At 27.8% G+C, this 144,179-nt stretch overlaps 4 protein-coding genes across 11 annotated transcripts; 2 read left to right on the top strand and 2 right to left on the bottom strand.

The window, feature by feature from the left end:
• Positions 1-4,973: 4,973 nt before the first annotated feature.
• On the bottom strand, positions 4,974-46,096 carry LOC107452994 (4-hydroxyphenylpyruvate dioxygenase-like protein). Of its 4 annotated transcripts, XM_016069643.4 has the most exons (7): positions 31,347-31,575; positions 23,622-23,686; positions 18,870-19,525; positions 9,206-9,381; positions 8,710-8,861; positions 6,258-6,370; positions 4,974-6,039 (listed from the first exon to the last, which is right to left on the bottom strand). In XM_016069643.4, exons 3-7 carry the CDS (start codon positions 19,517-19,519, stop codon positions 5,832-5,834), a joined length of 1,299 nt encoding a protein of 432 aa, XP_015925129.1. In that variant the 5' UTR covers positions 19,520-19,525; positions 23,622-23,686; positions 31,347-31,575; the 3' UTR covers positions 4,974-5,831. The 4 variants fall into 4 exon arrangements, with proteins under 4 accessions (XP_015925129.1, XP_071044351.1, XP_015925128.1 ...); XM_071188250.1 differs by lacking the exons at positions 23,622-23,686; positions 31,347-31,575 and adding an exon at positions 45,982-46,096; XM_016069642.3 differs by lacking the exon at positions 23,622-23,686 and having other exon boundaries at positions 31,347-31,574.
• Positions 46,097-66,185: 20,089 nt separating this feature from the next.
• Positions 66,186-92,489, top strand: LOC107452982 (F-box/LRR-repeat protein 7). The gene is made up of 6 exons (XM_071188303.1): positions 66,186-66,412; positions 72,504-72,714; positions 74,561-74,824; positions 77,973-78,139; positions 83,106-83,308; positions 89,925-92,489. Exons 1-6 carry the CDS (start codon positions 66,308-66,310, stop codon positions 90,274-90,276), a joined length of 1,302 nt encoding a protein of 433 aa, XP_071044404.1. The 5' UTR covers positions 66,186-66,307; the 3' UTR covers positions 90,277-92,489.
• A 1,465-nt stretch (positions 92,490-93,954) lies between these two features.
• On the bottom strand, positions 93,955-106,933 carry LOC107452981 (hexosaminidase D). 5 transcript variants are annotated; one of them, XM_016069623.3, is made up of 4 exons: positions 106,846-106,933; positions 106,339-106,382; positions 102,191-102,380; positions 93,955-100,633 (listed from the first exon to the last, which is right to left on the bottom strand). In XM_016069623.3, the coding sequence occupies exon 4, from the start codon at positions 100,593-100,595 to the stop codon at positions 98,739-98,741; it is 1,857 nt and encodes a 618-aa protein (XP_015925109.1). In that variant the 5' UTR covers positions 100,596-100,633; positions 102,191-102,380; positions 106,339-106,382; positions 106,846-106,933; the 3' UTR covers positions 93,955-98,738. The 5 variants fall into 5 exon arrangements, with proteins under 5 accessions (XP_015925109.1, XP_015925111.1, XP_015925108.1 ...); XM_016069625.3 differs by having other exon boundaries at positions 102,300-102,380; XM_016069622.3 differs by lacking the exon at positions 106,339-106,382 and having other exon boundaries at positions 106,846-106,932.
• An 83-nt stretch (positions 106,934-107,016) lies between these two features.
• Positions 107,017-133,002, top strand: LOC107452984 (vesicular integral-membrane protein VIP36). Its single transcript, XM_043047835.2, has 9 exons — positions 107,017-107,367; positions 114,941-115,056; positions 116,470-116,584; positions 117,090-117,172; positions 122,447-122,608; positions 125,317-125,431; positions 127,615-127,670; positions 128,333-128,390; positions 131,053-133,002. The coding sequence occupies exons 1-9, from the start codon at positions 107,238-107,240 to the stop codon at positions 131,199-131,201; spliced, it is 984 nt and encodes a 327-aa protein (XP_042903769.1). The 5' UTR covers positions 107,017-107,237; the 3' UTR covers positions 131,202-133,002.
• The last annotated feature ends 11,177 nt before the right edge of the window (positions 133,003-144,179 follow it).

The raw sequence follows: 144,179 nt of genomic DNA, 5'->3' as shown, positions 1-144,179 counted from the left end.
TAAACAAACTATACTATTTATAGATTAATTAGACTATAAGAATAAGCCATGAGTAGTCAAACACTGGTTAAGAGTGGTGATGATAATTTAGTTTATATAGTAAATTGAAATTTTGAGCGCTGATTTTTATTTCTCTTTTATTTTATTTATTTATTTATTTATTTATTTATTTGCACTTTTAAGCTTTATCACTTCTATTCGTTTCAAAAATTGTTTGAGCATGATTTTAAAATTCTTTTTCCAAAATGATTTTTTAATACCAAAACTTTAAAATATTGAAAAACTTTCTTATGTTTTTTAATATTTAAAAGTTTATGTTTCTTAATATTTTATGTTTTTTAATATTTTTTTAATCATTGTTTTTATTTATCAGAGTATTTTAATCAATAAGTACCATTTGTACCATTGAAACCGAACGTTTAATTAAAATCTCTTCTATTTTTTCAAAATCCAAGTTTTAAAGCTAGTATGAATAAACAAATACAAGTGAAATAAGAGAAAATAGAATTTTTTCTTTGTAATATAATCTATTATTAATGAATTTAAGGAACAATTTATAAAAATAGAAACTCGTGCAATCGTAAAATAAAGAGAAACTCATGAAACCGTGAGAGAGAAAGATATCGTGCTTACGCGACCGTTAACTTTATAACAGGTGTAAATATTTTTTTTACATTCTCTTTATGAACAAATATGAAATAATTTCTTAATAGATAATTATTTATCTGCAATATCATTACAATTTTTTAAAACTTTTTTGTTCGTTAACTGTTTTTTAATGATTTCTGAAGTAATCCATATCTTGAGAGTTTACCTAAATTTATTACTACACTGTAAAAATTCTGGATCAAATTATGATATTACATACTGTCACTTTGGGCTCATCATCCGTAAAATCCATTTTGCTGTAAAAGTCATTTTTACTGTAAAATATTATACCGTAATTTTTATAGTATATTTTTTAATTAGAAGTGATTTTATGGTAATTACTGCAAAAGTTACTATATAGATGATTTTTTGTTCCATAAAATGTTCCGGTAAAAATGGATTTTACGGTAAAAAATACTTTCTACCACAATTTGATTCGGATTTTTTTACAGTGCAGTGTATAGTAGTGTATCAGTAGTGTTTATAGTGTACATATTAGTGTGTTAAAAAAATGGCAATTTTAATTGTAGGTTTAAGGCTTTCATCTTTAATTCCGACACTTGAAACAATTAAAAAGGAAAAGAGATTTGTTGATTTTCGAGAAGAAAATTGTTCATTATTGAAATAAAATAATCTCTTTTAAATATTTCCACTAAAAGGGAAACAATTTCGTCACAAATTGCTTCTTGTAAAAGTACTTGGTTTAAAGCTGCTTATCTGTAATAATTATCCATATACTATTTTGAATAAAAAGTCGTACTTAAACTTTAATCCGTACGATTTTTCTCCTACCATTTTTATAATTCTTTTATTTAAGGGACTTTAAATTTTCCCTCAAACTTGTACAACCTAGTTTCAACAATCTTCAGTAAACAATATTCTTAAAATGTAGTTTAGTTATTGCTTTGTGCTATTCAGACGGATATATAATGAAATTTACATGCTAGAAAACTACACGCGCTTAAGAATAAAGTAATCATAAAAAACGAGTATGTTAAGAAGAAAAAAAATTCTGATGGATTACGAAGAAAATTTGAATCTAAAAATACTCTATTTTCACACATGAATGATTTAGGATAACATTAGACTGTTTTTAAACTTTTCATCCGGGGTAGCATCGAACAAGATATAACCTTCAAAATTTAAGAACGATGGAAGTCGAGAAGGAAAAATTATAGTTCAATTCGCAGCTTATTGGGATAAACATAATCTGATTATTTAGAAGTGCTATCGGCATAGATAAAAATTTAACGCATTTTTTTTTCTTTATTACTGCGTAAATAAATTACCCCCCCCCTTACATCCAAAGCGTCACGGAAAGAATATTTTTTTAGGGGTTTATTAGTATGTAGGTTGTTCCATAAATGGGGGGGGGGAGGAGAGTTCGAGTTTTTTTTTAGAATTCTTGACAAAAATAAAATGTAGAAAAACTACACAGAGGTGGTCTTTAAGTAACATTTTAAAAAAGAAAACTATTAAAGATTGACAAATCATCAATTGCAGCAAATGTAGCTTAAAAATATGCAAATGTAGCAAGCGTAAAAAAATTTTTTAATATTGTTAGCTTTTCGGTCTTCAGTATTTTTCACTTGCAATAAGAAAATCGTATTTTGATTATTTAATTCTGCTTTGATGAATCGGGATAATCTTTTATGAATTTTAATCACCTTTATCTAACTTTCGACAAAAATTTTAAATTAACAAAGACCGGTGTTTTCGAAAAACATTGTTTTGGATCTTTCCAAAATGCAGGTGGAGCCAGTTGTGTCCATCGAAGCACTTAACTATTTTTTAAAAAAATGAAACAGTGATGAAATAAGACTAAGGAAATTTAAATATACACTACCGTACAAAAATAGACCAGAAACTTATAATTATTGAACTTTTTAAAAAAAAAATTCCTCAACAAATACCTAGAGGATTATTTCATAACTTTTAAGATTGTAATAAATTTAAAAACCTTTAGGGGGGACTTGAGGGACCGGCAACAAATTACGAACGGAAACATCCTATCCAGAAAATATAATAATTAACTCATAAACTCAATCGACACTTTGGTTTTATACTATTTGTAAGAATTGCATAAAATTTCGTAAACTTAGCTAAAATATTTAAGAAAGTATAGACATTTTTATAAAAACTAATTTTTTTTGTCCTACGTTTTTTTGACGTTTAACCAAACGTTTTGTCCTACGTTCCTACGTTTTGTCCTACGTTTTTTGTTTCTACATTGTTATGAGATTTTAGATTTTACGCCATCATTGAAAAGAAGGAAAAAAATTATAATGATAAACAGTAAAATTCGTTTATTAGTCGCTTAACTTCTGTTCTTTGGAATCTTGCAGTTTTGAGGTAATCAACAATTTGTTAGCACCTGCTGCTTGTCTTACTAGCTGTTAAATCTTAACACCAATAATTCATAAAGTTTACACCAAGCTCAGATGTTTTCACGCGGTTTAAGGTAGTCAACAGGCCGGTGGATATGTTTCAGCTTTTAATAGTTCTGCAAGTTTTGGAAAACAAAAGTCAGATTACATTTTATTTGTGTTAGAAGTGATATAACCCGGGGCTTGAAACTTCGTCTACTCATAACGATGGAGTTTACTTTATTATTTCTGAAGATATAAACTTTTTTATATCTTCAGAATAAGTTTTGATATCTTCAGTGTTTTTTCGATCTATGATAGTAGACATAACTAGCCTTAGCTATCGATCCTAGTACCTAAAAGAGAGCCACGGTCACAGTCGATCATTTGCAAGTGTTTTCACTCTTCTTGCTGGATGGAGTTGACTAACTCATCATAACTTATTCAATACTAAGTAAATTTCATTTCTCTTTACTGATTGATCAACATATTGATTTTGGTCGATTCTTTGCCAATCATCTGGTTGGATCGATTTGACAAATTACGTATGTTAACTCTTATAAAACACATGTATGTTCTTGGTTGTATAACAGATATATTATGTTCCCATAAGATTTACATAAATCTATAAATTGTATCAAATAATTTTATAATATTCAACTTCGATTCACTTCGGATTTGTTAAGCCTAAATTGAATCTGCATCAATATTCTCTCTGTACTGTGATTAAGAAAGTAATTTTATTTTAAGAAATACTACATATTCCTTACTTTATATTGTGCCGTAAAAATAATTTTACTGGCTCTGATGTGTATCACATTTTACAGTAATTATAAATTTTAGTGTTAAACTAAAATGTTTCTGAGTTTTTTTTTCCGATGGCAGGCACTGAATTTGAATCTTTCCCTATACTATGCCAGAATTGTTGCTCATTTCGCGTTACCCAGTGGGCACCTGTGAACCAAAGTCACGGAGGCGAGCAACATTGCCCACGCCACTCTGCCATAAACCCGTTTATAGGGTGGGCCACATTCACACATCATACGCACACACACAACAGAGGACAGCACAAGGAGAGAGAGAAACATCCATGCCCAGAGCGGGATTCAAACCCGCAGCCTTGTTTCTGAGTTTATTTTAGTGTTAAACTAAAATAAACTCATTGGCACTACAGCCCATAGAGGGTCAACGCCTACTGTGCCCATCTCAGTTTTCTTGACCTTGGGCTCTGGGATGCAAGAGTAGATGTTTCGGTTGGGTGTTTAGCCAACCGCAGAACCCTCAGTGTTTAGTTCACAAGCACGCTTGTTACTTATTTTATCGACCCACTTAAGGAATGAAAGGCAGAGTCAAACTTGCACAGCCCGAGAACCGAACCAAGGATCTGTGGAGCAAAAGCTCGGAGCGCTACCACTGAGCCACCGTGAGTGAAATTTTGGTGTTACCGGATAATAAAAATGGTGGTGAGTGTCTACTTTGCATCAAATAGTGTAAAAGAACTTTCTTGGTGCTTTAGTACACCAGCTTCTTGCTTTTTGGTGTAGTGGAACATTTTTTTAGTGTATAGTAAATGCAATTTCGGCTTTAAGATACTCTAACATTTTTACAGTGTAAAAAGAATTGAAAATAACCATGCCCTAAATTTTTTGGCTCTTCAGTTTTCAAAATAACAAGCCAACATGAGTTTGTAATATTAAGAAAAACATTCAGTTTTTTATCATATTACATTACAATGACAGGTTATAAACAACATTCATTTTTTAAAACTAGTACTGTTTTTAATTCGTTATTAAATTGTAAAATTATATGATTTCTAGTAAGATTTCAACGAACATGAACTTATTATGCATACTGAAATAGTAAATCTAATATATGTTTGAATAATATTGAATATAAATTAAAGATTTATTTCGATTTTTTTTTATTGCTATATGTATGAAAGTAATGAATAACATAACATTCTATTGAAATTTTTATAATTATTTCATTATTACAATAGTTTTGAGCTATAAAAAGAAATGATGAATGTAACAAAAAACGATAACAATAAACATAAGCCACACAATATTCATTAAAATTAAAGCAATTATGAATAAAATTATGGTAAAAATAATTATCTTCTAACAATTCAAGGGAAAATTATTCATATATAAACACCACAAGTTAGATGAATAATGAATTTTATCATGATACCTTTTAAGTAAAAAAATATTTTCTTCTTTGACAGAGGATAAGGTAAGATGTGGATTATTAAAATGATACAAAGGTAATAAAAGGTAATTTAAACAAGGTTAGTACAACTAAATTAAGTTTACAAACCCATTCAGCATTCAAATCGTTCAATTTCTATGTTTTAATAGAATAGAATAAATTAAAAAAAACTATAATAAAAACAAACAAAATATTGTTTCTATATTTTTTTAAAGGAGGCAGCATTTTATTAACTCTTTGCTTAATGCAAATCGAAAACTTTTTAAAAGCAATTCCATTTTAGTTATTTTTACAAATCCTTCTCAAAAAATATAAAGCAGTAATTTATATACTAGAATAAAATCAAACATATTAATTTCATTCGCTTTATATTACAAATTGCACAATTTAAATGACACCATAAAAAATGATAAATAAAATCTTTAGCAAGAGGACTCAACTGAAATTCTCAAATCATGCATTTTTCAATATTTCTTAACATTACAATAATTATACTAGCTTCATTTTTAGCTACTATTACTTCTATAATTATTTTTAACCAAAAGTCTTAACTCTCAGAGACAACTATAATCACATTTTTAGCATAATTAACATTCCGTGAAGGTATCAACAAACTCGACTTGTTTCCTCTTCAATATCTTGTTTCTTTGATGACTCAGCCAACTTTCTTTTTTCTTCTTCTCGTATCGAACGTACTAATGCGATAATATTTCCTTGACCAAGACCTCGAGCTTGGTTGCGCCTGTGAATAATTTCGATGAAAAAGGTTTTGGCTGGCAAAAATATAGGGTGCGCAAATATTTGCATCAAGTACCTGGGAAAGGAATGAAATAAAAAAGTTTATTTAATGAAAGCCAAATATACAATTGTTTACCACATTATGAAATATCTTTCACATATCATAAGAAGTTTTTATTGATTGTTTAATTCTGACTCTACTGTTGACGCAATTCTATTTGAAATTATTTAGATAAACTCAGTTGAAGAGGTAATAAAATCCACGCGATTAAAAATAATTAAAAATAAACTTACTTAGGGCAATTACTTTTTTCTGGCAAATTCTCGGATTCGTTGTCCAACAAAATACCCAGTTTTTCCAGAGACGCTATGTCTTCTTCTTCATTTATTTCTTTCATTTTTCTCAGCTGAAAAAAAAAAGAGTCAATACTTTTTAGTTAGGACTTCCTACCTTTTAAACAAAGGTTATATCTTAGAATTGAAATCTTTAAAAAATAATTTTTTTCTATTATATATATATATGTTACTGTGAATGACCGAAATCTGGTGAATGTCCGACACTCACCGGTAAATGTCAACAATCACCTAGTTGTTTGGTGTATGTCCGAAATATTTGTTACATTCGATTTGATATGAATTTATTCGTGGATATAATTACATTTATTCGATATTTTTATACTTACTGACGATAGATCAGAAGAAACATCAGTGTTTGGAGCATTGGGCCATACATTTACATTTGCCCGGTATACATTTGCTCGGCATACCCTACATTGATGTTTTTTTAAGGTTCAGTGCCACTGCCCGGTATACACCAAGTATCGGGCAAATATATACCGGGCAATGGCACTTGACCTTAAAAAAACATCAGTGTAGGGTATACCGGGCAAATGTATACTGGGCAGTGGCACTTAACCTTAAAAAACATCAGTGTAGGGTATACCGGGCAAATGTATACCGGACAGTGGCACTTAACCTTAAAAAAACATCAGTGTAGGGTATACCGGGCAGTGGCACTTAACTTTAACTGGCTCGGTATATCCTACACTGATGTCTAATCTATCGTCAGTAAGTATTAAAATATACAATAAATATAAATATATCAAATAAATATAATAATATCAACGAATAAATTAATGTAAAATTGGATATAACAAATATTTCGGACATTGTGAATTGTTGACATACACCGGTTAAGGTTCGAATGTACAAGAATGTAATGAAATATTCGATCTTTCACCTACGTTTTTGGTGTTTCTCCAAATTCACCGGTGAAAGTCAACAACTACCTACTCCGATCATTCACCGTAACTTATATATATTCTGAAATATCGCATTTATCGTTAAGGATGTGTCCTGATGAAGACCTTTTGTTTCCCATTAAACTTTCTTCTATATTATTATTATTCTTTGTGCTTATATACAAATGAAATAAATCGCACATTTACAAATTGAAATAAATTGCAAGTAATAGTAATATTCTTGAATATTTTAAATAGGTTAGCTAATAGTTATTTTTATATTGTTATGCTGTAGATTGCATTTTTTAACCATTACTAATATTAAAAATTAAAACTACAATGTTTATTTTAATTGTTTCGTGCTAAACTATGAAATTCATGAAACAAATAAAATAAAGTTACATTTAAATTAATTATTTCAAAATGTTAATTTCAGAAATTAAAACTTTTCTTCTTTATGTCCATTACAACTTTTATTAAATAACTTTTGCTTTGCTTTTTAGTTGATTATTTTACAATTAAAGCTAATAAATTGTATTTTCATTCACATTATAATGAAATAATTGTTCAAGAGTCGTGCCCTACTTGTCATCGACCAACCTACAAGGTTCAATTTTATACGATCCTATCATTAGTGACAAAAGTGGAAATATCTTTGTGTAAACAACTGACAGAACTGTTCATATACGTGTTTTATAAGTGGCTTTTATTTCCCAACTGAGCAATTTGTTTTCGTGAACAAAAATAAATAAATTTTAAACATATATATAAATGTATAGTCTATAGCAAATATATATAATAAAACTAATTTTAATTACTGCAAAACAAAATCTGTTTCGCGATGAACCTCTGCATACTATTTCCAAAATTATTATAAATCTATTGTTTTATGCTATTTTAATTGAGAGAAAAATGTTTTTTTAATGACCCCAAAATGTTCAAAAACATTTTGAAGCTTCTTTTTCATATACACTGTAAAAAATTCTTCATTAAATTACGCTAAAAAATACTGACAGTGCCAGCATCAGTAAAATCCTTTTTTACCGCAAAATTTATACCGTAATTTTTACAGTAGAATTTATTTAATTGCAGTGATTCAGTAAATACAGTATAAACTAAGGTATATCAGATTTTTTGTTCTTTAAAATTTTATGTTAAAAAGTACCGGCACTTATAGTGTGTCTACGTAATTTTAAATGATAAAATCTGAAATTTGAAGAGAATTAATCAGTTCTTACGAAAGGAAAGTTTAAAAATATTTCTTCAAGATGTTGAAATACGTAAAAGGACATTAAAAGGCATATGAACTTTCACTCATTAATTTTTAACTTTTTTCACTAATTTCATCAATTTCTGGTAAGGATCTCGAACCCATAAAATTGAATCCTAATGCATGACAATAAGATCATTAGATAAAGAATTATAAAAGATTTTTTTTCACACTGTTCAACTTTTCTTCATTAATGCTTAAAAAATAATAAATTTTTGTTTTAAATTTTACTTACTTCGCTGTAATAGGCTCTTGGAGGTTTCCGAAAACTGCATCCTTTTACTGTCATTAATGAAACTGCTCTATATATGTTTGTCGTACTGAGGGCGACATGTTCGATCCCCCCTTGCTGGTGTTCACGAAGGAAAGTTTCAATGTTACAATCAGCTGAAAAAATAAAAATTTCGATTTTGAATAAAAGGATTTGTTTCGTAAAACTAATAATAGAAAATATATAACTTATATATATTATTATTATTATACACCGTGGCAGACCTTCAACAACATAGTGTATAATGAACAGATTTTTATTATCCCATTATTTTTAACGTTTTGCTATTATTATTATTTTTACCATATTACTATGATTATTATTATTTTTTTTACCATAATACTGTTATTATTTTTACCATATTACTATGATTATTATTATCATATTACTATTATTATTTTTACCCATGACAATTATTTTTATTATACTATTATTATTATCATCATCTTATAATCATTACCTTGCCCTGGAAGGCTTTCAACAACGACTAGCATCAGACTGTTTGAATTTCGTTCTCGGTTTTGGCACGATGGTGGATAAATGAGTCCTGTCTCGGCGCACCGATAGTATTCCATAGCTTTAAGCTTAATACCTATAGAATCAGCTAAAATCAGACCATCATCAGATTCATTATCCCTATAAAAAATAAAAGAGATTTCAGCTGAAATTAATCAAAACAAATTGCTTTTAAAATTCTGTGATGAAATTTACTATTGATTTACAGTCACGAGAAAAACTCCTGCATACAAACTTACTAAATGAGCAAAAAATTGTAGTATAACCAATTCATTTCTAATGTTTTTTGGAAGGAATACGAAATCCATGAATACCAAGTCTTATATTTATAACATGTTTGCATACATCGAATAAGACGGATTTGGTACTCCTCCCGGTAATGTTCCAGATATGAAATGGTTGGAAAAAAAATTTTTCTCGATTTTGGGTAAGACTTCTAATAAGAATTATACTCGTGACGGTTTGTCAATTTTCAATCACAGAAAAAGTAGTTTAAAGTTGAAACAATAATACTGGTATTCAAAGCTATATTATCAAACTAATTTGCTAAATTTCTCTCTAATGTGGCATTGAATAAAAAATTTTAGGCAAAATATTTTAATTTTTTTAATAACAATATCGTGTAACCATCTGTATACGAATCAATGGTTAGTATGATATGGTTTAACATGAGTCAGAATTTTAAATGTTTTGTCTACAAAAATATAATATTACTCAAGAGAGAAAATAAAGATTTTTTTCTACAAAAGCAAGAATAACGTAATCACTACAAATTAAAATTCACTTCTGAATAAAAAAGCATGCTATAAATATATGCTTTGAAAGTACGATGCATAGGTTTTAATGCATACGCATTCGGAGTATAACAACCATAATAGAAATGATAAGAAAGTTTGGAAATATTTTCATAGCAGATTATTTAGTACAGAAAATTGTTATTCCACATATTTTGCATATTGCTATAAAAAAGTTTGACTAATTTAAGGTTAATGGTACAACGCACAATGAAATGGATCTCATTTAATATTTATTTTTATATTTGTGCCGGCAAACGATGCTTTAAATTACGAAATCAGACACAAAAACGTACTTTCTTTGAATAAACATACCTTCTCGACGGATTCAGATTTCTGAACACCAAAATATAGATGGTAGCCGCAAAATATGGTGCCAAAAGTTTAGTCGGAAGAACGCTCCATAGTTTGGACCCCTTAATGTTAATTTTATTTTTTTGTTTATTTTGTTATATCTCGAGAACTTTTTAATAGAATTGAAGCATTTTTGCATAATTTTCATTTATTCAAAGATAATTCCATTCAAAAATAACATTCATTAAATATTTATTATTTTTTTAATTATTTTATTTAATAATAGTCAAAAAAAATTTTATTGTAAGTTACGCAATTTTTTGCATTATTTTAAAGAATATAGTTTTCACGGCAAAATACAAAATTTGAGCAAACTCTGTCGAATAGTTTCTGAGAAAGGGAATTTTAAATATTTGGCATTTTTAAAATTTAATTTCTCAGGAACTATTCGATCGATTTTGATCAAATTTTGTATTTTGCCATGTAAAATTATGTTCTTTAGAAGGATGCAAAAATTTTATTCCTTACAATTAAAAAGAAATTTCAACCATTTTTAAATAAAGTGCTAATAAATGACAAATATTCAATAGAGGTTATTGTTTGCATGGAGTTATCTTTGGATAATTCCATTATTGTTTAGCATATTTACTTATTATTCTGCACTTATTATTTAGCATATTTCAGATCACCCCTTCGAACCATTAAGAATGAACGTGAACGTCAGAATCCGATCCTTAGATGAAAAGTTATTCAGGGAGGTCCATTTTTTTTCTATTTTACACTGTACTTAATCACATTGTGTTACTTAATAGAGGGATTCTCAATTCAATGTAAAAAAGAAAACAATGAAATAAAATGGCGAATTAAACATTCAGACTAAATTTGAACTTTGAATTATGCTTTAGGGATGGATAGTTTCGTATAAATCACATAGATACGCAAAAGCTGAATGAACTTAAAAGATAAAATCAAGTAGATCTATAATGAAATGAAAAAAACTGAAGAAAACAACAGTTTATCTGGTTCAATAAGTTTAGAAGATTCTAGAGAAATAAAATTATTCAAATAGTTTTCTCATGATTTAAATCCGAAATGATACTTAAAAAAGTACAAGATTGCGCTTATTTGTTAGCAGAATAGTTAATATAAAGAGAAAAAATTATATAATGATTGTGCCTATATAAGAAACGGACTAACATATTTTTCCCTTAGGTAGATCATTTTGAGGAATGTAATTTAACATGGTAAAATTTAAAATTTGAGCCAAATCAGTCGAATAGTCGTTTCGATTTCTCAGATTTGTATTCTGCCGTGTAAAATTTTATTTTTTAAAATGATGTGAAAAATTTTATGACTTGCAAATAAATACCATTATTAAGTAAAATAATAAATAATGGCAAATATCTTCTAAAAGTTATTTTTTACATGGATCTTAAGATGAATGAATTAATTGTGAGAAAAAAATTTCAGTTCGCTTATAAAGTTCTCGAGATAAGGTGATATACGCAGAAAGTAAAGTTAACATTAATGGGTCTAAACTTTGGGCCCCTAATTGTCGAACCATTTGTATTGGGACCCAGATCGATTTGTATTCCCAGATCGTGTTTACTCACTATATTTTGGGGGTCAGAAATTTGAAACCATCGGGAAAAAAGTATGTTTATGCAGAATAAGTACGTTTTTGTGTCTGATTTTGTACTTTGAAATATCGTTTGCTCTAATTAATTAGCATATTTGCTATCACCTCCTTGAACCATTAAGATTGAGTCCTAGAGCTTGAAGATGTGATCATTGGATCAAAAGTTATTTAGAGTAGTCTCACATATTACGCTACATCACATAACATATAACTACAAGCAGCTTAAAAATAAGGCACTATGTTACATAATAGATTTGAAACTTTAACTAATTTTAATGACGCTTGTGAGCGTAACAATAATGGATCTGTTCCACAACATGGAGCTTATGGAGCCCTTTACAAATTTCTTCAACTTTTGAGAAGTTTTGAGTTCGACAGTTAACAGTTGTAAATCTTTCAACGCTTGATCTTTCGATTGATTTGATTCTTAATTTTCACGTGAATCAATATTTTAATATTTTTTCAGAAAATTGAACTACAATGAAAAGTTAAAATCTTAACGAATAATTAAATACAATTCAGAATTTTTACAAATTTAAAAAACATTCCTTATGAATGAAGTTTGATAGTTCTACTTTAAATGCACCAATCAAATTCTCAATTTCTAAACTTTCTTTACTTTCTCAATTTTCTAAACTTTCTCAATTTCTAAACTTCTTCTTTAAATGCACCAATCAAATTCTCAATGTATATTTCATATGGATTATTATTTCGATGAAAAGTGACATAAAGTTCTGCCTGTGCAGCGTTGTAAAATATTTGCATTAACATGAAAAATTTGTTTTCAAAACATTTGAATTCTACTCAAAATCATTTACTCATAGCAAAATAAAAACAAATTAAACTTTTTAGATTGTTTACGAACGACATCGTCAGAACAGTTTGGAGTGGGCTCCAAAAACCTTTTTGTCGGGGAATGATAAATGAATTTATTTTAGTGAAATGGAATAAAAAACAATTCTTTACTTTTTATTCAATTGCATTATTTTGTTCTCTTATAAAATAGTTTAAAATTTGTGAAAATGAAATGCTTTTTTTTAATTTTTTCTTTGCCCTAGACGATTTTTTTTAAATATAAACTTTTAACCAAGACTTAATTAGCATCGATCGAGTAAAACTAATCGAGTAATCGACTAAAACTAACCGAATCAATAATAATTAATTAGCTTTAACTAAAAGAGGAATGTAACATTCAAAAGTAATAAATGTCATTTTCAATTATCAATATTGAATGGAAAATGAAAATAAATATTTTTTACTTTGCAAACTGTTTTAGTTTATTTAACTTTAACAAAATTTCTTCACTTTATGCTCAAATTTTTAAATCTTTCCTAAAATATGTAATTTTTCAATAACGTTCATTTAAAAAAATATTTGCTTCTAATTAAGTATGATAAAAAGTAAAATAATTGGACTGCATATTTCTCTGATTAGTTAGAGTATTTTTTATACAGCTGTTACGTAAACTAAATTTAAAAATATTACAAATAAAACACTAATAAAAATTATTTTTCTTTAATTTCTCTAAACATATTTACTTTTGTATGCTGTAAAAAATGGATACTTAAAATTTGCGTAATTAAATACGTCTTTGACTAAACCGTTTCCTGATAAACCATCAGAACAAACATTTCGTCAAATTTACGAAATTATCATCACTTGTATCATCACAAGGATACAAATTTCGATTTTAAAAAAAACATAACCTACAGTATTAAAAAATACCGCATGTTATTTACAACAGTTATTAATATGAAGTAAAATTATTAATGGCAGCTTACTTAATAATAGCCAGGCATCAAACCTGGAAACTTGTTTGATAAACGAGTGCACTAACCTTTGTACTATCTCTTCACCCGATACAAAAATAAAATAATAAAAATGATAAGTAAAGAAATTATTGAAATAAAAAAATATGTGGAGTAATCCGTCAAAATTTTTGAGTTCGCGTTAAGATATAATATAATACATAATTCTCACAGGCATGTTATCACACGCCGGCAATTATGTTATAACATGATTACGTGACAAAATATTTGACAGAAATAACGAATGCAGCTCAATGGTTACTGAATGGTCAAATTTAAGTGTTTTATTTCTGAAAGTATGTATTAGAAATAACAATAAACAAAAAAAGATTTAATGATCGACTGAATCAACTATAACAGGGTAATATTCTAAACATGTTGGAAAATATTTAAATAGTAATTAAGATACAAAAAAAAATTTTATTGTAGATGAAATTGCAAAACGTGTAAATAGAAGATTTAAACCCAAGTATTATATTAAATTCTTTGACCTTACGGCAATTTTTTTACAATATTTAAAAACTATATTAGTTTAATATTTAGCTTTGTTTCTTACTTCTTTGAATCAAACCTTATAAATACATCTTATGTCGATTAATTTTGACTATGATTCATATATATTTCTTTTAAATAAGTAATTTTTATTAGTAGTAAAGTATCAGAAAATTGAAACTAGTGTTAGAGATTTTAAAATGTACACTGTTAGAATTTTCATCCTAAAATTATAATAAAATAACCGGCAGCAGTTTGCCCATCCAATTAACCGTAAATTTTAGGGTAAAGAACACTTTTTTAGATGTACTGTTTCACAACTAGTATGATTATAAAAACCATGAATAAAAAAACTATACGGTTTAACCATTTACAACTAGCATGCTTTCAAAACCAAAAAAAAAAAAAANAAAAACTAAATTTTGGAGACAGTTAGACAGCTTTTTGGTGCTCTCATCTATGCGTGAATGTGATCGAATTCCAACAGCCCAGAGTCACAAATTGGGGAGTGTAGTACACTGGAAACTTTTAATGTATCAAAGGGAATGGAGAAGAAAATATTGCAGTGGCAACGCTGGGACTCGAACCTCCGTCTTGCTGGTCATGAAATTAACAGATTAGTCTTCTTGACTAGTTGTAACCTTCTACAAGGAGCTAAGTGGCTTCAATAGATGGGTCTAGTTGGTGCGATAAAATTTTGGTTGTTTAATCGCATTAGGTAAAATCAGTCAAGAAACGGTTTTTCTCACACTTAACAGTTTGAATACTATATTAAATATAGTTATTATACTATTTTGTTTGAATATGGTGAAATAACAATTAAAAAACTGCTGTAATTTTTTTCCCGAGAAATTTCTAATAGTGTATAGTAATGTATGACGAGGTTTGGTGGGCGTTTTATGAATTTTACAGTTATAAAATTTGGCATTCAAAATTCGATACAAAATTTTTAGTTCTCAAAATAATTATTTTTACATTTTGAATAAAAAAAAAACTTATTAAAATATTTAGACGAAATGATAATAAGAAAATAATGCTAAATTACTATGTTAAATTGACGCACAAAAAAAAAAAATAAATAAATAAATAANAAAAAAAAAAAAAAAAAAAAAAAAAAAAAAAAAAAAAAAAAAAAAAAAAACAGACAGAAATTAAATTCCCAGAAATTCGTTTGAATAAAATTTGTATACTCAGAAATTAAGATTTATAAACTTGAATTATTTTGAAAAATTGTAATAGTGATTTCTGTACAAATACAATTTCATAAAAGATAATTCTTTGTTCGAAAGAAAAAATAATTTTTTTTTTTTAAAAAATAAAAAAAAATAAAGAGAATTTTTGACTTTTAAAAAGATTGTGATATTATTGAATTATTTTACCCTTGGTAAAAAAAAGATACTATGCAATTCCAAATATCCATGGCATAAATATCGTTTTTGGGCTTTTTTCATATTTCATGTTTATTTATTTCTGTATTATGTCCTGCTATCCGAGGAATAGCATTGTAGCATTCTACTCTCCATAAATTTAATTGAATACGCAATTATTTTAAGCAATTTGTACACATCTCCAACCACGGTCAAGTACATAGCCTTATTTTTAGGGCTTTACCATTAAACGACATGGTAAGAATTTGTACAGGAACAGTATTAACAGCATTGTGTTTTTCAAACTTAATTGCTAAAAAAATAAATTGAGAAAAATATTATTATCCATTTTCATCATTAAAATATAACCATCACCTCAATGCCCAGCTCTATATATAATATATCAAATTGAATTAAACTGTTATTTAAAGTAAAAACATACCATTATTGAAAATTACGTAATTTTGTCATTTATAACTCCTTCAGATTGCTGTTGTAAATTCATTTAAGTATTTTGTGCTTTGAAATTCTACAACTTATACGCTAATGTGCTATTTTAATATTGCACCATGTTGAAATAGATAAAATAAATAATATCATTAAATACATTAACAAAATATGAACTCCACAAAGAGGAAAAAAATTCTGGTAAAATTACTGTACCGCATGGTGATGACATTTTTGGTAAAAAAAAAAAGCCATAATTTAAGTAATTAAATTGACATTGTATATTGTATTTAAACCATTCATTTTGTATTTTTTCCGCTCATTTGGTAGCGATTTTCCGTAAATAGTGGTTTTTAAAATTATAGTTCTTAATACTGCACACTTATTAAAAAATACAAAACTAAAAAGTAAATTTTATCGAATAAATGTTTTTTAGGCTGGGCTCGAGGGTATATCAAGTTAAAACTATTAAATTTTACCACATTTACAAAATTTTATCTCGCATTATAAAACCATATTCTTGTAGTTTTTACCATACTTCTTTTTCTGGGAACATAAGGAAACTTCCGTAAAAATTTTAAAACATTATTTAAAAAAAGAAAAAAAAGTAATATACATTATTAGTTAAAGCATACCAACTCTCCTTAAACTCTTACAAATCTGAAATTAATTTTTAAAAGAATTATTCCAAATCGTAAACTTAATGGCTAATATGAGAGACAGACTTTTCCGGGTATTTTACAATATTAGATTGAAAAATCTACCAGTATTTAAAACTATTTAAAGTACCCGACTACTTTTTTTTAGCCAATTTTGAGTAAAATTTCATTTTTATGTTTTTTATATAAAATAAAACTCTGAACTTTTCTCTTTCCAAAACCGTTTGAGCTTTGTTTCTACGCGAAATAGATCAGAAGTTATGATGTAAGTTATGAACCGGAAGTAAGCCTTTTTCGCTAGTTTCGTTTTCGAATTTCAACTTAAAACATAAAATAAGTTTACAAAATATTAAAAAAAAATCTGTCAACCACATTTCTTTATTTGTACAATATCATATTCGAATAAATTTGACATCACTAGCTGTAAACATTCTATACTAGGTTGTTTACTTTTGAATTTGATTGCGCTCTTATTTCTTTGCTTTATATTGTCGTTATTTTTGTGGAGAGATTTCCGTATCCTGATCTGCGGTAGGATAATCGCCTAGTCTTAGCAATTTCCGGGGAGCGGCCCGCGAGAAACTTAAAAATAACATCACAGAAAGGGACCAACTCGAAATGCATAGTTCGTATCTTCCCCCGGACAAAAATCTACGCGTTTTTTAAAAAAAAATGCAAGTTTAAAATCTATTTGGCATCTCTGCGATTGTAGTAGTAAAAGATCAGGATACGGAAATATCCCATTTTTGTTGAATTTTCGTTATAATATTTTTGCTAATTTGTTACGTTTACTGTTTCTGTTCTATTTTTCTATTAAGTTGGCTATTTTTCTATTAAGTTGACTATTTTTCTATTTAGTTGACTATTTTTCTATTAAGTTGACTATTTTTCTATTAAGTTGACTATTTTTCTATTAAGTTGACTATTTTTTAATTGTTACGTTTATTACTTCTGGCGTTGAAATGCCTAGAAATTCTTCACTGAAACATAAACGAAAGTTTTATGGAAGCAGATTCATGAGAAAAAAACCGATGTTTCCTTGGATATAGTTACTCCAACTGTGAGTGCTAGTAAACTGAACCCGCAAAAAAGCAATATTACCGATTCTGAATCGGTTACTATAAATAGAATTATTGATATGGATATAATCAAGATTGTTTTTTCAGTGTTCTGTTGTCCCACTTGTTTTTCAACTGCCATTAGTTTAGTTGAAGATAGCAGATATGAACTTAATTCACACTTTTCTATAAAATGTGAAACATGTGATTTCGTTAAAGGATTTGCCTCTTCTAGTAAAGAAAACAACACGAAATTAATTCCAGATTTGTGTATGGTTTTAGACAAATTGGAAGAGGACACGACGCAGCATAAAAACTGTGTGCTACAATGAATATACCTTCACCTCTGAGTAAAAGAGCTTTTAATTCACATCTAAATAAACTTTTTGATGCTGTTTCAAGTGTTGCTCAAAATTCCATGCATTAACATTACCTATATACACTATCTGGAAGAAAGTGACGCGACAACTGTAAAGTTTGGGAGAGGAGGATTGATGGTATGGGCCTATTTCTCCTGGTATGGGACTGGCCCACTGGTGAAGGTTGATGGTATGATGAATGCCGATGAATATTGTGATACTCTCGACAATCATGTCCTTCCTACCTTGTGAGCAATGTACGGTATGGATGATTGCTTGTATCAAGACGACAACGCAAGATGCCATGTTGCAAGGAGGACTCTTGATTGGTATGTGAGCAACAACGTTAAACACATGGAGTGGCTGGCGCAGAGCCCTGATCTTAACCCAATTGAACATCTCTGGGACGAATTGGACCGTCGGTTGAGGGCAAAAGCAAGCATGGAACTTCCTGTTAAACATTTAAAAGGAAATTCCTCTTGCCACTAAGGCCAATTTAGTGGAAAGCATGCCCAGAAGGGTTGCAGCTGTGATCGCAGCCAAAGGAGGCCCTACCTCCTATTAATTTTAATAAATATAGGTTTATGTCGTTATAGTGTCGTGTCCCGTCACTTTCTTCCAAATAGTGTATTAAAATAAAGAAAAATTGTCTAACCTAATAAACTAGAATGTACACGTAAAAAAAACTTACCGGCTGATGTTGAATTTTTTCATTCCAAAACAGGTTTCATAAAATTTTAGAACTCTTTCAGAATCTCCTTTAGTCACGGCAATGGTTACATGATCCACATGCGTCATGATTTCTTCGAGTTGTAATCCCGAATCGTCACAAGAAAATTCTTCATCTTCTACAATTTTAAATCCAGGCAGAAACGGACCCTTATAGTCCGTTTTGTTTACTAAAGTGTGAATCACATTCCCTACACATGACCGAACACATGAGAATGTAACAGATCCGTATTCATCAGTAACTGTTCTTGGTTTTAGAATCACTGATCCTATTTCCGACGCAATCTTTTTAGTCAAATTATACACATTTCTGACATTAAACGACACATTAAAAACTGAATCAATAGTGTGCCGTTTGCTATCCCCGCAGCAAACGAAAACTGGAAAACTGTTAGATGAATCACATTCACTCCCTACTATTTTTCCGTGATACACTCGTTTATTGACAATGAATATGATGCCTTTACCCAGTCTTAGTGCAACCTGCTTACATTTGACGGTTTCCCGTTTTGCAAATACTCTAAATCCAAATTTTTTCAAAATAGATATAGTATAGTTTATATCTTCAACGCACAACTCAACATGATTTACAACAGGTTCTTCTGTTGACATTATTCTCTGAAAATAAAATAAAAATATTATAAAACACTTTCTTAGACTTAATTCAAAACTGGTTAGTATTATTAGTTTATACAACATTTGTACAACGCAATGTATTTTGTTCAAGAACTAATCATGTAAATAGCATATGAAATATCCATTCTAAAATGCAAATATTAATCTATGTCATCATAAATTAGTAATATATATACATAATGTTAGCAGTCATGGTCGAATGTTTAGCCACGTTGACAACAGTTGGAAGGAAAGAATATTTTTATTGAGTTTCACATCGTGTATTCAGATTATTTTCTAGCATTGGCGGAGCTCAAATCGCGCTCCAAAATCTGTGTGCTTTAGTTTTTATTCTAGGGAAATTAGCATATGTATTTGTAACATGTAAAATCTGTGAAATTAAAAATCTAGTGTAAATCTTGAAACATTACGTAAAGTCCTTCAGAATCTCTGGCACTGGTTTGATTGAGGACTGCTGTCCTCTAGGTATTAAAATAGGGAAAAACTTTGCATTCACGATTTATAATAATAACTATAATTACAATAATATTAATTAGATTAAATTTATGATTTCAATTTATTTAACCCTTACAAATTTAGTGTTAAGATTTAATTTTTTTCTCCAAAAGTGAATTAATAAAGAGTTTCTTTTTTTTCATCAAGAGAAAAAAAAATTATTCCGAAGTATTGTTATTAAGAAAAACCCTTTCTCAAAGCATTGTGTTTTTTCTCGCGTTAAGAAAATTTTTTTTGAAGGAAATAAAGTGTAATAAAGTATTTTTGCTTTTCATGTTATTCTTTTTAATATATTCTAAGTTCAGAAGTCCCGCCGTGGACTGATCGTTAAGACACGGTTCCCAGCAGATCACCGAAGTCAAGCATCACTGGATGCGGTCAGTGTGCGGGTGGGTGACCACTTGGATCAGTCTGCGTAGGGACCGAGGGTGTGCGGTATTGATCCTCGTTAAACTGTGCTACCGTAAAGTGCTCGACTTCGAGTGCTGGTCATTGGGCTACCAAAGCGGGGGTGCCATCCCCTCTGCAGAGAATCAAAATTGTGATGGAATGTCTTCGGATCATCCTCAGGGATGTTTGCCAAACCGTCGCCAATAGCCCATTGTGCAGCTCTAGTGCGACATAAATGAACTACAACAACTAAGTTCAGAAAAAATTTAGAAACACATTTTAAAATATGATCATAAAAGCGTGAGTACATTTGAGATTTTCTCTCTCTCTCTCTTTAATGTTTTGAAGACAAAAATATAAAATTTCTCAAAAATAACCTAAAAAAGCTACTGTATACTACAGAAAAGCGAACACATCTATAACTTTTGTTCTAATGGTTGGTCCTTCAAACACTTGGACTCGATTGCTTGGGAAGTATGCTTATAAATGAATCTATAAGATATGAAATCAACTCTAAATAAACATAAATTTTTTTCTAATGGATTTGGGCACTCAAAATAAGGTAGGTAGCTGCAATCTGTAAAATAGGATTCTAACTGTTTAGGCAGGTTTACAGCCTGGGGCGTATATTCTATTCAAACAATTTGACCCTTAAAATTTCAGATTTTGCCTTTTTTTTTTTTTTTTTTTTATTTTNTTTTTGAATTGCGTAAATAAACTGGTGTATGAATTTGTCGACATTACATTTCAAAATGTTTAGGCCATTAGTCATATAATTAATAAAAAATGATAGTTAGTTTAAAAAATAATTTTTCACATGAATTATGTTTGAATAAACAACTTTTATAATTACGTGTAAATATTTTTTGAAACTCTTCCTAGTTCTGACCCTCTTTCCTAAACTATTAAAACCTTATTTTCCAGGTTTTGGATTACGCTTTCCTATTTTTAGGGTCAGGAATCTAAATCCTTCAAAACATATTTATTCAGCGAAAGTACATTTTTGTGTCCAATTTCTTAACTTAAAATATTATCATCACCAATTAATTAACATATTTAAGGTCATCTCTTTGAATCGTGAGCTTTTAGTTCGAGAAAATTTGATGATTAAATTAAAAGTTATTCTGTTTAATAAGTTTTTTTTTCTCTCTGTGCAATAAAAAAAGAAATTATCAATGTACAGAGCGCAAAAAAAAAGAACCACCCTGAATAAATTTTGATCACTTTCTAGGACTCAATCTTCATAGTTTTAGGGGCTGAACTCAAATATAATAATTAATTAGTGCAGACGATATTTTAAATTACGAAATCAAACACAAGAACGCGCATTTTCCGAATAAACATACCTTTTCTACGACGTATTTTGATTTTTGGCCCCTAAAATATAGGGGGTAACAGCAATCTGAGAAATATTGTCCCAATAGTTCGGTCAGGAAAATTTGGACCCCTTAATACTAATTTTACTATTCACGTATTTCGTCACATATCGAGAACTTTGCAAGCGACTTTAAAACTTTTGCACACAGTTTTAAAATTTGTTTATTCAAGGATAATGTCTCGTGTACTCCATGCAACAACTGACTTTTAGTAAATATTTTTTTATTCTTTATTTAAAAATAGTCAAAAAAATTTTCATTGTAATTTTTACATAATTTTCAAGAATGTAATTTTGCAAAATTAGAGTGAAAATAGTTGGAACAGTTTCTGAGAAATTGAATTTTAAAAATACCACATTTTTATAGGATTATACATTTATCAAGTGTTTTATAAAATTAGCCTTTGAACTCTAAAAAACAGCTCATTTTTATTGATAAATAAAATTTAGAAAATTGCTATCTCTTTTGATTTAAATTGCAGTTATTAAAAATAATATACTAAGAAATATAAATGTTCTTAAAAGTTTGATTAAACTGCAGATTCACCCGAAGAAATGAAAAACTTCGNTGTGCAGAGCGCAAAAAAAAGAACCACCCTGAATAAATTTTGATCACGTTCTAGGGCTCAATCTTCATAGTTTTAGGGGCTGAACTCAAATATGATAATTAATTAGTGCAGACGATATTTTAAATTACGAAATCAAACACAAAAACGCGCATTTTCCGAATAAACATACCTTTTCTTCGTCGTATTTTGATTTTTGACCCCCAAAATATAGGGGGTAACAGCAATCTGAGAAATATTGTCCCAATAGTTCGGTCAGGAAAATTTGGACCCCTTAATACTAATTTTACTATTCACGTATTTCGTCACATATCGAGAACTTTGCAAGCGACTTTAAAACTTTTGCACACAGTTTTAAAATTTGTTTATTCAAGGATAATGTCTCGTGTACTCCATGCAACAACTGACTTTTAGTAAATATTTTTTTATTCTTTATTTAAAAATAGTCAAAAAAATTTTCATTGTAATTTTTACATAATTTTCAAGAATGTAATTTTGCAAAATTAGAGTGAAAATAGTTGGAACAGTTTCTGAGAAATTGAATTTTAAAAATACCACATTTTTATAGGATTATACATTTATCAAGTGTTTTATAAAATTAGCCTTTGAACTCTAAAAAACAGCTCATTTTTATTGATAAATAAAATTTAGAAAATTGCTATCTCTTTTGATTTAAATTGCAGTTATTAAAAATAATATACTAAGAAATATAAATGTTCTTAAAAGTTTGATTAAACTGCAGATTCACCCGAAGAAATGAAAAACTTCGTCTAAAACTTTATTATGAGCAAAAATATGTTATCACAATCATTTTTTCAACATTCTATTATTTCTCAAATAAAAATTTTTTCAATTCTGAATATTTATTTATGATATATAATTTCTTCTATCGTATAGTAGCTTTAAGATTTCGAAGGATTTTCTTTAAAAAGGAACATAATACACCCGTTTTAATATTGTTGCATTCCAAAATACATAAAATATATCCATTCTAAATATCATTTAATTGCATTAAAATAATCACAAATTTGAAATCCTTAAAGACAGTGACACAAAATACAATTAAGGCATTATTTAACTCACCTTTATCAAAGTACTTGAAGGTTATTGAAAACTAAAACCTTACTTACTTCGATATATAATATGAAAACTCCACTGGTATATCTTAAAAGAATTATTTGAATACTTATCTAAATCATTCGCACTTTAAGAGAAATATAATTCATATAAAAGTAATGAAAACAAATCCTACCTGGAATTTAAATAGTAGCTTTTCAAAATTGTACTGTTCAAGTGTTCCACTTTTCTAGTTTACACCTGTTGTTAACGATTTGTTTGAGTATTTATTCATTTGTATTTAAGTATGTATTACATTTAAGTTATAAATATTAAAGTCAATAAAATTTATTTGATAAGGAAAATTTATTTAAAAAAATGGAGGTGGTGAAATTTGACACAGATTTTTCACATTGTGTCCCATACTTCCTCGTGTTTGTTTCCTGAACAATCTAGCAATAAGCTGTTGTTTATTTAAATTAGCTATTTCTTTCTTTAGTGTGAAAATACTCTTTATTCATCAGCCATATTTATTCAATCTACATTCTGTCGAATAATACCAGCAAATGTCCGTAATTTATGGATAATGCCAGCTCCGAGAGATAAAAGCTCAGAAACAAAACAAATGTTGCTTATTCATAAAAGCCTATTTATTAAACAAAAGAAGAAGATTTAAAAAGATGGTGTATGCATGATACCATTTTAAAGCTATGATTTTTGCTCCCTGGAGCAATTGTAAAAAATATCTCTTTTACAAGAACTTAATATTACATGGTTAGTATTATGGTTAATACACTGTATATCTCCCGTGCTAGAAAATACAGACCGTACAACGCCTAAGCATGCTGAGTATCAAACTATTGAGCTGATTTATTTTATTTTATCCGTCGTTGAACAGCCGACTCAGTTTTGGGTTTATGACTAATAATGTTCAATTCTGTGGACTTGTAATTTTGAACCAATCAAGAAGACAAGGAAACTCCTGGATCAGTCCCCCAGAGGTATTGATTTGTTATGGGGACATGGAGGACTTCGCGACTTCACAGATTTAGCGTGCATCAGTCACCATTTACTACACGGAAAGTCTTTGGCAGACGTCGATCAAACCCACGAACTCTTGGACATCGGCTCAGTGCCCTACCAATCAGGCTAACCCGGCCTCCATCGAGCTCTCGATTTAAGAGAAGAGGACTCAACTCAGCAAGTAATGCTCTCCGAAGTTCCGTTACACTTGTGCGAGGTGTTTGACTGACTGCAACTCGTCGACTAAGCATGTCCTACTCATGCGCAATGAGATTCAAGCCAGGTGAGAATGCAGAGACATACTTAAACTGAAGGCATTCGTTGTTCAATTCTCACCAGCATGCGATTTTTGTTCGGTGATGATGGGCGTTGTCTTGGACAAATTTTGCAAAATATGCACAAATTTTGCGTCCCTAAACATACTAAATTTGACCACTCGTGGTTCGTGTCTGAACATGCAGATCTGCTGTGGAGTCCATTATGATTCCAACAAAAACGATCAATACTGCACCACCTTAACGGTGTCGATCATTGATGTTGTCTTGGTGGTAATGGATACCTGGCACTAGTCACATGAAAGGCCGATGTGAATCAGACTGCTAATTGAACCTGGACTTGTTGGAAAACATCACACAAACCCACTGTGAGGATGTTCACTTTCTCTACTCCAGGCTTATAGCTGACGACAATGAGGTGGCGAGAGTAGAACCCATCTGACAGGTCTGCAAGCATATAAACCAATATTTCCCAAGCATCTATACACGGTTTGCCTTGAAATTGTGGTACTAGTAGCTGAAGAGAGCTGACGTGACAGGTCAGATGCTGAGCTCTGTATACCTTTTTTGGCAGTTATTGTCAAATGCCAATCTTTATTCGGCTTTGTATTTCAAGGAGTGGGGGTGATCGGCACTGTAAAGTTCACTGACATTTCCATCATCTTGGAATCCAAACCCTAGACATTGGGCAAATTCATGCTCCTTGTACTCCATCTGAATACAATTTCAGGTGGTCAAAAGTTCTACCACATAAAAAATTATCCACACGCTTTTAGTTATAACTATTCGGTTATGGCATTGAACGGCTTACAGAACGCTTCTAAGCAATTTTACTTTTCTGCCGCCATTCCGTATAGAAACCTCACTTACATTCTCATCATTGTGAGGTATTACCAGCGTAATTAATTGACTCCCTGTAATTTGTATATCATTCCTGAAGTTGTGTTAATAATTCTACACATGAAATTTTTACTTTAAAGTTTCCGCATAATTATGATTTTCCTTAATTTAAGGACACAAGTGTGTGATTGAGAATTCGCAAATATGAATGAGTTTTGATAAGAACAAAAGAAATTGGTTTGTAAGCAACGATTCGAAAAATCAACATATTTTACAATAACTGAAAATAGAATTATCAAAGCATTTAATAAAAATTAACTTTTTTCAGTTAAGTATAAAAGAGTTGAGCAGTTTGCGAAAAAGTAAATGAAACACGCTGAAAATCTATTTATCAAAAGATCAGATTTTCAGTACTAGGACTCAATGGTTCAAAAGAGCTACCTTAAATATAGTAATTAGTTAATGTAAACGATATTTTAAGTTGCGAAATCACACAAAAACATACTTTCTCTAAATAAACATATTTTTTTTCAATGAATTATGATTCCTGATTCCCAAAATACAAGAGGGAGTCGCAATTTTTATTTTATAACCGTCGTCGAACAGCCGACCCAATTCTTAGTGTTTACGACTACTAATGTTCAACTCCGTAGCCTTGTAATTTTCAACTCAATTCAGAAGACAAGGGAAATCCTGGATCAAATATTGGGGGAAATTTGCTTTCGTGCAGGTTTTTTTGATGGAGCTAACCCGCATTTGCGTTACATGGAGAGGAAGACTACGAGAACCTCCCATGATTGGTCTGACGGCAAGGAGACTCTAACCCACGATCCGCCTACCACTGCGGATATTTCACGTCACCACTGTGATCGGTGCAAGTCGGGTGCGGAATTCAGATCAACCAGTCGTTGCCGGGATCGAACCCCGGTTCACCTCGTTGGAAGGCGAACGCTTTTTTAGAGTGGCAATTTTTTTAATTTTTTATATAACAGTCGTTGAACAGTTTTCCATTCGCTTTGAAAGTTCTCTAGATATGTTGAATTACGCTAAAAGTAAAATTAACATTTAGGCATCCAAAATTTTGACCACTATCCTGGCCAAACTGTTAGGACCATGCATCTCAGATTGCTGCCACCCCCCCCCCTCATTTCTTGGGGTGGAGAAATCCGAAGGAAGGATATGTTTTTTTCCAGATAAAGTAGGTTTTTGTGTTTGATTTCATAACTTAAAACATCGCCTGCCCTATCTAATTAACATATTTGAGGTCACATCCTCGAACCATTAAGATTGAGTCCTAGAATGTGAAAATCCGTTCACTAGATCAAAAGTTATTCCTGGTGTTTCTTTTTTTAGCGCATTGTTGATTAAAATTTTTGTATGTTTAAAAGTGTTTTTTTCAAAAAGCTTTGTGGTTGTAAGGAAGAAAGTTCTTTTCAACTATCTTTACCGCTTTTTTAGATAGCTTCTAANACCAGTCATTGCCGCGATCGAACCCCGGTTCACCTCATTGGAAGGCGAAAGCTCAAGAACGCTATCAGAGTCGCAATTTTTTTTTATATATATAACAGTCTTTGAACAGTTTTCCATTCGCTTTGAAAGTTCTCGAGATATGCTGAATTACGCTAAAAGTAAAATTAACATTTAGGGATCCAAAATTTTGACCACTCTCCTGACCTCCCCTCCCCCTCATTTCTTGGGGTGGAGAAATCTGAAAGAAGGATATGTTTTTTTCCAGATAAAGTAGGTTTTTGTGTTTGATTTCATAACTTAAAACATCGCCTGCCCTATCTAATTAACATATTTGAGGTCACATCCTCGAACCATTAAGATTGAGTCCTAGAATGTGAAAATCCGTTCACTAGATCAAAAGTTATTCCTGGTGTTTCTTTTTTTAGCGCATTGTTGATTAAAATTTTTGTATGTTTAAAAGTGTTTTTTTCAAAAAGCTTTGTGGTTGTAAGGAAGAAAGTTCTTTTCAACTATCTTTACCGCTTTTTTAGATAGCTTCTAACAAAATTATATGTAACTTTGAATAGTATAAAATCTCGAAGGAGTGTGGATATCATTAAATCAATTGAAATAGTTCGAGATAAAATAGATTGAGATGGGTATGACATCTTCTGATAATGATTGAATTTGTGAGAATCAATGAAATTTCACTCATTCCTTCGCAGAAAGAAGAAGATAAAAATAAAGCTACAAAACATACATTCATTCTGAGTGCTTTATTCACGTGTGCTTTGAGCTCTATTTCCGTTTTCCAGTTTTATTTCCATACATTGCTCAAAATATACCCTTCTTCATTTGAATAAGTGGAAGATTAAAAAAGGTACTGTAGGAGTGCATGGATGAAGAGTTTTCAGCGCACCAAGGCAAAACACTGGAACTCTATATCAGGAAAAGTGCAAATTGAAAAAAAATTGGAAGATGTCCCACAAACAGGATGTCCAGTTAATGCGACTGATTGAAATGCATTTTCTCCAAAAGTTAAGTAATTTCAAGTTTCTGTAGGAATTGTACTGTGCAAAATTCCGGATCAAATTACGGTAAAATGTACTGCCCCCATAAGTGCAGCATCCGTAAAAAACATTTTACCATGAAATATGATAAAACTTTTATTCTGCAATTTTTACAGTGATACTTAATTAAATACAATGATTAAGTGGTTTTAAAGTAAATATTACTGTAAAAATTACTGTATATGAGATTTCCTGTTCCGTAAACTCTTACGGTAAAAATGGATTTTGCTAAAGAAAGTACTGGCACCTGAGTCCCGGTACATTTTACCATAGTTTGATCTGTAATTTTTACAATGTGACTACAATAATTAAAATACAGTTTATATATATCTATGAGTGTGTTCAAATCTCATGTAAAAGAGTATGAGCATGATTGTTGACATCACAATGATAATTTTTTTCACAATTCAAATATATTACAATTCAAAATTTTTTGACTACTATTAAATGAAATATAAAAATTATAAATGACTATTTAAAAATTTTTTCTCGGAATTATTTTTAGATAGACAAATTTTATAATTGCGTGCAAAAATTTTTCCAAGTTCCCTAGTTATAGGGATCGAAATTTTGAACTACTGGGATCCCCCTCTCTATAACCTTTCCAAACCCCATGCAACCCCCTTCCTATTTTGAATATACAAAAGCCTAATTCTTGGGAAAAAATGCATATTTAATCTGAGAAAGTAAGTTTTGGTATCTAATTTCGCAACTTAAAATATCGTCTGCTCTTGTTAATTAGCATACGCAAGATTGAGCTGTCGAACCATTAGGATTGAAAATTAGTGAAAACTCGATCATTAGATGAAAAGTTATTCAAGGTGCTCACTTTTTTTGAGCTCTCCAAATAATTTCTTAAAGGCGTTTTTCCCATCACCGCTTTACTAGAAATCTGCTATTAATGGGTTAAAATGTGCTTAATAATTAATGTAATTATATTTTTACGTAACACAATTAAACACATTAACGTATTTTCCCTTAATATTTTTCCCTCGATTGATTATAATTATTAAGTCCCAAACTAAGGGAAGTTGTCAAAATCTGAAAACTTTGCCTCAATTAAAAGCCTAGATCACCTTGAAGTTATTTTTACTTTTTGAGAATTTTGCTTTACATATGACTACTAATTTCAATCAAAAGTATTTCTCTCTCAATTATAAGCCTCGTTAACACAAATATAATTTCCTGCAAATAATTGCGTTCAATAATTATGTATTATTCAACTTTACAGTGTTTGAACCATTTTTAATTTACAAGCTGTAAATGTTTTCATCGTGTTAGTTTGTGAATGTACAATAAATTAGTGAAATAATTGCCGAGAAATAAAAATTAAAAACAGCATATCATTTTTATACGAAATTTTGTTTCGTAATTTAAAATATTTTTATTGCATTGTTTTAAATTGTAGGTTTGGACATTTGAAATTAATTATTTATATTTTGTACGATGAAAAATATTTATAGCTTATAGCTTTAAAATATTAAAACAAGGAAAAATAATTAGAACTACAACAAAAATTATCTTTCCATTAATCTAATTATTGTTATTTTATTTATTTAATTTTTATTAAACAAGTTTTATAAGGGAGAGCAAAAGTTTTTAGTTCTTTCATTTATTATGTAATAGCCGTGAAAAATGCAAAAAGTAAACAGGACATTAAGTGGTCCACGTTTTTCAACCACTTGACTAAATTACTGGTCATTTTTTCTAGATAATGAATATTCTCCTCATATTTTGAAGGCAAAGAATCCTTCAATAAAAAGGCATGTTTCATCAGAAGAAATATACTTTTGTTTAACTGATTTTGTAGCATAAAAAGCACTTATCACTTAGTGTTAGGTATTAATTACCTTAACTTCAGTGGGGAACCTAAACTGTGAGCATTGCATTTTAGTACTTGTAAATCCAATCATTAAATCAGAAGTTAGTACTCTTGCAATATTTTTAATTTTGAGAACTGCATGTTTAATGATCGAATGATAGGATTTTCGGATTATTGTTTAAAAGATCTGATGTTCATGTTAAAGATAGCAATCTTTGTGTTTTAAACTGGCCTGTGCTAATTAATCTCTGTGCTAATAATTATAATTATCTTAATATAATCACCATTTTCTTTAATATAATTAAACAAAATGGTTATCCTATTAAGATTAAAATTTCTTAATTTTTCATTTTGCACTTTTGATTTAAGAGGAAATGAAGTCACTGTGGATTCTAAAAGGACTTTTTTATTTTTCTTTGCTTCGTAAAGTTCTTTGCATAAAAGTTCTAAAACAAATTATCAGGGCCAAAAATTATCATTACTGCGTAAAGTTAATTGTCTCAACATAAATGCAGAAAATTGCCAATTTTAAGCAATATTATAGATTTTGTGTTAAATAACACGACTTCTCTGGGGCTAGAATAGTTTTTTTTTATGTTTACCAACAAATTTTGCATAGGAAAGTTCTAAGAAATTTATCAGGCTGAAAAATTATCATTACTGCTAAAAGTTAATTATCTCAACATAAATGCAGAAAATTGTCAATTTTAAGCAATATTACAGATTTTGTGTTAAATAATACGACTTCTCTGGGCTAGAATAGTTTTTTTTATGTTTACCAACAAATTTTGCATAGGAAAGTTCTAAGAGATTTATCAATCTGAAAAATTATCATTACTACTTAAAGTTAATTATCTCAGCATAAATGCAGAAAATTGCCAATTTTATGCAATGTTTACAGATTCTGTGTTAGACAGTATGGCTTCTCTGGACTTTAATTTGGACAATATATCTTTTCTTAAACCATTTATCTTATTAAACGACGTATTTATTTCAATTTAAACCACTTTCATTGTTTTTCAAACTTTTTAACTAATGAGCAATTAACTCATTTTATGTTAAAATAATATCTTATAAGGCAAGAATTAATAATTGCTCGTAAATTGCGCAGATAAAAGCAATTTTTGTTACATTCTTAGCTTCGTTTGAACCCTTTAAGTCCTAATTTTGACCTTCAAAATTAGCTTTTTAGTATCTAAAGCAGTGTTTTCTTTAATAAAATAGCTGATTTAAATAATGCTCAAAATACAACTTAAAGCCGAAAATTGCTTTTTTAGATATTAATTACAAATTTTACAACTATTTGAAGATAGTTTTGGACAAAAGAATTATTTGCAGATGCACTCGTAATTATAAACGTGTGAAATTTAAATTAAAAAACGATAAAGCAATCAAAAATTGAAAATATGTACGTTAGGTATTAAAAGAAAAATTGTTCTTACCTTTTCTTAACACCAAAATCCAAGAAAGTTCTGCTCAACTAATGAAAAATATGTGTCGAAGTTTTATTCTAAAGTGTGAAAATTATCACTGTTACTTGTCTTTGCAAAAGACTGGACAAGAAGTGTTTCTACCACTTTCATTGGTTCTCAGAACAACAACTTGCCTTGACTAACCTCAATCAGAACGACCTCATAATGTAAAAGGACCCCTGACCCACTCCAACACAAATGACGTGCTATGCATTAGTGATAAGAAAATCTGTCGACATCGACTTGTCATACCTTTTAGTTTGTCAGCAACGGAGATAGAAAAAAAAGGTAGATGTTATCGGATTGAAGGGTATTTTCCAAGAACAGCAATAAAATGCAACAACTAAAACTGTAAAACAGGTGATGAAGAAATACCATTCATTTGTCAGGGTCAATGGAGCCATTTAATCTCGCAAAAATAGACAATTTTTAAAACCAACCAAAAGCAGATCCTTATATACAGACAATTAAATAGATAAGCAGATATTAAGAATAAAAATAGATGGTAAGCAAGGTTGTTTTCATATGTAAATTGCTTCCACAAGCATTCTCGAGAAGTTTAAGAAATGTCAATCGCAGCCAAATTGGAGAATAGTTTTGAATCACTCATAGATTTACGAGAAATTGAAGACTGAAAGATTTAACTGGTTTTTTATATTGAATCTTCAAAATACGGTTTTTAGAAAATTAAACTACTTTGATTAGAAAATTATTTGCGAACCTTTCGTGATCTTGCTTAATATGCTTTGTTTTCTATAAGCTATTAAATTTATTCTTAAAGAAAATATGTAAGTATATAAAAATTAACGCAAAACAGATACATAATTGATCACGAGAAAGAGATAGTTCCGAATTCAAAATAAATCTCTATTCTTTCCGAGGATTACATGGAAAAAAATTATAGTACGTTGGCAGCAAAATTTTCATCGAAGAGAGAACTTTGTATTCCTTTTCCAAAAAAAAGAAAGGATCTCTTGGACTAAAAGTGTTCTTAATTTGCGTTTTTGGAAAATCATATTATTACACTCTTAGAAAAATCAATCGAATGTTAAGGCGAAGTATCGGTATGTATTTGTAATATCGCGTTGAACCATAATATTGTCCACCTGTGATGCAACCTTATTAAACTGTTAAATTGAACCCCGTTTCTGCTAGATTTTAACAATTATAAGCAAATTTAACAATTTCTTAAAGTTGCAACTAATTTGCACGATAATATGTTTCAAAGTACCAATAGTTTGGTTTACGTTAAATTGAACCCTATTTCTGCTAAACTTTAATAATTATAAGCAAATTTAACAATTTCTTAAAGTTGCGACTAATTTGCACGATAATAAGTTTGGTTTAGCGTTGAACTGAATATTCTGAAAGTATATGACACAACCTTGCTTTCTACCTTAATCTACACGAATGAATCCAGTAGACTCAGGCCTCACAAAAGTCAGAATAATGAAAGCAAGTTAAGAAAATATATAAAATTTAATAAAAACATATTATCACGTTAGTAGAAATTTTAATGTTTTGAAAATCATCTCTCTTTCAGTTCCTTAAACATGCGTTTAAACATCTTTATTCAATTTTAACAAATAAATCGATGACAGATATTTAATCTATTTCACAATATGTTTCGATAGATGCAAAATGCAACGCTGTCAGCCATTCTGAATTTGACTTATATAGCACACGATATTTTGAATTCTCTATAAAAAAAATTCTGTCAAAATTATGTCAATACAATTCTGCAATTAGCTATTTTTGAAAATTAGTTAAATAGTACACAGTTGTCTGTTTTTAGATTTTTTTGCTTAATTTTTTTTGTTGCAATTAACGTCAGAAGAATTTTTTATCATCTTCTAAATCAGTTTTCGTCAATTTAAAGTGTAACAAAACAGAAATTACAAATTTTAAAAACTGAAAAAACTGTAGTCCTAGTTGAGTGACTCGAAACCTCCAATAGCATAACTTTGAGGAAAAATCGGTAAAAGTTTTAAAAATTAACAAGCTATTCTACCTAAAGCGCTATTTATATTATAGCCCTAATAGCGCTATTTTTCCTAAACTAATAAAGCGACCCTTTCATTTTCCACTTTTTTTTAAAGGTGATGTGCTATCAAATAATACTGTAGCATTAAAAGTTTCTAAAGTACGAAAAAGAAATCTGAATAAAATCAAATAAAAAACTTGTTTCCAGAACAATCTAGTAGTAAAATCCAAGATGGCAAAGCTAGAGTCCTCAAAGGGAAAAAAACTAAATATCAGAACTGAATGAATTAAATTTTCATATTTCACAATAATTTAAATTTTTTCGCTATTATTATGCTTTGAAACCCTTCAAAAAAGATATTCGAATAGATAGAAGTAAAGAAAAGTTCAAAAGTAAAAACTTTTGAATCAAATTACGGTAAAAAGTACTGGTACTCAGGATGCCAATACTTTTTATCGTAAAATCCATTTTTGGCAGAACAAGCTATGGAACAAAAAATCTGATATACCGTAATAATTACCGTAAAATCTCTGAATCACTCTAATTAAATAAAAATTACTGTAAAAAGTGCAGTATAACATTTTACGGTAAAAATGGATTTATAGATGATGCACCCAAAGTGCCGGTTCTTTATACCGTAATTTAATCCAACATTTTCTACAGTGTAGTTAATCATGTTTAGAAAATTCTAACTTAATGTAACATTTGATATTCTTGTTATAGTCATGTACTTATGAATATTCCATATTCTTAGAATATTCTATATTCTTAGAATATTCTATATTCTTAGAATATTCTATATTTTATGTTTGGTAGGATTATTTTATACCTTTAATTGATTTCAATCCTAAAATTCGAAGATTTAAAAAAAGTCGCTTTTGAAGTAAAATTCTTCCATTTTTTTCAAGGTATAAGAAAATTAATTCTAAGCATCAAAACACATGACCTTTTAAATACTGTAAACTTTAAAGAAGGTCATATCATTCTAATGGTGAAAGATTTATTTGTTTTGATTTGAAAAATTTCATAGCTTATCATTCTNCTATATTCTTAGAATATTCTATATTTTATGTTTGGTAGGATTATTTTGTACCTTTAATTGATTTCAATCCTAAAACTCGAAGATTTAAAAAAAGTCGCTTTTTAAGTAAAATTCTTCCATTTATTTTCAAGGTATAAGAAAATTAATTCTAAGCATCAAAACATATGACCTTTTAAATACTGTAAACTTTAAAGAAGGTCATATCATTCTAATGGTGAAAGATTTATTTGTTTTGATTTGAAAAATTTCATAGCTTATCTACTGCCGTATTCTCGAGGCTCAATATAAAACAATCAACTCTAATTCCAAGTATAATTTATTAATCAGTCATAACTAATAGCAGCATATAAATACATAAATTTTAAGTACTGTGATAAAAATTCTTACAATAAAATTTTTAATTTTTATAAACAATTAAAAAGCTTATCGATATAGAATAAAATTAATAGTGAATTGCCAGATCATTTGAATCAAATGCAAATTAATTCATACCTATTTCCCTAAATTGGAAAAAAAAAAAGATTTATTTTGATTATTATTTTATGGAGATTTGTGCATTTGTTTAATTAAAAATTAATAAAAAAAGCTAAGGTATTAATAATAAATACCTTTGCTCTTTTAGGTATACACTACCCGACAATAATGGAAGAGACACATTTGGTTTTTGATATTCTTTTTTTTTTCTTTAAATTTCTTAAAAAATACTAATAGGACTATTAAGCAATTTTAGAAGTTTTGCGAATTTGCATACTTTTCAACAAAGGTTAAAGCTCTCAGGGTTTTAGCGACTGACAATAAATTACAAAAAACAAGTATTTTTGAACACCCTCTGTCAGAAATCAAGCAGTAAGCTTGATTTCTCACTTAGACTTGTATTGATTACTTCGGCTGTTATTTGCAAGAACTGCTAACTAAGATTTCGTAAATTTAGCTTAAATATTTATGGAGATTTGAACATTTTTAAAAAAAAAAAACTAATTTTTTTTCTCATGTATTTTGCTATGACTTTAAAAATATTCAGTGAAATTAAACAAATTTTTGGAGCAATTTAAATTAAATTACAAAATTATGGTTTTAAAATTTTGAAATTTTTTTAAAAAAAGAAATGCCCAAGATGTGAGTACTTAAAGTAGTTCTTTTATACTGCGCATGCTCTGTAAAAAATTAGAATAATTTTTTCATAATTTTATTCTGAACCGTATTTGGCAACTAATGGTAAAAATTTGATTCAAATATCATAAAAACGTAAACATTTTTTTAAGCAACATTATTACAGTAAATTTCGCATATTTTTAAAGAAAATTCAAAACAATAAGGGGTTTTCCTTACATTTAATTTTGTTCTTGCTGTTCAGTCATTATAGGGTAGTGTGATTTGCAATATTATGTAATAAAATTCGTGAAAAAACCCTAATTAATTTGAGCTTTATTTTAAAAAGTACAAAACTACTTAGAAAATTGCTTGACACTTTACATTTGTAAGATATTTAAATCAGATTTTCTCCATTAGTTGCCAAATACGATTTCTTCCGCGCATGCGCAGTTCAAAAAAAAATTACTTCAAATAATCATATATTGCACAGTTTTTAACAATTTTTTTTCAAATTTATAAAACAATAGTTTTTTTTAATTAATTTTGAATTGCTCCATTTATTTCATTTAATTTTACTGAATATTTTTTAAGTTATAACAAAAAAATTTGTTTTTTATAAAATTGTTCATATCTGAGTAAATATTTAAGCTAGATTAACGAAATATTATGTGGTTATTGCAAATAACAACTAAAATAATCGATATATGCTACAAGCTTATTGCTTGATTTTCTGGCATAGTGTGTTTAAAAATATTTGTTTTCTTTTTTAAATTAATGTCGGTTTCTCAAACCTCTGAAAGCTTTAAACTTTATTGAAAAGTATGAAAAATCGCATGAACTAGATACTTTTAAATTTACAAAATAGTTCTCGAAGTATTTCTTGAGAAATTCAACAAAAAAAGAAACATCAAAAACTGAAAGTGTCTGTTTCATCATTGTAGGGTAAAATGTCTATATCTATAGGGCAGGGATGGCGAACCAATGGCACGCGTGCCATTTTTGGGACGCGACACAATATGTTGGGCACTCCACCGATCACAATTATTGTTACACTATGAATTGTTATTACACAAATGTTATTACACTATGAAGCATATGTAACAATTAAATTACAATTCTCAAAAACAAACAAAATAATAAACAATTATTAATAAAAAAAATTAAAAATTAATGCTAAAAAAACAATTAATAACCGTAAAAAACAAGCTAGCAATAAATAAGTAGCAAAAAAATCAACAGTCCTCCTTAAACTATGATCTTACAACCTAATATAAGTTATTGGTCAACAACAACAATCTGCAACAACAGAAGTCACACTGATGTTACTTTAAGTTGAATTACGTGTATAACTGAGACATTGCAAAATGTTTTGTTTTTTAATGTAAATAAAGAGCTTTTAGTCGATAGTATTTAGTATTATCATTTTCCCAATAATCACGAAGTCAAAATTATTTGACGGCACGTCTATGACCTCATTAAGCAATTTTTTAGAGAAAATGGCACGTTGGTGTATAAAGGTTCGCCACCCCTGTTATAGGGCATAAGTAGTATGTCTATATCTATAGGGTAGTATGCAACATCATGGGACATTTAAGCATTTTTGTGAATAATTTCAAATAACCTATACATTAAATTAAGTTTAAATATATTTTTCACTTTTCTGGTATCTATTTAAACACCTATATTTAAACAGATTTTAGTTAAATTAGCAGTTCATATAGCAATTTGAATTAAAATCAGGTTCTATGTATTATTTAAAAGTGATATTTTTCCAAAGAAATGGTACGGTAATATTGCTCATGGGAAGCTGCTTAAAATAAAACGTTTAGTAACAAATCCGTCAAAACTAAAATAGAATTTTCTACAAAAAATAATATAAATTTCGGTATTTTAATAACCTTATGTAGTTAAATTGCATATAACAGAAACAAAAAGAAGAATTCTTGCTTCCGGTTATTCTTTGGTAACTTCCTGCCTTACTTAATTTATGCCTCACGATGTACATTAATGGAGAAAAAGAAAATAATAAAGATGCATACAGATTCTAATTTTTTTTTAAAAAAAGAAAGAAAACTACGCATAATACGAATAAAAATGAAGGTCTTCTTTTGTGTAAAGAGATTTTTTCTATTTTCTCATTTTTTTATTTTACAATTTATTTGGTAACTAAAGGATATTTTATACTGTAGATAACTTATTCTTTATAATTTTTACTCAGGAAAGACAAACATAATAATAAATTTAAAAAACAAAAATAATTACTAATCTTCTTTATCTATCTGTTTTTTGAAACTGAAAGTGTACTTGAAAAAAAAAACACTTCCATTTTTTTATAGCTTTACTGAGATATTTTGATTACCATTTAAAGGTTTGCTTGAAAAATAATTTTCCATGTCATATGGAAGTATGAAATTAACCCCTTACCCCCAGGCTAGCTTTAGCTGCCATCTTGAATTTACTGAGGGCAGAGAAAAACAATCGAGGGAAAAGATGAAACATTAAGTTAGATTTCGTTGTCTTTTTTACATTGAATCGAGTGATGCTATACTCAAGTCTATCGAAGTAATATTGTTTAAAAGTTGTTAGGGATTTGATTAGCATAAAAAGAACAATTTTAAATACATACGCACTACTTATTATTACTCATACGTGTCATATTATCTTATCTAGACAAGCGATTTTCCTAAGTATATTTCTAATGCGTTTGTATTAGTCAATAAGACTAATACTTCAAAAGTAATAATTTTAATTTAGTTAGTGTAGTTTTGTATCTACATCAATTTTAAGCATTTGACATTGCTATATTGATAAGCGAAGCATTAAATATTATGCATTATTTGAATTGGATAAAATCAAGTAGATAGACATAATAGTTTAAAAGTTAAGCGATATTTATGCATTAAAATTATAATTTTTGTCTTATACCCTTTAACGCGTAAAGTTCTTATTAATTTGAAACTATTAGATCTATCAATTTAATTTTGATTTTATTAGATTTAGTGTAAAATCAATGTAAATGGAACATTGCCTCTACTGTCAAAATAACAATGTTAGACACATAAATAAGTACAAGTAAAAAAATTGTACTTGTAATGCATGAAATGTTTATTGCAGTTACTGCCTCTAAACTATTTTTTATAGATAATAACTTTTAAACTGTAAGTCCTTTTGAATTTAATTAGGTCTCTTTCAAATCTGTGTATTAAATAATACCTAACTACAAGATGGATAACTAAATCTCATCTAAGGGGAGGGAGGAAACTTCCGGTATCCGTATTGGGTCCAAACGAAAACTTTTAAAACAATTTCCGTTTTTCCTTCATTATTTCTGTAGGCATCTCATTTTTTACGGTTTCAGTAAAGCAAAATACATGTCACTACCGTGCTTGGTACACTGTAAGAAATTCCGTATCGACTCGGGGTGCCGGTACTTCATACCGAAAAGTCCAATTTTGCCAGAAGATGTTACGGAACAAAAAAATTTGATATATCGTAGTTTTTACAATAATAAAATCACTGAATCACTTACATATATTACTGTAAAAAATTACGGTATAATATTTTACTTTAGAAATTGATTTTATGTAAAATAGAATTTATGGATGATGTAGTCAAATTGCCGGTACTTTATACAGTAATTTGATCCGGAATTTTTGACAGATGTGGAGATTTTATTATCAAATAAACTTTTCGTGATTATCGGTACCACGCGTAGTTTACGTTAACCATACGATTCCTAGTTCAGCTGTCATCCAAAGTTGTTTTAACAAACTATTGTATACTCTAGAGGCAGGAATAGCCGCCATAACCATTAAAATCCCATAACAAATAACACCTTTGATGGTACGGAATTTGACATTCTTCGTTTTCTAGTTCGGGTCAAAATTACGATCCGCGGACGAATGAATGAATGTATGAATGAGTCCGTCCTATAAACGGGCAGTGACGTGTGTGTGTGTGTGACCGAAGTCCTATTCTTGGCCATAGATGGGGCCACCGAAGAAACGAGAAACGCACCATCTGCGTTAAATTCGTTTGGTTTAACCAAGTAAGCTTGCTGGTATCTGCAAGTGGCATTAGAAACAACAATATTGTACATTTTTTAATATAACTGAACTTTGCTTTATTAAATAAGTAGGATTTTTTAAAACTATTTATACTATTGTAAAGTGCGCCAAAAAAACGAACCACCTGAATAACTTTTGATCTATTGATCGGATTTTTCCGTTTCAGAACTCATTCTAAACGGTTTGAGGGGTTGATTTCTGATATGCTAAATAATTAGGGCAGATGATGTTTTAGGTTAAGAAATCAGACACAAATACGTACTTTCTTTGAATAAATATACCTTTTTTTCATCAGATTTGGATTTTTGACCCTCAAAATATAGTAATCAATAGTAGTTAAAATATCAAAATTAATATTTTTAACAAATTATTTTTGATATTTTAACCCAATAAAAATTTTATAAAATTAAAATAATTTCATGAAAAAATTTTAAAACTTTTCATCATTATTTCTGTAAACATATTACGAAATATTACTAGAATATTATGAAAATATTACGTAATTAGTTAAACAGTATTTATAATCCTGTTCACTATAACTTAGGTACGCAATTATTAATAGTTTAAAATGTTTGAACGCTCATTTATTCATTTATTCATTTATTTTAATTTTTCATTCAACTAAAAGATTTTAAATAAGTCTTAAATTCAATATAAAAAAATAATAAATGAGTTTATGAATACATTTGGTTATAAAGCTTGAATTTCCAGTTTCTTTTCCATTTCATAGAGCTTAGTTAAATGTTTATTTACACTGTTTACTAATTTATTAAGAGTTTTTATTTTTTAATTAATTTATTTATTTTGCTTAGTAATAAATGATATCTTTACTTTGATAGTAAAAATTTACTTTTTTATTGAACAAAACACTTGGAATCAGCTATTGGGTGGAGAACTAGAACAGATAAAACATTGATTTATGGTCTTCTTCAGCTAACAGTCAGCATGCTTATTGCTCAATTTAAATAGCTGCTCTGTTCTATACTGGATGCATTGTATCTGTATCTTATCAAGCAGTGATAGGAAAAATCTACACTGTAAAAAATTCTGCATCAAATTGCGATATGAAGTACCAGCATTTTCGGTGCAACATCCGCAAAATCCACTTTTTCCGTAAAATATTATATCGTGTTTTTATAGTAATATTTATTTAATTAGAGTGATTCAGTGATTTTACGGTAATTATTACTGTAAAAATTACGATATATCAGATTATAGTTCCTTAATATGTTCCTGAGAAAGTGGATTTTGCAAGGAAAAAATATCATCACCCTGTTTGCTGGTGCTTTTTCCCGGTATTTGATCAGGAATTTTTTACAGTGTACATACTTTACGTTAAAATTACACTTCAAAAGTTATAGTTCCAAAAATATATTAGCTTTGTAAAGCTCTGAGAAAAATAACTGCTAGTTATTTTTCTTGGTTTATTTCTTCTAAATTTGCATTTTGATAATAAAATTATTTTAATTTCCTTCCATCAAGTCAAACATTTGGAATAAATTTTAAATTAAATAAAAAAAAATAATGAGTCAAATTATGATAATCATTGGTTATGAAACTTGAAAATTTGGCTACTGTTATGAAATTGCAAAAGTATTTATTTAACACTAGAAAAACTAAAACTTAGTATATACCTATATTGCCCAAAAGCAGTCGAAATGACTGGATTTTGAAAGAATAACTAATGTGTAAAGAAATTTGTTTNAAATTTGGCTACTGTTATGAAATTGCAAAAGTATTTATTAAACACTAGAAAAACTGAAACTTAGTATATACCTATATTGCCCAAAAGCAGACTAAATGACAGGATTGTAAAAGAATGAATAATGTGCAAACAAAATTTGTTTAATATTAATTTTTAATATTTTTTATTTTATTTATAGTTACATAACAAGTTATTAGTAAATATTAAGAATAAAAAAATTATATGTTGTACAAAATTCTAAGAAATTGTGTCATTATATTCATCAATGTTTTTCTAATTGAAATTAAAAGCAGTCAAAATGACTTCTTTAGGCAATCTAGTGTTAAACTGACGATTTATTTATATTTTACTATTGGAAATAAATGATATATTCTTAAATTCTTTACACGAATAGGGAAAAAAAATAATTTAATTTTAGTTTATTGTATATAAATCCTTAGATTAAGCTATTAAGCGAAGAAACATGCATTTATTGTCTTCCCCCTGTGAATTGTAGTAAGAGTATATATTGCATAATTTAGATATCTGTTTTGCTCAAATATTCATTACTACTTGTCTCGTTCTCGTTTCACTTTCTCATCAAAAAGTGACAGGAAAACAAAGAATTAAGAAACACTTTCCTAAGCTTTCCTTTATTTACACTTAATGAAATAGTTGGCACGAGCTTTAATACGAAAGAGAATTGCTGTTAAGTTAACAATCTTGCTGACTTCAACATTTTAAGACAAGAGCTTTTCTAACTTCTGTCAGGAATTGAGGTTCTTCTTTCAACGGTCTTCACAAAAGAAACATATCCGTTTGTTTTACTTTTAAGTTTCATTTGGAAATTTTGACAAAAAGAAACGCCTTCATTTGAAGCACTTTAGTTCTAGAAAAAAATAATTACTTTCTAACTGCAAGTATGGATCGCAGAAGCGATAAAAAGTCAAAACGTCAAATTGATCCGATCATCATAACGTGCGTAAGTATAAAATGTTTTATACTTATTGATTGATAAAACATAACTTATTTTATTCAAATTCGAAAAATCTTAGCCTTTTTTCAATTTTGCTAACTGTAAATATATATCTTAAGTATAAATTGGGAATCTGCATAAAAAAACTATACAAACCAGTGTTTTTGTTTTTTTTGGGTGATTGATACGTAAAGCAATTTTTAAGATTCTTATTTCAACGGTATCCAGAAACATATCCATTTGTTTACTTGTTTCACTCGAAAATTTTGACAAAAAGTCGCCTTCATTAAAGCACTTTAGTATAAGTTTAGAAGAAAATAACTTTCAACAGCAAGCAGGGATCACAAAAGCAATAAAAGGTCAAAACAAAAAAATTATACAATTGTCATCATGTGCGTGAGTATAAAATCTACACTAATATAAAAAAATTATATTTATTGATTTCTAAAACATAATTTATTTTTATTCAAATTCAAAACATCTTATCTTTTTTACTTTTGTAAACTGTGAAAATATCTTGAATGTAATTGGGAATCTGCACTATACAAAGCAGTTACGTGTTTTTGATGTTTTCTGGGCATTTGGTCAGCCGTACAATCAGGTGAATAGTTAAAAAATTTTAAAATGTTACAGAAATAGAATACAGAAAAGTTACTTGTTACTTTAAAAGTGTTAAAAATACTCAGTTTATGCGATTTAAAAAAGTAGAATAAAATAAAGACTTGGTTTCATTTTAAGCGAGGATTTTAAACATTTTTTCGCAAGAACCAACCATAAAAATTCAAAATGCACATAGTTTTACTGGGAAAAATAAATTTGTAGACTCAACAAAAAATGTGATAACATAAGTGTCCGATTTTTTTTATATACACGCAAAATATAATGCGTAACAACAAGAATGTCTAATTTTTTATATATATATATACGAAATATAACAATACATAACAAAAGTGTTCGTTTTTTTATTGTTATGCTCAGAAAATGAATCTGACACAGCAAAAATATAGAAACAAGTTAAATTTGAGTAATTATGATACATTATTCAATTTATCAGTTAAAAATATTAATTACAAAGGAAAATAGTGCTTTTGAGTTCTGGAATAGTTATAATAAAAATAATTTATCAATCCCTTAATTGTTATAATAACTTACAATTATTGATTTTATAACTACTATCGTACTTATTATCACATTTGTAATCGTTTACATGCTCTTACAACCTTTCTGTATAAAAGTTCTTCTCTTTATTTATCTTTTTTTTTCTCTTTTTGGAACTTTATCCAAAAATATTTTTTATTTAAGTGACACATGAAACAATGAGACCACTTATAATACTGCCACACATAAACAAAGCATTAAATTTTAAATAAGTTCAAGAATAGCGTACAGTGTTTTGTAAGTTTTTCTTTAAATCCAAAAAATGAAGCCCAAACCATTACTTCGATTTCAGTCTCAAGACTTAAAACAATAAGTCTGAATATGGTTTAAAATTTATATTTTTAGGAGTTAAAAGGAGATTACTTTCTTAATTGCTGAAATTGTCCTCAAACAATAATGAATTTCCCTAAAATTGGAATATCCTTAAAAGGAATGCCCTAATTTGTTGTTTTTATCCGTCCTCAAATTAACAGTTTTAAGTGTCAAGACAATTCCAATATAAACTTCGATCAATGTTTTTGAAAATAATTATGATACTTCCTTAATTTATATTATATTCATTCTCTTTTTAACATTTTTCTCTGAACTGTTCAATCTCAAATATTAATTTTTATTAAGTACTGGCCAATATTGCATTTTTTTTAAAAAATTACTGTTGAAGTTTAAAAGGTGCTTTTTAAGTAATATTCATTTGGTTAATTCTATATTCGAAGTTTTCATATTTTTTAGATACAAAGTAAGGATTTAAGCGGAATTTATTTCATTTTATTTAGTTGATTAGATAAGAATTTAACACTGTCGTAAGCATTTAACAGTAATTTAAAAGTAATTTTGAATGAAATTTGTTCGATTGATAAAGCTGATATTTAACAATGAAGCATTTTTCAAAATTAATGAATTGGAGATTAAAAGATGTTTTTTAATCAAAAATATTCGATTGACCATTACGGTATGTTTTCATAACATTCATTCAGTATTAAATGTTTAGGGCGAGTTGAATAAAAAAATCACGCAAATTGAACCATTCTAATTTTGATTACACGATACTGTTGTTCAGCTAGTTGTTAAAAATGATTCCGTTTGACCACTTATTAAGGTTGCAACGATTTTGTACGATATTTTAAGGTACCAATATTATGAATCAACATTAAACTATTTTTTTTTAAATTGTAATGTTGCTTTCGTTTATGTCTTCGTGATTTGAAATCATATATTTTTCAGAAGATATCAGTTATATATTATACTGTATTTTTAACAATATTTTTGCTTTTAATCTACACAGAGAAAAAAAAATTCTAGTAAATTTACCGTAATGTATAGTTATGACATTTCTGGTAAAAAAAATCATTTTGATATATATGTATTTTTATATATGTTATTATGTAATATATGTTATGATTTTATATATGTTATGCAAAATATATGTTATTTAAGCCCTTCATTTGACAAATTTTCTGTTCATATGGTCGTAACGGTTTACCGGAAATTGTAGCTTTCAAAATAAGTTTTTACTAACACACATTTAGTAAAAGTACATTTTTTAAAATTAATTTAACTGGATAAATGGCTTTTGTGCCATGCTTTAAGGTATCATGATAACAAAAATTTACTTTTACCATATTTTATCACCTATTATAAAACTTATATTTTATTATTAATTTTACCAAAATCATTACCGAAGCTATTCAATAAAAATTAAAATGCTTATTGGTGCTCCCGCTGAGCAGTAAATTTTACCATATTCTTTGAGTGTTTTGAACATACTTTTTTTTCTCTTGTATATGCAAGCAATTTAAACTAATATAAGACAATAATCACGTGGACAATTATGACTGTTATAAAACTATATTTTATTATTAATTTTACCAAAATCATTACAGAAGCTATTCAATAAAAATAACCTTGCTTATTGGTGTTCCCGCTGAGCAGTAAATTTTAACATATCCTTTGAGTATTTTGACCATACTTTTTTCTTAGTGTATATGCAAGCAATTTAAACTAATATATAAGACAATAATCATGTGCGCAAAACATGCTGACAAAATTAAAAAATTAAAAGGACTTTAATTGTTATTCCGCTTCCACTTTAAATATTGGTTGAAGTTAGGACTATCGGTTTGCATCTATATGACTAATTACACATATCTATTAAATTACGTCAGAGAAATATGGATTTACTGTAAAGTATTTGAGATGACATAGATTATAAAAGATGCGAAATTGATTTGTGAAGTAGCATAATTAGCCCTGGTCACCTCCAAGCATTATAAAGTGACCCTATAACCCCTGGGTGGGTCCCCAAATTAAATACCCATTTCGATAAAAATGTATAGTTATATAGATTTTTCAGTACCTTATATAATTGTTGATATATTAAGTTAATTAAATACTTCACGTGTGAAAAAGCAAATTTCATTGAAAAATAATGATTTAATCCATTATTTAAACCACTTTATTCATTTTAATAATGTTTCAAAGTGTAATGCCATTGTTTTTTTTTTTTAGAAAAGGAATTATAAAATCATATATTGTATCATAAAAACAAAAGAAAATGTCCAATAAAACAATTATGTAACCAGTAAAATAAATAATGTATACTCACGCGGTATATATAAGTTTCAAATTATTTCATTCATAAAGAAATTGAAATTATTTCCATCTTTTTCGATACTTCAATTGAATAGGTGTACGTTTTGTAAAGAATTGAACGTTTGCTGATTTTGTAATACAACTATTATGATTAAAAGTCTACATTCTTTCCAAGAATACAATTGAATAATGACAACATCCGTTCCGTACTTGAATTTCTTTTAATTACATAATGATAATAGGTACAAGTTACTTAACTTATATTTGAATTTCGTATTTTCAAAACGGTGAAAAACTAAATGCTAAATTTAAGGGGAGTCGGTAGGACATCTATCAATAATGCTAGAACTGACCTTTTTCGATGTACCTTTTCTGAGAATCTATTTATGATATGGATTTGAAAATTTTTGGGGATATTTGAGATTGTATCAGTTGTATGATGTGATGATGTTGTAACGTTAACTGGAATACTTTTTGAGTTATGAAAATTTTTTAAAAAATTAATGAAAATTTTTTAAAAAGTTTATTAAAATTTTTAAAAAAAATAATTAAAATTTTTAAAACAATTAATTAAAATTTAAAAAATAAATACTTACAATTTTTAAAACAATTAATTAAAATTTTATAAACAATTATTTAAAAATTTCAAAACAATTAATTAAAATTTTTAAAAGATTAATCAAAAGTTCTCAATTTATAATTTCTTAAAAAAAAATTATTAACTGTATATGTGTTATCAATTGTCACAGTTTAAACATGTATATGTAAATATTCTGTGAAAGAAAAATAATATGTAAATATTCTATATACAGTCTAACCTCGATATCTCGAACTTGAAGGGAGAGGAGAAGAAATTCGAGGTATCGAAAATTGGAATTATTGAAAATCGCATGTTATCGATGGTAGAATAAAGAAAAATGCTCTTTACATACTTTATTCACTATTCCATATTTATTCTAAAAACACTTTTAACACTTCATTTAAAAAAAGATTCATTTGTTGTTTGCTTTAGAGATGTGTAAGAAAGTTTGTCTATAACACTTTCTAAGTGGACCATAACTTTAAATGTCTCCTCTGACATATTCGGCTGCCTCTCAATAAATCACCTTACAGTGTCCACTGCAGAAAGTACTTGTTTGTTAGTAACATTGGGCGGTAAATCTTCGATTTCCTCATCCTCTTCTTCTGGTAGTTCTCAAGAAGCTTTCGTTTGAGCGATGATATCATTGTCATCCCACTGACCACACACTGTTACTGCATCATCTACTTTTACAAAGTCATAAAATTCCATGCCATCAAGCTTCATGAGTCCGGTCAATTTGTTCCAATCATTTTCGGTGTAGTTTTCAGCAGTATTAGCGATATTGATTCTTTGACTACTTTTGTGATCTTTAATGAATCAACTTCTTGAAGCCATTCATTATCGTAGAGGAAGACACATCATATCATGCCTTGTCAGTCATTCCTAAAATTTTTTATTTTTTTGGAATATTCTTTTAATTTTAGAAGAAAAAAAATCTACACTATTTATGGAAAAAAAATTCAAGTTATCGAGGGATTAGAAAAAAAAAAAATTTCGTGAAATCAAGTTTTTTTTAACATTGAGTGTATAGGAAATTTGAAGGGAATTTTTTTTTCTTCGAGATATCGAAAAATTCGTGAAATCGAGGTTCGAGTTAGCGAGGTTCGACTGTATAATGTAATAACAATATATAATACGTAATAATATGTATGTGTATGTAAATATTCTNCCACTGACCACACACTTTTACTGCATCATCTACGTTTACAAAGTCATGAAATTCCATGTCATCAAGCTTCATGAGTCCGGTCAATCTATTCCAATCATTTTCGGTATAGTTTTCAGCAGAATTGGCGATATTGATTGTTTGACTACTTTTGTGATCTTTAATGAATCCAGACTTCTTGAAGTCATTCATTATCGTAGAGGAAGACACATCATACCATGCCTTGTCAGCCATTCTTAAATTTTTTTATTTTTAGAAAAAAAAATCTACACTATTTATGGAAAAAAATTCAAGTTATCGAAGGATTAGAAAAAAAATTCATGAAATCACGTTTTTTTTAACATTGAGTGTATAGGAAATTTGAAGGGAATTTTTTTTTCTTCGAGATACCGAAAAATTCGCGAAATCGAGGTTGGAGTTAGCGAGGTTCGACTGTATAATGTAATAACAATATATAATACGTAATAATATGTATGCGTATGTAAATATTCTATGAAGGATACTGAGAAAAGGTACGTCGAAAAAAGTCCTTTTAACTTATACATACTTATTTTTCAATGCAAATGTATTTATAAATTTTTTCAGAGTATATTTTATATAAGAGAACGCAAGAATATTTAGTTCGCATATTTTAATTGTGTAGAATAGCCTTGATGTTATTTATTTTTATCTAAAATGATTAATAAAAATACAAATAAAAGCTAAAGAAAATTTGTATCTCGTATACATTTTACATTAAAAAAAACATAACAGATTCAGAATTTATATCCTTTTTCTAAATATTTTTTCTAGTTAAGGGACGAGTTTTTCTAGTTAAAAAGAGTTAGTTTTTTCTATTTATAATAACTTGAACATAAGTTATCGTTTTGAGGGTTTCGTACTTGCATTTTAGTTTTAAATAACTAAATTTAGCCTTAACTGTAAATGCCATTTACATAATAATTTAATTATTAAAACCAACACTTCACTAAATGATGCGAATCATTTTTACTGTGCTGTTATAATTAAATTTAATTATAATAATTTTTAATATGATTGATTGTTTTAGTATCTCTCTGCAAATTTTCAAATTGCGAATTTTCAAGGATATCACTACTAGACTCTTCTAATGTAACTATTTTTTTCACTTAGTGTCAAATTTCCTTTTTAAGCTTGTATTACATTCATTTTGCTCTTAGCATGATTTATTGATATTGCCATTTAAGTCGCATTCTATTAACCGACAATGCCAAATGGTCAACGTATTGAATTATTGTTCTTTGGTTGTTTTCCTTTTGAAATTAAAGGTATTGGGCTGTAAGTTTAGTTAGTAACAATTTTGCTTCAAGTATATGAACAGTGAAAATCCACCTTCATCTAATATAGTAAAAGCTATAGTAGCAGCAAAATAACTTGGGTCCTCCTTGAGCCAATATTCATGAATCTTGGCTCAATTAGGGTTCAATGGACCGTTTTTTTGCCGATATTCACCCGATATTTTACAACCAATATTGGTCCTATATAGAATTGTTATATTCACCCAATATTTTATATCCATTATTTAGCCAATATAGGTTCTTTATTGGCCAATGTAGGCCCTATATAGACCATTCTAGGACCAATATTAAAACAACTCGACATCCCAATATTGGTCCTTCGGTACGCATTCTTATATGACCCATATTGAGCCAATTTTGAGTCCAACTGGGGCCAAGGTAAAATTGTTGCTAGGGAAGTTTTAAAAATTTAATGACTTATTCCTCAAACTGATTTTTAAGAAAAGTTTATAATATTTTTCAATTTCAGTTTTCTTGTGAAGTATAATTATGTCTGTTCTTTTTGCTCATTAAATTTTAAAAACTATATTTTTGACTTCAAATTTTTTTCTTTCAATTTAAGTGCCTGCATTTAAGCTCATTACTTTCAGAATTATATAACTTTCCAATCTATGGCACCTTCTGCCATAATTTCCAAATTACAGTCACTCCCATATATTGGTAGCTCAAAATCCAAAACTCATAGGAAGAGAAAGTTTATTAAGATAACGTATTTTTCTTTAGATTTTATAATATAATTAGTAATCAGTCCTAGACAATTGTATTACAGGTTTTTGAATGATGAGGAATTTCTTCGCACAGAGCGTAAAATTCAAACAAAAGTTATTCCCAGAATTCCCTTGACTTCTATATTTTTACTCATTTATTTATTTTCTCTATGCATTGATATACCACACTGAGAAAAAAAGTATGGCCACGACTACCAGAACATACTAAAACTTACGGTGTTTCCGGCTTTATGGAAAAAACAAAAAGTTCGCAAATATTTTTTTATTGATGCATTTGATAATGATTTTAGTGAAATTAACCGTAAAATATTTTTTTATAATATGTGAAAATATTTGGTGAATCTGGTAAAATTTGGTAATTTTGTCAGGATTTCTAAAAGGATGGTGTAAAAATCATTCATTCGATTAAATTTACTTTTCAGTTTGGTATTTTCTACTAAATGGGTAGTAATATGAGCTATAATTGTAAAAACTAGAATTTTTGGTAAACCGTTACCATGCGAACGGAAAAATTACCAAATGAATGATTTAATTACTGTACATTTTTTTAACCATAATTATGTTGCTTTTACCAGAAATATGATTACCATATAGTACAATAATTTAATCAGATTTTTTTTCTCAGTGCACTAGCAGAATAAGAATTCTTTAAATACTATACTGAATTCTGAATACTGCTTGGAATTTGGGTGGTTCAAATCTTTTAAATAGTATTTTAAAACAGAAGCCAGTATAAAAACTGTAATTATCATTTCTACAAACATGGCGTATTTCCTTTTTTTGTATTTAAAATAACATATATATTATAGATAGTTAAAATTCTTATAATGTAGATGAGAAAACATTTCCATAGCAAATGAATTCTAGAGAAGAATATAGCTACCGGATGTTGTTGTTGTTGTTTTCTTTTTTTTTTTAAGAATTTTAAATATAAATCTCTGATAAACATCAGTCATGCTAAGCCCTACCGTATAAATTTATCATTCATGCTTACCACTTACAAAAGCTATATTTGTCTTATACATTACTCTCATTGTTCTAAACTTATCGTAATGAAGACAGATAACTGTATATATATTTAGTTTTCAGCTCCTATGCCGTTAAACGACTTTCAAATAAACTGACAAGCTCAACTAGTTGTGAACAATTTAATTTCTTGCCAAAATAATAAAAGCTTTTTAAATGCTTAAAGAGAGGAAGAAAAAAATTTTTATGTCAGAAGAGAGGATGATTGCTCAATTATATGATAGCTGCTGAGCTATCTCACCAACTATTTTAATGACAATTTAAGTACAATAAATCTACTAAAACATTAAGAAAAATAGTATGGTCAAATCAAACAGAATATAGCGTAGTTTTTTGCTGAATGGGTACACTAAAAAGCTCGGTACTTTTTACCGAAGCGCTACGGTAATGATTTTAATAAAATTAACAATATAATATGGTTTAATAAGCAATAAAAACATGGCATAAAATCTCTTATTCGGTTAAATTTACTTTTCAGCTTTGTATTTTTACTAAACACGTCGTAGTAAGAAACATAATTTTGGAAACTAGAATTTCCCGTACACTATTACCATATGAACTGAAAAACTTCCAAATAAGTGATTTAAATATCGTATGTTTCGGTTTCATTAACCAGAAATGTCAATTCAATAAAACACTGCAATTTTACCGGAATTTTTTTTTCTGTGAAAAAGATTTTCCGGAGCACCTTTGGTAACTTGAAATAAAACAAAAATCTGTATACTTATGAGACTGTTCTAAACTTAAATTTTATTTTCATGCGTCTAGTTGAGACTTAAAATGAATCTTCCTTGAAACTTTTTTTCAGTGGGTCAAAAAGTCTTCTTTGAAATCTAAATTACCCATTTAATTTTTTTTTCAATTAATGCTTTGAAATCACTTTTATTTCTATCGAATATCAAGGCAGTTTTATCATTTATTTCTAATTTTATTTTATTAAAAACTGCATTAAATGTGCATTATTTTCCCCTTAAAATTGAATATCTCTGTGCTTACAAGCGTATTTTTAAAATAAATGCAATATTTTTGAAACCTCATTAATTATATTAATTAAGCTATAATATATTATTTAAGCGAATTCATTTCAGCAGTTTTTCGATTTTTCTATGATTGTTTTTAATGTTAAATAAATTTTAGTGTGTAAACATAATAAAACATAATATTAACTAAGATATTTTTAATTATAAATACGTTGATATTTCGTGAACAGAATGATAATTATTTACTGCATATATGAATAATTGTAATGAATGTATTTTGTTTTAAATTTATTCTCTGTTAGCTTTTACTCACTCATGTCTGGTTAAATCGAACAGCATATGAATTTACAAAGGAAATTACTTTATTTCGTGAGTGAATAAGACGTATAATACACGAAGACTGGATAAATAACTAACTTTCTATTAATGTAAACAGTATTTTTTTATGAAAACAAATAGTTTTTATTATTTTGCTATAACATTATAAAAATAATAAATGCTGATAATTGAAAACTTAAATAAAAAAAAACATAATATTTCAATTACAGTAAAATTTCGTTAAAGCAAAATGGTATTTCTCTTTTTCCCATGATATTTATCTTAAACAATAGTGATTTCTTTTATAAAACTTAAATCACTTCAATTATTATATTATTGTGCTATAAACTTAATATACAAATAATGAGGATTAATAAAAACGTCTAATTCAATTATTACAACAGTAAAATTTAGTTAAACAAAATGGAACTTGCATATTTTTCTTAAACAATCGCGATTTTTTTTTCGTAAAAATAAACCATTTTTAATGTTAACCAATAATCGTATGAAAAAATAAATAATGTCGAGGAAAAACATGAATGAGGAAACATAATAATTCAATCCTTATAACATTAAAAATTCGATTAAGGCAAAATAAAATTTATTATTTTCCAATAATATTTATTTTTGACAATCACGATTTTTTTTATTATGAAAAACCGTTTTTATTTTTGGTCTATAATTGTGTAATAAGTATAAATGATTATTATGAAGAACTTAAATAAGGAGATATAAATAACTCAATCATTATAATGGTAAAATTTATTTGGTAAAAATGGTTAAATTCAATTCATTTAAATTTAAGGGTAAATTTAATTCAAAGGTGAAATTTTGTCAATGCAAAATATTATTTTTCTTATGATATTGGTTTTTAACAATCATGATTGGCCATTTGTTCGTTGTCGTTTTTTTTTTTTTCTTTCTTCGTTCTTAATTTGGAATTCATATTGTTACAATCATCATAAAATAATTTTCAATCTATAATATCCAATTCCAATTCTTCTTCAGCTTAATAAAACTCATTTGACAAAATATTTTTAGACTTCTGAACTTTTTATCTATTGACCATAAATTTAATTTTAGTTTTGATAGCTCTTATACATTTTAATACTCAATACTTTTGAGCACTTGGAAAATGTTTGAGTGGCTAATTAACACTGGGAAACATTTTTTTTTCTGTTGCATGAGAATTTTTATTAGATATTCGATACTTTTATATCCCTGATTTCAAATCTGCAATGGATATCACTCTTCAAGCCACATTTTTTTTTTCTTTAAAAAAAATTATAAATAAGTAAACAGCTATGAATAGAGAAAACAGAAAAAAATCAAAACTTTCCTATTATGACCTGTTTAAAAATACATGAAGAAAAAGGTCATAATAGGGAAGGCGTACCGTCTTTTCCAGGCATGGGTCCCTTTGCAATTTTTATCCTAAAGATGTGCCTTTTCACCCCGGATGTTTGTCAAGACATTTATGTGACCACCTGCTATTTTTTGCGTTTGTAAACTTGTACATTTCGATAGAAAATAAACTAAAAATGTTTTTAAAAAAATTTAAATTTGAAAAAAATCTTTAGCTTTTGGAGCAAAACTAATCTCAGATTTGAAATCCCCATACCCGAATTAGGCAAGATCAAGTATTTGTGTAAATGGAACAAAAAATTTAGTCCCCAGTATTATCTTTTTTCCTTGACCTAGACCACTCTCCTTTTTAATTTTTGATTAGAGAAATTGAAGAAAAAAAATATTTCTATTGCACATAAAATACCTTTAAAATGTTTAAAAAAGAATTTTGTCAGTCTTCACCTGCAACACACGAATGTCACCGTCGGACTTAAGGAAATACTACATTTTATCAAAATTATAAAATTAATTATTTGAAAATTAAATTACTTATTTAATTATCAGAATTAATTATTTAATTATTCGAAAAATTTTTAAACGTTTTAAATGCTAAACACACAATTCAAAAGTAATTAAAGTATTTTTGTAGAAATTTTTTGAAATATTTTCTTTATTTTAGTCCAAATATATTTTAGACAATGCTATTTTATACATACAGTACTTATTACCATTAAAATAAGTCCAGCAATCACTAGTAATTACCTTAACTGTAAATAATTACGGATCAAATTACGGCATAAAGTGACGGCACTTTAAGTGAATAATCCGTAAAATCCATTTTTACCGTAAAGTATTATACCGCAACTTATACAGCAATATTTATTTAATTAGAGTGGTAATTCAGTGATTTTGCGGCAATTACTAGCATAAAAATTTCGGTATATCAGAATTTTTGTTCCGTAACATGTTCCGGAAAAAATGGATTTTACGGTAAAAAGGACCACCACTATGAAATCCGATACTTTTTACCGTACTTTAATCCGAAATTTCTTACAGTGTAATCAGAAACAAACTTGTAGCTTTTGTTTCATTAAATTTAATTTAAAATTTATATGGACGAAAACATATTTAATTAAGCCAATATATCAAAAAAAATTTTGATTGTTCATAATTTTAAAATTATTTATAAAAATAAGTCTGGGATCAAGATAAAAAAAAGTCGAAAAATAGAGAAGTTTCACTTCTAATTAAAATGGGAAAAGTAATCTTGTTAAAAAAAGGATCATAAATAAAATTTTCCAGAAAGTTCTAGGCTAAGCATAGCTTTCAAATGTAAAATGTCGCAAATCTTGCTGAAGCAATTGTATATCGTTATAGAATTAACAAGAATTTATACTTTGACATTTGGAGGTCAACGTAGTTAAGAATGTCTTTAAAGAAATAACAAAAAATGAATAAATAAGCGGTATTTGAAAAGTTAGCATAAATAACTCACTACTAGAAAGCTTTTTTCGTTCGAGTCACGTATTGAAATTTTGCAAGCACAGAACAGATATATATTATTTATTAGACATAAAAAATTAAAGACATGCATTGAACTCCAACAAAATCACCTTGTTTTGAATGTTTTATTAAAAGTGAGTACCTTGACACGCAGACATAGATATTTTTTAAAAACTATTCTTGATCAAATAGATAGATATACACGACAAAACTTGCTAAAACAATTTTAGATTCATTTAAATTTAAAAAGTTAATTTATTAAAACAAATGCAATTTTTTTAATAAAAATTTTAAAAATATGAAATGTAAAAAATTTACTTCTCTAACATGTTATGTTACCTGGAATTTGTGATAAAATATTTCTATTCATATCAAATAAGTTAAACAGCTTATTTCAATCAAACTATACATTTGCATTATTGGACTAATTAACGCATATCCTGCAGCTGATCTGAAACAATATTCAAATATGCATGAATATATTTCAGCGGAAAATAAATCTTAATCGAAATAATTACAATTTAAGCGAAAAATAATCTTAATCAAATTAAATAAATTTAAATAATTACAATTTTTAAAAAAAATCTCAAATGAGAATTAAATTTCTAAATTATTTACTTAAAAATTTTGCAAAAATAGTCACAAATCTTACTTGTTCAAAAGATCTTTTGTATATATAAATACAATTTATTTACTTTCAAAAACAATACGAATCAAGCAAGATAAGTCGAAAAAATAACAGAAAACATTAGAAGACTAAAAAGAAGAAAATTAGATTATTTATTTCGTATTAATTTTAAAAAAAATCGATGGAACTCGCACTGTAATATCACTGGAAGAAAAATGCCTTATGCTAATTAGTTTACATCGTAATCTCTTTAGTAAAAAAATTTAAATAAAACGTAAATATTAAAAATATTTGGTGATCTATTCAATTAAATGTGTCTTTATTATTCGATAGATAGCACCACTGCCCTCTTGATTAAATTTTAAATGAGGAGATTTTAAATGGGGAGAACTCAACATGATTGAGAATTTTTTCAATCAAAAATTAAACTTCGATACCTTCCGTTGCAAAAATTGAACATACTTTATTTTTGTTAATTTGTAGTTATTTGTAATTATATTGCAAGTAATAATTCTAAGCTTGAATATTTTTTCGTGAGATGGCGACACTACAGTGGAGGGCGCAAGTTACTGTCCAGATAGTAACGTGAATAATAATATTTTGTAAAAAAAAAAGCAACGAAGCGTTGGAATATTGTTATTCATATTATTATCTATAATACAAAAGAGAATATTTCTAAAAATAATGAAAAATGAAATAAATAATGAAATAAATGAAAAATGAAATGAAATAAATAATGAAATAAATGAGAAATGAAATGAAATAAATAATGAAATAAATAAAAAATAAATTAAAATAAATAATGAAATAAATGAAAATGATCGCTCGAAATCGAAAGAAATAAATGAAAACAAAATATTTTTTTTAAAAAATCATTCAACCTCTTGCATAACTTGGATAATAAATTTCTCCTCTGTTAAAAAAATAAATAAAGTTTTATTTAAACTTTTAGGGTTTAATTGCTTAATCGTTTGAGGAATTAATGCAAAAACAATTTCGATTGTTTAGCTTAGTTTACATATTCATAAGTCTTTAACTTTCATAACAATTGAATAAAAAATAATGCACGTGTAAAATGACATTAAATTCGGTGTTTTATATGGATATCTCAGTTTCTTATTATTTGTTTGGTTCTTATAATTTGTTTTCTTATTTAATTTTATTCATATATTCATTTTCTTGGGAAAGGTACACAAAGTGGTAAGGAAAACTGAAGGTACACCTAATCTGTTTAATTTTTCTTTTTTAAATTTCTATCAATTTAACTTAAAAACGAAAAAGCTCTTGTAGTTAAAGTAAATTAGAATCGGGAGCTCACCATAAAAGACAAAAAAAAAAAAAAAAAAAAAAAAAGCGCTACGATATAGATTCTAAACTTTGTATCAGATATATAGTCCATGGCTAAAATTATTAGACGCACTTTAATATTCAAAGTAAAATCTTAATTATCAGGTGATGCTCTACAGCTTTATTGTTTTTATGTGACTGAAACCGGTTTGCACTTGCTTACGTTAGTGTATCAATAGGTTAAACTAGACGATAGATAATATAAATTTGACGATAGGATAAATTAGACGATATATTATATAAATATAGAATATTTATTATATCAAGCATTATAATAGTATATTATAATAATTAGATCAAATTATTAGACCCACTGTAGTGTTTTAATAATTACATGATTTGTACGAGTTTATATGCAATACTTTTATATTTAAACATAAATGGGATGGGTTTTTATTCGGGAGATTTTTATATACTTATATACTTCCTATTTGTATTTATTTTTAACGTATTGCATTACAATGTTAACCAATTAATACAGGAGCGTAAGCAAATTCAAACCGGTTTCATCCGAGTAAAAACAATACAGCTGTATAGTATCACCTGATAATTATAATTTTACATAGAATCTTATAGTGCGTCTAGACCAGGGACTGTAGATTGACAGACAGGTCAGTCACGGATCTCGCTGTACAACATAAATAAATATTATCAGTTCAGAAACAAAGCACTACGATGTAGATTATAATTCATATTTCAGTTTGAAACATTAATGATGTTCAACGAAACGATGTTCGTAAGCATGACAATAATAATGATTACATGTATGCCTACTTTTATGAAATAAGAAAAAAATNGCACTTGTTTACGTTAGTGTATCAATAGGTTAAATTAGACGATATATAATATAAATTTGACGACAGAATAAATTAGACGTTACATTATATAAATATAGAATATTTAGTATATCAAGCATTATAATAATAATTAGATCAAATTATTGGACCCACTGTATTGTTTTAATAATTACATGATTTGTACGAGTTTATATGCAATACTTTTATATTTAAACATAAATGTAATGGGCTTTTATTCGTGAGATTTTCATATACTTCCTTTTTGTATTTATTTTTATCGTATTGCATTACAATGTTAACCAATTAATACAGGAGCGTAAGCAAATTCAAACCGGTTTCATCCGAGTAAAAACAATACAGCTGTATAGTATCACCTGATAATTATAATTTTACATAGAATCTTATAGTGCGTCTAGACCAGGGACTGTAGATTGACAGACAGGTCAGTCACGGATCTCGCTGTACAACATAAATAAATATTATCAGTTCAGAAACAAAGCACTACGATGTAGATTATAATTCATATTTCAGTCTGAAACATTAATGATGTTCAACGAAACGATGTTCGTAAGCATGACAATAATAATAATTACATGTATACGACGATAGCACGATACGAATAATAATAATTACATGTATATTACATGTATACGAAAAAAATTTACGACAAAAAAATAGTTATTCTTTTTTTTATATATTTTTTGAGATTTTTCGAATTTCGTGAAAGTGACCTGTATTTTGTTTTGCTTAGAAAGATAATTTTCCAATAATATATGCTTTTAAAGTCTGAATTTTCTAAGATTAGCATCGATGCTTTTCGATCCAAAATAAAATCAATGAAAATATAACCAAAATCAACAAATGAAAACAGTACTGTGAACACTATAAGAAGAATAAAAATACTATAAAAACATGTAATCTACTGATATAATGTTTTTATTTTAACCAAAATAGTTGATGTAACATGCAACAATTCTTTTTATCCCCCCTTGTCACATACTGGCACCATTTAAAGAAACTTCTTTCCTGTAGAAGCGGGATAAAAATTGCGGACGGCTCCTTAAACTGTTAAATGTGTTGCAATTTTACAATTCCTTGATATGTGAGATAAGCAGAATATCTTAATAATTAGTAACGATTACTATAATTAACTGTTTTGGATTTGTTTGGAGTTGAAAAAAATTTTAAAGCAGTAGCATTATTTTAATTTAGTGCAATATACAAAAACAAATTTTAGATTTAATAAAAATAGCTGTAAAAGAACCATAAAGCGATGGAACTTAATTTTATTATAATTAAATTACATATTCCTCAAACAGTTAATTCACTAAATAATATTGAAAAATTTAATTCAGAAAATTTTAAAAAATATTCTAAACAACAATGCAGGAAAAAATAAAATTTAACGTTTTTAGAAATATTCCTATTTTTAATTTTATTTTAAATTTTAGCTATTTAATTTTCTATTTTATTTGTAAGAAAAATTTATAAATCTAAATCTTTTTAAACTAATTTTGTTGTAAATTCCAAAAAATAGTCTTAACTACTCATTGAAAAAAAATAATAACTCCTTGGTCTATTTCATATTCTAGGGATTTATCATCATTGTTTCGAAAGAGCTAGAAAGCAGTAGTAAACAAACTTTCCTTTATAAAAAAAAAATCTAAAAATGAATAAAGAAAATTCTTATAAGCAGCTAATTCTTCCATCATGAAATATACTTAATATACTTAAGAATCAATTATGAAAATTCTTGAAAAAACTAAGAGAAGAACTATAATATACATTCAGGATCCACTCATAACTTCAGGGTCCCATTTAAGAACGTATTTATTCCATCCTTATTTGACGGATTTTGAAATTGTTTGGCCAATCTTCTTCTTCTTAATTTCCCCTACAGCCTAGTGCAGGTTCTCCATTTGCTTTCTCCAAACACGGTGGTTCGACTTATTAGACAATGGATTCCTTTAAATTTCAATAACTGTTTCAAGATTTGTAGAGAAGGAGCCTTTATTATATGGCTTTAAACCCTAATTTTTGAATTTTTAATTTTAATCCATCGCAAAATTCGAAAAGTGTTTAAAAATAGTGTTACATTAAAAGTTATATTTTAAAAAAAAATTAAATCAATAATAATTCAATTGAACGATAAGATCTAAAATGCTTATTTTATAAAAATTCATCTATTTTTATAACACGTAACACGTAAACACGTTTTTGTTTACATGTTAAAATGACTAAAATTTTAAAGAATTCAATAGATATTTTTCAAAAAAAAAAAAAGCTATTTCTTTCTTTTTAATAGATCTTTTATCGTTTAATGTAAGGGTCTCAACAAGTCCCATGGACCTCCATTGGCCCACCAATGATATTTTAGTGTCATTCAGTCTAAACGAATATTTTTAAGGAAAGAAAAGGTCATAAAAGGACAAGTATTTTAGATGTTAGCAAGTAGTACAAAATTCGTGGTTGGCATACATAAAAAAAATTAAACGATTTCATTCAGTATAAACCAATAATTTTACTAGGAAAAAGAAGGTCATAAAATGACAATTATTTCAGATGATAGCTAATAGTATAAAATTTGTGGATCATATTTATAAAATGCTGAATTAATTTGCTGAGCAATATGACACCAAAATATTTAAACAGTAAAAGGACTAATGCGGTCACAGTTAAATAAAAACACAATATTAGCGTCTGACAGATTAGAATTTTGAGAATTGCGACAGTAAATATTTCATAGCAATGCTTTAGCTTTGAAAAGAAAAAAAAAATAATAAAATGCACTTTTAAGTATGAAATGGTATTCATTATTTTTGTAACATGAAAATTTTTTTGCACAGAAGTACTATAGATACAATTCAGTGTAATCATGTTTTATTTGTTTCAGACAATAGCAAAAATATATAAAAACAAACTGATTCTACTCTAGTTTTATTTCAATTTTTAAACGATACTAAAATTTTAGAAGTCAAAACTGTGTCAAGCATTCCCTAAAATTAGCTGTATGTTACTTAATGTTAATATTTTATAATTTCAAAACAACTTCTCTACTTTAATAAAAAAAACTAGTTAAATACTAAATCTGTTAATTGACATTTGAGTTTTTTGTTTTACATAGGTATCTCAGTTTTTTTATTAATATATTTTAATTATTTATTACATTGATTTATTCATTTTAATAATTTTCATTTATTTATTTGACTATTTCTTTTTTTCAATTTTGTTTCATTTCATTTTACTCATTTATATTTTATTGTAATAAAAGTACACTTTAAAATTTAATGCCTGACCATGGTTGGGTAGTACACAAAAATTGGTTAAGGTTGAAAAATATTCTCAAGGATAACTTATTAAATTGTTTTGGTAATCAAATAAATCTTATTTTCTCACTCTCAGAATATTTATATTTCATTCTATATGTTCAATAGATTAAATTGCTTTAATTTATATACAACGTAGAGTAATTGAAAAATCCGACTCTACAAATAGTCACTGTCACTTTGCATTGAGCCTGGCTAATTCTAATAAGATTGGATAGAGTCGTGGTGGCTCAGGGGATAGAGAGTTCACCTTCCAATAAGGTGAACAATTTTCGAATCCCAGGGATGGCTGGTCGATATGAAATCTCCTTGCCATCAGGCTAACCGTAGGAGACTTTCGTGATTTTTCTCTCCATGTTAACGCAAATGCGAGTTAGTCCCATTGAAAAATCCTTGACGAAGGCAAATTTCCCCCCTCTACGTGATCCAGAAGTTCCTTTGTCTTCTGGATAGGGTTTTAAATCGCAAGGCTACGGAGTTGAACATTAGTAGTTGTAAACCCAAAATATTGGGTCGGCTATTGGAAAACGGTTATAAAATAAAATAAGACTGGGTAAGCACTTTAATTGAAATTGACTCCCTTTAATTTAAGTTGTAATTGAAATGTTTCTATCAACTATTTTCCGCAACTTACTTTCTCAACTTCCTGAAATCCTCTTTAATCAGCTCTTCGGCATCTATAATAGATCATAAACAGAAATAGTTCTCTCTTGTATTATTTGTTGATATTGTTCTTTAAATAAAATAGAAATTTTTAAAAAAACTCATCTTGTTAACTTATTTCAAAAAAATTCCAATTTCATTTTTAAAAAAAAGTAGTTTTTAAGTTATTTAGTATTTTTTTTTAAATATATATATAGTTTAACCACAAACTGCAGAATTGACGCAGTAAAATTGTTTTTCTTTTATATACCAAAAATAAAACTCAGTAACTTGCGATTTAAAATGCATTTCAAATCATGACTTAAATTTTAATTTATTTATTTACTTCTTTTACATTTAATTTCCTTAACAGTTACATAAACCTTTAATTTTACTAAAATTTAATTTACTTATATTTACATTTAATTTACTTAAGAAGTAAAATGTTTTTGTGGTTATTATCTTGAAGCAAAAAATTGCACTTTAACATCAAACGGAGCATTTAAACAAGATCAAAAACCAGAAGCGAGTTAGTTTTTTTTTCCTTTCTTCTTTTCCAGTAAAATTCTTGATAATGGATCAAGCTTAAAATATTAACAAACACCATTTTCCAAAACTTTTATCGCTGTTTAACACTAATCATACCATAACCGGTCAAATGACCGTTTAAGAACTTTGGCATCGAAATGAGCTGATCATTTTATCGCTTTTGCACATTTGACTTCATGACTTTTTCTAAAAATTATGTACAGTTGATATTCTATTATTATTATTATAATTATTTTGCATTTTGTTTGTTTGTTTCGAATAATACTTGTCGTATACCTATTTCTAGCACAACCGGTCATTTGACCGGGAGAACAATTTATTGCTTTATTAGGTTATCGGATCAGAAATTACGATGTAATGCCTGTTCAACGTATTGCATTCGATTGGTTGCACATTTCTGCAAAGCCTGTTGCATAGTTAGTTCAATTAGAATAACTGTGAATTCAAATTTCAAGAAAGTACCTAAAATTTCAGATTGGCACTTTTGTGTAAGAAAAAGTGACAAAAACTAAATGCTTCGCTAAATAGCTTATATTTAATTTTAATAGCTTTACTTTATTTCTAACTAACTGTTAGTTTTTACCCAGAAAAATGTCAAAACAATCAAGACAGCACAAGTTCTTAGAAGAAATAATATTAATTATAGGAATAATTATAAGAATTATAGAAATAATAATAATTAGAAGAAATATGTTTGCGGAAAATGTACAATAGAAACACCCTGTATATATAAAATATGCGTCGAGCAACGAATTAAAAATTCTTATTCTTTGTGTTTGTAATACATAAAAGTTAACAATATACAATTTTGTTTAAAATTATAATTAAGTTTTTTTAGTTTATTTCCTTCTTAACATCCATATTTCATACATTTAATCAAGAAACATAAAGTCCGGTCAGTTAACCTTCTATGGTAGAAATAGGTACAGATTATGTGTTGGTATATTTAATGTTAAAATATAACCAAAATAAATACATTTTTGACGATAAACGTATAAAAGAATAAGACCCACGCAAATGATCAATTTTGGAGGAGAGCGCTTGATTCACTAAAAATGACTGCTTCTCTTCTGTATCGTTATCTCCAGAAGAAATAGTGGGAAGAACTTAAGACTGTTCATCACGGCATCTCAAAATAACTACCTCTTGCTCCTCCAGACATCTCTCTTCAAGATACCTCAACCAACCTCAAGCACTGGGTTGTCATATTTGGCAACAACCTCAACAAAAAAATCTCGCTTTCTCACAAAGATATTACGAATCTGATTCAAATTGATGTTTAAAGTTATGAATGAAATGAAGAATTCATGATACGATTTATTTGGTTTGTTCATTATACTAACAAACCCATTGACGAAGTGAGTATTCGAAATAAGTTTTATAAATTGACTATCAACGCTATTTTTCCAAATTTCGAGAATTTTATAATACCTGTTGATTGAATCAGTAAAAAAGAAAGGAAAAAAATTAAAAGAATCCGATACGATCCAATTTTGGGATATGCAATTTTGACAAACTTAAGCATATTATTACGATTCATTATGATAATAATTTATCTAATTTACTTTAAAACTATCGCGAAATAAAGTTTTTATTTAAACATCATTATTTATTATCTCACTGAAACTAATAACTGCATATTGGATTTATTATTATTTTTATCAACCCTTCACTTATTTATTACATAAATTCATTTGGCATGATTGGATAAAAATAATGTAATAATCTTCTCGTAAAATTATCTAAACATATTAATATCTACTATTTCTTTCAGGGTCGTTCCTAAAACTATAAGGAATTTTTCATAAATTTATTTAAAGATTTATAAGTGATAGCAAATATCAAGCGTTTGATTGATAATGTACCTTAGCTCAATTTCTCAAAAAGAAAAAAAATTGATGTGTCGAGAATAAAAGGGTTTATTTGTTTAAATATTTTTTAATTAATTTACTTGCATACAAAAAAATATTCGTAAATAAAAAAGTGTAATAATACCTTTTTTTAATTTCCGATATTTTCAGATTTTGATAGTTTGAGAATTTTTAAGTTGATTTCGCAATATTTAATATTAAAATGAAAAATTCTATTGAAGAAAAAATGTTTTTTTCCTGGCAAATAAAACTTCACTTCAATAGGTATTGTCGATACAAAATGTATAATTAAACTAATTAATAAATAATTAATTTCAATAGTCGCAACATAAACTGATTAACGTCATTATCTCACAATTACCTAATCACTAAAGAAAGAATCATCCGAAATTCTGTTGTAATTTATTTAAATTTCATAAAAGAAGTTAAAATGCGAAAAATACTTAGATCACAGATTAAAATCGAAATAAAGTTACAAGTTAAAACAATTTCAGATTCTTAATGCACAGTTTAACCTTTTTTTATGAATTTTTGCAATTAAGTAAAATTATTGACACTCAAAATGTGAAAATTTAACTGAAAAATTTGACGAAATAAATAATGTATTATGCCTTCGCAAAAAAGAATTCACTAAAATTGTAGTATTTTTTTTTTCATTACGGTTAAAATTATTCAAAATTGTTCATGACAAATTTGGACACTATCACAGATTAAAATATCTTATTTTTAGAAGAAAAAAAAGTCTTTTTCATAGATGACACACAAATTTATTTCTTTAATTTTTATTCAACATCTTCGAGCAATTTCTTTAAAAAAAACTTCTCCAGTCAGAATCTTGGAATTTGGATGATTAGACCGCAGTTTTACTAGAAGTTACATCATGAAAAAGCCCCATAAAATAGGTCTGTCTCGACCTTTATGCAGGGATTATGATAGGGAATGCGTGGACGAATATACTGCAAAAAGTACCACTACCCAGGGTGCCGGTACTTTTTACTGTAAAATCCATTTTTCCTGGAATAATGTTACGGAGCAAAAAATCTGATATACTGTAATTTTAACAGCAACAATTACCGTAAAATCAGTGAATCACTCTAATTAAATAGATATTGCTGTAAAAATTACGGTATAATTATTTACGATAAAAATGGACTTCGATGATGCACCGAAAGTGCTGGAATTTTTCACATTGTTTGAATTAATATAGAAAGACTCGTAAGAAACATTATTATATAAGTATATATATTCGTCATATGTAATATAATAGATGTCTATATTTCATTAGATTTTCTTCTTGTATATTTATAGTAGTTTGAAAGGTTTAACTTTGTTTTTTTTTTCGCAAAAGGGGTTGCTTACAGTGTTAAAATTTTCCTTCTAAAATTATGGTAAAATAACTGGCAGCTGTCTGTCCATCCGATTAACAGTAAAGTTTACGGTAAAGAACATTTTTTTCCTTTATGGTTTTGAAACCATTTAAAACTAGCATTTTTCAAAAATTATTATTTAGCTAGACATAGGAGTTCGGCTTTTCGTAAGGTAATGGTCATTGGAGAGGGCCGGACACTGGAAATTCTTCATGTGTTGAAGAGAATAGAGGAAATATTGTGGTATCAACACTAGGACTCAACTCCATTCTACTGGTCATGAGATTGACAGATAATCCCACTTGGCTACAATACGCACGCAGTTGCAAAGAACTAGGTAGTTTCCTTAGGTAGCTCTAGTTGGTGCGATAAAATTCTGGTTGTTTAACCGTATGAGGTGAAAGCAGTTAATAAACCATTTTTCTCAAACTTAACAGTTTGATTACCATTTTATTTATGGTTATTTGACTGTTTTGATTAAATATGATAAAATAACCATTCAATAAATTGTTATTTAACCTTTTTTTTCCGAGAAGTTTCTAACAGTGTACAGAATTAAAAGGGCTGAGATCTTCAGGTCTAAATAATTCGAAATTCCCGGGATAAATCTTATGCCTAAACAATAACTTTGGCGATAGCTTCCAAAAGTTGTTTCCTCCAACCCTAAACTGCAGTTTCGAGCCAAGAGTGAGGAGTAAATTTTTTGTTAGATTTTTTTTCCTCCCCATTCTAATGAGCAAGAAACAGTGCTATTTCTACTGAAGGAATTATAAATCCTATTGAGAAAAACTATTTCCGGTGTGTTTTGCCAAACAATAGGAGGTTATAAAGCCCCTTGTTTTCAGTATGGATCGTAGATTCTCAATGTGGGCCGATGTGTCATCAGCCGCTATTACAACCGGCTTCAAAGATAAAGATGAAACGGGAAGAAATGGATTTATACCAACGGCAGTAAGTCTACATAAAATTATTCAAAAATTAGACATATATCAATGAATAGAAGCACGTGTTTTCTTGTTTACTTATGACACATCACATTCTAATTACAATTTCAATGTCATGTTGTAAAATAATTCCCAGAATTGTAAAATAATTCCTGCAAAAGCTCTTGACATTTTCGTAATTTTTAATTTAAAATATATAGTTATTAAAGATAAAGTAATGAAGATTTTATATAATGATATATTTTACAACAAATATAGAAACACATTTCCTTGTGTTTATTGATAAGTTATTTAATTAAACTATATAGTTATTAAAGATAAAGTAATGAAGAGTTTCTCTAATGATATGTTTTATAAAAATATTGAAACACATTTCTTGTATTTATTTATAAATTATTTTTAATTAAACTATATAGTTATTAAATATAAAATAATGAAGGTTTTATACCCTGAATTAATGAGTATCTGAAGTAATATATGAAGAGTTTATAAAGTAATGTGTATTACAAGAAGTATCAAAACACATTTTCTTGTTTTTTAATAAATTATTTTTAATTGAATTATATTAAATATAAAGTAATGAAGAGATTATATACTAATTAATGAGCATGTGATTAGTATATGAAGTCAGCATATGAACAGTTTATATACTGATGTATTTCACAAGAAATATCAAAACACATTTTCTTGTTTTTATTCTTAAATGAATTTTAATTGAACTATATAGTTATTAAAGATAACGCAAGGAAGAGGTTATGTACTAATTAAACTATATAGTTTTATGTACTAATTAAACTATATAGTTTTATAACGTTATATAACTTATGAACTAACTAAACTATTTAATTAAGTTTTAATATTATGTTTCAAATGTGGATTTTTTTTATAAAAAAATATCCAATAAACTTGCACATTCTATAATTGCTTGCATAATTTTATTTTTTATTTATATGATTTAATCATGGCTAAATGTAATGAAGAGTTGGGAAAATATTATTTATTTTTATTTGTTAATCATATAATTGATTAAAACTTACCAAATTATTAATATACTTTTGCGTTATTTTATTAATTTTGAACCATGTGTAGGCGAATTAATAAAAAAAGTTCAAGGAAACTAAACAAGTGCATTATAGAAACTCTTCTTTGAGGATAACTAAATCAACAGCCCAACAGTCTCTTAAAGTTTTTAATCCTATTTACATAAAAATTTAATCATGTGAACATTTATTAATATAGTTTCTGCTATACATCATTTTTACTCTTTTAAAAAAGAAATAATTATAATAAAATGCCTATATACCACTGAAAAAAAGTCAGAAAAGTTAGAGATTTATACTTAAATTAGTAAAAAACTATGAATTTTAAAAATACTTAGGTGCTGCGTAAATTACGTTAATATTATGCATACTGTTGTTCGTAATTTGAACGAGAAATGAAAAAAAAAATTCGAGGCCACCGCTCTGAAAAATTCCGTTTTGAAAATCCATTACTTAGAGTTAGTGAGTTCTTATTTTATATCCACATAAGTAGTTGCAATTTGTATATCTTTCATGTGAGTTACGATTAGTAGTTATAGAAAAAAAATTTCCAGACAAACATACCTATGCATCATGTCAAAATTAAAAAAAGATTCATCACAATTACACAGTTACAAAAAATGTGAAATATTCCTTTCTAACATAACAAAAAATAGAGAAAAAAAACATAAATAAGAAACATAAAACTTCTATACATACATACAAAATAACTTGAGTAAAAACCTGTCAAATATCCTTCTTTTAATTTATTGTCTTCCATATTAAAATTCTATGATGCAGGAATTTAAATGCAAAGATATCATTAGGAGTCAACGTTTGCACAAAATTAAATTTATTTTGGTGACAAAAAATTTAAAAAATTTAATTTTATCTAAAAATTCTGGTGGTCACCATTGGGAAAAAGGTATTATTACTATTATTTAACATTCATTATTCATAATTTTTTTAACACGTCCATAGATGTAAAATTTTATAAGATTAATAAATCAAGTACAGTTAGAAATTTTGGAGCGTATGGTAATGCAATATCATTAAAATTTGCTTCAGCCTTAATATGGTACTAATTTATATTATACTAAGTAAATATTATTTAACATTCATCATTTATTCAGTGCATCTATAGATATAAAATTTTTTGACGTTAATAAATCAAACAAAAACATGCACTGCTAGAAATTTCGAAGCTTATTGTACTGTAATATACGTTAAAATTTGCTTTAACCTTACTATGATACTAATTTATAGTATACTAAGTAAATGGTTTTTAACATTCACTATTTATTCAGTGTGTCTAGAGACATAAAATATTATAATATTCATAAATCAAGTAAAATTATGCATTTTAAGAAATTTGGGAGCGTATTGTATTGTAATGTCGTAAAAATTTGCTTCAACCGCTATAGAGTTCTAAGTTTAAATGCATTATTGTTTTTCTTGAACTTGTTTATGCCATATTATGGTTCATCTTATGGTTCATGAAGAACATGGATTAGGTTAAAACCTCATGAACATTGTAGCTTATTTGCACCATATTTTGGAGCAGGATACTATTTTATGAATCAAGATTTAAACAATTTTGCTGAGAATGTGCTAAAAGATAAGAGAAGAGGCAGGGGCGTGTGTCGTCTGAAAGGTTTGTTGTCACACAGCTCATTTATCATTTTGATAAAACTGTGACAACACTAAAACTTTGCAATGCATGTTTATTGGGGACATCATTTTTATAGATATGAGTCGCGCTTATAATATTTTTTTATTTTAATCGTTTATATGCCCCTCCAAAACGAAATTTTTTTCTTTATTGACTTATTATTTTGCTGAAATCGTACTTATTTTGATTTTTTATTATTATTTTATGAAACTAGACAAGTAATTCACAACTTAATTTCTAAGATATATTTAAAATGAAAAACTTTTGCCAGAAAGTGCTAAAAATCCTTAAAATAATGAGCTTCCGTATAATGTTAGTTATCGCAGTATCTTTGAGGTAAGTTATGATGTGTAAAAATAATGACAGTTGTTTATAGTTTTGAATGCAAAAAATAAATAAATAAAAACTAAAAAAAAGTTCATGATAAGATAGCAATTAGTTACATGAGGTCTCAAAATCACTTTTTACAATTGTAATTATACCAAATTAATTTTTCAAATGATAAATTAGTAAATTTTAATTTTTACAAATGATTATTTTTTAATAATATTTTTAAAATTCAATTTGCTGTTTCCTTTAAAGCATTTCCTCAACAGCCCGTTATAAGCCATAACAGATATATTACGATCAATAAAAAATAAGTCTTTGAAATAAAATGGTAGTTATTTAATATGGTATAGAAATTTTTAGTATACGGAAATAAGTATAGTATGAATATACTACGATGTTTGAATAAAAGCTTGAAAAATACAGAAACGTAATATAAGAGAATTTGTAATAGAATAAAAATGTAATATAAATTTGTCAGTATATGATACTAACAATTAAAACAGCGTTTATATTTTTCCTCTATTTATTTAAGTTATTTTGCATACATACCACCCTAAAAACGTTTTTTTTTATGTTTAATTCGATAACTTATTGTTTGAAACTTACTTTAATTTAAAAAGTACTTTTAAAAAACTTCACTTCAAGTTTAGAGAAAAGCTAATCTATTTCGATAAGAATTCCTGCTGATGTAAGTTTATTTTTAGCTACCTCGACTTTAGAACGAGAATAGATAGCTCAGGGACCCTGTTAATTTCTTCTTTCTTTATTTTAAAAAATAAAGCAATCTCGTAGCAGCAATTCTATTTTACCCAGTATTATACAAATTGCAAGTGATCAGAAATATTTAATTAAATCGTTACTTCTTCGAAAGTTTTAAAAGATATGAAATAAGGAATATGACAATGATGATAATTAAAATAATATTAAAGGATAATGATTTGCAATAATATAAAAAAGTTAACGATATGCATTAATGAAGTAAAATAAGATTAAATGCAGATGAGAAATAATAAAATTTAATATTAAAATTAGGTTTAATGAATATTTTCGTATTCATACCTGTGTTTAGCGTAATACAATGTCCTTTATTCACCGAAAACTTGCCATTAGTTTACTCTGATTTTTTTCCTTTTTCTATCCTCTTTAACAGCTTGGTAAACAGTATTACTGTTAGATGTCACAGATATGACAGTATAGTCAGTTATTGCATTTATTACAACAAAGCAGTCAGCTTAGCCATTAGCTTTTTTTCTTTTTTACTAAATAGTTTACTACATCAATAAATTCCATTAAGCTAAATGATTACAACAAAAAAATTTTAAAAGCAAAAAAAGTAATAATTTTTTTACTAAATATTTTATTCAATTTATTTTAAATTCTAATGGTTCAAACGTTTTTTACGAATGAGATTTTTAAAAAGTTACTGTAATCATTTTTTATTCCTGATTTTTTATCAGTGTAAAAAATAAAGTAATTCAAGGAAATTTAAGCAGCATAAGTGATCAATTGCTCTATTCTATTAATATGAATTCTGAATTTGAAATACATTACTGGTAAATTTTTTTGTGACATTACTTTTAAATTAATTTTAAAAATTAAAGTAATACTACTGAAATTAAATTTTCAATATTTCATTTGATTAAACAATAAATGTTACTATTACTTGACTAATTCCAAAACTGAAAGCAATTCTTGTTACTATATTTTCAACACATTATTTTTCAATAAAAATATATATATATTTTTCAATAAAAAAATATGAAAAATATTTCAGTTTAAAAAAATGATTTAAGAAAATTTTTAGTGGTGCATACTCACAATGAGAGAAAAGTACATAAAAAATTACCAGAATATGATAAAATTTACTGTGTTTTTGGCTCCATGGGAAGACCAAAGATCTCGATAATTTTTGCGAAGCGCTTTGGTATTCATTTTGGAGAAATTAATAATAAAATATAGTTTTATAATATGTAATAAAATTTGGTTAATGTGTTCAAATTTGATACCTTCGAGCATGACTTAAAAATCATTTATTCTATAGCATGTTTTACTAAATGGGAGGTAATAAGAACTTGTAATTTTGAAAACCAGAATTTCCGGCTAACTGTGGCCGTATGAACAAAAAAATTGCCAAACAAATGGTTTAAATACCGTATACTTGGGTTTTATTTTCCGGAATCAAGTTGTTGTTTTTTGCCTGAAATTACCATTTAGTACGGTATTTTTACCATAATTATTTTTCCCGTGAATATAGTTATTGAAGAAAGTAATTGTCATTAATATTAGAATTTTTTCATTAATAAGAATTTTAAACTTTTGCCGTTGCAAGATAATAGGTAACATAAAAAAATAATGCTTCGATTAATAAAATATGAAATGCAGACCATACATCGACAATGTCAACCTTCATCTATGAAAAGGTACCCCGCCATAGAATCGAGTTATCATGTCTTATATACTAGTGAATTGGTAATTTATTTTTGTAGTGGTAGACACAATACAGTATTCCCCCACCAGAATTATAGCTGTGATAGAATTTGACGGACGGATACAACTAGTTGATTCATTGCTGTTTTGTGAGAAGCCGGGATAGCTGTATTAAGATCACCGTACTTTTGAGTGCTGATCGTGAGAGCTGTATTAAGTTCACGGTCGTGGTTGCTCCTATGTTGCCTTTAGCAGTCGAATGAATACGTTGTACGCTGCGTGTGATCGAGACTGAGTAACAACAGCGTGAGGAAGACAATTTCGCAGTCACAAGTAGCAAGTCAACTGTTCAATGTGGACCATCCATCGAAGTAGGCGTGTTCAAATCGAAGTGGGCGTTTCTGTCAAGGTAAGCTTGTTCATATCACGTTCCAGGTCACCAATGTGGGGAGAGTTGTTATCGACCATGTCTACCGTCATCTATGAAAAGGTATTCCAACATAGAATCGAGTCAACATGTCTTATATACTAGTGAATTGGATTTTATTTTTGTATTTTTTAGACACAATACAAAATATTCTATTTTCTGATTTGCTTGTATACTTGTTCTGCAATCTATTTGTATTAACAAAAAATGTTTTAATTTTCAGACAATCGAGAAATTGCCGGACAAAGTTCTACTCAAAATATTCACTTATCTTCCCCACAAAGAAGTTGGACGATTAGCTAGAGTGTGCAAAAAATGGAGGATGATTTCAAGTGATTCAAGACTATGGACACACGTATCGTTACGACCTGATGTATCTGGATTACATGTTACAAACATTGAAACCCTACTAGCCCTAATTGCAGTACGCTTCGGTACGTACACTTTTTTTTCATTTACATTTCTCATAAGTTTAAAGTACAGTACTCAAAATAAAAATAGGAATAAACATCTTGAATAACTTTTGGTCTAATGATNTTATGTACCAGTGAATTGGTAATTTATTTTTGTAGTGGTAGACACAATACAGTATTTCCCCACCAGAATTATAGCTGTGGTAGAATTCGATGGACGGATACAACTAGTTGATTCATTGCTGTTCTGTGAGAAGCCGGGATAGCTGTATTAAGATCACCGTACTTTTGAGTGCTGATCGTGAGAGCTGTATTAAGTTCACGGTCGTGGTTGCTCCTATGTTGCCTTTAGCAGTCGAATGAATACGTTGTACGCTGCGTGTGATCGAGACTGAGTAGCAACAGCATGAAGAGGACAATGTAGCAGTTACAAGTCAACTGTTCAATGTGGACCATCCATCGAAGTGGGTGTGTTCAAATCGAAGTGGGCGCTTCTGTCAAGGTAGGCTTGTTCATATCACGTCCAGGTCACCAATGTGGGGAGACTTGCTATCGACCATGTCTACCGTCATCTATGAAAAAGGTATCCCAACATAGAATCGAGTTAACATGTCTTATATACTAGTGAATTGGATTTTATTTCTGTAGTTTTTGGACACAATACAAAATATTCTATTTTCTGGTTTGCTTATTTACTTGTTCTGCAATCTATTTGTGTTAACAAAGGATGTTTTAATTTTCAGACAATCGAGAAATTGCCGGATAAAGTTCTACTCAAAATATTCACTTATCTTCCCCACAAAGAAGTTGGACGATTAGCTAGAGTGTGCAAAAAATGGAGGATGATTTCAAGTGATTCAAGACTATGGACACACGTATCGTTACGGCCTGATGTATCTGGATTACATGTTACAAACATTGAAACCCTACTAGCCCTAATTGCAGTACGCTTCGGTACGTACACTTTTTTTTCATTTACATTTCTCATAAGTTTAAAGTACAGTACTCAAAATAAAAATAGGAATAAACATCTTGAATAACTTTTGGTCTAATGAACAAGTTTTCACATAAGATTTGCAATCTTACTGCTTCGAGTATCATTCATTCACACAAGTTAATTAGCATAATTTTTAATATTAAAGTATTTATTAACTTAATGCTATTATTACACTGTTAAAATTTTCATTTTAAAATTATGGTAAAATAACTGGCAGCTGTCTGTCCATCCGCTTAACCATAAAGTTTACGGTAAAGAACAGTTTTTTACTTTATGGTTTTTAAAACCATTTACAAAAAGTATGGTTATAAGACCATGAATACAAAACTATACGGTTTTTTAACCATTAACAACTAACATTTTTCAAAAACGTAAAAAAAAATTATTCTTTAACTAGGCATAGGAGCTCGGCGTTTCGTAAGGCAATGGGCATTAGAGAGTGCCGGACACTGGAAATTCTTCATGTGTTGAAGGGAATGGAGGAAATATTGTGGTGTCAACACTAGGACTCAACTCCAGTTCTGCCGGTCATGAGATTGACAGATAATCCCACTCGGTTACGATACGTACGCAGTTGCAAAGAATTAAGTAGTTTCATTAGGTGGTTCTAGTTGGTGCGATAAAATTCTGGTTGTTTAACCGTATTAGGTGAAAGCAGTTACTAAACAGTTTTTCTCAAATTTAACAGTTTGATTACCATTTTATTTATGGTTATTTGACTGTTTTGATTAAATATAGTAAAATAAACATTCAATAATTTGTTATTTAACCTTTTTTCTGAGAAATTTCTAATAGTGTATAAATACAGTTTTCTTTTATATATTACTACCCAAGTCATTCTTTGATAATATTATTAACGTTTCATTTCAGGACCATCATTGCGTTATATAGAATTACCAATCGAATTGATTACCCATACAGTACTTCAAGAATTGGCTTATAAATGTACTTCTCTTACTCACATGTTACTTGATTTTTCAACTGCTATGCAACTTCATGACTTTAGTGATTTACAAACATTTCCCAGCAGGCTGCGGACAATGTGTATTTGCTTATCAGAAGTTATTTTTATGGAAGGTTTTATGCGAAAAATTTACAACTTCATCAATGGGCTAGAAGTTTTACATCTTATAGGTAAGTTATTCCTTGATTGAAATTTTTTTTTCATGTTTACCTTTAAATTTATCTTCGTAGAGATTTAATTATCATGATTTCATGCTAATTTGTTTGTAATTTACTATAATTTCATATTATTTCGTTATCTAACATTTAGAACAAAGTGTTCTTATCACATAGTTTCTATCACATTGTTGGCACGGGATATCATTGGTCTAAAATAGTCATTCTCTGATATTTCATATGCATATAAAAAAAATTACTTAGAAATTAGGAAAAATATTCATTTTGCAGATATTTATCAAATGGTGAAAAAACAATTTTCAAGGGAGAAATTCTGAGAAGCACTGTAACTTTGAATTTTTATTTTGTCTTCCTCAAGCGGTAGACACCTGAAATGTAATGTAAAATTCATATTTAGTTCATAAAGTTAAGATCATGCGAAATAAACATGAACAAAATGGAGAAATAGTGTGACTACATTTTTACGACTTTTATGTACTGAGCAAAAAGTGAAAATAGTTTGACCCTAAGAAAATGTTTGCGTAATCATCAACATACTGAAATATATTCTCGATGATTAGAGGAGCACTCCTAATAATATGCCATACAGACGTTAATATAAGGTACAAAATCAGATACAGAGAAAACCATCTCGTTATTAATTCATATCGATACCTCCAAAGATTAGGAGGTGAGTAATTAAAAAATGTCCAGTGCTAACAAACTTTTTAGAGCCCCCCTTCCTACCTTTACTGAATCTGCAAAGTTAAAATTTCTGACGAATTTCGCTCTATTCTTTGCCATAAGCTTGGTGATGGGACGGATCCCCAGTGAAACGAAAGGAACCTCTTAACTGTTTTAATTTTAATATTTATGATTTCCCTCATAAGTAATGTAATCTCCTTTGGTTTGTCTACGGTAAGAACCCCCCTAGCAACAAAGTCTGAGACCGTCTGCTGTTATGGAAACAAGAATGGCGCGTTTCAGAGAGGGTAGATTCTCTTCACTTTAGAGTTAACACAATTCAAATTCCGTTTCTCTAGCTGACCAGAGCCAAACCCTGTCCTAAACAGGACAACACTGAAATAGTAATACCTCGTTAACATAGTCACCGCCACGGGTCAAGACGAATGGCAAGGGGAGTTCTTATTTTAGACAAACTATAAGCAAAGAAAGAGTTTCAACCGGTTGAATTACGTAACAAGTTCTGCTTTATGTATGCTTGAGAAAAAAGGAGAACCTTTCTGTATGCTTCAGAATCAGTTTTTGCTCATATTCAGAGCAAAGATAAGCATTTTTATGAGGAAGATATTTACGTTTCGGTTTCATGATCAGTTAACAGTTAACTTAGTTACGTCACAAAAGGAAAATTTAACTAGTTGTCAAATAGCAATTATTTTTACGGAACTATGTCACTCATGCTGAAGATGCCAGAGAGAGTTGTATTTATTTCTACAACTTGTGTTATTGATTTCCTGATCAACCATGATACTTAAAAATAAGATCTTTTCGAGTCTGCCGCCTTTGCAGAATTTAAAAATTCNTCTGGCAGGCCAAGGAAGAGTTTGACAAGCTTGCAGACAGTTCATAGCAACACGTGCCGTATGTGGTCTGGCATTATCCTCCTGAAGAACCAGCCCAGGGTGCTGCAAAAGGAACGGTAGCAAAACAGGTCTTAGGATGTCGTCGACGTACCGCTGTACAGTAAGTGTACCTCTAATGACGACCAAAGGGGTCCGGTAGTCAAAGGAAATGGCACGCCAGACCATAATGCCTTGTTGGGGTCCGGTGTGGCGTGCAATAGTGGCGTGCAGGATCCCCCCTCTGCCCTGTGCGTCTCTTAACACGTCTTCGATGATCGTCAGGACACAGTTGGAAGCGGGATTCATCGCTAAAGACTATACGTCCCCAGTCGGCATCATTCCAGCCTGATCTGTTCAAAACATTCACGCATACGAAATTTCAAAGCAATCGGATGATTGCTTCTTGGTGCGTCGATTTTTTTGTTATAAAGTGCATTATCTTATGTACCGAGCAGATTGAAAAGAATAATTAAATTATTCATTTTACAAATTTTTTAGTTTACCGAACAAAATAAATTTTTAATAATCGCATTACCTTTCTTTAAAATACAACAAAAAAAAATTTGGATTATAAAAAATATAATACTCTTACTAAACGAGTATCCTCAATAATGATGTTGAGAATGTCTTGAAATCCATATAATAAAATCGGTAATTTTATGCACTTTATCGAGAAAAAAATGCGCGACAATTACAAATGATTCGAAATTTGAATGAAATTCAATGTAACTATCCTTCAAAGAACGAAAAAAAAAAAAATTTTTATAGAAATTTATTATTGTTGGGAAATAACAGAATAATGACCACCAAGTGATCAATTTACCAAGTGACACAGATGGGACACCCGTGTCCCTTTAAAAATGCTTTTTTAGCGTTCTAATTACAAGCAAAAATATATTTTGGTATTTTTTTAATTATAAAAAACGAGCTAGTTGTTACTAAAAATCTGTTAGAAATTCAAAACGCGTAGTTTGAAAAAAAAAATTTCACTCATATTCCCGAAAATTATCAATAATTGATTTTGTAAATTAAAGAAATTTCAAAGATGAAAAACTACTTCTTTAAGGCCTAAATAACCGCAAATTTGAAAAATTATTGTTTGGAAGTGAGTCGTGTTTCACGCTGTATTTCAAAACCATAAATTATTAAAATGCTAAGCATAATATTTTTCTCTCATTTTGGCTTAGATTCATACAAAATAATGAAAAAAGTATGAAAAATATGTTTAATAAACATTTTAAGTCTCGGGGTTAAAAGAATTTTCGAGTGTGAAAAAAGTTAGCAAAAGCTTAAAGTTGGCTTAAGCTTATTTGAACAACACGTGCGTCAATGCAATTCGCGTTATATTTTTTATATGATTGCGTTTGCTGTTTCCTATTGTGTTATCACTTATTTTGACCAATTAAAAGTTCTGCATTAAAGGGTTAATCTAGTTACTGGCTTGTGCAATTATTTCTAATTAATTAGATAATTTGTATTAAAAAGAAAAACATTTATTTGTGATACCACATCATAAGGTTTTTTTTTTGCATAACAGATTTAATAAAAATAAAATTTCTTTTATTGTTATTTTAAAATAGCTCTAAAAAGTGAACACGTGATGGCAGCTGAATGGGATAAAACAGTACTTCAGGAATTAGACATTACAGCAACTGAATTGTCCTCTGATTGTCTAATAGATCTTCTGACGAAATTACCTGCTCTTCGATATCTAGCAGCAGGCCAACAAGACGGATTTACAGACCAGGTAAAAATCTTTATAAATTTTTATTTACGAAATAAATAATCTTCAGCAGGAATTAAATAACAGCCAATGCTAGGGCTAATAAAGGCGTTGCACTAATCTAATGAAAATTTCATAAAAATAACTTTTGTTTAAATTTTTTTCTTTCTAAATTTGCAAACTTGATAAAAAATTTGTCAAAAAATAAGTCGAAGCATTTAATTTTTCTATGACAAAAAAAAAAATTATTGCATTTATAATCTTTGAAGTCCTGAAACTTTGAGAGGTTTTATAATAAGTGAAAATTTCTGAATCTAGAGTACTTCTGAAAGTTTCGTAAACAATGGAAACAACAATTTTATTTTTAAATGGATGGAAAAAAAATTCAATTACTTAAACATTTAAATTAATTATCTCAAAAGATGTCACATATTTGAACTCAAAACTTCGAGATCTATATAAAAAAAAAATATTATTAATATCTAAATTTCATGCTTCACTTGCCATTCTTGTAAAAACAATAAAATTTACTCAAATAAATTACTTATGGCTGACTCTTTTTACTTTCGAAAAAGACTTGGTTATTATGATAATATAAAATAAAATAATATAAATTGCTTTTATATTGTAGTAAAAATATTATAGTACCAAGTACCGTACCATACCATCTAACAATGCTATAAAATTGTTCTTCTATATTCTTATACTAAGTTTTCAAAGTTTGCTATTATTATCATCAAATTTCATAAATATAATTTTTCATAAAGATGTAGATATCAGTAAGTATTTTACTATTTTGTCTCGTGACTTAATGTTTGCTTTATGAACATATTCCAAGATCAGATAACTCACGGCTTTGTTTCATAAATTCTCCTTGAATTTCAAGCATTTTTATATTTGACGTTAAATATAACGTCATATTATTTGATGTTATATTATTTCACATTATATCTTTACTCTGTATCTTCTCAGCTGCAGTATATCCTATCGGTTGGTCTAAATCTCATAAGCAGCAAAAACTTATTTTTCACTAAATACAGAAGGATAAAAGAGTTGTGTAACGTTACATTATTTAGTTAAAATATTATATGTTTAGTTATAATAAATCTTATAACGTAACTTATTATAACTAAATAATATTTAACTATAATATTTAATATTTATACTTAATAATATTTATTTTAATAATATTTAATTTAATAATATTTAATTTAATAATATTTAATTTAATAATATTTAATTTAATTATATAAATTGTACGATATTTTTAAATAACTCATGCTATTAAATTGTCATATAAATTAATTAAATTACATTATATTAACAGTTAGCGTGTGTCGTTAATAACGATGAAATAATGGAAGGGGCTCAATGAAGAAAGTAGTTCAATAACAGCAACGATCCCCAAATTGAATGGTTTTAGATTTTTCATAATCCGATGAAATCGTAAAAAAAATATTTAAAATATTATACTAGTTTCTGGTGAGACAATATTTACACTTTATAAAAAAAAAAGAAGGAAAAAGCAAAGATCTGTAATATGAAATCATGAATCTTAAAATAAAATATATCTTCCAATATTGCTGCAACCATTAAAACCTTACTATAAAATAACCAGTTAATGATTAGATTTAAAGGGCGGGATCATGAAGTAGCCGGAAATGGCAAAAGGACATCAACAGGATGGAAAATATTAAGTTTATTAAAGTTAATTCTTTCTCTAGAAAAATTTTTATTTTACATTAACTCTTTGCCGCAGATGGAACACCGGTGTCCCTTTAATATATATACACTGTTAAAAATTTCTCGGAAAAAACGGTTAAATAACAATTTATTGAATGGTTATTTTACCATATTTATTCAAAACAGTCAAATAACCATAAATAAAATGGTAATCAAACTGCTAAGTTTGAGAAAACTGTTTATTAACTACTCTCACCTTATACAGTTAAACAACCAAAATTTTATCGCTCCAACTAGAACCACCTAATGAAGCTACGTAGTTCTTTGCAACTGCGTACATATCATAGCCGAGCGGGCTTACCTGACAATCTCATGACCGACAAAACTGGAGTTCGAATCCTAGTGTTGACACCACAATATTTCCTCCATTCCCTTCAACACATGAAGAATTTCCGGTGTCCGGCACTCTCCAATGCCCATTACCTTACGAAAAGCCGAGTGCCTATGTCCAGTTAAATAATTAATTTTTTTTTTTTTTTTTACGTTTTTGAAAAATGCTAGTTGTAAATGGTTAAAAAACCATAAAGGAAAAAACTGTTTTTTACCAAAAAATTTACGGTTAATCGGATGGACAGACAGCTGCCAATTATTTTACCATAATTTTAGAATGAAAATTTTAACAGTATATATATATATATATTACTCTGATTACAAGTAAAATTATATTTCGGTATTTTTTAATTATAAAAAAAAAACAGTCCAATAGTTACGAAAATAATCTATTAGATTATCTTAAATGAATTTGTACGAAAATATAAAAAAAAGTTATTTGAAATAATTATTTTTTCATTCATGCTGTTGTAACTTTATTAATAGTTGGTTTATAAATTAAATAAATTTCGGAGACGAATAACTGTTTCCCTTACATCTAAATAGCTGCAAATTTGAAAGATTATTGCTTTTTTAAGTGAGTCGTGTTTGGACGATTTTTCCTTAACACAGAACAAAAGCAACGATGTTTTATGCTGTAATTCATAACCATAAATTAATAAAAAGCTAAATATAATACTTTTCACTTATTTTGACCAAAATTAATATAAAGTAATAAAAGAGTATTAGAAATAGGTTTACTAAAAATTCTGAGTCAAAGGGTAAAAAAACCGAAATTACTTTCTTGCCAATAAAATAGTGCAATTTAATAATGCAATTACAAAATCATAATTATGCTACTTATGAATAGCATCGATTTAAACTTAATTAAGAACCTATATTTGACTTCTCAAAATACGCATTTTGAAAAATTACCCGGATCAACAATATAATTTAGTTTTATTACTCTTTTTAAAAGCATTTATTATCGTTTTTGTGTCGGTGTTTGCTATGAACAATTGTTAAGTCACCATTACCTTCATTAAATTTGTTTTTATTTTTTTATTATTATTACAGACACGTGAATAATGATCCTCTGTGAATGTGAATTACTCCGATGAAGTTCTCATAACTTCAGTGTCTAATTTAAAATTACAAATCCACTCAAATGGATTAACTGCTCATCGATGTCGACAATAAAAGAAAAGTGCCTTGTTAATTTAAATTTTGTTTTTATATTTTGATACTATCACATTGTTTGATAGTTTTTACTAGTCATCAGTGGCATCTTTTGGCAAGCTTTGAAACTGATTTTGAAACTTAAGGATAATAATTAAGCTCTTTTTTTAACACTAAACATACCATAAACGGTCAAATAATAACCGTTTAAGAACTTTGCCATCGAAAATGCGCTGTTCATCTTATCGCTTTTGCACATTTCACTTCATGACTTTTTCTAACAATTATATACAGTTAATATTCTATTATTATTATTTTATTATATTTTGTTTGTTCCGATTAATACTTATCGTATACCTATTTCTACCACAACCGGTCATTTGACCGGGAGAACAATTTATTACTTTATAAGGTTATTGGATCAGAAATTACGATGTAATGCCTGTTCAACGTATTGCATTCGATTAATTGCACATTTCTACAAAGGCTGTTGCGTAGTTAGTTCAATCAGAATAACTGTGAATTCAAATTTCAAGAAAGTACCTAAAATTTTAAATTGGCATTTTTATGTAAAAAAAAGTGACAAAAATGAAATGTTTTGGTAAGTAGATTATATTTTATTTTGATAGCTTTACTTCATTTCTAATTAACTGTTAGTTTTTACCCAGAAAAATGTCCGGCTATGGTAGAAATAGGTATACACCCTTGTGCAAATTAATTGAAACAAACTCAATAAATTCAGAAAACTAAGAGAAAATGCTATTTTATTTAAATTTATATACAAACTCAAAAATTTTTAGTACATAATATGATCTCCACGACACTTTATTAACATTTGGACACGATTCGGCATGGATTCCACTAATTTTTTACAGTCATTTATAATATTTGTGTCCTTGTACCACACATGAATTAACGCCGTGATTAGCTTCTCCATAGTTGTACAGTCCATATTTAATAGGCGATTCTTGCATATGGCCCAGAGATTCTCAATTGGGTTGATATCCGGAGAGTTCCCTGGCCATTCCAATGTCTCAATTTGATTCTCAGACATGAATTTCTTGACAATTTTGGACGTATGGCAAGGAGCTAAATCCTGTTGAAAAATCCCTGTTCCATCAGGGTATCGTTTCTTCAACTCTGGAACAACTTTTTTACCCAGAATAGTAATGTACTGCTCAGAACGCATCATACCGTCAATAGGCTGCAAAGGTCCAACCCCATTGTAACCGAAACAACCCCAAAACATCTTCTTTAAAAAACACGAAAAAAAAGTTTGTTTCAATTAATTTGCACAAGAGTGTATATTAAGTGTTGGTATGTTTAGTGTTAAACGGAACACAGCTAACGTACTTTTAGTTGCACATTTCTACAAAGGCTGTTGCGTAGTTAGTTCAATCAGAATAACTGTGAATTCAATTTTCAAGAAAGTACCTAAAATTTTAAATTGCCATTTTTATGAAAAAAAAGTGACAAAAACGAAATGTTTTGGTAAGTAGATCATATTTTATTTTGATAGCTTTGCTTCATTTCTAATTAACTGTTAGTTTTTATCCAGAAAAATGTCCGGCTATGGTAGAAATAGGTATATATTAAGTGTTGGTATGTTTAGTGTTAAACGGAACACAGTTAACGTACTTTTATATCCTCTTCCGTGTTTTTCAAATCGTTGGAACTAATTCATCAGATCGTTTAATGCCAACTAATATTTCATTCATAATATTACAAGTATCATAAAATGTTATATTTTTATTCATAGGTATTGAAAGAGTGGATTGAAAAAGGAAATATTAAAAGTCTAGTTGCCCTTGATCTTGATAGAAATGAAAACATATCAGAAGAAGCTTTAACGATATTTGTCAAAATTCAAGGACCAATGCTAAGAGGACTAGGATTATCTAATATTCCACATTTAACAGAACACTTTTGGAATGCTATGTTACCAATGCTAAGAAATACTAAGTAAGTTTAAAATTCAATTTAAAGTGTTAATATTGTACAAAATAGAATTATTTATAAGATTTTTCATACTTAAAATAATTTTTTTACTGACTAGGTAGACCTTAAACTCCTAAAAGAACACTGACACAAATAAACCTCATTTTCGTTATAGTCCTAAAATAACAATGTTGAACTTAAATTCTAAAATGTGATCACATAACATAATATATAAGAGTTAACTTTGGTTAATTTTGTCTAGCAGAATACAATGTCCCGCAGTGAACTGATCGTTAAGACACGGTTCCCAGCAGATCACCGAAGTCAAGCATCACTGGCTACGGTCAGTGTGCGGGTGGGTGACCACTTGGATCAGTCTGCGTAGGGACCGAGGGTGTGCGGCATTACTCCTCATTAAACTGTTCTACCGTAAAGTGCTCGACTTCGGTGCAGGTCGGCAGTTCGTTGGGCTACTGAACCGGGGGTGCCATCCCCTCTGCAGAGGATCAAAATTGGGATGGCATGTCTTCGGATCATCCTCAGGGATGTTTCCCAGACCGTCGCCAATAGCCCATTGTGCAGCTCTAGTGCGACGTAAATGAACAAAACTAAAACAAAACAATGAAGCGAAATAAATATGCAAAGTCATATTTAAGTTTAAAAAAAAAACATTTTTAAATTCTTATAAATATTCAAAAGCGAAGTTTAAAAAAAGTTTTTAAAAAAAGTTCACAAATAAAGCGCAGACAGAGTTAAACACGGATCGAAACCAATGAAACTGGAGCGGGTTCGCCTTCATTTGAAACCGCTTTAAAGCTACATCTTCAACTAAGATGATTTTGAATTATTTTAATCCCTCATTTGATTTATTGACTTCAATGATGATCGGAGAATATTCTATCAATGTTCAACTCCATAACTTTGTAATTTTTAACCCAATCCAGAAGACATAAGTGAACTCCCGGATCAAGCATTGGGACAAACTAGCCTTCTTGGAAGACTTCTTGATGAAACGAGCACGCATTTGCGTTATATAGAAAGGAAAACCATGAAACCTCTATGTTTAGCCTTACGGTAATGCGATTTTAACCCATAATCCATCTACCACTGAGGATATATTACGTCAGCACTGTAGTCGGTGAGAGCCAGGAGCAGAATTCGTATCAACCATCCACCGCTGAGAATTGAACCGGAGTTACCTGAATGGGAGACGAGCAATCAATCCCCTGAGTCACCTCAACTCTAACTCTGGTATTATCACCCTTGTTGAACAGCTGACCCAATTTTGAGTTTACGACTACCAATAACTAGCTCAACCCTCCCCGCCCCCGTAAGGGGGCATCCGGGACAACTCCGAAAGTTCGAAATGCGCGCAACAGTTCAATCACATAAGCAAACATATTCAAAATTTTCAAATTAGAGTTTTAACAAATAGGTAGAATATTAAATATGAAATCCAGAAAACAGCTTCGCGCGCAGGTCGTCGGGCTACCGATGCGGGGGTGCCATCCTCTCCGTAGAGGATCAAAATTGTGATGGCATGTCTTCGGATAATCCTTAGGGATGTTTCCCAGAACGTCGCCAATAGCCCATTGTGCAGCTCTAGTGTGACGTAAATTAACAACAACAACAGAAAACAGCGTTACTTAGAAATGAACTAAATACAAACATTATAAAGAAAATAAACAGTATCAATCAGAAGAGTTTTTGATGTCGCATCTTCAGTTAGGGTGCAAAGTTAAAAAAACAAGGAAACAATTTCACATGGTTAAATATAAGATGCTTGTAACTCAGAATATAATTACAGCTGGCACAACAGTATACTTAAAGTATCAAATTCCAGGAATTTTTTTTAAACAAAAAAAAAGGCATTTATATATATATATATGTACTCTAGGAACACAAGACTACCAATGTTCAACTCTATAGATGTGTAATTTTGAACCCAATCCAGAAGATAAGGGAACTCCTGGAACAAATATTGGGTGAAATTTGCCTTCGTGGAGGGCATTTTTTGAAGGAACCGCATTTGCGTTAAACGGAAAGCAAAACCACAAAAACCTCCATTTTTAACCAGACAGCAATGGAATTTTAACCTATGATCCGTCTACTACTGAGGATATATTACGTTAGCACTGTAGTCGGTGAGAGCTGGGAGCAGAATTCGTATCAACCAGCCAAAGCTGGGATTCAAACCTGGTTCACCTCAACGGAGGCGAGCGCTCTATCACCTAAGCCACTATGGTTCAGCCCTAATTAGCATATTTAACATAAACCCTTTGAATCATGAGTCTTGATGTCAATTTTAAATCATACTACTAATCCGATCAACTTAAGAACCGTTTCTGATAATTACGTGAAATTATGATCAAAGTTATTCAGGATAACATCGTTTATATTTATTGTTTCTACTCACTATTCAAGTAAAAAGTACATATTTTTAAATGTACATCTTGACTTTTTTAGTTAAACATGTACAGTGTGCCAATAAATAAATAAACAGGCCAACCTAAATAACTTTTAATCTAATGGTTGGATCTTCACTTTCTAGGACTCAATCTTAATGACACGAGGGGGTTACCTCAAAATACTATTATAAATAAAATCAATTTTAAATAATAAATATCAAATTTAAAAATACGAATCCGCCGAAAAAAAAACAAGTTTTTCAATGAAGGTACGCTTTTGCTTCTGTTTTTCTAAAATTGATTAGCATATTTGAAATCACCCCCCTCGAACCTTTTAAGATTGAATCCTAGAACGCGAAGATCCGATTATTAGCTCAAAATTTATTCAGGGCTGTCCGTTTTTTTATTTTTTGCTCTGTACTTACGATTTTAATTAGTTAAGGGGTATCGTTGTTTTATGGGGGGAGGGGGAGTGAAAAAAGTTACCTTTATATTTTGCTTTCTAAAGTTTTTTCAGACACTCCTTGTAATATAAGTTTAGGAAGAAAAAATATTTGCTCATTATGACAAAATATCGAGAAAAAAAGTACCTCTTTGTGTTTTTTTTCCCAAAGGTTTCCTTCAGTTATTTCTAGTAAAATCAGTTTAAGGGAGATTTATTACTTTGTGAGAAAAATCGGAAACAAAAATATCTATTTTTTTCTCCAAAAGTTTTCCTCGGACATTTCTAATAAAATAATTTTTTCCCCTTGAATTGGTGCTCATATTAAGAAAAGAAAAACACTTCTCTTTTTTGAAATTAAAAACATTACATGCTTTTTTTTTAAAGAAAAAAAAACTAAGTTTCACCAACACATTATCACCACAAATAAAACATGCGTTACATTTCGTGACCTTCTGATCAAAGCTCCAGAATTTTAATAACAGATTTTTCGAGTATAACAAACAGCTGAACGTGACAGCTGAAAAGACATGAAGAAATGTTTCAGAATCGTATTTGCAAAGAACAGCTGTATATAACCATGACTTTAATAGCAATTTCACTTTCTTCAGAAAGAATCTATTAAACCACTTTCGACACTTTGCTATTTTCGCTATAACTTTCGAATAAATAAAGTGTCCTCAGATATAGAAAATATAAAAAGTCGTGGAAAAATTTTAACTAAACCAGAGTAGAATTACCCTTCCATTTGAAACTTTATTAACTCTCTCTGTGTATATGTATATATATATATATATATATATATATAAAAGCAAAAATATTGAGAAAATATGGAAAATAATAAAAAATAATGAAAAGAAATTTATTAAAATTAATTTTTCAAAAGTATTTAAAAAAATATAATTTTTGATATCCTAAAAAAAAAAATTTAAAATTTCGGAAAACAAAACAAAGAAACGATATAATCTCTTCATCAGCCCACACGATTATTTCCGCAAACTTCTAATAAAACTTATTAATTTTCCTCGTTTTTCTCTTTGTTTTTATTGTGCTATATTATANTAACCTAAAACTATATATATATATATAATAAAGAGACTAAAAAGAAGAAAGAGACGAAGAAAATTAAGAAGAAATAATAATAGGTTTTATTTACTGCGCAAAAGCTTCAAGTACATAAAGCCCATAAAATGAGTTAAAAATACAAAGAAAACAAGACAAAAATTATTTTTAAAGAGAAAAATAATTACTAAATAAATTATTTTAAAAAATTTAAGAAGTCGGAAAACAAAATAAGGAAAAGATATAATCTCGTCGTCCGTTCACACGGTTATATCTGCAAAAAAAGTCCTTTCTGTTACTGTATTAATATAGCCAAAGCAAAATATAGCAATACAATAGTGTCAGTATTGTATTGTCACTATTATATTGATTTGATAATGTGAGTATTGTATTGTCACTTTTGTATTGATATATTTGGATACATAAATACAATATTAGAAAGCACTTTTTGGCGGAAATAATTGTGCGAGCTGACGTTAAGTCCAAGGTCATACATCTTTTCCTTATTTTGTTTTCCGACTTTTTAAAATAATCTCGTTGTCCGTTTACACGGTTATATCTGCAAAAAAAAGTCCTTTCTATTATTGTATTAATATAGCCAAAGCAAAATATAGCAATACAATAGCGTGAGTATTGTATTGTCACTATTATATTGATAAATTTTGATTTGATAATGTGAGTATCGTACTGTCACTTTTGTATTGATATATTTGGATACATAAATACAATATTAGAAAGCACTTTTTGGCGGACCTAATTGTGTGAGCTGAGGTTAAGTCCAAGATCATATATCTTTTCCTCATTTTGCTTTCCGACTTTTTAAATTTTTTCTAAATTCTTAGTAAAAATTTTCAATTTTTTTTGCTTGCTTTCTTTGTATTTTTAATTTTTTATTTATGCATAAATGCAGTGTAAAAAACTAAACTCAGTGGCGCGACAGCCCGTAAAGGGCCAAGGCCTACTGTGCCCATCTCAGTTTTCTTAACCTTGGGCTCTGGGGTGCAGGAGCAGATGTTCCGATCAGGTGGTCAATGCAGTGTGTCCCACCTAAATAAAGACACCGTGATTTTGGGCCATAACTGGGCACAAAGAAAACCAAAAAACCTTATCCTAACCAAACTCCTTATTAATATGAGTTTTGATATAGACTTAAATACATGCTTAGTTCTCGTTGGTTTTCTTTATATCCTGTTAGAGCTCAAAATAGAGGTGGCTTTATTGAATTGATACACTGTAGTAATATTCTCTAACAGAAACTTTAAAATTTATTGCTTATTAATGTTTTCCTTTGAATTTTTGAAGCATCCTCTCTCTCGTTTCTACTAATTTGATGAATTTGAGTAAATTCACTTTTAAAGTTTTTCCTTTGACCACAAAAGGAAATAATAGCATAACATGCCACTTGCAATTATTTCTTGTTCGCTAAATTTAACACTAACTCTATTCGCATTATAGCTATCGCATTCTTGGTTTTTTAATTGAACAACAGTTTTTAAGGTTATCCATCGACTGTTTGTTGCCAAATGCATTTGGAATCTCCTTCCACTCCATAAACACTGTCACTTAGTACCTTCATCCACTGAGATGTCTGAACTTTAATGACTCAAACAAATCAATATTGTATAGTTATGTCATTGTTTTTATAAGATCAAATACATATAGTGTGAAATATAGTTTCCTAATACCTCAATTTTTCAAAAAAAATCACTTAGAATGTATTGTTTCTACTGCTTCTGTAACAACTCAGACTATCTAAAAAACAAGCCTTCTTAGATCTACTCTCCTCTAGAATTTTTTCTTCCTTCTCGTTTTCTTTTTATTAAAATTTACCTTTTATTTAACATTGAAATGCTATAAGTGCAGTGCCCAAAATAAAAAATGGGCCACCCTGAATAGCTTTTGATCAAATGATCAGATTTTCACGTTCTAGGACTCAATCCTTTCATACTAAAGGTATGAGGGGTAACCTCAAGCATGCTAATTTATTAGTGCAGACGATATTTAAAGTTACGAAATAAAGCACAGAGAACATACAGAATAAACATACCGATTTTTCGACGGATTCGGACTTCTGCAAAATTCGACTTCTCAGGAACTACCGATTTCGCACAAATTTTGTATTTTGCCATTTCAAATTTCCTCCTTTAAAATTATATAAAAAATTTGCGTACCTTACAATTCAAAAATGTGTTTCGACTATCATTAAATAAAATAATACTAATAATAATATTTACTTAAAGTTATATTTTTCAAGGAATTATCTTTGAATAAAGGAATTTTATAATTGCGCGCAAAAAGTTCTCAATTCGCATGAAAACTATTCGAGGTATAAGGAAATACGCAAAAAGTAAAGTAAAAGAGGTCTTAACTTTGGACCGCTCTCTTGAAAAAACAATAGGGACCATATTTCCCAGACTGCGACTATCCCCTATATTTTGGACAGGGATCTAATTTCGAAACTTAAAGTATCGTCTGCCTTAATTAATTAGCAAATATGAAGTTACTCCCTTGATACTTTAAAATTTAAGTCCTGTAGAACGTGAAGATCCGATCATTAAAGCAAGTTATTCAGGGTGGTCCGATTTTTACTTCGTGCACTGTATAAACCTTTAACCCTCTATGTTTTGGTACTAAATTCCCTTTATATTTTAGCAAATATTCAACAATAGTTCTAAATTTTGCTTTTATGTTTTAAGATTTTGGAAAAGAAACATTTTTTGCTTTTTAGAATTTTAATTATGGGTATGCCAGAAGATTGCTGCCCAAAGATATCTCAAAAGATACACGTGGATTCATTGATGGAATCAATAGCTAACAACTGTTCCGGATTAGAAAGGTTAGAAATCAGATGGGATGCTGATACACTGAGATTCAGTGATCGTTCAAGCAAAGCCATTGACTTGGTTCGTGTCAAGTGTTTAAGACTTCATTGTATGACTCTTGCTGAAGGGAAATATTTCGAATTAGTGAAATCAAACTTCTCAAGAGCAGATAGAGCAACAGTTGTAAGAACAACTACAAATTGCAGAGTCACTCTATGTTATTTACTTTTATATTACAAAGATCTTTTATTTAATTGAAAATAACTCAAAGATTTCAAATTATTTAATTGATATTCTTGTTTAGTCTGTCGTTTTGTTTTCACAGGAAGTTTTTTTTTTTTCAATCCAAAACTAAATAATAAATTAAATGATACTAATAAACAACGGTATAAATTAATAAATCATAAATAGAAAATAAATGAAATTTCTAGGGGAAAAAAACAATTTTTTAAAAATAAATTAGGTTTGTAGCAGCCAATTTGTTCTACCTAAAAAGAGTACTTATTCCTAGAAAGCGCAACAAAATTACTTTAAAATTACAATTATTCAGAGTTTAAGCAATACACTCTTAAAAGTTCCTTTTAATTGAAAATGAATCAGTTATTAGAGAAATAGCTAGAAAAAGCATTTATCTATTTTATAGATAGAATATGACAAGTATTTTAGGACCATAAGCATTTTAAATTGTGCTGTATTATTCTGTCTTTCCAGTTATTAAGTTACTTTTTTAAAAAAAATTAAGACTCGTGTCATCAATTACCTAACGTAAAATAACCTAAAACTCTAATTAAAAGACATTAAAATAGAAGTAAAAGAAAATTAATGATCAATTTTAACTATTCAGTTTTATAATAAAATTAATGCCAATAATTAAAAATTAATTATCAGCATAATTTCGCGACTAGTGTCGTTTTTACAGCAAACGAAATTGTGACTGCTGAATTATGTAAATATTTATTTAATCATGTTATTAATGTTTAGTTGTAATGAGACTCATTTTTATTTGCTTTAATAGATTTCTCTATGTACAATTGTGGCAAACCTACTGCTTACCAAATTTTATGTATATTAAAAAAATACGACTTACAAGTAACCAATTTAAATCAAACAGAAAACATTATAGAATAAACGTTTTTAATTCTATAAACCTTAAATTGATATATTTGTATTTTAAATTTAAGTATGTGTATAGTAGCAATATTGATTTTTTACTAATTTTCTTGAAAAATTTTTTTATAACCATTAATGTGTTCAAATCACTTTTTTTCAGTTTGTCAGCAAATAAATTAATAAATAAAAGGCATAATTGATGTTTTGGCGAAATTAAAATGATGGATGCGAAATAAAAATATTTATTTTATTTTCATATCTAACTATCCCAGTTTTTTATTTATATGGCTGCATTGATAGAAGAGGTTCTGAATTTGAAGGTGACTGTTTCCAATTTATTTCGGAGAATTATTTTATGAGGATGAGTTGAAATCAATATTTTATGTCACTTAAGTTTAAATATAAAGCTGTTGTGATCTGAAATACAGCTGTTCTCATTTTTCAGGTAAAAAAAAATAATAAATAAATAAAAAATCTGCAATTATATTATTCTTGTTTGTATAGTTGAACTGATCATTTTACAATACAAAACCTTAAAGTCTATAAAGTGTAGTATTTTTCGAACTATGGTGCACTCTGTTTGGCAGCAAAAATAAGCAGAGGGTGCAATAGCTTTAAATTAAATTAGAAGTGATTTATATAAACGTGGTAGAGTGGCTTCATTTTTTATTAAGTGGTGAAGAACAATTTAAATAATATCTTCATTTTTTTTTTAAAAACTATGCATAACTTAGCGTAATTTACAATCTACTACTGTAAAATAATTTGGTTCTCAAAAATTACTTTAAAAAGTATTGATATTGTTGAAACTGGCGCTTTTAAATGAGAAAAAGGAACACAAAACATTAAGAAAACAATTCTATTAATACAGGTTTTTAATACCTAATTATTCTCTTTTTTTTAAATACAAACTTTAAAAAAAAAACTACTATTTTAAAGAAACAATAATTCGATATCATTAAATTGTAAGGTGTGAAAAAATGTAAGTCATTTTTACCATTTTTCTTAAAAAAATATATATTAATGTGAAAGTTTCTCCATATTCAACATTAAGAGACAACAGCTTTAAAAATAATTATTTCTTTCCATATAAGTTCCATTTCCCAGAAAACATTTTGAGACAATTCTTCTGAAAACTATGTATGTCATTTTTCTATGAATACAGCCATTGGTAAGATAAAGAATCAGACATTTAATAATAACAATCTATAAAATATATGAAAAATATATTTTAAATTAGTATTTTTTTGAATGTTGATATGCAAGGCCCTGTTCATTACATATGTATATATTTTCAAATCTTCTATTACTTCTTTTTATTTAAAGCTATCACCCAATAAAGATGATTGATTTCTTTTGAATAGTGTTTTATTATTACTTTTTTTAATCCCTATAAATCTAAAAGTATAATGAAATACTAAAGCTACTATTTAAATTCATAGATTACTTATAACAAATCCAAAAGCATAAATGAAAAGTACTTGAAAGTGTTATATACATTTTTGAAGGTAAAAATATATATAGAGAGAATTATATGTTTAGTGGTACTAAATACATAACATTAATTGAAACCAGGGTAAAGAGTTCATTAAAGGTCATAAAAATGATTATAAACCTAAATCATAGTATAAACAAACTGTGAAAATGTGTTAAATGCTAATAAAAAATTGCATGTTGTCAATTATTAAAAAAGTATGCATTGAATATTGAAAGTATCATCACAAACTATTTCTCTCTAGCGTTTTATAACTATTATTTCCCACCACAAAACATACAATATTATAAGATGTAAAAGTTTTCAAAACATAAAACTATTTACAATCATTCATGATAATTATTTTTATTCACAATACGATTCACTAAAACTAGTAGTCTGTAAAATATTGAATTGAAGTAGTCTAAATTTAAAAATATTATGGGGGCTACAACAATTAATAGAGTTTCATGTCACATGAAACATATACAAAGCTTCAAATTCCAATTTCCTAGGAAACGATATTTATGTCACCACCATATTCCAAACAAGAACTATTCCTCCAATTTTAATGTAGCTAAAAGTATTCTCTATAATGTAAAATAGGATTTTCTAATGAAAAATAAATTTTAAAAAACTTATAAAATTAAGTAAATTTATTCTCTGTATCAATGAAATGAAAATACAGCTTCAATTCATTAATATTATTTATATATTCGTCTGCTAAAAAGTAAAAAATTCAATTATCTATAACACCATAAAAAAAATTGAAATAGATGAATGTTAAGACTTTTGAACATAGTTGTAAAATATATATCATGTACTAATAGAACCCAATTGAAGTTGAAAAATTTCAATGTGCCACCTGCTCACAGTAACTCCTCCAAAGTAAAAATTTAACAGAAAAATCATTTCAAGATACTATTTTATACTTTTTAAGATGTCAGAAATAATTTTTTAAAAAGATAATAAATAAAAAAAATTAAAATTAAATTCTTTTACAAAATTTTTGAAAAACTATATAATATAAAATATTATTTGATAAGAGAAAGTTTCAATTTGGGGAAAATTCAGGATCAAAAATAACACATTAATAAAGACTTTTCTAAGATTATATTAAAAGAACCTCTTCTTTATTTATTTTTTTATAACCGTCGTTGAAGAGCTGACCCAATTTTATTGGTTTACAACTACTAATGTTCAACTCTGTAGCCTTGTAATTTTATACCCAATCCAGAACACAAGGGAACTCCTGGAACATTTTTATATAATGTAACTACATATTTACTATAACAATAGATAACTCATATTCATAAATTAAATTAAATAGAAATCAACAGCACAAGCATGAATCCTAGATAAACATTTATTATTCTTGCACAAAATTTTTGTTCGAAGTTTTACAAGTGTCAATAGTTCTAAGTCAAAAAAGATTACTTTACAAGCATTTTTATAAGTATTATTTGATTTAATAAATATAGGAATACAGAATAAAGAAAAGTCGTTTTTTTGCAGACCATTTTTAACCAATTGCATAAATGATATATTTGAAGAAACATAACGTTGGATCTTTAATTATTGTTGCACAACAAAAATTAGATGATAAAAAAATCTTTTCTGTCTTTAAAGAAAATAACTGAGAATTTAGCACATTAAAAATATGTATAGATAAAGTAATGAAATACAAGAGCAAAATTAAATTATATTTCAAATAAACTATTAGTGTTAGTAAAATTTAATAACAAGTTAAAACAAAAAAGGTATATTTTAAAAGAATAAGAAAAATACGTAAACTTGATGACTTTATGCAACTCTACACAAAAACTTTTAATGAAAGTTAATTAAATAAACCTAATAAGTAAAAAAGAAGATTAATAGAAACAATACAATCAAGTCAGACTGAAACTCAAACTAGCCTTACATTTTAAACACTTAATCATAACTGGCACATGGATGTTTATGAAGATGCATAATTAGAAAGGTTCTTTTGCCTTTTTCCAAAAAACGTTCATTTTGAAAATAAAATATACATGTCTTCAGCTCGCATTGTTAAACTTTATCAACAAAACGTTTAAATGCTTTATTTTAGAAAAAGTGAAAAGAAATTATTTTGGCTGCAAGCTGAAGGGAAAAAGAAACTAGTAACTTTCAACGTGAAAACATGTTTTCATAAATTCTCTATGTTGTTATTTGCCTATTTAAAAAAGTCCTCACATAAAAATATAAGCAAATTTAGAAAAGAAACAGCAAATTATTTAACAAAACAAATATTAAGTAATAAGAAATAAATGCCAATCATTTAGAGTATGCAAAATCCAAAATGTTTTCATTCCTTGTTGGGCATGTAAAAATCTTTATAGAATAACATGCTCTGCTAAGCATGTTAGTCTATGAAATACATGCCTTAATGAAACTTATACATGCCTGAATATTTTTCTACACATGTCTATACTGTAAAAAAAAAAAATTAAATCTGTCAAAAAAATTTTTTACTCACAACACTGTATCTACATCAACCTTTTTTAAGTAGACATCAGAAGTATTGAGTGGTGTTAATAAGGTAATATTAAACATGAATTATAATTGAAGATGTAAATTATAATCAGAATTATTGAGCATTACTAACAAATGCACATCCTGCAAAATGTTACTTTAAAATTATGCCCCTTTCACATCTGCTTTCATATTATAATTTCAACTTTAATATTATTTTCTTTTACACAGTGTATAAGATTAACTTATTTTAAATAAAAACAATTTTGATTGGGAGTATAAAAACTAACTTTGTTATGTAACTTCTTATTTATATAATACATTTCAATAACATTTAATTCTAACCAAATATAATCGATTTCTTCTTTTTTACTCTCCTTCCTGAATGTTATTTATTCACTCCATCTAGCATTTCAGAAATTTTTGCAATAATGAATATCATGTTGATATATTTATTCAGCTATATGATTACTAATTTGAAAGCTAGTACAAATAGGTAGAGAACAAAAACGTTGAATATAAAAAAAAATCTTGTTATGCTTAATTTTGTTTTCGCCCTCCAAAGTTTCTATAAAATCAGAGTTTCAGCACAATATTCTTAACCTACTTACCTTAAAAACAGACATCATCTAATATATTGCTCTAACTCACAGGATAATGGTAAAAATAATAAGCTTCTCTTATGTCTTTTTGTGTCATATTAACTAAAACACTGTCCTAGACCAAGAAAATTTTGTTAATTTTTAAAAATATCCACATTCAAATAATTTTGGTGTTATTAGGAGGAAAAGAACATGTAAGTAAGACATTGTTTGCAGATACATGCCAACATAACAACTTGGCAGCAAAATTAAAGAATCGAAAATATAAATTTCCAATAAAGTTTTTCATATCCATCAAATGACAAAAGAGAATCCTATATTTAAAAAGGATATATGTATAAGAAGGATATATGTATAAGAAGGATAGATGTATAAGTTAAAATATATTTTCAGATATACCACATAATCATTAGTCTGATTATATTAACACTAGAAGTAATTATATTGTATATAGTTAAACTCTGAAAAAAATTCAACCTCTTAATTAGCTAAAAGATGAATGTGTTGAATTTTTTTATGATACTAACAGCACTATGGAACTCTAAAAAACATGTCATGACTCTTTTACAATTGTGTCATTAAATGGATATGAAGTACTTCTAAGTCTACTTTTTTTCAAAGTTTACAATTTTGTTACATACCAACGTAACTTCTAAGCTTCGATAAATAAAGGATTTTTATTACTCAGTAGAAAGAAATGTTTTTTCCCCCAATATATTTAGTAGAAAGGATGGTCTTTCGAATCCCATAATCTGTAAATTAATCTTGCAAATATGTCATCGCACTTAGTTTAATGTTTTATCCCCAAGAATTTCTTTTCATTTAAACAATCTACTTTCACCTCTCACATAAATAAAATTGTTCAATACTAATATGTCTATAAAAAATACCAAATCTCTTACTAAATATAACTGATAATTTATTTATTACCTAGTTCATTGAAATTAAACAAATTGTGTACATTCTGATTATTTTTTTAAAAAATATGCTTGGCTAGAAAGAGGTAAGATGTGTATATTTGTGCTAGAGTTTCAAATAAATACATTAATTTTGCATCAACCTAATAGCAACATCATACTTAATAGTGATTAACAATAATCAAGACATTTAAAACCTAGAAATAGTGAGATATCAATTGATTTTGTAACATGCAAAGCTATTTTAAAGGTATATTAATATTTCAACAAATTCCACCCCCAAGGCTTTTTAAAGAATTCTGAAACAAATAATTCAATTGATATAGAAATAAAACATATTATAATACATTTGAAACAAAATTGTTTTAATCATAGTGTCAAAGTTTTAGTTTATATAATTAATTCACACATCCTTGTAACGATATGAGTGATAAAGAACTAAAAGATACTTTTGATAAACTAAAATTTGTAAAAAATCTTTAGTTTCCATGCATACTTTTTAGATAATTTAAAATTTTTAAATCAATAAAATAATCATAAAGGATAATTTACAATATATACATATAAATGTTGAAATAGTAAACAAAGATTTTTAATCAGCAAACTTTACTTAAGAAAATTAAAATTACTTTAACATTTACTAACATATAAAATCATTAAAGCAGCATTAAAAAAAATTTTAAGTTCTATCTTGAAATTGGGAGTTGAAAAAAAATTTATTATTTTTCTTTTTTATTACTTAAGAGGATAACTTATATAAAAATATTAATATCATTACAATAATACTACAAATATATAGTCAGTCAAAAATTTTAGCTTTATGTTATTTATTATCAAATTATAATTTAAAGAAACGTATGAAAACTTATGAAAACTAAACTATGATAAATAAAAAGAGAAACAACAGCAAAAAGGTCCATTATTTATTTGAATATTTGTTATACTGGAATGATTTTCAAATAGGAATAAATACCAAACTTGTGATTGACACATAAAAAAATTGTATTCTAAAAGTAATGAAGTGTATTAGCAATCAAATATTTATATGTTGCCACATTACTAATAGTGTCAGTTGACCACGGTAATTTTTTGGAGCATAAAAATAAAATTCAAATCAAATTATAACAATTCTGATGATTAATTTCATGATTAAACTCTAAAAAAAAAATGAATAAAATGAGTTAAACTATTTTGCATGATATATACAAGTGAAAATATTTACATTTTAGAAGAATTTGGCATCACAAAGAGGTCTTATGACAAATAATAGTTGGCAAATTATAATTCTATGTCATTATATTCAACATTATTAAAAATTGCCTGGACCTCCAAGATCCTCTTTGTAAATCCTGTGTAAATATCACTTTTAGTCCTTCACAAAAAACAACACAAAATTAAGTATATTGTAAATAAATTCAGTATAAATTGTGGCATATAGCATTTGCTTGAAATTTTTAAGTTTTTAATTGATTCTTGATTTCACTTAAGATCTGTATCTCCAAAACTTAAAACCAAAAAATCAAAGTTTATTCTACTCTTATTAAAATATTTTAAACATCTTTTATTAAAACTACAAAAAGAATACCCATCCAGAATATCATATAAGACCCAAAATAGTAGTAATAACTATCAGAAAAGAGTAACAAGTACAATAACAGCAAAAATATATCACAAAAGAAGCGTTAAAATATGCATATAGAAAAACAAACTCTAACATAATTTGAGAGTAAATAAAATTTGCAAAACATAAATCTAACTAAAAAATTCTTCAAATAGATTTCTTTTAAAAAAAAAAAAACATTCTTAAATGAACTTTGGTCAAATGCAAAACAAAATAGTATTTGTCACTAAAATCTGTTAAACATTGCAATATATTCAAATCAGATAATATACCATGTCATATACCTTTTCTTAAATCACCAATAAAATATAATTTTATGAAATATTGTGATAATTGAGAGATTATTTTTCTTAATTTATTAACCAAAAATATTTAATTATCTTATTGATAATTTAGTTTCATCAAGACATAATTATACTTCAATTGCAGATATAAATAACATTCATAGAAAAGGTACAATAACCAGTTTCTTCTAAGTTACCTAAACTTATATACAAATATATTTATTTACTTAATGGCCTTCTAGGCCAGGACCTAAACTTTAACAAATTATTAGCTTGCGTACGAATTTTTTCAATTTGGTTCACAAGAGGTTTTACAAAGGTCATTAACCACTCATCAATTGTATGTTTATCATAAACTTCAGGCATCGTATTTTGAATGAAAGTGTGAAGCAAAGTAACATTAGTAGAAAGGGCTTCCAAATTTTGAGTAGCAAGTTCAACATGAGCTGGGCTAGAGAACAACATCTGAATATTATATTCATGCATCCATCCTATAAAATGGCTATTAGATAAAAATTTCTGCAGCATGTAGGAAACATGGGCTAATCGTTGAGCTCCTTTAAAAACATTACTTCCGGGATAATTGCAGAGAGTTTCATCAACAGTATAATTTGCCTGAAGAGTTAGACGAGAATCACACATCAAAATATCTCGAACCTTTTGGAATAAATTGTTGTCTACAACTTGTTTCTCTAAGTATATTAAATTTACAGCAAGAGATGGGATGGAAACAGGCAAAAGTTCACAAAGAACTGCAAAATGGTCATAACGTTGCCAGCCAGTTAGAACAAAACCTTTGAATGGTACATCATGCTGGTATTTGGAAAGCACATCAATCCAAGAGACATGGTTTTCCAGATGATAAGATATATTAGTCAAATACTGATTTGCTCCAGTAGCACCTTTAAAAGCACTTGCAGCCCAAACACCAGTAAAATATTTACCATACTTTATCCAGGCATCAGGTTGAATTTTTGCCTCAACAGAAGGACTATATTGCCATGCCATTAGTTCTACATATTTCCAAATTTCAGACTTTCTTATAATTTCATCAGGTACCATGCGAAACATATCATCCCACATAATTGGCTGAATATTATATTTTTCTTTGATATACTTTGCAATGTTTTTTACATGGTAAATGAATAGATCTTCCTTATCCATGAAATGTTTTCGCATTTTATGTTGGCATAGAGAGCATTCACCAATATAATACACTTCATCAGACCCAATATGCAACCACTTGATGTGAGGATGAAGAGCAACAACTTGGTCAACAATTTGTCTTAAAAGTATCTGGGTCTTATTGTTAGAAGGGCAAATAACTTGTGGATAAACAGGAACTTCTCGCAAGTCTTGATATGCCTGCAGTTTCAAAACAAATTCCATGTGTCCAAATGTTTGTATTAAAGGAATTACCTCCAATTCATTCAATTTTGCAATGTACAATATCTCATTAAGTTCATTTTTAGAATATGCATTTCGAGCAGAGAGTTGTTCTAATGGACCATGGAAAGGAAACATGTCTTCATATTCTATAAGAAGACCATTGGCACCTAATGAATGCAAAAGCGGGAAAAAGTTTTTATAATAATTTACTATTGGAGGAGCACCTTTCAGGTCTAAATGCACAAACTTTCTATTGATATTTATAAGTTCTTCAGGTTTCATAGTTTTTGAGCCTTTACTCACTCGCTCATTAACAGATCTTGCTGGATGATCAATCTCTACTTCCTCTCCCCCTAAATTATCTGCTGTATTAAAATTGAATATTCCAGACCGATAAGCAGAATTTTTTATGTTTGCATGCACCTGAGCTTCCTTAAGACGTTGTCTCTCTAAATGCTTCAAAGACTGAGTAACTGGGAGAAGATCATTTATATTAACCAATGAACCACTTTTAGAAGATCTTAAATGGGGAGCTTTATAATCAGTATGCACATACTTAGAATGAGATTCTGAGTCTTGATCTTCACTAGAAAGAGTTTTATATAGAAGCACAAATATTACACTAGTGCTGGCAACCAAGATCAGATAAAATCTGAATTTTGAATTCATGGCAAAAGATTGAAACATTCCTTTGTCTTTCGACTAATTTTCAAGTAAGAAAAATTCTGAAATAAGAAATAAATATATTTTAAGTTAGATCAGAACCATAGAAATAAAACTGCTGATTATATGAGATAGCATGTGATAAGAGATATGAGTTAACCCTTTACAAAACAGATTGAATTAAAAAAATATTCTAATAAAATATCATAACAAAATTACATTTTTTTAAAAAATTTAAGCATAAAATTTTAATTGGATGTTCAGATTGTGGTAATTTTTAAATTGAACACTGTTTTTATTAGCATCTATAAATAATTGATGCTAAATTCAAAGCTCTATAGGTTTTAGGAGATTTCTTAATTATTCTATCAATTACAAATTCATATTATAATTTAAATTTATAAAGAATCTTTAATTATGAGATTCTGAATTAATTTAAACATAGAAATTCAAAAAATTATAACTGAAATTTTTTTTCATAAACCAACAGCTAAACTATAAGTTTCAGAATATGAGTTTCAAACCATTATTGGAATATAAGATTAAAACCATTAGACTATTGAAACCATTCTCTCCAGATGAAAGTCTGACTATAATCATTTTGAAATATTATTTAAAGATTACCATATAATTATAACACTTTATGCTTGTAGCTAAAAGCTACAGAATTCAATTATAAAGTCAGAGTAAAGTTTCAAGTCCTTTTCAAAATAAAAATTACCTGAAACACTTTATTCTAGAATTGACTAACAATTTAAAGAGGCATACTAATCTACTATCTTGAAAATTTTCAAGACTTATTTTATCAAACAAATTCTAAAAAGATCAGTGGAAAAATTTTTCAGAGGGGGTGCACTAAAAATTCCAATGCATTATGTACAATTTAAAAAAAAAAATAATAATAATGAATTTTAATTAAAAAAATTAATAATAATAATGTGTTATAGGAACTTTAGTTTCTAACTACATTTAATTAAAAATTCTTAAGCTTTTTAAAGTTTTTTTTTTCATTTAATTTAAATCTATAAAATAATTTAATGCTAAAACAAAAAATCGATATTACTAACAATACAATACATATACTTTCTTTTTTTCCCCTTTTTTATTTGCATTTAATTTGAAAGATCGATTTACAAAATTTCAAGAGATTTTGCATTTATTAAAAAACTTCAAAATGGATGGAAATTATTACATTTTAACAACAAAAAAAAAAAATACGGGGGGGGGNACGGGTGGGGGTATCCTACACCACATAAAAAGATATATTTTAACAACATTTTACAGACATTAGAGACCTCTTACATACAATTTGATTAGAATTCAAGCTTAGGGTCTTCTCATGTACAATTTAATTTGAATTCAAGTTATGCTTATGGAATATCAACTCTATGAGTATTAAGAATATTCAAACATAAAAACCTCTAATGATTTTCTATCAAGGACTAAACATTTTAAGAACTTCATTTCAAGCCTTTAACATTAATAAACTGATATTGAACACTCTCAAATAATTAACAGATTTCTTTCTTTATTCTTCATCAGATTAATATAAATAAACTGTTGAATTTAAGAATTGCTATCTTACAATATATTATCTAGAGATTTTTACATCTACTCACCAAACTAATTCCACCAAAATGATAAAGAGCAAGAAAATATCAAGGTATTAAAAGAAGAAACTTGTAATACATTATTGTTACAGATCTTTATGATAATTTCTTTAGGCACCTGGTATTAAATCAATGCAGTAACTCTGATAAGCTAGGATATTCTCCCAAAAGTAATCCATAAGCAAATACAGATGAAATTCTAAGGGGAAAAAAAGAGAGAATTAAGTTTATTCTGATGTTAAAATAAATGTAACTAACATTTTTAAATTCTTCATTACAGACACCAGCTTTGCATTAGATAAATAAATAATGACAATTGATTTTTTTTTTCAATTTGATCATAGACAAGTTAAAATATGTATACATTAAACTATATACTGTATATTAACCCAGACCTTTTAATTAACCTCAACATTAAAATTTCATCTTTAATTCAAAATTTTTTGCTTTTAGAAAATCTGAACTTATCACTGAAGAAAACTAGAGAATAATCTTGCTTCTTGAAATTATCTTTCATAAAGAAGCAAGATAAAGAAGCTAGGTTATAAAAATAATATATAATAAAAGTATAGTGATCAGTTATGTCGTCTAAAAGGATTTATAATGCCGGGAGGACTAGAATCTAAAAATAAAGGCATCAACTATTAAAGATATGAAATTTAAATTAATGTTCTATATTAGTACAAAAGCTCCAGTTTAAGACTAGCAATTATGAATAGTAACTACTGGCTAGCTAAGTCATAAAAAATGGTAGTCACTTTTAGATAAGTACACACATAGTTATAGCTAAAGAATAAAAAAATAATTTTTGAATTGAAAAATAAATTGAGTTTTAAAAATGCATGTACCTTATAAAAAAAAAAACTAAAAAAAAAGGGGGGTTCTAAATTTTTTTTTCCTTTTTTAAGAACAACATCCAAAAGGGGCATACAAATTATTTTAAAAAAATAATTAACCTGATGCAATGATCCTAAATCCATTCATAAATATTCAAATGGCTTTTTTATATAAATACAAGACTGACTAAGAAGGAAAAGACAAGATTTAATGATGTATGTAATAAACCTATTATAGTAGTATTTAATTGATAATCAATTATTGGACAGATATTTTAATGTCACGGCCTAACAGAATTCAAATTTAATCAGACAATTCAAATTAATTTATTATTAAATAGGAAAATATGTGGTTTCAAATTTCTTACACAGTAACAGTAATGAGCAAACATTTGTCGCAGAAGTTGCAGTACAGAAAAAATATCCAAAAACTCATTGCAGAAGTTGTCATTATTAATAGAAATAACCAAAAACCGATTGCACAATTTACCACACTTAAGAGTGTCACGCAAACACTGCAGAATATATTTTATGTGTTACCTGAATTAAATTTGAAAATTCTCTTGTATTTTTTTGTTTTTTAATTTTAATAAGATGTTGATGTATCAATATTCAGAAAAAATGGAATGCATAAATAGTAAAAATATATCAGGCATAATAGGGGAGAAGGTGAACATTTTTTATAAAGTTGTCAAAAACCTATATTTAATATAATTTTTAAGTTGTGAAATATTTTTCTTTAATAATAATTTAAGCAATCACCCAGCATTCTGGACTATATTTGAAAAAACAAATTTGTTTATTATCATAATACTTCTTTTAAAAAAAAGGCTGCTTTTGTCCATACTACACAGAGCTAATGTGGACAATCTATGGGGCTAGCGTGGACAAACAGGAAGGTATAACAAAAAAACCAAAATAAAATCAATTTCAATCTAAGCCTTATTAGAGAATCAATATTGACAATTATTTATTGAAATGCGAATTTGTAATAGAGCATTTCATTGTACTAAAAAAGACATTTTAAAAGCAAATTAATACATTTGAAAATCATTATTTAATTTGATTGATTTGAAAATACAGAACCAATTTTAAGTTCAATCAATTTTAATAACCATAGTTTTAACTTGATGAAATTTTCCTAAAACTAAACTAAAACTCAGCGGGGCAACAGCCCATAAAGGGCCAAGGCTACTGTGCCCATCTCAGTTTTCTTGACGTTGGGCTCCGGGGTGCAGGAGCAGATGTTCCGGACTGGTGGTCAGCCGAACGCGGAACCTCCAGTGTTTAGTTCCCAAGCATGCTTGGTACTCATTTATCGACCCACTGAAAGGATGAAAGGCTGAATCAACCTTGCCCGTCTTGAGGATCGAACCCAGGACCTGTGACACTGGAGTGCGAAGCGCTACCACTCAGCCACTAGGCGTCATGAAATTTTTCTAATGGACACTAACGTGTCACTTAGAGATATCATATACACGGTCTGCATCACTTAGTAACTTGCAAAAGAGAAGGCTGTACCATTCACTGATATTATGTTTTAGCTTAATGTAAGACTTCCTTAATTCATCTATATTAAGTCATATTCTTTTTAGCAAACTTAATAAAACATCTCCTTTAAATTTTCGATACAAAAATTTTGGACTAAATTTTTTCTACCTGACATTGAACTCCCTAATTGTAAATGTATATAATTCAACAAAATCATTCTAACTTAGAAAATAAAAAGCATGAAATGTATTTACTTTAAATTTGAAACCAATTCATATTTCTTCCATTTAAAGTTGAATGGTATCAGTGTGAATACGTCCACACAAGTCCCACCAACATATGTCTACAAGAGTTCTGGGGAGACGTGTTTCTTTATGTCTAATGCTGGTTAATTAAGTATACAGAGCAAAAGTTAATATCAAAATCAGTATAATAAATAGTCAACTTTTGATGAAATTCTAAAAATATATTAATAAAAGAGTAAAAGAAAATTTTTAAATTACTTTTTCAGCTTAAAAAATTTCTCTTACAAGTTTTTACAAAAGTATTCACAGTCTAACTATGCAACTGCAAATCTAAGTGTACAGAGTGCAAAATAAAAAAACAGACCGCCATGAATAACATTTGATCTATTGATCGGATCTTCTTGTTCTAGAACTTAATCTTATCCAAAGATAATTCCATGCAAAAAAATTATTTTTAATATATATTAATCATTTTTATAATTTTATTTAATATTAGTCAAAAAAATTTTGATTGAAATTTCTGAACGTAATGTTTGTTTTACAGGGCAAACTTGTTTACACATTGTTTTTACATGGCAAAATACAAAGTTTCAGTAAAATCTGTAGAATAGCTCCTGAGAAATTGAATTTCAAACATCTGTCTTCTTTGAAATACAATTTCTTAAGAACTGATGTGTTTTATAACTATTCTTTTTCTGAAATGAGGATTCTTACAACTTGAAATGACAAATCTTTCAATGACGATTCTTCTTTTGAACATAAATAATACATCAGGTAACAAATACACAAGAAATACTATGCAAGAAAGTCCAAAGCACAGTGATCACGTTGCGAGTAACGGAATATAATATATAACGGAATAGTAATATATAACGGAAATAGTAACTCCGAAGTATAGGCAGTAAAGAGTTTGCCGTGCACCCTAGTGTAGAAAGCACAATTTAAATATTTATAAATAATAAATTTTTTCCTTCAAATTCCTTAATAACGTTAATACCATATAAAATGCAGATATATATAGTAGATTTGAGCTTTGGGGGGGGGGCATTTCTGTATTGGGATCTGCTGCACCAACTCAAATTGCCAAGGTGCCAAACAGATAATAAATGTGAAATTTTTTTTATAAAAACATGTAGATGATTACCCGGGGGTGGCTACGAGTTATAAATTTTGAGTTGGTCCCTTTCTGTGATTTTTTTCAGTTTCTCGTCGGCTGCTGCCCAGAAGTTGCCAAGAATTGGCGATTATTCTGCTACAGATCAGAATACAGAAATCTCCCTGAGCTCAGTAATAATATTATTTACTTATTTAAATGAAAACTAAATAATCCGTTTCAAAAATTGTCTTGCACAATAAGCTGTAATAAACAGCTGAAAACTTTCTAATCAGAAGTCGCGATGGTAAAAAGCTGTAAATTTGCTTTTATTTACATTTGTATTCAAAACACCATCTATAAGCACACACAAAAAAAAAATTTACTATCTATAACAAGTTATGTACATAAAAAAATCCACAGTTTGAAAATTTTTTAAGAATTGAAAAAGTACTCACAAATATTTAGAAATATATTAAGTACATATCATACCTTAGTTTAGAAGAAAACGGAATCGTAAAATAATTGTGAAATTCCTAAAAAAAAAAAAACAATAAAACTTGGAAGTCTATAATGCATAATCATTTAAAAAAAAAAAATTATGTTTTTAAAGTAACCAGCAAAGCTAATTTTCATTGCTAGTTTTACGACCATTTCAATGCATTCATTTCAAATGTATTTGGAAATTAAACAACTCAAAACGCTTGACAGAAAATTAGAACTAGAACGTATCTAAATTCGTAATATAAAATTTGAACTTTTATAATGCATTTAAATCATCATTTACGAGTTCGAAAAACAATTTAAAAATAATTGAAAGTTAAGAATTAAGTTTAAGAAAATTTATAAGCGATGTAAATTTGCTTGTGTACGCGATACATACTTTATTAACTTTTGAAAAAATATGCGGTTTAGCACAAAGTAAATAGCCTTTTAGAGAATCAATCCATAAATATCTTTGCAAAAAAGATGACAAAAGGAGCAACGCATAGTTTTTACCTCGAGTAACCTGCAAGAAGTAATTTGCTGTGACATTAAATTCCAAAACTAATAAACCTCCTGAGCAGAAATATAAAACAAAATAGAAAAAATAGAAGTGGAAGTTATTTGTTTGAATTTCTAACCATGATCCTTGGAAATTCTTGTTTTTTAGAGAACATTTTCATTGGGCAGAAATAGACAGTTAAAAGCGATATTTCAAACACCCAAATAGTGAGATTTGTAATTGTTATTGTGAAATCTGTTTAATTTGTAAATATATAATTCTAAATCGTAAAATTTGATCTATTATTTCTATTTTCTCAAACTAGTGCTTTGAACCAATCATTTTTGTAAAAAAATATTTTCTTGCTAAAACTCTGTTCCTTCATCTGTCAATTTTAGCCGGCGTTATGAGACATTTGTGGGAAATTCTATGTTTTAGTCTTGTTTTATTTTTTATAAATGTCAGAAAATCCCTAGCTGTTTGGAATACTAATGATTACTTTAAGCGTGAACATTCTGTTGTAAAACCTTATCAAGGTAAGTTGCTATGATTTCTGAAAAACACTGATAGTTTAGTTAGGTATTATTTGTTATAGGTACCTTGCAGTTTATGAATATGTGCATAATGTTGAGTAAAAATGCTGAAGAGAAAAGGATTTTTCTTTTTTTTGTTGTTTTTGTCTCTTAAGATAGTTAATAAAAATCAGTAAATTATTAACTTGAAAAATGTAAAAGTAACTACCATCCATTGATTTAAAAACACTCCATATTATTATCATTGTCATGAAATTAATCAAACATAAATGAGATTTTACTAAATTGCATCTGCATTGTTATTTTCAGCATTTGTCTGCAGATTTTAAGAAGGGATTTTGTTTATAATTGAAAACTAAGCAATTTTAGAATTACGCATGAGGAAAATCTGACATTTGATTACTAAAATGTACCTCACTCAAAAGTGACAAGATCTTCATTCCCAAACCATAAATTTCTGATATTTTTGTTAATTTTTGAGTGTAGATTTCTCTTTAGTGTTCTATTTATTTAACTATTAATTAAATAAAACACTACCAAAAAATACATTCAAAACTGCAAGTTTTCTAACTCTTTCTTGGCAGTCTAACATATATCAATTTAATGCAAACATGCATCAGTTAAAGACCATGAAAATTTTTCAGATTAAGAAACAAAGCTAAATTTGAAAAAGAAATATGTACAGGGCTGCCATTGGAGACTAAAAAGGTGACTAAAACGACTATTTTGAAGCAATAGCACTTATGGCGACTATTTTAGTAGAAATATGAGTAAAAACAACTAATTTGTGTGAAATCGGCGACTTTTTTAAGCCAAAGCGACTAAAATGAAGAATAGCTTCATGAGTTTCCCCCTTCCCCCACTTTTTTTGCCGTGCTTTCGTTTTATCCTAACTTTATTATTTCTCACTGTTTGATGTCAAAAGCATGACAGACATATTTAGCCAATCAGACTGATGGAATTGGAATTCGCACTACGTGAATGCTCCTCCTGCTTCAGAAAGCTAATGTAATATCTCTGAGGATTAAGTTTTTTCCCCTCTTTTAATTCGAACGAAGTAGCAAAATTAGAAAAATTGTCTTTAATTACACAAAATGTGTTGTGAATTTTTTTAGAGCTATTTAGAATAGAAAATAAGGTACATGGTGATATTCGTTTTGTCGAGTTGTGATCGTAATTTTTTTTATAAGCATTAAAATTTGGAAATGTGTCAGTTATGAAAAATATACAAAATAAAACGGAATTAAATTACAATATTTATTTATTTATTTTTTTAATGTCTAAACTAAGCAGCTGCAAATTAGAACCGAGAAGGAAAATTCAACTGTTCTGTAACAGATAAAAATAAAACTCCCTGTTTTAATGCGTAGTGTGAAAGAATATATTGTTGGAAAATCCACAAATAAATGTAAGTTTTTTTTAAAATATGAGTATTTAAATGCATGTTACTTGAATTTTATGCTATTACAGCACAAATAATAAAAATTATATTAGAGGAGGATATGATGTTAGCAACTATTTTATATATCTTTGAGACTATTTAGGAGCCTTTTGTTCATATATGATGCAACTAAAGCAACTATTTTTCTTGTTTTCATCCAGTGGCAGCCCTGTATGCAAGAAAGCAATTATTTTTTAGAATAATTGGATATTTTTTATATAATGTTAAAAATCAGAAGTTTCAAAATGTTGAATATTAAATTGCAAAATTTCAAAGACCTTGGTACTAGGGATTTAGTTTCTTTTAAAATATCTTTCATTAATAATGAGTCTCAGTAATTTGAGTTCTATTACTGAGGTTATTTTTCTTCTTTTTCAATCAAATGTAAAAGACTACAGCCTTAAATAAAATGAAGTCAACCTAATATCTCAATTAAAAAAAATTCTGCCTGTAAAGTATTGACTCTAGTAACTAGTTTCAACCAGGATTCATGATTTTTTTTATATAAATCAGATTTTTTTTTATTCAAATTAATTGTAAGAACTTTAATTTATTATTTAAAAAACTTTATAAATGTTAAATCAAAATTAAAGTAATATTAAAACTAAATTAAAGCAATAGGGTCAGGTGGGGGAAAGTGGTGGGATGGGGGAAAGTGGTGGTATATTAAAAAACTCCTCTTTTCATTTATTATTAATACATTTTTATTTAAAAAAAGTATTGTAAATAATTTTTGAGATTGTGAGTCATTTTTATTTTAGTTTAAAAAGCGGCAACAGTATTGATGCTTTCAAATTACACTGTTTATGTTCTCTGCCATGTGATTGCTTACATGTGATGCTCACAAACTTCCATACAGTACCTAATTGTATTTATTTAACGCTGATATTTTTATATAGACTTCTAGAGGAACATCAGGGGAACACATTCACATAAAAAGGTAAGGAAAATATTAATATTTAAATTATTTATAGTTGATTTTCTAAGGTGGGGTAAAGTGGTGGTATGGTTAGGCTTAATTATGAACTGTATGATATTGTTGTTTTTCTCTCTACAATTATATTTTTTAAATATATTTCTTCAAAGAATTTAGTAATAAAACTATTAAATTCTTTTACATCAAGTATAAACATAGTTTTTAAGTTTTATTAGAATTTAGTAATAAAACTATTAAAAGAATTTAATAGTTTTATTACTAAATTCTTTGAAGAAATATATTTAAAAAATATAATTGTAGAGAGAAAAACAACAATATCATACAGTTCATAATTAAGCCTAACCATACCACCACTTTACCCCACCTTAGAAAATCAACTATAAATAATTTAAATATTAATATTTTCCTTACCTTTTTATGTGAATGTGTTCCTCTGATGTTCCTCTAGAAGTCTATATAAAAATATCAGCGTTAAATAAATACAATTAGGTACTGTATGGAAGTTTGTGAGCATCACATGTAAGCAATCACATGGCAGAGAACATAAACAGTGTAATTTGAAAGCATCAATACTGTTGCCAGCTTTTTAAACTAAAATAAAAATTACTCACAATCTCAAAAATTATTTACAATACTTTTTTTAAATAAAAATGTATTAATAATAAATGAAAAGAGGAGTTTTTTAGCTCTACCACCACTTTCCCCCACCATGGGGGAAAGTGGTGGTGTATATACTAGCCTAATTAAATATATTACTGTAAACATATCACACAGTTAAAAATAAAAATACTGCAATAATTTTATTCTAAAATGTTCAAATGTAAGTATTTTCAATAAAAATATTTTAGACAAAAACTTTAATATCTTTAATTTTAAGCTTTGTTTCAAAAGTGCCTGATTTTACCACCACTTTCCCCCACCTGACCCTATTTTAGAAACTCGAACTTTCTAAAATAATTTTTCATTATAATACATAGCTTTGAATGAATAGGAACCATTTTGAAACAAATGCATGGCTCAAATTTTAAGACTGGATGAAATAGAGAATTTATAGAATACTTGAGGGGTCTGTCTAGATTTTTCTGAGAGGTAAACTTATTTTGTGAAAATTAAAAATTATATTAAAAAATCAACACAAAAATTAAATTCTAAGAAAAAGTATTTTGTGAAACTACCGCCAAGCGGTAGCAAATTTGACTTGGACAGGCCTCTGTTCTTTAACCATTAAAACAAAGTTTCAATTAGCACACCATAAATTTAATTTAAAATTGTGATTTTTTTTTCTCTTGATTCTTAATGTAACAAAATAAATGTAACAGATTTTGTTTATAAATGTTGTCATTGATCAAAAAATAAATAAGTATTTAATCTATATATTTTTTATATTAAAATGTTCATTTTTAATCCTATATCAAAATAGATAAGTTAAGCTGAGAAAATTTTTTAAAAAAATCTATGTACTCATTGGTATTTTTTTTAACAAAGTTTCTTTATAGAAAATCTGATAATGTCATAGATACTGTAAACATATTATGAGAAAAAAATTCCACTTACCAGTTAATAACTACTGCTTCAAATAGACTTTGAAAGGGAAGAATGACACTATATTAGGAAAAAAATATTTGAATTCATCAGCCTTTTTTTTTCCTTTCTATTTTTAGCATATTGGGGTAATTTCATTTTAATATAACCTCAAGCTTTAGAAATATACATTTTCCACTAATAAAATATAATGTAGATTTTAATTCCATGATTTTTCAGTCAAGAGGTAGAATTTTAATTAACGTTATTTGCATTTTTTTTAAAATTCATGTTTGTTAATTACTTTCTACAGCTATGCAAGTCTATATTAAGAGAGCATTAAATGTGTACTTCAATCTGTACTTTCAATCTTAAGAATCAAATGATTTTTAAAAATGTAGTTTCAAATGTATTGGAATTGAATACAAACCAAGAAAGAAAGTAATTTTGTTAACTAAAATTAATTAATGCAGCAATTTATTTAAAATAAATTTTGAAACTAAGAAAAGAAAATAATAAAAGTATCAATAATATAAAACACTGTATTNTTATTTGCATTTTTTTTTAAATTCATGTTTGTTAATTACTTTCTACAGCTATGCAAGTCTATATTAAGACAGCATTAAATCTGTACTTTCAATCTTAAGAATCAAATGATTTTTAAAAATGTAATTTCAAATGTATTGGAATTGAATACAAACCAAGAAAGAAAGTAATTTTGTTAACTAAAATTAATTAATGCAGCAAATCAGTTGATTTAAATCAATGATTTTTTTTAAAAAATCATTTGATTTAAATCAACAAACCCTGGTTTCAACCCTTTCATGGCCACCTAATTTTGTCCATATTTTAGTTCCAAGTATTAGAAATTTTCTTTTTAATTCTATGATTTTCTGGGTATATATTTGAATTACAATTGCCCTTGTAATCAATACTCAGAATATTATTCGTTCTTATGTCGCATGATATTCATATCATCATGTAAGCTATGATTGTAAGTCATGCAAGTTATGAAGTAAAGATGTCAATATAATAGAGTTTACCACTATAATCAATATCCTGATTGTTATTCTTTTATATTTTGTAACCATAATGTTATATTGCTATGCAAATTTTGATTGTATTTAAAGTAAAATGGCTATTAATACAGTAAACTTCAGACTATCCACGGAATTGAATGTTATAAATTTATATATATGGGTCATTCTCACGAAAACTGTCATTTTTCAGTTCATAAAATCCCAAAAAAGTAAAGTGAATAAAAAGCTCTGAAACTTTTAATATTAATAGAAATATGTAATGGCATTATAAAGAAAGTATATATCCTATAAATTATACTTAATATTTAAATTAATTAATTTTTTAAATAATTAATTTATAATTAATTAATTTATAATAATTAATAATTAATTAATTAATTTAATAAATAAATTAATTAATTTAATAAATTAATTTATTAATTTTTTAATTTATTTTTCAAATTAATTAATAAGTAAATTAATTATTTTCACTATTTAAAAAGTGAGGGAATGACACTAATAGTGAGGGAATGATATTTTATTTTAATACATGTTTTTATCTAAGTTACATCTACCTAAAGTTTGAAAATGATAACATACTAAGTATATCTAATATTTATTATAATTTAGTCTTATATATTTAATAGTTTTTACAGGTTTGGGAAATAAAATTGGCTGGCACGATTGAACAAAAAAAAATTTAATAATATACTCATCTTGAATCATTCCCTCACTTCAGCGTCATTCCCTCACTTTATACACTAGTGAGGGAATGACGAATTCAATAAAATTTAAAAATAACAGTTAGGCCTAATTAATTTCTGAAGTCAATCACATACAATTATATTCATACAAGAAAGCAACATATAATTATCCACTTTCTCGATGAAGTTGTATTTTATTTTACTCTAAAAAATGACATGAGGGAATGACAAATGTAAAAAATTTTACCTGGTTTGATTCATTCAAATTTATTCCACAGCAAAGCTTCTTTAAGTTGAAGATGGAAACATACTGCAATTTTGTTCTATGATGCCAGTTGTTAACTTCTGAAGTTTTTATTAAAATATTTTTATTCTAAGAAGATTGCAGGTGATAAGAACATTGTTGTGAGGGAATGACGCGAAACACTGGGGACAAAGTTTAAAATAGTGCTGTGTTAATATTTTTATTGGAAATTAAATTTAAAATTGATTTTCTGAATTCTATATTTCAGTATTCTGAAATTAAAAAAATTTGTAAAAAATAAATTTTTATTTCAGAAACAATTTTTTTCTTTTTTTGATCCGAAGACATGCCATCACAATTCTGTAGTTGAGGATCAGAATTGTGATGGCATGTCTTCGGATCATCCTCCGGGATGTTTCCCAGATCGTCGCCAGTAGCCCACAGCTCTAGTGCGACGTAAATTAACAACAACAACAACATCTTTTTTTAAATCAGCAGTGGGGACAAGTGAGGGAATGACATATTGGTATATTTTAATTACCTAAAATAAATAAAAAATAAAAATTGATAATTTTATTTTTGTTCTTTTGTGAGCTTGCATTCTGAAGGACACTTTCCCTGAATTTTTTTTTTCGTAAGCTGTAAAACAAACATAAAATATACTGGGGACATGAAAATGACTGTTTTTGTGAGAATGACCNCAAGAGGGCTATATATATATATATATATATATCTGTATGAAAAAGCCTGACAAAATTTTTTTATTCTTCGGTGTTGGAGAGCAGGAGGCTAAAATAAAGCAGGCACAGGCAGACTTTTAACTCTGGAGTTCATATGCTATTGAAAAAAGAATGCTCAAAACAATGTTCAAAATAAGTGAATTAGCTCTTATAAAGAGTTACTTACATACACGATTTTTAGAAACTCTTATCAATAAGAAAACTGAAAATAAACAATTGACTGCAATTCTGATTTCTTTACTTGCAATCACTATCATTATCATTGCTTCGAATAACAATGTGATCCAGGAGAAGAAACTGCTTTGATTGGTGCAGAATCAATTTATTGAAATTTGAACTTCATTCTGCATTTGTAGTTTGACAACTATAAATCATAACTCACCTTGTCTTGCTCTTTATGACTACCTCACCATTTTCACCCTTTCAATGCTCCTTTTTACTTAGGTAATTGCACTTGAAGCAATAATATATATACAGGGTTATTCATAATTACCTCCGGTCAGGAACTGGACTATCACACTGATGTATGCCGTGTGACCAAGGGTTCACACATGGAACACCTGTAATGTATGTAAATAAAACTAGAATAGTTTCGAAATAATTTCATATGTTTCTTTTTTGCATATTAGTCTTCTTTTTTTTACTATAACGCTTCGAAACCACGGAGGGAATTATGAATAACCCTGTATGTAGACCTATTATTTGATTAATTATGAACACTTGGGCTAGGAACTTGAATGTTTGCTAGTATGTTGTTCTTAAAATAGTTCCATCTCAATGAGTTTTTTATCAATTCTAAATGCTATATAATATTATTAGACATTTGGAGAAAAAAAAAGTGGATTGTGGATGATCTGCAAAGCGGATGATCCACCCTTGGATAATCAGGAATTTACTGTATAGGACTTAAGATATAATAACTTTGTTATTGTAGTTTGTTGATTTTTATCATACATGTCAATTTTTACAGCTTCAGGTATTTCCATTCCATTTTGGGATTTTACTGGAAGCACTATGATCACAAATAGTTACATCAGATTAACCCCAGATTTACAAAGTAAAACTGGTGCTATTTGGAATAATGTGGTAAGAAATTACGAAAATATTGTAACTATTTCCTTTTTAGTTAGCTTTTTGAAAATTTAAATCATGCATTGATGTTTTAATTAATTTGTTTATTAGCTTAATAGCAATAGGAGACTTCTATTAATTTTGTAAAAATAATTTTTAGTGTCATTTATATCATTTAACCAGGGTTAGGTCTTTGACTCGATAAGCATTGGAAGCTGATTAAGACCTGTAAAAAGATGTCATAAACGTAAAATGAGTCATAAAATTATAGTGCAATTTAATAGCATATTTAAAATATTGAATTAATCTATAATCCCTGTATCAGAAATTTTTTTGGGCTTCCTGCAACAAACTTCCCTTGCAATTAATATCTTTTTCTTTAAGATACTTTTAATTATAACAATTACTAATTTAAAGTAACAGAAACATTGTGTTTACAGACGAGAGTATAGAATAAAAATCTATAAAGGATTTTCGATGTAAAAGTTATATTTTTTCAATTCTAATATTATAGGCATTTTCTCGCATTTTGTATGCAGAAAAATGCACTAATTATTTCCTCTTTCAAGTTTTGTAACTCATTATACAAATTAAAATTCGTAAATAAATTGAACGATAGAAAATTGAAATTTGTAAATAAATTAAACGATAGTAAATTAAAATTTGTACTTAATTTAAAAATCGTAAAATCTGTTCAGTAAATCCAAAATAAAGATCGACGACATAAATCTCGCAAATAGGGCTCTTTTAAAAAAGAGATACTCATATAAGTGTGTGTAAAATATGGTGTTCTTTAAAGGAAAAAAAATTAAAGAAAGAACATAATTTCTAGAGCGAACTATCTTTTAAACTTTTGTGATTTCTGAATTTTTTATTTTATATTGTTAATTTGAAATTCTAGCTGAAGCCAGTGATTACGGACTTTTTTTAAAATCCCAAATGAGAGTAGAGAAATCACGATTATTTCTTTCCTCCCTGATGCTCTGCAGGAAAGAAACCTTTGAAAAAAATTCTGCTGAAAAAAAAGCATTTATCAAAAAATGTGTAGAAGGGAAAACCAAAAATTTTCCCTCTCCAAATGAAAAATCTTTCTGCAAAAACTCTGCAACGTTCTGTGACAATGTCGCCGCAATTCAGCCTATAATAAAATATTTAATTATTTAAAAAATAGAAATTAGATAGTTTTAAACAAAAGAAAGAAAAAAATTAACTTCATCTTCATGTATTTCTTCTACTATTTTATTTCAGATTAAAGCTTAACAAAAGTAAATAGGAAAGAATTCTGAGCAATTTGCACGAGAATGATAACATAAGTTAATTATTAAAATAAAGCATGTTTAAAATTCTATGTCTATCATAAAAATTAATAATAGCTTTCTCAAAGCAATTTTATAACTATATATACCTTTTAACTTGTTTATTTTATAGCCCTGCAAAGTAAAGAATTGGGAACTTCAAGTTCACTTCAAAATATATGGCAAAGGTAAAGATTTGTATGGAGATGGAATGGCCATTTGGTACACTAAACAGCCACTTGTAGCAGGTTAGCTATTAATATACTTTGTTTATTTTTGTAATAAAGGATCATACTATTTTTTTTTTTGTATGAAAGAAAAAATTCAGTTGTGCACAAAAATAAACCTGTTTTGTTTTTGTGATAAATCAAATTAAAATAAACCAATGTTTACTTTTGATTTGATTTTTCAATTGAAACTGAAAAGTTTCATAGTGCCAAGGATTTAATATATTTTAAACATAATAACTTGTGAAAAAGTCATACACAAGATTTTTTATGTACTAACCTAATTGTTAATTAAAATTAACTATTTGGTGATTGCATATTCAGTCTAATACCTGATGATCAGAATTTGGTTGACTGAATATTCAGTATTGGAAAAAAAACATTATTCAAGGCATCTCTATTTTTGATTTATGAACGGTCTTATCATTCCTCAGCTCACTTAAATCTTAAGAATATAACTTTGACTTTTTTAATATTTAAATGGAACACTCAATGTAAGTTTTTCAAACCTATTGTTCCTTTATAGGTCCTGTATTTGGGAGTATTGATTATTTCCATGGACTTGGAATTTTCCTGGATACATATGCCAATCAAAATGGTCCTCACAATGTAAGTTGCTCTATTTTTTTTTTCTTCTTAATTTTAAACTTTAGTATGAATATTATGTTTTTATAACTTAACCTAAATATCTTATTGTTTTTTGAATTCTTAAGCAAATTGTCTGTTAAAAACTTTTAAATTTATTAATTTTCTTTTTTATTATTTTAATTATTTTTTATCTGCTTAATGTAGTATTTTATAGCCAGGGTTGCCAATCTTTTGTATAACATGCACCAATTTTTTGGCAGATATATATTTAGGTGCTCTTTTATATACAATACATTTATATGCTCATGGTTAGTGGTTTTTAAGGATAGAAGTTTTGCTTGGGAGGAAATGTGATAAATTAATAATTAAATTTATGCTAGTTTAATAGAGCACCAAACTGCAATAAACAGGAATGATCTCTGATTTGAGAGTGATTGCTTCATGGTGGTACTATTGGTCAGAGATAAGATTCTTTCGCGGATTTCCGCTTTTTCTCAGATTTTTCCCGCTAATTTCCGCTGAAATTTTTTTTTTTTGCACAAATTAAAATATTTTATGAGGAATTTAATTTTCTACGGAGCAAAATTATTGAAGTCCTCATTCCTCCCTCTGAAGTTTCTCTAAAAAATCATTTCCTTGGGATAAAACTGGTTGACCTTTATACAGGGATGAGATTTTTTTTCGCTTTTTCTCTCGCATTTCAGCCTTTTTATCAAAAACTCAGATTCTCTAAAAGTTTCGTTTTTTTTTTATTTATTTATTTATAAATATCCCGTTTTTTTTTTTTTTTTTAAATTCAGTCGTTGAAGTCAGATAATTATATTTATTTATGATTTTCAAAGAAAAATAGAAAATTCAAACTACGTCCTAACTGCTAACCCTTCTGCATGTTTACTTATATTAGCTGTTTTCTCCCATTTCACGCACAGGAAATAAGATTTTCCGTATTTTTTATCCGTCGGCGGACTAGCTCGTATTTTCGTAATTTAGACATCGCTGCTTCTTGTATTCTGGAGTGACAGCAAACAAAAAAAGCGAAAAAAAATAGAGGTGGATTTGCGGTGAAAATATTTATTTGCTCATTCAATTAATCTTGTAAATTTTTATATATTGTGTAAACAAAGAACAATTCAAACAAGCCTTTTAAAAATCCCAAGTCCAGACTCTGCAAATCCAATGTCGTGATTCGTTTTTGCGGTTGTAATATCGCGCGATTTTAAAATCTAGATCGCGATTTTAAAATCTAGCATCTTGATCTAAAAATTACGCATCATGATTTGTATTTTCACATTTTTTAAAATTCGATGTAGAGCTTCATATTCACGTGATTTAAAAGCCTCATATCGGGATTTATAATCACATGGTTTAAAAATCTTACTTTTTTTGTCAAATTTTTGTTTATATATATGTATATATTCTTGGATTTCCTCTTTTTTACTTTCTGACTACTCTCATCCCTGATTGGTAACAGAATGTCTCCTGAAATAGAAAATCGAGTCTATTTGGCAAATAGGGTTGTCTATGGGCTGAGAAGATTTATTTAATCTAGGTTTCTTTCTAGAAAAGCAAAGCTCTTAATTTACAAAACTCTTGTCAGGCCAGTCTTGACATATGCTTCTGAAGCTTGGACAATGACAAAACTAGAGGGAAATTGTATCCCAATATTTTAGATAAAGATTTCGCACAGTATACTTGGTTTTGTAAATGCAAAGAATAACTGGAGAAGGAGATTTAACTTTGAACTGTACAAGATTTATAAACGAGCTGATATTATTTAATACATAAAAATAAATGGAATTAATTGGATGGCCCACGTGATTTAAATAAGTAATGACAATACAATAAAAAAGATATTGCTTTTTAGACCCACTGGAACTAAAAAGCGAGGTAAGAAGTGGTTGAGATGGGCTGATTCAGTGGAGTCTGATTTTTTTGCAATTAATGCAAAGAATTGGAGATCAAGGATAAATTGGTAGTCATTATGGAGAAATATTCAGTGGAAGACATTGGCTCACATTGGGCTGTCTGGCCAACTATGGTGATGATGCTTCATGATGGGGCAATAGCAGCCACATAGTATTATTTATGTAGATAACTCTGAACCACTGTACTTTGCATTAAGAGCGAAATCAATGTACAGCTTGAATTTTTTTTTGTTCTCTGCATGCCAGAAAACAAAGCCCTAGGCAGCAGGGCTTAGCTAGGAGTCCTTAGTACATACTACTTTTTTTATATATATTCCTGCTCTATGAGGGAAATTGTTTATGATTAAAGTTTGTTATAGTGCATGTTTAGTAATAATGAATTTGTTGTAGGACAGGCATGTGATACTTCCGACTTTTTAAACTCTAGAAGAAAATTTCCCTCAATGCATAGTCTAAAAAAATATAAAAAGTAAAAATTACTCATTTTTTTCATTTAGGTAAAAAAAATTTGCTGAATTGGTGATTCATAAATTGCTGATCAGAATATTTGTATACAAATATTAAAAAATTTGCAGAGAAAAAATAATAAAAGAAATTCTTTGTTAAATGTCTATTTTTTCTCAATATTTCTACATTATTTTGTTGTTTACTTTATGATTATTTTATTCCAAAAATATATATTCAAGGGCTACGATTAATGTACAGACCGTAGTACTTTGTTAAATTGTGAATTTATACATACAGTAAAATAACCTTTAAATAAGTTTGTAAACAATTTGAGAGCTTTCTTTTTGTGCAAAATATTTTCACTTGCTTTTTTATTCGTTTTTTCATGGTTTGAGTTGATAGGTATTTTTAGACTGTACTTTTCTCATTCTCAATCTTGTGTAGAAGGATGTTAAAATCCACTCTGAATAAATTCAATTTAATTTTTATAGACATTGCCGATTAAGATTACTTCACTATTTTTTAAGATTTTACAAAAGCATGCAGAAAAAATTTGGGTTAAAGGAAAACCAAACAATGATTTAAAATAATATTAACTTTATTTTCCATGCATTTGATTTCAGCAGATTTAGAATGTTTCCACATGAAAAAGTCGAAATTCAGGAATAATTATTATAAAATAATAGATTTTTAGAGTCATGAGAGTTAAGAAAACTATTGTGACCTGATAAAATTGAGTTATTTAAGTTAAGTTAATTAAAAAGTGTTTATTAAGCATCTTCAGCTTTGTAATACTGGGTGGGATCCATTATTGGAGTTGATTGAAAACACTGCTAAAAGTCATCAATTTTTTAATTATTCGATACACAAATTAACTCCACAAAGATCATTATTATTAAATTCAAACTTAACAACATTTTTATGTAAAAATTAAAGCAAATTAAAGAAAGGAAGATTAAAAGTGGATTTTGATAATCTGTTGTATAACCTTGAATAATAATTCATAATGTATCTAAATTGAATACAAAATTTTAGCCCTTATATATATTGAGAAAGGAAAGGACTAAATAAATAATAAGTATTAAATTGTTTTATCTGTTTAGAAAGGCATTAAATATGATTAATACGAATATAAATTTAAGAATTAAAGTAAATTAAAAAGCCAGGAAATGTGTAATGTCTATAATGATTCCAAAAACAAAACTAAAACAGCTTTGAAGTTTTGCCAGCCTCTTCAAATAGAAATTCATTTATTTTTGTTTTTGTATTAAAAACAAACATGTGTCCCTGATTAGATAATTTTTGGTTAGACAATAATCTAGAATAAATAAAATAAAGATTATAAAAGCTAAACATCAAGTTTGGTTTCCCATAATATCAGAAACTGAATGCCACTTGCTTTCAAACGCTATGCTGCAATTTAATCAGCATATTTAAGTGGGTTTTCTAAAGAAATCACACAAAAAAGGATTTTGGTTGCCAACCTTTTTTTTTACTGTTATTATTTCTATAATTTCAAACATTTTTAAATATTTTTCTCAAATTATTTGATCATTTTTAAGCAAATAATCTTGATGACATGCTAAAATGCTGAGCAAAAAATTTTTAATGCATTTTTGAAATACTTTAATACAGAGTCGAAATGAGATTCAATTAATAAATTGAAATTAAGAAACATTTTCGGCTTACAAGGTTGCCACAGACGACTATTTGCAACTATGTTTAACCTGAGGCGACTATGGCAATTTTTTATGCCTGAGAAGACTAAAAAAGCAACTATTTTTAACTTTTCGTTTCTCCTAGCGAAGTTTTTTTTTTAGCTTAAATTGGGTTCATAACCAGCGATAACTTCTGAACATACTGAATTTTTTCTTCTTAGAAAATAAAAGAAATTTTAATTGCAAATTTGAGTCATCACTTTTTAATGCGCTCAATTTGCTCGGATTCCATTGTGAATCTATTTTGTTTCTCAATCGCCTTTTCAACAGTTATTGCTACGAAACTCTACATGATTTTAAAAACCCAATTTTTAATATGATATTATGATGCATGAATTTCAAATTTGAATAATCACTTTTCACAATATATGTATAGATATATTTGGAAAATCAATTCTTCGTTAAACTGATGAATGAAATGATGATGATAAAATGTTTTTTTGATTGATTTCTACTAATTCAAAGTATTTAATTTCCTGCAAATATACTACTTTTTTTATAGAAAAATTTAGTGCTAGAACTCTAATGTTTACATAAAAATTATCATATTTGCCACGAACTTGACTAATGGATCATGGTATATGACTATTAAGCCATTTAATGAAATTTTAGTCATGTTTTTGTTCTTATTTAGGCAACTATTTTCATGCTTTAGGCTACTAAACGCAACTATATTGTTCATTTTTTTCTGTGGCAACCCTGGGCTTATCTCATCTTGTAAAAAAATTAAATGAAGCAGTATAATAATTTAATTTGTTTGTTAGCTTTTTAAAACAAAATTTGTGTTTAACTTATTTTCCAATATTAATACTGTATGCTGTTGTAGTTTTAGTCATAAAATTAAATACTATGTAATAAAATTGTACTAATAATATACTATGTTATATACAAAAAAAAAAATATAAACCCACCTGAGTTGGGCTTTCAAAATAATTAAATAAATAACAGGTTTCTTTCAGCCCTGTTTGTAAATCGTCTGATTTAGATTTATGAGGTTTTTATATTTATCTTCACACTTTTTTCTCTGATTAACATTTTTATTTTTATTTTCTTTAAGTTTTTTCTTTTTTTCTAAAATCATGTAATTGTAAACATTATATTTTTTCTTCATAATTCTGAAATTAATTTTCATTTTGTGTGAGAAATTGTTTTTCGGACTCTGAGGTTAATATATATTGTAAAAAAATTGTTGTTGTTTTTTGTAGCATGGACATCCTTATATATCAGCCACGGTGAACAATGGTACATTACATTATGACCATGACAGAGATGGGACTCACACTGAACTTGCTGGCTGTGATGCAAAATTTCGCAACTCTGATCATGACACTCATTTATCTATTCGATATGAAAAAGAAGTTCTCACTGTTAGTGTTTTCTTCATATATTTGTTTTATTAATTTTCAAAACATTCTAAAATTTTAAGCTCATCTTGTTAGAAAAGTTAATTTTCATTTTCTATCATATCTTTGTTTAAAATATGCTCTTTTTTGTTCAATAGTAATTTAAATTACTTTTCCTTCAGTTTGCTTAATTTTATTGAAAATGAAATGTATTTTGTTTAACTATTTGAATCATCAATATGAATGAAGCATAGACATGTTAAATCTTAAATTTTTTTTAATATTTTATTATCCCTTTATTGTTTAAGATATCAATTTAGCTTTATTGAAGTCTTAAACACTTGAAAACTTATCTAATCTAAACTTTTCTTTCATAAACTAATTTTATTTTCTGAAAGCAAGCAAGTTTATCTCCATTATAGTAAAGCAATATTTTAATAAATTATTTTGTTCTTCAGATTTTAATTTTCATGTTCATATCCTTCCAATACTTGCAATTACCATAGTTTTGATATGAAAGCATATAATGCTGCAAATAGTTTCAAGTCACTTTCTCGGAGTAGAAAGTTTGAAAAGCTTTCCTTTTAAGTTTTACCTTTTTTTTATTTTTCGTAGAGTCAAGTTTTAATTTTAAATTCCAAAAAGTTTATCTGTTTACTAATTTTTTTTTTTTACTCTGTATGAATCATATTTTATGTAAGCTGGATGTAGAATAACTATGTGAGAATAAAAAGAGATTTCTTGTTGGAATATATTTCTGCCTTAGAAACATGTTGTATGCAGACAATTATTTTATAAATGACGTTTGAAAATTAAAAAAAAATTCATTTTAATTTTACAGAGGGGTTTACAATTCGTCCAACTGTCATATGGGTAGTTGTTGCACCGTAAACATGGAAGTAAAATACTGAAAAAAGAGGCAACTCAGGACAGAATAAATCTTTTGTGTGATAGAAGGGGAGAGCAGAACAAAGGTCATTTACTAAAGAATCGACTATTATATGAATAAAACAAGACTTAAGAGTATTTGATGAGATATAAGTAGAAGATTTTAGCATTATCTTTATTACATTTATGTCCAAGATTCCAAAATTGTGAAGCAGTTGGTGATTTATGAATCTCTTATTTGTGATCATAATCCCTTTTTTTTGTAGCAAATATTGTTTAATCAGCTTATCTTCTTCCTATCTCTTACCTGGTCTGTGTGCATTAGACCAGATCAAATAAACTGTTGACTTTAATCATGTCGATGACAATAGCATAGAACAAGTAGAACAGAATACAAGTAGATTTTTTTTTGCTGAGTCCAAGATATGTTTGGGAGTGGCCTGATGAAGCTGGCATTTATTACAATGGAGAAAAGTTTTCACTCTAGCAGAGAATTTTACACTACACTTGACACTACAGGTGACTGCTAGTAAGGCCCGATAGGCAAGCTTGAGTAGATCTGTCTCCTGAAAAAGAAAGAGAGAATCCAGGTTCTGTTGCCGTATACCAGTTGTTTTGGGGGAAGTAGCCAGTCTGCTTTAACTGCAGATTTTTTTGATGGAATGAAGTTCCATAAATGCTAATTTTGTGATATTAGAAGTCTGTTGACAGCAACCTTCTTTGGCAAGTGAGTCTGCTATTTCGTTGCCATAAATATCCACATTTGATGGCACACAATGCAGGTGTATTTCGTGATATTGCAAAATGGTTTTTTTGTTTCTTATAGATGGAAATACTTGTGCGGTTAGCAATATTTAAACGGTCTTTAAGAACCGTCAAGATCCATACAACTTTAAATTTGTTCTCTTCAATCTCAAGTCCAACCTCAAATGCTAAGAGTTCACTTTTGAAGACTCCAAAAGTTGGGGTTAGGTTGAAAAAGAGAAATTCTGTTTTGAGGTGTTACAATGCAAATTCCACTTCCTGCTGAGTCTTCAATTTTACTACTATCAGTATATATCTTAATATCTAGCTTAGGAATGTTATTAATGACTTCCAAAACCAATCGCTTGAGTTGATCTGGGGTGAAGTCTTTTTTTTTATCTGTGAAATTAAGGTAGAAGTAGTCACCAGGAAGCTCTTCGGAAGGACATGTAGAATTGGAGATAATGAGGTTCTACATCTTTCTGATGCAAAAGTTGTTGGGATGTCACTTGACTGAAAGACTGTTTTTCTTTAGTATTTGGTTGTACTTCCATCAATTTAGGTACTTTGACGTGTTATTCAGTTTACCATAGCTGCAGAGCTTCTGTAATAATTAACAAGGTTAGCCTGTCTTCTGAGTTGCAGAGGCTGTAAATTGGCCTCAAAGAGAAGAATATCTGATGGACAACTGAGCTTGAGTCCTGTTATATTGCGGGCAGCACTTTGCTGGACTTGTATTAATTTTTTCAAATTAGTGTCAGAAGCGCAATAGTAGACTAGAAACCCAAATTCAAGAACAGGCCCAATGAGGGTGTTATAAGAAGTTCTGAGTGTAACCACATCAGCACCCCAGTCTTTGACTGCTATGTACATAATGATGTTTTTCCTTTTTCTAGCCTTCAAGGCGATACTATGTTTCGATGTGTTCGCTAAAATATGAAATAGCCACATTTGATGCAATTAAGTTAATGCGAGCTCTTATCCCTTTAACCTCTCCATGTAAAAGAAAAAAAATAGTATAAAAGATTGTAAAGAATAATTTTGTGCATTTTCTCTCTCAAATTTTATCTTAAAGTGAATTGCTTGTGTTCTATTTTTAGGTGTCTACTGATATTGAGGGTAAAAATGCTTGGCAAGAATGTTTTACTGTAAAAGGTGTGAGACTTCCCACTGGCTACTTTTTTGGAGCATCAGCTACTACTGGGGATTTATCTGGTAAGTTAGCTTTTGGTGACTAAAGAGTCGATAAGAATAAAAAACATGTTCTAATGGGCAAAAAAAATCACTAAAATAAATAAATTTCCTTAGAATTAAACCAGAATTTCAATCTTAAACAGTAATTCAATCATGAGCAAAAATTTTACAGCTGTTCTGTTTTTTATTTTGCACACTGTACACCAGAAAGAATGGACCACCCTGAATAACTTTTGATCTAATTATCGGATCTTCACTTTCTAGGATTCAATACAAGGTTTATCCAGGACTCATTCAATAGGGTGACCTCTAATATATTAAATAATTAGTGCAGACAATATTTAAAGTTACAAGATCTGGCAAATACATACGTTCTCTGAATAAACGTATCTATTTTTCAACGGTTTTAGGTGTCTGACCCTCAAGACGTAAAGGGTTGCCAAAATTTGGAAAATATGGTCTCCATAGTTTGGTCAGAAGAGCAATCCAAAGTTTGGACCCCTTAATGTTAATTTTATTTTTTGCATATTTTGTCATATCTCGAGATTGTATTAAACGAATTGAAAATTTTTGCACACAATAATAAAATTCCTTTATCCAAAGATAATTCTATACAAAAAAATAAATTTTAATAAATATTTATAATTTTATTAAAGAATAGTTGAAAAAATTTGGAATTGTAAGGTGCAAATATACAAGTCATTTTACAAATTTCTCAGGAACTATTCTACCGATTTTGCTCAAATGTTTTTTTTTTTTTACTATTATTTAATAAGATAAAAGGTAATAAATATTTACTGAAATTTATTTTTTGCTTGGAATTATCTTTGGATTAACAAATTTTATAATTTTGCTAAATTAATTCATTTTGTTGAAAATGTTCTTGAGATATGGTGATGTATGAAGAAGTAAAATTGACATAAGGGGTTCAAACTTTGGATATCTCTCCTAACCAAACTATAGTGACCATATTTCCCGGATTGCTCTACCCTCTATATTTTGGGGCTCCGAAATCCAAATCCGTTGGGAAAAAAGTTAAGTTTATTCAGTGAAAGCATGTTTTTGGGCCTGATTTCGTTACTTAAAATATGGTCTGCACCGATTAATTAGCATAGTTGAGGTAACTTCTTCAAACCATCAAGATTGAGTCCTAGAATTTTAAGATCCAATCATTGATCAAAAGTTATTCAAGGTGGTTTAATTTTTTTTTGTGCTTTATACATTTGTTTTTGTGAAAAACATGACAATTGCAACCTAAACTAAGTAATGTGTCCTTTTTTTAATTTTTTTCAAAGGCTTCTTAACCGAGGTATATGCAAGATTTTTCATAAATTATGAAAAAATAAACGAACTTTGTATACATAATTGTATATTGTTGTAATATAATTGTTTATATAAACTAATTATTAATTTATTTGTCATTAATGCTAATTAAAACAATGTCTCCCTGTGAACCATAGCATACACTACATTAGACTAATAAAGACTTTTGGAGATTTTAAATATAAAAGAATGTCTCTTGCCCAAGTAATTTTTTAGTAGTTTACAAAGCTTCCCTTAATATCTACTCATGAGATAGTTGACTCTATTCTTCTTATAAAAAAAGAAAAGACAATGCTAATTTTCTTTTAGAAACTGTATTGCATTAAATACTACAACAACTTTGAGAAAATTGTAACAGTATGGAAAAACTGAGCTGCAAAAGGTGCAATATCAAAAGCAAAATTTCAAAAAGTAAATATTTTATACCGGACAATAGGACCCCTAAACTAAAATTATAAAACTGGAGGAAAAAAACTCCTCCATAAACTCAAAATATGCCATAAATGAAAATTCTTGATGCAAATCTCATAAAAATTTGAATCTTTGTAATTAAATTACAGAGTAATAATTTAAAAAATTAAAGCAATAAAACATGCTTGCTTTTTATTATTTACAGATTTTCTTAAGTGTTTGTTTTTTTTTTTTTTTTTTTTTTTTTCAAAAATTTTTTTCACTTAATTTCAAATTTTGATGTATTATATTATATAGCCAGTAAGAGTGTAATTTAACAAAATTCTAAAATAGAATGTTTTGGTACTACTGTTTTTTTCTCCTTTTTTTTGAAAATTTAATTAGCTATTTGAAATATTTTGAATTGATTTACCAAACTATTGTTAAATTATGTGAATTTAAAAATAAATATCTTGCCTTAAATTTTTCAGATAACCATGATGTTATTTCCATTCGTTTATTTGAGTTGGAGATTCCAGATGAAAAAGTAATTTCATTTTCCATTTGTAGTTAACCTGTCTATTTTTTTCCATATTTATATATATATTCTCTATTTATATAGCTATAAATTTAGGTATAATGGTCATTTCTAGAAAAATGAGCAAGTGGCTCTCTCTGTACCAATTTTAGTTTTAATAAATTGATGCTGAATGTTAAACTAATTCCAGGAAGCTCTTAGACGGATCCACCCCCCCCCCCCCCNCCCCCCCCCCCCCCCAAAAAAAGATTACGGCTTTTTATTACTTATGTGGAAATATTAATTTGATCCTCTATTTTTTTTTAAGAATTTAGAGATTATAACAAATGAAAATATAAATGTAAAAATGTTACAATTAAAGGGATATTCTTATATTTTATTCTTAAATAAAACATTTTATTTCAAAGTGTTTAAACTGTATTTTTATGTTTTGAAACAGTCTACTTCATTGCAAAGCAATTTCTTTCTTTTATAGTCAACAATAAAAAATTAACAATTGTGAAATTTCAATCACATTGTTGAATTTAGTTTGAAAAAAAAACTTTTTTATTAATGTAAATATTTTGTTATTAATTAATTAACTTTTTAAACTGTCAGGTCAGTAGAAATAAAAGTTTCTGATTTCAATGTATTTATCATGAGTGTTACATTTGTGCACTGCTTTGTTTCAGGAGGATGAAGATCGTTCAAATATTGCCCCTGCTGCTGCATTTTTTGCACCTCCTAGAGGTAAATTTGTACTTTTTCATTATGTCTAGTAATTCCTTTCACATTTTTTTCTTAAATTTTTTACTTCCTTCAAAAAATTTTACTTCTTACTTATACAATTTATGAAAATAACTCATGTTTCGCTTATGTTCTGGTCCAGTGCTACATTTTTCTGTTATGAACAATTTTGGATAATGAGCAAGTTTTATGTGAATGAAAAAAATTCTATAAAATTGATAAAAATTTGTGAGAAGCTCTTCCTTTTTTATTAACTTTGACAACATAGTTTATACAGGGCTCGTACATATCAGGAAAGTCAGGCAAAATAAAGTTTGGAGAAAAAGTCAGGGAATTTGACATCTAATTACAAGATTTCATTCTACTTTTTTCAATTTGTAAATTTGCGCTTGCAGAGTAGAGTATAAAAATCAGATTTTTTGCCTGACTAATGGATATTAGGTGTATCTTCAAGATTATTCTTAAGTGTTTCTGGAGATAAGAATTGGCAATTGGGTGTCTATTTCGGATTATGAAACATCTACCTTAAGAGTATTGAGGTATAATTTTGTTATTTTAAAAACTATTACAAGACTCTTTTTATTAGTCTGAACTGGTGTTATTAGCTTTTTGTTTTTGGCATGTTAGGATTTTTTTTAAATCCATTTTTGTTTCTCAATTTTCATTTTCCTTGATTTATTTTAACTATTACTGCTCTCTATTTTCATATAATACATTTGTTGTTATGAACAAAACTTATTTTTATCATGTGCTGTATTAATTTGATATCTATTGGAAGAAACAATATAGTTTAATTAAATAAATTCTGACGCCTCAGAAGTTTGGTATCTGCAAATTTTGCCCGATGGGGGTTCACATTATTTAGAAATTGTCTGCTTTTTTAAAGAAATAAAAGCATGAGATTTTTTATTAATATAAGCATAGGATTATTTGTTACCAAAAGCAGATGATTATTTTATGAAGCATATTACATGTTTTGTCTTTTTACAAGTAATACATTTCTGAATCCATTACTTCTTTTTAAAATTATTATTCATCATAAATTAATTTTATGCATATTAAACTAATTCTGATTCATTATTTTTAAGATATAGATTGTTTTAAAATTCAATGGATTTCATTATACCCTGGCTTGTCCCGGGTTTTAATATTTATGTTAGTGGTTTTGTTAACTCTCGTTTCTGTTTGGTAGTTCTAATTTTGTTTTTATTTAATTTGATTAATTAGTTTTCCTTGTATTTTAAAGTTTGTTTATGTTTGATTATGAATGTGTTATGCATATTGTGTTTTTTAATCCTTAATTTTGTTTTATATTTTGTTTTGTTTTTATTTTTATTTGTATTTTGTTTTGTTTTTTAATCCTTAATTTGGATATTTTAATAAATATTTAGTTTGTTAGAATTTTATTCTATTTAGTTAACTATAATTTGGCTTAACTTCAATTTAATGTGAATTCTTATATATTTATTAGTTTCTTTTTGCGATGAATCGGTATTTATGGAATTTAGTAGTATGGAATTTATTAGGATCTGTAACATCATAGTTTCATGCTTTAGAAATTTCTGTTATGCTTTCTCATAAATTGATTTTTGGTGTGGATTCATGTATGAAATGCAAACAAAAAGGGAAAGGGGTGTTACTGCTTTCTCTAAAAGTAAAGTAGCTGCGATAAACAATCCAAGGTCATTTCCCCCATAACTATTTTGGGAAATAGGAAAAGGATCTAAAGGAAAAGCTTATTAAATGGAAAATTCACTTCGCTATTTGGAAATTATTTTATGAAGAAATTTTCAAAATGTTCTTGGTTCCTCGAAAAAAATTGCAAAATAGAGAAATTTGCAAAATGAAAGTTCGTTAAATAGAAGTCTAACTGTAATTGCATTTTTATGTTCTTCTTTTCTTCGATTCTTAAAAACGTTAATCGTCGCACTGAGTATGATTTAATTTTGTTTAAAAACATGTATTTGTATTATATATTTATTTGCTGTTTTTTTTAATTATTTCTTTAGCGTGACTTTGTTGTTGAAAAGTAGTACTTTTATTTTATTGTTTACTAAGTTTTCCCTTTATTTTCTGTTATCTTGCAGTTTTGTTTCAAACTTTAGGTTATCTAGTTTGTTTTTTTTTTCATAGCAAAAGATATAATTTATATCGTTTTTATCGTCTGTTTTGGCTTTGTTTGTTTGTTGATAAAAAACATTACTATTTTTTAGTTATTTCTATTCAATTTAAATTTAATTATGTATGGATTGTTTGTATATTTCTAGTTTCTTTTTAGGATGGTTTGATAATTATTCTTAAAAAAAAATATTTTTTTATTATTATTTTTTTTAATTAGTTTTGCTCAATTAGGTTTTATAATCTTATTGGTGCTTCTCTTTCCCATGATTATTTTTTTTAATCCTTTTATTTGTTTATTGCTTTTGTGTTCTTTCAAAAGTGTTCTTATGTTAATAAAATGCAATTTAGCTTAAAATTAAACGCAAATTATTTGTATATTTTTATTTATTATTTGATTTCAAGGGTTTTGTACTGCTAAAAAAAAATTCTTTTCTTTTTTAAAAAAATCCTGGAAATTTATATAAACCTGGAAAAGCCAGGGAAAAAATTCTCCTTTTTTGTTTAGGAGCCTTGTTTATATCGATATATTTTTCTTTTTACACAGATCACGTTGATGATCCACCACCTCCCATGTCTGGAACAAAACTTTTTCTCATCATTGTATGTGCTCTTCTTGGTATATGTGTGTGTATAATTGGTGGTGTAATGGCATTTCAAAGGACCCAAGATACTACAAGAAAAAGGCTATATTAAAAATCTATTGATGTGTACAAATTGCATTTAAAGAAATTTCTATAAACAGTTAAATATGTAAATTTCTTCCCTCTGTCAGAATGAGTTCATTTCTGTCAGCTTTTTATATAAATAAAATATTGCACTCTTTATTTATTTTTAAGATAACCCCTAAAAAATTAAACTGTTGAATGTTCTGAATATATTTTTAATCTTTATAGCAAAGTTAAAAGCTATAAATATTAATTTGCGAGCCATATTGGCAGTCCAAATGTCTTATATGCAGAAAAGTAGACAGGATTTTTTTATTATTATTATTATATCAGGATTTAAGTTTTTGTTACATTTATATAAGTATTAGTTTCAATTCTTTAAAAAAAATAGAATGTATGTGAATTTGAATATTAGAATAATAAATTTTTTTAATTGCTGAAGAATCTTGAAAACATACACTTTTTTTTTGATATATGGTAATTTATGAATATATTTTTGAAGAAAAAAAATTTTGGCTCACTCTCTATTTTTCCTCTATGGTTACTTAAAAAATAAAATTGTTTAATTTCTTGTGCTCAAGATCTTTTAATTTATTTATTTTTTCTAATGACATTTTTGATTTTTAAATAGATTACACTCAAAAATTTTTTCAGATTATGAAATTTTTCATTTCCAAATATTTTATGGACTATTGATTCTTACAAAATAACATAGTGTCATTTTAAAGCAGTATTTCATGTCATTCCAATCACTTTTCTTGATGATATGAAAAGATTATTTTCTATCCTTGTTTCAAAATATTTTTTTGTTAAATATATTTTGAATTCTTTACTTTTAATAATTGAGGTTGTTTTGGATGTTTTTCTCATTCAAAAATATCAAATGCTATAAGATCTAAGTCTTCCTCCAAATGTTTTAAATTTTAGATGATTAAAACTATATTTTCTTCCTATAAGTTTTCAGTTGCTTTTTTTTTAATCTAGCACAAACTGTTTCTTTCATCTTTAGAATTGACTGTATTAATATTTTTGCATTAATTAACTTATGTGATTTTTTTTTTTTTGTAAATATTTAAGTTGGAAAATTTTTTAACGTATGAGTTTTTCTCTAAATTTTGTTTTAAAAGGATAAATAATGTATTGTTTTACTTCGTATCTCATAATTTAATTTTCTTTTATCTAACGCTCCTTAACAACATTAAATAACATTATTTAAGAAAATAAATGTGTTAAGTTTTTCATAAATATTAGTTATGGAAAAAAAAAACAAATTAGTCATCAAATTTAGACAACACAACATTCCATTGATTCAATATAAAAAATTGAAAAGTAGAAATGCATGCATTACATTATACTAATGTTATTAAGAAAATAGTCATTTCTTTTGGGTAATGAAAATTTTGAATTTAGATGAATTTCAGGTTTCTATACTTTTTGTAATGTTTGATACTTAACATAAATGTATTCTAGAATCTTACCAAATCATTATGTTATATGGTCACGAGAACAACAACCAAATCATTATATATTATTAAAATATCTTAATAGAATACAGAAAAATCATGATATTTCAGTATTTATTTTTTCTATTTCATGTTATAAAACGTAAATACTAAACAAGATTTATTATGGCTTTAACTTCTTAAGTGATTATTAGAAAAATATTTAATGCTCTTAATAGTAATTGCTGATTTAAAATCTGTATTTTGCTTTTTTGTTTTTGATAAATGAAAAATAAAACTGGTGTACAGTGTATTTCCCTCTCTTGATGTGTGTTTGTATCTATAATTGAAACCAGAAACGATAAAATAAATGTTTTGTTATAAAAACTCTGTGTGTTAAATTTTTTTGCTAAAAAAATTGTTTTACTTTTCTCATTCAATATTCAATCTCGTTTTTTTTTTTTAGAAGTGTCAAGATTTTTACAATTCTTTTAATAATGGGTTCATTAATTTCTTTTTCTTTTAATTAATAGGCAATTATTTTCCACTTTTTTTTTCATTTTTCCATAATAAACTATGTACTAAAGGAGGATTAAATTATGTTTTATAGCTTTTTGGTCAATTTACTTCGAAGTCAGTAAAGTGGCAGTTGAATGAAAGAATTGAATAAATCCTAAATATCGTTAGAGCTTGCTTTAGCTATCATGGTTCTATCGCTTAAGTAGTAACTCTTGAAACATAAATCAAAAAACAAAAAGTGTTTCGTGATGAATGCAAACAGCGTTTTATCGTAAAATTGAGTTTATTGTTAATTAAAGTTCCGACCATTTTAATTCTAACCAGACTACTTAAAATTCAACTGGAGCTTTGATCGTTCCTTGACTGCTACTTAAAGAATTCATCGCCATTCAACACTAATTCCACTTTAAAATTACCTAGAACTCTACAATTTTAATAAAAACTCTATGATGGATAACATTACAAGCTTCAATCATTTACTGATCGTTAAAAATAGAATTTATCATCATTTTAAAGAAAAATTGAGCTAATTATCTATTAAAATACAACTGCATCCGTTCTGCTCTGAATGATAATACAAGTTCTCATTGTTCATACAAGTATATCAAATATCTGATGTTTTTCTGAGTACTACACTTTGAATTTATCATCAAACTTAGACTGAGACCACTTTCAAATTGGCTAAAACTCAACAATTTTAGCCAAAACTCTATGTTAAATAAAATTTATCGTCATATTTCGAATTAAATTTTATTGTCAGTTAAAATTTATAACTTCAACCTGAATAAAAATTTTAATTGTAATTTTATGCTTGACAAAAATGTAAGCTTCAACTATTTCTTGACTGGCAAAAGCAGGATTTATCATCATATTATCACCAAATAGAAATTAACATTCATAAAAATTTCGACTATTTAAAATTGTAAATTTTAACTGGAATTCTGTGACTGCTGGCAACAGAAATTTCAATGTTTTCCTAACCGTTGTGAAAGGAGCTTATCGCCAATCAGAATTCCAACAGCTTTCTGACTAGAGTGACTGCTTCTATGTGCATATTGACAGTACAAGTTACAATTGTTTCGAAACAATGAGAAAAAATTTATCGAATTAAAATTATCAAACAGACTAGCTACTTTGCTTAAATTGTAACTAGATTTCTGGGCCTGATGCCAAAACAAGTTATAGTTTTGTCTAAGTAGTTTATAAGAACATACATAAATTGTATGTACATGCATATATTTCAAGTACATACATATATTTATTGGAAATACAATGTATGTACGATGAACGTACAGTCTGTAAAAAAAAATATATATATATCACCCTGAATAACTTCCGTTCTAATGATCGGATTTTCACGAACTAAGCGTAAATCTTATTGGTTCCTGGGGGTGACCTCAAATATGCTAATTAAATAGTGCTAACTATTAATTAAGCTACGAAATCAGACACAAAAGCGTACTTTCTCTGAATAAACATACATTTCTTTTTTACATATTTGGAATGTAAAAAAGAAATATGTTGTATAATATGTTTTTGTATCTGATTTCGTTTCATGAAATATCATCTGCACTCTTTGGATCAAAAGTTATTCTTGGGGGTGGTCTTTTTTTTGTGCACTGTTACATTTATTGAATTAAAATTTTTATCTGCCTTTCACAGATTGCAATTTTTATTACTAAAAGGCTTTAAATTTCTTTTTCTTCCTGTTAAAGTCATGGTTAACTGACCTGAATGTGAGTACTGAGAAACTCCAGAAAGTGCTATGTCTTTTACTTATTGCTTGAGTCAAAGGTTGTGTAACTGTTTACCTGCATTGACTAGGAACAGTATTAGATTCAAATATACGACTTTTATTTAATGTGTTTAAAAATTTCAATCAAATATTGCATGGCTAAGCATGAGTCACTTTTATCACTTAATGTCACTATCTAAAAAATAGTAACTTTTATTCACTGTTTTTAAGGTTTAGTCCCTCATCTCACTTTTTTTAATTTCACAATTTAATCCCCCCCCCCATTTCAATCAAAAGAAAGATTTCACATTTCCCTAAACCCATGATATTACAATCCTCTTGCTCTAGTAAAGAAGGACTATGGGTTGGGCATAGAAGTGGATTGAATATGTGAAGAAAAATAGACAATTTTGACTTTCAAATGAATTCCTCATGAAATGAAAGAGAGCTATTTACTGTATCGAGGAATGAATTTAATCATCATCTATCTTAAGTTTCATTTTTCTATCTACTGTGGAGTTTGCAGAACATGAAATTTTTTGTATTTCTCCTTGATTTAAATTTCCTTTTCCTGTGGGGTTCATATTTACCTTAAATGTGCTTAATAGAGCATAATTTTGCACTCTTAAAAGTTCTTATTTTACATTAAAGTTTTTTTTTCATAAGAAAAAGCGTAACTAAAATGTTAACTTTTATTACCCATTGGCAAATTGGGTGTTGTTTTGGGTTTGATGCCATGCGCACCTTATTTGGACATCATCACACTCTTCAACTGTGTTCAAGAATAATAGTAAACAGTGTGCATGTCTCTGTATTGCTATGGCGACTGCTATTGTTTGATAATTTTTGTAGAATTAATCTTCTCACTTACTATTATTTAATTTTGTTGTGCATTAAGTTGGTGAGTTTATTTGAGATATAGGGCCAGAGAGATCCCATAGATAATTCTTGAGTTGTGAATAAAAGAGAATTTTATCATTTGAATTATATTTTTGTTTATATTAAGAATCAGAAATTCTTACCTACAGTTCAATCTGAATCGATTTCGATACTTATACAGGTGAATATAAAAATAAAGAATGTATAAAAAAAAATAAATTAGACAACAGACATTTTGCCAAATGGTAACCTGGGATCGCTTTTCTGCAATCACAACTTCTATTGTTATTTTTTTCCCTTTTCAAAAATTTGATTCTTTTTTATCATCATATCTGGCTAGACAGCCCAGGGTGGGCCAGTGCCTTCCTTTGAATTCGAATCCACTTCTCTCTACTTTTGACACTTGTTCGCCAGTTTTTCTCCTTTAGAGTAAGGAAATCAGTCTCAACAAAATACAGCCATCTCAGCCTGGGTCTACCTCTTTTCCTGTTCGTTAGGGGTTTGTGTATAGGATTTTCTTTAAATTTGAGTCATCATTCCTTCTGAAAATGTGAGCTGCCCAGTTCATTCGATTTATTTTTATGAATTTCACATTAAGATGTTATTATGTCATGCGAATTTGAATAATTTTTTTTTGACACGTAATTTCAATTTGCATCATAATGATCCCTATTCATATAAAAACTATTAGCTATGATGCATGTATCACACATTGTGATTTACGTCTTGATAGTTCATACGTTTTGTATAATTTGCTATTCATATTGTTCTGATTTAAGAAACATACACCGCAATTCAGTTTCAATTTGCAAATCACACATTGCGCTACGTAATTTACGCTATCTTCGAGACTTACTTCACCTTTCTTATAATTTTGATTTACATATAGTATATATGTAAATTAGATTCGTATAAATGCGATTAAAAAAATTATACTCAGTGAAAATTACGCATGCTCACAAAATTTTAATAATCACGCTTCACATTCTATGGAGATATTTGAAAGAAAATAAATCTTGTTAAGTCTTAGTTATCAGTAAAATATTGTTCTACAATAGATTTTATTATGTTCAAAATACATTACTGATATTCTGAAGTAACAATTTGTAGATAATTTGCTATTAAAATTGAAACAGATATGTTAAATGGATATATTTTGATATTTTATTTAATTTTATACATTTCCTATAACCTAAAATTGGGTCTAACATATTAGAAAATAGTATTTATATTTTAATAACAATACAATCACGCAAACTTTATCAATTATTTAATGTAATATACATTATTCATTAATTCAGTTTCATTAATTCTAATTCACTTCATTAAATGTTTCATGAAGATTTCATGTAAATTTTGACAATTAGATAGGAATGTTGTCTAAATATCACCAATGCAGTCATATCTCATTAAGAAAATTACATCAAACTCATTTTTTTTATCTATTCTCGTTTGAAAATAATAGTATGTTTAGACTGATTCAGATTTGAAAGAACTTGCTATTGTCTAATTATTTGCTTTTCAATTTATGAATAATTTAGGAGATTATTATTTAGTTGTAATATTTTTCAAATGTGAGTTTTGAAAAACAAAAGGAAAACTAAAACAAAAAATATCTATTCACTTTATTTATTAATATAATCATTTGCATTTTTTTGTGTATGTTATGTTCAAACTTGCATTTGTTTTATTCCCCCCAAAGTAATGAGTGATATCAAATTCTTGCTATATAGTATATAATTTACAGTCTGTTTCATGTATATGTTATATTAGCATCTGTATCAATTCAATGAAAATATAGATGTTTACTAAAAAAATATCATGCAAAATATTTAGACCATACATCTTGTTTAGCTATAATCTTGTTCCAATTTATTAAACTTATGCATGTGCCTTTCTTTAATATTACAACATGGTGCATAGCGTTTTTAAAAAAATGCTTAAAGGTGCTTATTTTCGATATTCGTTTTTTAAAAGCCCTTAAAGGTGCTTTTTTCATTGGGTGTTTTTAAAAAGTGCTTAATTTTTCCTTTTCCAAAGTGAGATTTTTTGTATATTGTTATGTATGACTTAGAACTATTGTTTTGTGATTAATGTCATTGTTGTAAAAATATATTTGTCAGTAGCTAATACCTAATACGGTGCACTGCTTTATCACACTTGATCATTTATTGTTAATCTTATTATTGCATAATTTAAATTTCTTAAAGTATTAATGTTAAAAGTTACACCTGGAAAAAGTTTTCTTCTATAGTTAATGCTTACATATTTTGGAAATGATTGGTTATTTTCTTAATCTTGTGATAATTTTTACATAATAAATTTAACTTAAATGATATTATATATTTGTTTGATATAAAAGCATGGATCTGCTTAGAGTTTTTAAAAAATGTAGACTTTATATTGGTTTATTAGAATAGTAGCATATAATAAGTTGTTGAAGATCCTGATACATTTTTTAAACCACTTTTGTAATGACTTTTTTTTTTTTAAATTTTTATAAACAATTGAATGTTAATTTATTTTAAAGTGCATTTTTTTCACAAATACAAAATTATCCTGAACTAATTAAAGTTATTTCTTGGATTATATTTAACTAAAAGCAAATAATGAACTGAAATATCCACAACTTTCATATTTTTTACAACAATTGTGGCTTTTAAAGTTATTGAGATTTTTGTAAAATAAAATGTTTTAGTAGTATAAGTTAGTAGTAGAAAACAATTGCGGTGTAATTTACAGTAAGGCAATTTTTTTACAAAAAGTTTAACTAAGTTTCTTTGAAAAGTGGTTCAACTAATTAAACTTCTTTTTGCAACTAAATTTTATTGTGCTCATTTATTAAATATTGAAAATTGGTTTAGAAATAGGTGGTAAAAATAGAAAATCATCTCAAGAAAGATAAATAATTTACATTCATATTAGTATAATTTTCAATTTAATTTAAATTTTGCATTATCATTCAATACTTCACATAAAAATAAAAAACATTCTTTATTATAAAAGTTAGTTTTTCTACTTATGCATTACATTTGGATGGTTTGTTCAGTGTCTAATGTCAAAACATACCTAAATTATTTTGAAAAGCTTAAATAGTATGAAGCAGTGTGATGGGAATGCATAAATTACATACTAAAAAAGATCCGAAACTTTTTTTTATTCAAACTGTATTCTTGTTTTAATCATTTCTAATAATCAAATTTTTTTATGTATCATTTACTTTATATAAATGATACTTGATAAAAATTTATATGAAACAATATTTTTTTAAATTAATTTTTAATTGAAACGTAAGAAACTAGTTAAAACCATTTTTTAAATAAACTTCATAGCTTATTATAAAGATTGTATCAATGCTAAGAACAAGTATATGTATATTATAAATAATTTAGTATACTAATTTTATTAAAATATTATATGTGCTTTACAAAAATAATATTCTGAAAAAGTAAAAGTTATTTTCTACCTAAGGCCAGACGGATATTGTAACTGTGACTGTTCAAGAGAAAGATATTTTTACTGATATTAAGGAACAATTAAGAATACTTCTCGAAAACCGAATTACTCATTTTGGGTAATTATATTATTCTTTCTTTACATATTATAAGATATATTATTATAATATATATTCTTCTTTTCTTTATAATTTAGTCTAAATTTGCTTATTATTTAAAATCCACTTGCTAATTTGTTTTTTTAAGTTTAGGTTATCCTTTTAGAGGTTATCTCTAATGTACCCCAGTTCATTTTTTTTCTCTCTAGACTTAATTAATGGCAAACTTTTATCAGTTTACCTGAAGCAGATAATATTGCTTACATTTTGTACAGTATGGCTAATTTTTGAAACTCCCCTCTTAACTCAACTTTTTTTTTTAAACATAAAATATTGTTTAAATCTTTTTATTTTGTAATTTAGTGTGTGTATGGCGTTCGTAATTTAGTGTATCTTGGAATTCCGGTTTTTTGGTATAATCTTTCTGGGTCTTCAAATTAGGAGCAGGGCGTGTAATTTTTCTGGGAATATCGCAAGATTCCGCCTTTCTCAATACGATTGGTCCTCCAACTTTTGCTAATCAAAAACTTATAATCCGACGAAATTTTCACGGAATTCCTCAATCTTTCGGTTTATAGGATTTTCGCCATTTTGCCCTGGAAAGTTTAAAAGTCCAACATTGCGATTCTTGCAAGAACTAAGATTTTTCTTAAATTAGTTAGCATGAAGGTGTGATATTAATGGTAGGTAATTATAAGTCTTATTTCTAAGGAAAATTATGTTAAATGTGAAACATGCTGGGTATATAAATTGCTATCTCGATAGCGATTTTTTGTGCATAAAATTCTCATTGTTTTTCACATTGTGTCACAATCACAACTAGTAAAATTAAATGTTTAAGTTTTAATTTGTGCCTGCAATATTCATTTTGAAGTTGCTTTAATTTTTCTTCCATTTTTTTAATTTTAGTTGATAAATATTCATCATTTCTGGACATTATTATTTTCTTACTTAATTTTCAAAAGTTTTTAAATATTATTTTGCTTACTTAAAGTTATTTAAATAATGAATTAATTTTTTGTTCAATAATTTGCAGTTTTTAAGTATTTTTCTTAATTAATATTTAAAAGATTGCTCCTAAATTATTTATGCTATTTAAACAATTGAGGAGCTCAGTACAATAATAAAACAAATCTTTTTATTTTTACTGTGAACTAGTACTCCAATCAATATAAAAACCAACCATAAATGTAAAACTAATCCTCTACTGAGTGATAAATATTCTGTTGAATAGATACGATAGATACTATAGATTTTGAATTGAAAAGAATTTTTTTTTCTCCACATTTAGCTCTCCCTAACTATTTGTGAAACTAAATCTTGTTATATTTCACCAATACCTTCTTTGATATATATTAAACGATTGTAAAAATTTAAGAATAAAATAAAACAATAGAAAAATGTTTAGTTTTCGTTCTTGGTAACAAAATTAACAGAAATTAATTTCATGTATTTAATTAAGTATTATTTTACTAATTTCATTAGTAATTAAATTTATTTTAGAATAATAATATCATATAATAAATAGGCTTTATCCTAAAATTTATAATATATAATTTTTATTTTAATAATTTAGTCGAGAATCTAACAGTGTACGATGGGCCTCACTCAACGATAATTAAAAGGGCCCCGTAAAGGACCCGCTTTGCTTAAAGCCACTCAAAGTTTAGCTACGGCTTTGAGAACCTCAATTCATTATAAATTTTGCCAAAACACTAATATATAAACTTATATGAGGTAACTTTCTCATAATAGAAGTTTGGTCAAAAACATAGTTTATACAATAAAATTGTATAAGTTAAAAATTAATTAAAATTCATCAAGAAAAGAAGTCAATAAATTTAATTTAAAATTAATATCTAGTGAAAGTCATGAAAAAACAATTAAAAAATAAGATAAATTTTTAATTTTATTGGTGATTAAGCGAATTTATCTCCGGGAAAATCGGTTTGTTGAATTTTACCGAGTCGGTTTTTAATTTACTTTCGTTTATAAGCATTAGATAGCGCCACCAGCCACTAATGATCCACCTTTAAAAACGTTTATAAAATTTAAAACGAGTTCGCCTCCCTTTAATCATGCTGCTATCTAGTGAAAAAGATAAAAGCTTTTAATTATGCTATTTACGAGTTTTTAAAATAGTTTTTAATTTTGGAAGAAGGGAGGAAAAGAGACAACTTTAAAAAAAAAAAAAAAATTCTTGTATAGTGAATCGATATATTTGATTTCAATGATCTAAAAACTGTAGGGAACTAATCACTACGGTAACTGGTAACGACATCTAATGACGTTTATAGAAAGTAAATGCTTATCATTTACTTTCGTAAAAAATAAAATAAATAAATAAAAAAATATATAACTTCTTTTGGTATTTTTAGAAAATTCACCTTTTGGAAAAATATACATTTCAAAGTATTCTATACATTTCAGAGTAAAGATTATTTATTTATAGTTCAAATGAAGAAATTAAGCTGTATGAGTCGTTAATTGCTATGATAAGAATAGGAAAATGCCGCAAATTAGTAGGAGATGTCCTATTAGTAGGAGAAGGTGAGAAGGCCCAGACGTGTAGCAATGGCGCATCTCTTTTTCTAGCTGTTTTGGCTCTAGTGGTTATCTTCCAATAGATGTAAACTTTGATAATGATGGTCTCTGATGGAGACTAACGCAGAGTGTTTTGAAAATTTATTCGAATCATGATATGAACTATGACTGTGATGCTGCCATCTACAAACTGATATAAGAACTAAAATATCATTGTCTCTTACTTGTGGAATTTAGTACATATAAAACTCGTTCTGTATGCGATTAACGCATTTACACGTAGCTATGTTTTATTTATTTATTCATTTTGAGGGGGGGGGGACTATGAAAAAAATTCAAATTAGATCAGAGTTTTTTGTTTAAAATTAAAATTAAACAGAGTAACTTAGATCATCATAAATTATTTATTTTTCAAACTTCATAAGTCAAGGTTGCAGATTTAAATATTCGTAATCTTTGCAGGGATGCCAAATGTTCCACTTTTTACAAAACATTTTTTATAGTTGTAGAAAATTATGAATTGCAAAATTATTTAGCAATAATTTTAAAAAATAAGAATTTGTGAAATTTTTTAGTAAATTTTGCGCACACATTTAAACTCACATCTAAAAAATAAATAAATAAAATATAAAAAAAATATTAATCTTGAAACTAAAATTAGTTTTAGGTTTAAAGCTAAATTTGTTTTTCTACCTCATTCCCGAAATAGTTTAACAAAACATTACATAAAAAAATGGCTTTAGAAAGAGCAAATAGGACATAAGAATTTATTTACACATCCTTTATGAGAAGTTAGGTTTTAAGCAGATTTTTCAATAACTGCTTTTGTAAATACCAAAAATTTTTATAATTGCTGAGCACAATAGGGTAATGAATCACCCTTTTAACTTTTGATCAAATGATCGGTTTTTCATGTTCTAAGAGGTGTATTCTTCCTACGGGGCCCCATGCACATCATTCGTCGTTCACCTAAATTATTGAAATAAATGATTTATTTCCTTGATTTATTTCATGATTATTGCATGATTTATTTCAGATTTTTTTCTAATTTCATTCTTAAGAACAGACATTTTTTCGATTATTTTAACTTATTTTTAAATCAATAATTTTAATTAAGTTTCATTGCTGATTTATCAGACGAGGGATTCATTAAGTAGTAAAATGACCTTTTTATTTTAAATTGTTCCACTTTAATAAACAACTAAAAATGAAATATGCTTTATTTTCTGATTCAGAGGCTTTGATTTCCATGTATATTTTCTTGTGTGGGGCCCCTAGAAACTGGAATCTTCAATTTAATCTAGAATTCAAGAGCCAAGCTTAGGCTATTATCTAAATGCTTCAAACAGAAAACACATTTATTCAATATTCAATACTAAAAAATGATTATAAAATAATAATAATCTAAATTTTTACATTAATTAAACAAAATTATAAAACTTGAGTGAGGTCTACAGATTCCTAGAAATATCCCGTTTGCTCCACCTTTACGAAGGTTTAGTCAACGATTAACATAAGCTAATTTATAACTGCTACCGGGCTACTTATTAATTAATTTCTCTCTTTCTCTGAATAAACATATATATTATTCGGAATATATACTCGTTTGTTTGAAATTTCGATTACTCTAAATAATTTCTTACTTTTCCGCGGCGAATAATCGGAACAAGTTGAAACACTCAAAATGAACAGGATAAATTTAAATTAAGTTAGAAAATAATTCTAATTTTAAAAGTTATAGGAAGAGAAAAAAATAACAAAATTAATATTTCATTGCAACTTACTCTTGCTTTACTTTACATGATTTTTTTTTTGGAAGTGATACTTCTTATGCGACTTCCAACAAGGTTGCGTTAAACGTTTAACGCTACATTTTTATTGGNATGATTTTTTTTTTTTCCTTTCTAATTTAGACATAAGAACTTTAGTCGCGTTAACACCTAAATGATAACTTCTGTAAATGAGTGAAAAAAAGTCTTATTTGTTAAAGAACGCTAAATATTTTAAATCATAAAACTTGGGGGGGGGGGCGGACGCTTTAATTATAAACTAAGTCGGGAAGTTAATGTGAAACAGTGCATGGAATTAGGCGAATATATGAGCCACAAATTGATTTGTTTCGATGACATTCTCTCTGTCATCTATAAGCAAATCAAAAACAATGGACTAAATAGTTTTTAAAAATATTTGTATTTTAGCATGGATTAAAAAGATAAAAATGACTGCTTGAAAGCTAGATTTCTATCTTTACTAACCTGGATAGAACTCACTCTATGGCAATTAAAAAATAAAATAAAAAGCAGTTACAAAAAATAATTTTTCTTTACTGGAAAT

The sequence above is a fragment of the Parasteatoda tepidariorum genome, chromosome X2 (assembly GCF_043381705.1).
Source record: "Parasteatoda tepidariorum isolate YZ-2023 chromosome X2, CAS_Ptep_4.0, whole genome shotgun sequence".
NCBI lineage: Eukaryota > Metazoa > Arthropoda > Arachnida > Araneae > Theridiidae > Parasteatoda > Parasteatoda tepidariorum.
Note: the sequence above shows the minus strand (reverse complement) of the source record. Positions and strands in the feature narration are given on the sequence as shown.

Excerpts from the sequence above, each read along its gene's own strand:
- LOC107452994 (XM_071188250.1), bottom strand. The coding sequence starts at position 19,519 with ATGTCAACAGAAGAACCTGTTGTAAATCATGTTGAGTTGTGCGTTGAA. Across the intron at positions 8,862-9,205 it reads TGAAAGCCTTCCAGGGCAAG|CTGATTGTAACATTGAAACT; the intron begins GTAATGATTATA and ends TTATTTTTTCAG. Across the intron at positions 6,371-8,709 it reads CAAGAGCCTATTACAGCGAA|CTGAGAAAAATGAAAGAAAT; the intron begins GTAAGTAAAATT and ends TTTTTTTTTCAG.
- LOC107452982 (XM_071188303.1), top strand. The coding sequence starts at position 66,308 with ATGGATCGTAGATTCTCAATGTGGGCCGATGTGTCATCAGCCGCTATT. Across the intron at positions 78,140-83,105 it reads AAGACGGATTTACAGACCAG|GTATTGAAAGAGTGGATTGA; the intron begins GTAAAAATCTTT and ends TTTTATTCATAG. Across the intron at positions 83,309-89,924 it reads CCAATGCTAAGAAATACTAA|AATTTTAATTATGGGTATGC; the intron begins GTAAGTTTAAAA and ends TTTGCTTTTTAG.
- LOC107452981 (XM_016069623.3), bottom strand. The coding sequence starts at position 100,595 with ATGTTTCAATCTTTTGCCATGAATTCAAAATTCAGATTTTATCTGATC.
- LOC107452984 (XM_043047835.2), top strand. The coding sequence starts at position 107,238 with ATGAGACATTTGTGGGAAATTCTATGTTTTAGTCTTGTTTTATTTTTT. Across the intron at positions 122,609-125,316 it reads ATGAAAAAGAAGTTCTCACT|GTGTCTACTGATATTGAGGG; the intron begins GTTAGTGTTTTC and ends TTCTATTTTTAG. Across the intron at positions 128,391-131,052 it reads ATTTTTTGCACCTCCTAGAG|ATCACGTTGATGATCCACCA; the intron begins GTAAATTTGTAC and ends CTTTTTACACAG.